Here is a 116,625-nt window from a genome sequence, read left to right as displayed (position 1 = left end):
TTTATCCATCCCTGAGCTCTCATCCAATCTCTCTTAAAAGAAGGACATTTCTGTAACCCTTTCAGGTTCGCAAAGCACTTTACTTATGGATGAGGCAGGGAGTGATTCAAGTATTCCTACTCTGCACTGTTACAGAAAGGTGCCTCATCCCTGCAGGTCTCATGGTGACAGGATTTGAAACCGGGCCTACTGACCGCCAAGGCCCCATGCCAGAGGCCTGGGCCAGCCTGTGAATTCTCTAGGCCGGTGCTTCTGAAGAGCTGACTGAAGGGCCAAACGGTTTAAAGGAAAGAAGGGCCTTGTGACTTCACTGGTTGAGGGAACTCTCTCTCCCTGTATGGGCCAGCACCTTCTCTACAATTAATAATCCTGAAGAGCTGGCGAGAGCTCTGAAAGGCAGAGGGACTGGCCCAGAGTCTTTCTGCCTTGGGCCAGACCTCTGCCAAAGTACAGGCTCCCCATCCCCCCAAAGCTGGGTTGGCTTTTTAATTGCTAACCTGCAATTGACCCCTGTTCCAAGCATAGAATTCTCCCATTTTCTCAAAGAAAGACAAGAGTGAGAAAGGAAACAGAAGGCGCCACTGAGGTACTGAATTTCTGGCTTCTCACAAAGCAGCATTGTTCATGGTTTCATCATCAGAATGGCTTGGCGCTCAACAGCATCTTCCTGGAAATGAAGGTGGTGCCCATTACCTCTGCCCTTCGGGAGAAAAGAAAATTCCCCTTGGCTCTCTCGGCCTCCACGAGCAGGGGAGAACCGTGATGCCAAATTATGCTAGACCTGGAGTTTGGGATGCCGGAGGGACTTTGTAATGGGAGATGGGCAGGCAGAGGCGGAGTCCCATTGGCGAAGCCAAGGCTTGAGCTCTAAAGGGTTAATGTAACTGAGACGGATGCTCTTTTCCTCGCACCTATTCAAACACTTTGTACTCAGCTCCTCTATTTACCTTTGCAGGGCAGGATTTGGGTCAGGTTTACTATTGTTTGTTCTTCCAATAAATTGCAAAGCTCAGAGAACACGTCAACAACTTGGGGAGAAGACCTGCTGAGCAGACAGCTAGCCTTCGGGAGGGAGAGGTGGCCCCTCCAGGAATCCTCAAATGGTTTTTCTCTGGGGAAAAGAAAATGCTGAACTGCATTAAAGATATACTGTTAATAAGTCCTAGAACAACAAAACCAGAAGAAGCTTTAGAATCGGGAGGCTGAGGAGTACAGTGGACAGAGCGTTCAGGTTCCAATTCTGACTGCCATTTACTACCTAGTATGACCCTTAGCAAGTCACTCTGGTGGCACCAGATGGCCCTTAAGGTCCCTTCCAGCTCTGTGTGATCTGACAGCTGAGGAAACTGAGGCCCACTTACCTAAAGTGTGACTACAGGGTCCTTTCCCTCCTCCCACACAAGATAAGAAAGTTCACCCTGCTTTACACAAGACACTTTCTAGATTACACCCAGCACAATAAAATTCAGGGCAGAGCCTAATGATCTCAAATCCAGGATTCTACCTCTCAGTTTCTTCTTTTGTATGTGCCCCCATCCCTCCCCTCAAAGGAACCAACCCCTGCAGAACAAACAGAGAAACCTCAGTAAACTCAGATGTTTTTATTCTGTAAAGCATATATGCACATCTTACAAACACAGAAAATTAACCTAGCAGAGAATGCCATTGCCGGATCATGCAACAAGAGAAGTGAACAGGATCACCGGGCCATCTTAGCTATGACCTGAAGGGGGGCCAACAGCCAAGGCTCTGACTCTCTATGGGACGCACTAACTATGGGGAAAAAGACACTTACCAAGAGAATCGAGACGGATTCAAGTCATACGGTGAAAGGGAACAAAAAGGAGAGATCAATATGATCCGGAATGACCACTCTACTGTTTAAGTCCTTGACCTTTCTCCAGCTGTGTCAGAGCCAGGCTGAGGGGCCCGAGGTAGGCCGTGGCCACCCCAACACCCGCAACAGACCCAGGAGCGAGGCTCGAGGAGAAGAGACCAGCCTGGGGAGCCAGCCCCCTGGCAGGAATGGGCACCCTGGATGTGGGGGATGCCAAGAAAGCCTCTCTACTTACTCAAGGCCTCAACCCTGGCCCGGGAGCTGTCTCCATTTCCTGCCCTTCACATACATCAGTGGCCTATCTTCTCCAACCTGCTACACTTTGGGCTTCTGTGCTCTGACAGTTGCTTGCTTGACTAAATAATGAACATTTGTTATTCTCCAATCTTACCTTAAGCTAAGTTATGTTCTTGGGGCATTTTTTGGCACTCCCTAGCACCATTCTTGACTTCATTTCTTTCTTGGGCTATCAATTCCCTACCCCACCCCAGTCCCTTCCATTAAAACATCAAGGATCAGCAACAATTACATACATACATACATACATACATACATGTACACACATATGTATATGTGTACATATGACAAGCTGAGAAAAGAACAAATCAGGAAAAATTTTTTTTTTCAGTTGCATCCCCCACGCCCAAACACACATATACAGACACACACAGACACACACACACACACCAGCTATAAATCTAGTCATACAGCTTCACTTCATCAGGATTCTAAGTCAGTAGCAGCTTCAACTAAATTCTGGAAGCTTTTTAATGTAAGACATTTCTGGAAACCAGGCCCGAGTGATTTCCAAATCTGCTCCGGTCTGGAGCTCAAGGGCTCCAGAAAGAAAACTACATTCAACGATTTACCCACACGTCATGTCAGCCACAAAGACCATACAGAAAAAACATTGTCTATCAGAAAAATATGATTCTTGTGCTTGAAATATACTCAAGAGAAACACTGCAACACCAGTCGGGTCCCTGCACTGACCTGTCTCACGGGCTTCTGGGAAAGGCCCACTGCGGCTTTCCATCTAGGGAGTCTGGGATCCAGATTCTCTAGGCTGAAGAAGCTACGCCTGAGGACCCTCGTGAAAGGGAAGAATGTGGGCTGCTATTTCCAAGGCCCTAATGCGATGGCCTAGTGGCATAAGCTAAAAGGTCCTTAATGACAGAAGGTCACCAAGGCATCCCCATTCCAGATGTGTGGGGAAGTTTACAAAAGGCTTTCCCTTCTTGTAGACTGAGGAGGAACATAATATACGACAACTGTATTAGAAAAGGTAATACAAATTCTTAAGAAGAAGAGGGGAAAATGAAACCACCAAGAGAGAAAAACAATGAAGGGATAAAGTGAGCCAACCAAAGACTTGCAGGAGAACCGGGAAGACGAATCGACGGCAGCCGACTTCCCAAACATGGCCATCTCCACTCCTGACGATGCCCTGGGTGAGAACGAGGAGGCATGAGCTCAGCTCAGTCTCCCAGGTTTCCCCTTTCCCCTGCAGCCCACAAAGGGACACGGCTCAGCTCCTTGGTACAAGGAAGCTGCTTTTTCATTTTAGAGACAAAAAAAACCAAGAGAGAAATGAAAAAAACGACCAGGAAGCACCCTGCTGCAAAGCCCAACAAGGCCGTGTCTTTCCACAGTCCACACAAAAAACGAAACTTAGCGCTTAGCATGGGGATGACTTCAAAAGGGATTAATCTTTGAAATACTTGTTTTACTCAGGAGAAAAGCAAAGTCTGTCCTACCTACAGCAGTATTAAAATGTGAATATGTATTTTAACTTTTCTTCTTCCAAAAAACAGAAAGAACTCTAGAAAGATGGATATCTTTTCTTGCAAGCAAAGAGGAGAACAGGTATTATTATTGTTGTTACTATCCTTATTGAACCACAAAGAACACACTGACCCCAGGCCCTGGATCAGTGGCTTTGGAAATGTGATAGCCTATTGAAGGTGCACACAGGTTCAAACACCACTGTACACATACCACTGCTGGGCTAAAACAAAAGCCAGGCTCAAACAACCCCCCACTGAAAATCTGTTTCCTTTGAGACATTCACCAAGGCTCTGATCCTCCAGGCCACGGTATTCCACTCTGACTGATGGAGCCACACTGTTAACATATTTACACAAACACAGCTAAGTCCACAGGTAAAAGATTGAAAGGTTCTGGTCACACCCTGGTGCGGAGCAAGTGCATCATCTGACCAGTTTCTGAATATATTTTTTTCTTTTATAAATATGTACAAATCAATGAACAGGCACTTGAAATGTCTTTGGTTGGAATAACCCAACATTGCCAGATAACATATTCACAGAGTGTCCAGACACAGGCCGGGCTCAGCAGGCAACGACCGCGGTTCTTTCGGTCACTGGACTAGGCTTCAGCCAAAGCCACCTGGAACAGAGCACAGGCAAAGGGACTGGTCAGCTTCAGCCCCCCTCACCCCCATGGGCTCTGCTGGCCATGCCGGGGGCATGGGTGGGGGCCCTCTCTCATTCATTTACTGCACTTTACTCCCCTGGCTCACTCCCCTTCCTAGGTAAATTGGCCCACCTCCTATTTCCTGGACACAAGATTCCATCTCCTGCCGCCACACTTTTACCCAAGCTGGACCTCATGCCTGGTATGCATTTCCTCCTCCCTCCCCTCTCCCCCAGCTTCCTTCAAGGCTCATCTCTGGGGCTTCTCACAAGAGGTCTATTCTGCTGCTCCTGAATTATTAACTACCCCCTCCCCAACCAAAAACAATATTACTTTGCATTTTCTTATTTGTGTATAAAGTTTCTTGGGGGTAAAGACTGTTTCCTCTATTGCCTAGTATTTTGCCTAGCACATACAAGGAACTTAAAATGTGTGAATGAATGCATTCTCAAATGCGCTACAAGAATCAGCCAGGGTGGGAATCTCAAGGAGGGGGTGAAATGGAATCTGGCAGCCACGACCTCCTTCCCTGTGCAGACACAGCTGACCAAGCTGGCCGTGGGCTCTGTCCGAGGTCTCATTCCTTGACCACACCCTTCTCTTCTCCTGCTGTCTGCTCAGGCCAACACAACAGGTGAGGAGAAAGCTGAGGAGGGGGCACTCCTCCAACAATTCACGCAGCCACAGCTTTAAAGCCAGGATCCAACCAATGATGGACTTTCAAACCCACACAGGGAAGATTCTAGGCAGGGGACACTATGAAAGGACAAGAAAAAATCCCATCACTGCTTTTTCAAAGGAAAAGTGCCAGACAAAAGACATGAAGGGATGAAGGGACAGAGGTATTTTGCTTATGGAATAGAGAGCACCTTCCTCTTAAGTCTGTCCCTTTATTTTCAGGCAGGCAGCAGAGATGAAAGCCGCGCAACTGGCTGCTGTGGTCGGAACTGGCCTGGGAGGAAATGCCCATCCACCTGTCTGCAGTGTGGGGAAGGCGGCTTTTGCCAGGCTGCCTGCTGCCTGCCATCGTTCTGCTTACCTTTTCTGGGCAGAATTCTGAACTGCTCTGTCGAAGTTTGCTAGGTCTGCCCTTGATGACGGCATAGCAGAACATCGTAATCACCATCACAAAGAGGAAATAGCTGGTATGCATGAGATGCAGGTTTATCAAGGATCTGTCATCCTACACAAAGGGAAAGGGGAGAAACCACGCTGCAGCAGCGGCCAGAGGAAGCCTCACCGCTCAGGAGGAGCAGGCGGAGTCTGTCCAGTGTCACCGACCCCCTGCGTGTGCCCCTTCTCACAAAGCATGTTTTGAACACAGAAGATAAATGACATGAGATTGTAAGAGAAACCAATTATATGAAAATCATGGTCAACAAGTTCAGGGACCGCACATTAAGAACCCCTATATTCTGTATGTTTATGTGGGAGTTTTCTTTCTATTTCTGGTGTCCACAAGACCACAGCTTGGAAGGGTGAAACCAAAGTCACGTGGCTTAAATACTAATGCCCTGAACCAGTCAAATGGGCCAATCTGCTGCTGTTGCATTCCCCGCCCCCTCCCCACCTTCCCCTGGGATCTGAGGCTCTGCGTGAGCCTTGCCTCGTTCCCCACCCCCACAACCAGGTGTGTTGGTCAGCCCCCCTCACCCCTTCTCCAACGACTCTGTATTTACTTATTTGTGCACACATTACTTCTTTTCCTCTAGTAGACTGTAAGCTCCTTGAGGGTAAAGATGCTTTTCATTTTTTAATGTTGTATCCCTAGGGTCTGGCATACAGTAGGTGCTTAATAAATACTTGCTAGAGGCAGCTACGTGGCGCAGTGGATAGAGCACCGGCCCTGGAGGCAGGAGGACCTGAGTTCAAATCTGCCCTCAGACACGTGACACTTACTAGCTGTGTGACCCTGGGCAAGTCACTTAACTCCACTGCCTAGCCAAAAACAAACAGATGATGGTGCTGACTGATGTGTCCATGTGATTAAGAGTTGCTTGTTTTCCACCAAAACACGGAAACCTCAACTTTAGTCTCCTCCCCGCTTTCTATGGCCTACACAATGATTTCCTAATTAAATGTTCCAAGTTTCTTGCATCTAAGTGTCTGGGACAAAGCCTTGGCCCATTAAAATGACACAATCTTCGTGTTTTTTTCAAGGCTCACTGATTAAATGACACTTAGAGAAAAGAAGCAGACAAAGCTTCTCATCACCCAACTCCATGTCTCTAGTAAAGGAGGAGGTCTTCCCTGACGCAAGGAGACACGTTGGGACAAGGGGGGAACCACAACGTCTTCAATGAAGAAACTGAGGAAAGCAGATTTTGGCCCAATGTAAGGAGAAACCTCCTCAGAACCAGAGCTCTATGAAGGGGCTCTGGGAGCTGGAGAGGGACTCAGGGCAAGGCTGGAAGACCCCTCCTCATCCTGGTGCTCCTGTCCAGGGAGATGCTCAACCTGCCGAAGGACCCTTCCAATTTGGCGATTCGGGGATAATCCCACGGTAAGCTTCAATAGTGAGAATAACCTGAAAGTTGGGAAAAAAGCAGCCTGTGGCCTGGCTCGCGGTCTGCCATGCCTCCCACACCTCTTCACCCTCCACATGCAGCCAGGCTCATGCCCCCCGTCCTCCAGCAGGCTTTTCCAGACCCCTCCAGCCCAGTGAGCTCATCTCGGAGCTCCGTGCTCCTCTGGGCCTGGTCTACACCATTCAGTGCATGTTCTATCTACAGGGCTTTTGGGACTGCTCCATCAGTGTTCTGCACGGGCTCCTCTCGGATCCCCAGGAGAGAGCTCTTCTCCAGGAAAGGGTCCTTCTCTATCTCCAGTGTCCCTGACAATGTCAGGCAGGTAGCAGGTGCTCAGGAAGTTGGAAAGAAACCAAAAGAACAAAACCAAAGCTTTCTGGCCTGAAACGGCCCATTGTACTGACCCCCCCAGTGCATTCAACTTCCCAGGAAAGAAATCCTCCAAGGAAAAGGAACCACAGCTCAGTCTAGAAGACTGACGGGACACAGCAGGCTTTTGTCACTTACGTCTGGCACGATGACGGTGAGCTTGGGGTTTAAAGTGTGGTAGACCTTCCCGATGGCACCTTTGTAACACCAGAAAGGATTATAATCTTGCGCGTATTTTGTATTTGCGTCCCTGGCGGTGGTGAAGACTTTGTACCAAAGCGTGGCATTGCTGTAGGTCTCGGGAATGCAATGTGGCGGTTGTCTGGGGGAAGAAGAAAACCAAGATCTGCACCAATCACTCCCGGCTGCCTGCCCCACAGGGAGCCTTTCCTGGGGTGTGGGGGGGGGGGCTTTCCGATCCTTCCCAGGAATGTCACTGCCCACACCTGGGACCTGCCAGGCAGATGGACGAGGGGCGGTTGCTTCTGTGGGATACAAACTGCCCCACCTGGCAGGCCCGGCAGAAAGGAAATAAGGCCTGCAGCCTCAGGATCCTAAGCAGCTACTCTGGCTTCCTAGCAGAAAATCCAATGAGCCCAACCCCTGCTGTTTGTGACATGCCAGGGGGCCACTATGGACTCCTGGGGCCCAGTTTTTCCAGGCTAAGTTCTTTCATCCCAAATGGCAGGTTTGAGTACTCAACTCCCCAAACAGCCAGTAACTCTAATGCCCAATGAGTATGTATCTATCAGATCTTGTGGGTCAAAGACCCTGAAATGACCCTCTGCCCAGTCTTTTAATTGATCTTCCCGTGCTGGGGGGTAGCTGAGGCCATCCAGGGCCCAGCTCACGTGCCATGTGGTATCACAGGAAGACCACTAGCTCGACACAAGACCCCTAACTAGCTGGGTGACCCTGGGTGAGTTCCTTCACCTCCTCTGGATTCTATGTGCAAAATGAACATGATTTCTGAGGCCCTTCCCAAGGGGCTCTAAGAGTCTGGGATGCTAAAGATAGAAGCCTAACATTAAAACCTGAAGGGTCCATGAAGGCTACCCAATCACAGGCTCATAGTTTAGAGCTGGAAGGGACGTCAGGGAATACTGAGTCCAACCCCCTCATGTTACAGGAGAGGAAAATGAGGCCCAGGAAGGACTGACCTACTCAAGGTCATACGGTTGAGATTCGAACCCAGGTCCTCCAATGCCAAACCCAGGGCTCTTTCCACTACCCCGTCCTGCCTGCCTCCTTTAAGCAGACTCTCTCCTCATGTAGATGAGTATTTACAGATCCTCAGCCAGTGAACAAAGAGAAGCTAACATGAAAGCACAGCTAACTCAGTAGGAGCCACTAAAAGCTGAAGGTCCATCAGAAATGACAATCAGGTCCCTGTGACATCAGCATCACCCTCACTGCCATTTTGAGAAGGCCCTCCCCTGGGGAGAAGAGCCGAACCTGGGAGGAGGTTCAGGCCCCAGATCTGGCTGACTTCTGGTCACACCTGCCCCTGCCTCTACCACACCAGGAGTCTATGAACGTCAATCCACATGGGATTTGCTATCGACGCCTTCACATCTCGGCAGGTCTTGGAATCAGCTCTCTGTCAGTTATCGCTAGAGGTTCCACTAAGAATTCAGAATTAATCCTCCTCTGCTTAAAGGGATCTTCCAAGAGATCTGATGTGGGAAGACGCTCTTCCCGGTCTCTCAGATGGTAACACAGGGCACTCTGTGCAGGCTTAATGAACGTTTTCTGTATAGAATGAGAGCAGTGAGAGCCAGGAGCCTTCCTGCGCCCTCCCTAGTAAGGGATGCACTTACACAGTAACAGGAAACACGTTGGTGGTGGCCGTGACGGTCATACAGGCAGTGAAGACCACCTGCTCACAGTGGCCGTGGAGAATGCAGTCATCGGAGTTCCAGGCTGCAGGCAGGGTAAAAGTAATATTGATCTCCTCATGGGCTTCTCTACCTGGGAAAAGGAGAAGAAGAAGTCATTGTAGTAAACTTTGTAGAAAACATTATAGTTAATGTCCAAGTGCATGAGCACAGAGAAACCCACCCCCCAACCCCATCCTTGCACAAGTTTTCAAGGTTTGAGGAACACATCAGAACTTACATAACAAAGAGAATGTAAGTGGGAAGGGTCTGCTCAAATGGGAACCACAGAAAGAAGGTGAATGGATTGGGGTCCTGGTCCATCAGGGTCTAAGGAGTCCAGGCAAAGAAAACCACAGAGCTTGGGCAAGCGGAAGGGGCCTGCCTGCTGAGAAGGAGGCGGGCCCAGAATGAGACGCCCACACCTGAGAGAGCCAGCAGGCAGCAGCAGCACTGTAAAGCTCAGCACTCAGAGACAGCCAAGGACTATGTGTTCCCAGAAGCCTGCAGGAGAGCAAGCCCCAGCGCCAGCCCTCCCAGGCCCGCTGCCTGCTGGGGTCCTAGAGCACTGACAGCACCAGTCTCGTGTGCTGAGGCTTGTCTGATCGGGGATGGAGCTAGGTCTCACGTGTCTCCAGTGACCCCTACTGTGCGGACCAAGCATTAGCCTACACCGTGTATGAGGCCCCAGGAGCCCAAAGAGAGAAAAAGGAGTCCTCAAAGACATCAGTCTTTTGGGGGAAACAATCGACGTATGTCTATCAGTAGGTACAAAGTGTGGACATGATGAACAAGGACATTTTAGTGGACATTTTAGCACCACCAGCTAAGGAGACTCAGGAAAAAAGGATGCTAAGGGCAGGGGAACACTCTAGACATGGAGAGGATACAGGGGGACATGAAGGAGCCAGTCTGGCCACAGCAGAGAGGGTGTGAAGGGCCATCAGGTACGGGAAGGTTGGAAAGGCAGGCTGGGGCCCGGTTTTGTAGGGCCTTCAAGGCCAAATACAGAAATTTATATTTGACCCTAGCAGTAAGAGGCTGCGACTGGAGTTTACTGCTGAACACACAGCAGACTTAAACGGCTACTAGGGCCAGTACTGAATGGGCGTCTGAAGAGACAAGGCCTAATCCAAAGTGGAGCCTGGTAGCATAAGGACGACCTTCCGGTGTTTGACCTTCAGGTGGGCTGTATCAGTCCTGTGCTAGCTGCTGCCTAGGGAAAATGGAGAAGAATGATGCTTTAGAAAAATGAGATGGTCTCCAACATACCTGAAAGCCCAATCTGGTGGCCCAAAATGGTGGAATACAGGTGTGTGACATTGCGGGAATATCCTCCAAAGGGCTTTAGTGGGTCCAAGGTCAGAGTGATGGCGACAGAAATGTTCATGGGGCCAGAGTCCTCAAGGGCCTGTGGTGCCTGGGTGGCTGACCGGGCCTGGCCGCTGGTCACTACAGTCTCTGAGGTGGCAGTGTCGTTCAAAAGATGCTTTAAGGTTTCATTCTCCGAAACGCACAAGTCCAAGTCATTAAACCTCAGAAGGAAAGTGTTCCAGTCCTTAAACAAAGAACAAAGCCATGAGATGCCCTGAGCATGAGAAGTCTTACCGGATATGTGTTGTGTCTGATCCTTTCCTCCACTCAGTGGTCCCCAAGTGTGGGCCTGAAGCAGCACTCCACTAGGTGATTCCATGCTAGCAGAGCCTCCCAACAGCCAGGCCTGAGAAGCAGTCCAGCTAAACTCAGGGAGATCCACCCAGGCCAATGACTGGATGGTGAATTTCTTCTGGCCACAAAAGGGCTGTGATCTACACTGATCATGAGAAAGTGTCCACACTGATGAGATCACAGCTCTTTCCAAGTGAAACCATTACCATTTGTCATCTGCAGGGCAGTTGTAACTTTTTCAAAATACTTTCATGTTTATGATCTCAGAGGCAAGCAATGCTTTTCCTGCACACAGTGTTTGTTAAGTAAGCTAGGGAGCTAAGCCCTAACTGCCTGGTGTCCACCCGGGAGAGCAGAGAGGGCTCTGTTTTTGATTCCACGAATGAAAACTATACCTCATCCGAAGACACGAAGAGCTCAGTCAGACAAAGGTGATACAAAAGCTCCCAAAGCAGTGACTTTAACTTCTTAGAAATAATCTCAATTCCATTTATGGTGAAAAGCAATTCCTCCTCAAAATCTCATTCCCCCTAACAATCCTCAGTGAACGCCATACTCTATCTGGGCCCATTTATCTCCTCTCCCCACAATGGACTCTGGACTTCATCCTGAAGGAAGTCAGTTTTCAAATATTAGATGAAGACAAACAGTTCCAGGCATCTTGTAACATCTACAAGTTCTTCCAATGATTTCAGATCTTGAGGGCTTTCCAAATACACATGCAATGGGTCACAGCAAGGCTTAACTCAGAAGCAATTTTGGAAATAACAAGCCCTGTATTAATTTCAGCAGAAGCACAAAGCTGACCTCTAAGTACTTCCTCTGACAATCCTCATGCAGTTTGCTCACTGTCTCCTGCGTGGCACTAATTTATCAAAAGCTGCTTATTCTCCCTTAAGCCACAACGAAGGTGCATTTAACTTTCTCGATGTTTTCAGCCCAACTTCAGTGACTGGATCTTGGATCTGATGAAAGCAGCTGCCCTTGGGCCCAGCTGCCCCACAAGAATATACCAGCTGGACTGACTGAAGTTGGGAGTGAAAGCTTCCAGCTTACCCTGCTGGTCCACCTTTTAAACACAGTGTCTTGAACACACCAGCAACTTAATAAAAGCTGGCTGAACTGAACTGAATTGATGAAGAAATGACAGCTCTGAACACCTGCTCACACAACTACAACCTAAAACCACAAAGTCTTGGAATTCCCCTCCCCTGAGCCTCCCCATACACCAAAGGCCACTCGGAACCAGCGCTGACTGTGAAAACTCAGAGCTAATCGGAGAGTCCTCCCCTGACCCTGGGCTTCTCATCCTCCCCCAAAGGCTGCCCACCTTTGGCCAACGTCACTGCTTGTTAGCACTTCCCAGCCTGGGGCAGGAAGAGGGCAGCTCCAACTAGCTAATGCTTCTTCTCAAAAGCAGGTTTCATGTGCACAGGCTGAAATGATTCTGATGAAAACAAATGACAGAGAATGGATCTCTCTGGCCTCTTTCTGCCCCCTCTGACCATCAGCACTTACAAGCAGATTCTAATACAGACTGCAGAATCTCCTTAGGCCCAGGGAAGAGTCAGGATCCACAATACAATGCACCACGGTCACCATCCCTCCTCTTCATCACAAAGTACCTGGGTCTTTACAATCCACATCCCTTTTTGTATACAAAGAACAGAGCTTAAGAGAACAGATGCTGTCTTAAGACTGGCTTTTAAAGGAAACTGAGACAGAGACTTTTTATATGAACTAAAAAAGCACTTTCCAGGTCACTGAATCCATCAGAAAGCTGACTCCAGTATAAATTGTGAGGTATAAAAGAGTAAGTAAATGTATTTCAAGTTGATTTTGTTTTTAAAATCATTTAATTTAGAAAACTCCAGAGGCTCCTTAGTGTGCGGTACTTAAAAAGTTGCTTTGAAATGTGTAATAAGCCTTTTCTAAAACCACTGTTGAGGTTGGACAGAAGGGGTCAGAGACCTGGGTTTGAATTCTAGTTCTGATACTTATTGTTTAAATGACCTTGGGCAAGTCACATGACTTTGCTGGGCCTGAGTTTCCTCATCGTAAAAAAACAAAAAAGAGGGGGAGGGTGTGGGGATGATCTCACTCACTTAGAAAGTGAACCTACAGAGTCAGGAGGGCAGCAGCATCACAGCCCTTCTACCTTGTAATCCCCAAACAAGGGTGGGATTTCCAAACTTCAGATGGCCTTAATTTTCTCAGTCTGCCTTAACCCAAGGGATGCTAAGACTGGAGGTCTGAGTAACAACATCTGGACATCCCTGATCCTACCACCAAGTGCAACTTGCTTAATGCCCCAAGCCATCTCCCTGGAAGCACCACTGAGCACAGACGTGGGGCAGGAGGAGAACAGAGCTGCAATTTAATTACTGGGGGAACTTCCATCATGAAAACTCCCTCCACTGACATAGACTAGCCACTCCTCTGTTCTGTCATATAGCTTTAAATTCTCCAATTTAGAATGCAGAGAGCAAGGGGATTCCCCCGGGCACAAAGCTGATGAATGTCAGGCAAAAGCCTTACTTCAATGCCAGCCTGTTACAATCACTATACTGTATAGAATCAATTAACTCTTCTTTATCTAGCAGAATAAACCAAGGTCTTTGCTAAAAGGGCATATGATACCTGACAGTTTTTTGACAAGGGAAAAAGGAGAGGGAGCCTTTTGCTGTTTTACACCGATAATAAGGTCTTCTCTAGGAAAAAAGTCCAAATGTCATCCAAAGAGGCGGTCAATGCTTTTCCCTTCCCACAAAGCCCACCCAGTACCAAGTAAAGAAGAGTCCAGAGTATTCCCTTACCTCTGCCATTTCTGGTGACTTGATCTCCTTTATTTTAAAGAAATAGCCGAGGGTCAAGAAAGCGATGGCCATGGCACTCACGCTGACCATAAAGACAACAAGTGGAGGGCGGCTGCTGACATGAGCCTTCAGGTTCTCCAAGGGATTGATGTTAAACATCATTCTCATTAGTTCCACCTGAAGGGAGCACAGCAGATAAAAGAAGAGACTTTTTGAAAAAAAAAATCAAACCATCTCAAAAGGTCATTTTATCTTTTTTTGAAAAAGCTACTCATTCACCAAACTGAGAAATGTGACCAACTCACTTGAAAAGGAGTTGGCCAACTGGCGTAATACAAAATGCATGGCGACATGAATTAAACATTTTAAAAAGAAGAGGTATCCAGTTTCCTTTATCACCAACAAAAATAATTACTCTATTGGTGAAAATATAGGTGGCACTTTCATGCAAAATCTGCATGATCAATCTGCATGGTGCGATGGCGAGGAACCCAGGGGTAAGGCCCTGTCTCTGCCACTCCCTGCTGGTGGAGTCTCTCCACCTCCCTCACCTCAGTCTCCTTGTCTTTAAATGAGGTTGTGCTAAATGACCTCTAGGGCTCCTGTGGCTCTAAATATATGACCACCAGCCTATAAATCCGTGCTGTTTTTCGGTGTGTGTGATATCTATTTCTCTATAGTGTTTCTACAGCTATCTAATCATAAGGATTTTTTTCTTTCAAAAAGCTTTCTCTTGGGGGGAAGGAGAGGCCGGCCTCCATTCAGACAAATGAGCCAAGCTGTTCACTTGGGTGGAGTCTTCATATCAATAGCCCAAACTCAAGCAGCAACTCGAGCCCCCAAAGTACATACAATACGGCATCGACTGGACAAGAAGACACAGATCGTGTGAGTTTCCATTAGGGGAAACTCAATAGTGCATTCTTACTACCTTGATACAACCCCATGGGGAGAGAGCTGGAAGGTCAGCCAACTGGTAGACTTTAAGTCCAGGGAGAGGCAAAAAAGACACTTAATGAGCACAGAAAGCTCTGTCATCTTCTTCTCTACCTGATGTCTGACAGCTGTCTTTCTGGCTGTTGTGCCCTTGATGCTACTGCAGGACTGAAAATATGTCTTCACACACACACACACACACACACACACACACACACACACACACACACACACACACTCACATTCTCACTCTCTCTCTCTCTCAAGCCACCATAAGCCCTTCCTGAAAGGATACTGATCACTGTGTAGGCATGTTATGAAATCCGAAGTCCAAACTCAGGAGACCTGGGTTTTTCTGGGTCTAGAGATGAAGAGAGCTCTGCCAGAAGGCCTACAAACTCAGCTTAGGGCACGGCCGCAGAGGGTTTAATCACACACATGCACAGCTGCTGCAGGAGAGGATGGAGGGCTAGACAATGACCATTTCTGTTGGTGGACTGAGGTTTCAAAGCCCTGCTCTCAGAACTCAAAGATGCATCCCAGGTGGCCAAACTGTGCTGACTGACCAGGAGAAATCACGTCAGCAGTGACGATGACCTCGAGGGGTCTTCAGCAGGATTCAGCCTCTCTAGAAAGAGATGCGTGCAGCTGTGTGGCTCCTTTCTACGTACTTCACAGTGTTATCTCAGGTGACAGGGTCCACAGTCAAAGACAGGCACTGACAAGCTAATAACGGAATGTTCTGCACCTTCCTGTTCTCCTTCCTGTCTCAAAACCTCAGTCATCCTTCCTTCCTCCCTTCCCTCCCCCAACTTACCTCCCCTTTGAAATCTCTCTTCTATCTAGGCATCCTTTTCATTTCTGTGCTCACCACCCTCACCTTGGCCTCAGCTCCTACCACGACTACTGCAATGAACTCTAGAGGAATCTCCCTACTAAAGCCCTTTTCTTGTGCTCCAAACTACCTGACATATCACTGCTATGGTTAGCTGCGGCACAAAACGCACACGATAAGGAGACAGTTGTGGTATATGATTGTAACGGAATACTGTTGTGCTATAAGAAATGACGAGTGGCGGATTGGTTTTAATTTTTACTTACAACTTCACTAATATGAAAATATTTTTAATGGGTATGTAAATGTAAAGCCTATATCAGATTGTGCGCCGTCTTGGGGAGGGCAGGAGGGAGGAAAAGGGAGAAAAATTTTCAACTCAAAAGCATATGGAAAAAATAAAAAAATTTAAATTAAGAAAAAAAAAAGAAATGACGAGTGGGATAATTTCAGAAAAACCTAGAAAGACTTACATGGGAGCAGCTAGGTGGTGCAGTGGATAGAGCTCTGGCTTTGGAATCAGGAGGACCTGAGTTCAAATCTAGCCTCAGACAATTGATACTTACTAGCTGTGTGACCCTGGGCAAGTCACTTAACCCTGATTGCCTCACCCCACCCCCAAAAAGAGAAGAAGATTTACATGAACTGATACAAAGTGAAGTGAGCAGAACCAGAAGAACACTGTACACAGCAACCACAATGTTGTACAATGAACAACTGTGATGACTTAGCTATTCTCAGCAACACCATAATCCAAGCCAATTCCAAAGGACTCATGATGCTATCCACCTCCAGAGAAAGAACTGGGGGAGTCTGAATGCAGATTGAAGCATACTATTTTTCACTATTTTTTTATGAGGGTTTTTTTTTTTGGTCTACAATTTCTTTCACAACATGACTAGTATGGAAATATATTTTGCATGACTGCATATGTATAACCTGTATCAAACTACTGTCTCAGGGAGGGGAAGGGACTCAATTTCCGAAAACTAATGTTAAAAACTGTTTCTATCGGCAACTGGAAATAAGAATAAAATATTATTTAAAAAATGAGGGAACAGATGTAAGGAGAGGGGGAGGCAGAAGTCTATGAGCAAGGAAGACAGGTTTATAATATCCCTAGTACCTGGCTAGAGTAAGAAGACAGTGTAACTGGCAATTGGTAATGGAAGCACTGAATTCATTCATCCAGCCTAGACCCGAATGCTTCTTCTGTGTCAAATGCTATCAGGTATCAAAAGGGTCACAAAGCTTATTCCTGCCTTCAAGGAGGTTATCACTAAGTTAGAGCCCCACCACATTCTACTCACAGATCAGAACCAAGCCTTCACTGTACTAAGAAAAGCCAACCCTCCCTGCCCTGCCATACCACAGCAATCTGTGCTACTGAGGTGTGATTCATTTTCCTTTCCTGTTCATCTTTTTGGGATGCCCAGGCAGGGCTATCATTTGACATTCTGCTTACAGAATTCCACCACTACTGATGGCACAGCACAGAGATGCTTAGAATCTTCTTGAATGGGGGTCTATAAAAACAATGGAACTTTGCAGCAACATGACATAGAGGAGAGCGCTGGGGCCCAGAGGCAAGAAAACCTGTGGCTGTGTGATCCTGAGCAAGTCTCTTGACCCCTCATCTGTAAAATGACGGGGCTGGGCTAGGTGGCCTCTCAGGTCCTTCTCACTCTGTGAGAAGAGGTGAGAAGATGCCCCTCCTCCCTTCCGCCGATGGAGAACTATGCATGTCCAATACTGCAACCACGGGCTGCTGGATGCTGGCTTTTCTGAACTGTGTTCTTTCTTTCTTAATCTCTGTTACAAGGCCTGGAGAGGGGAGGTGGATTTAGAAATTATGACGACGTGAAAACAAAAGGCATCACAAATTTTTAAATAGAAATTTTTTTTTATAAACAACAACATTCTCTTGATTCTAATCAGAAATTTTTTTTTAAAGTTAGGATTTATGGCATTATGAAAGAGCCAGGGGATGAAGATTTGTAAGTGAAATCGGAGGCTACAGGGCCTGGCCTTGAGTGGAAGCCAGCCTGAAGTCAGAATAGGCGGAGATGACACAATCCATCCAAGAGCTGGCTCTCTCCTAATGAAGGGGCCCTACTTCTTTCTGTAATGAATACAGGGCACAGGGTCCTCATCTGTAGGTAAATACGAGGCAGGAAGGTCACCACCTGGAAACTGTGATCCTGAGGTACTCAAAGATCTCAGTACTAAAAAAAAAAATTTGGCATCATTTGCAGTTCTTTGCTGCTCTAAGTATTTCTGTACACATGGGACATTCCTTCTCTCTTTGACCTCCTTAGGGCATATGCCCAGTAATGCTACTAACATACCGTATGACCTTGGGCAAGGCACACTATGACTCTGTTTCCTCCTTTGTAAAAGGAGAAGTTCAACGAGATGATTTCTCCTCCAGGTGCAACACTCTACAAACCAACAGCTGCCAACGAGAATTAGGGGGGCTTCCTACTGCCAGGAGGGGACATGGCAACACTAAGTTTTAGACAGAATGAAATAAGAGCTAGCCCAGCTATTTCACAGACTAAGAGCATCAAATTAAAACGTTCCCCTAATTAAACTTTTTTCCTTGGCAGGGTCCTACCGAAGGAATTACTCTGATTTTTGCTTTGGCAAGTGCTGTCTTGAATGAAGATTACGTGTGGCTTGTCATTGAGTTTTCTTCTTTTGGGGGAGGGGAGGGGAGCTGGTGAAAAGAAACACTGCAAGAACACAATTTTACCAAAAGGAAAAAATTCAAAGGAAATGAGGTACGGTTGCTCAGACCATTGACTTGATCAAGTCATCTTCTGCTTCAATGAAAGCCGCTTTTTGGAGGGATCAAGGAGAAAGGAGCCAGAAAGCAACAATAAAGCTTTTCAACACAGAAATAATCCCAAGAGGATGTCAGGCAGGCCGTGCCTTCTCAACTGGTGTTGGCTGGGAGGCTTCCTAGAATTCTGCTCTCCTTTCCACAAAGCGGGTTCACAATGGAAGCTGGGAAAGCATGGATGTTAAAGCTTATGTTCCACAAGGTTCCTGGAATATGATGTCACCTTGATAAGAAGCAAGAGTCAAATGGAAATCAGGTAATGAAGGATGAAACCAGGGTCGACTTAAAGCTACAGACCACTCTGTCCTACCTGCCTGAACCCAACAAGTCAACAAACATGTGAGAAGCAGACAAGCCCGGAAACGTCCTGAGGGATCGTTCAGTTCATTTCCTTCACTAATGAGGAGAGGGCAGAAAAGGAAGCACACAGAGTCACAATTCTTGATGTATCGAGTTTATAAGAGAAAGAGAGAGGGTTCTGGGGCAGCCCTGGAACGGTTCAGGATTTCCTGATGACTTCCAGCACTGCCTGCTGTAGAAGGCTTCGACAGCCAGCCCCACATACTGCCCACAGACCTCATGGCAGACGGCAAACATTCGCCAGCGCCCAGGAAAATCTAAGACCCTGGAAGGTTCCTGTCTCAATGGGGAGATGAACAGCTCAATGTCTAACACACTGATGATACAGATGACATGACCGTTTATATTCCCGGGTCACTTACCTGGAGCTGGAAGGAACCCCCTCCGAGGCCATCTGGGCCAACCCCGAATAGTCAGGAACAAACGGGATGTACAAGCAACCCTAAAGCTGATGAGCCTCATGAAGGGTCCCTTCGCCTTCTGATTTGTTACAGCAGACAGAAAGGCAGAAGCCTTAAGGTTAATTCCAGAAACACTATAAACTCTCACGCAGTGCTTTGGACTGGGAGTTATTATTTTGTTCTGTGTTAATTAATGGTATATGCTCTCACTGTAATTAATCCTGGACAGATCACCTGAATTCTCTCTCTGGGCAAAGGCTGTCATCTACACAGCAGGGACTGACATGCTGTCTCCAAGGATGTCACGCTCTCCAAGACCCCATGTTCACCTGAGGACACTTCTACCTTCAAGACCAGGTATAGTGGATTTTGATGATGTTTGTAGCCATTTGTATCGAGACTGGCCACGAGGCCTGCTATGAGGTAACAAAGCCCTTGTTTCACCCCCACTGTAATGGGAAACTCAGCTATGACTCCCCTATTCCAAACGGGAGGCTGTTCTCCAGGAGCCTCCTGAAAGGGGAAACCTGTAGGGTCCCAGTGAGAGGAGAGCTCTTTCAGCTGGTGACCAGCCCAAGTGCTTCTGAAACATGCCAGTGAAGGTCCTGCACCATGACGGGCCAAGCCACCAAATGAAGCCCACTGGCTAGGCATGCATGCCCAGAAGACAAGAGCTGGGGCTGGTAGCACACGGAGCGTTCACTCGAGGCTTCCCAATGTTCAGCACGGCTCCAAGTGCACCAGAGAACACCTGAGCAGAGGCAGCCAGAGCAGTAGCAACGGCTCACATTTCTACTGAGGCCCCCACGTGGCCTCATCTCAAATGTCATCGTCCCCAGCACACCAATGAGAAAACTCAGACTCCAAAAGCAAGGGGACGGGGTTGGATCACCCAGCTGGCCAGTGCCACAGCCAGGACTCCAGCGCACGTCAGCCTCCCTTGGAGCTCTCAGGGAGCTGCTCCTGGAGTGCTGCTGTCCAGCGTGAGATGTCCAGCGCCCCAACGCTCCCATGAGGGAACAAGACGAGGACTCCTGTCTCCTGCCTGAGATGTTACAGAGGGGAAATGAAGAAGATACAACGTGTCACTCATGAGTAAAGTCAAGTGCCCAAAAATGGAATCAATAAAAACCCCGTGGAAAGAAGGCTAGATTCAGCATCTGAGGACCTGGGCAGGAATCCACTCAAGCCCCTTCCGTCTCCTCCACAGAAATAGGGGGAGGGGTGCTGGACTAGACAATCTGAGGTCCGTTCCATCTCTGATTCTGGAATCCCATGATTCTGGTCAATGGGCATCTACAATGTAACTGCCACTCTGCAAGGTGCTGTGGGGTACGAAAGAAACACAAAACACTGTCTCTGCCCGTGACGGGTTTACAATCTCCTCAGGGAAACAAGAAAATAACAGCCTCCAAACCCCTGACAAACAGTATTGTACACAGACTTAATGACAAAGGGATGATTAAAAGAAAACAGGATAACACTGAAGGTGACCAGTGCCAAAAGAATTAAAGGAGAGAATAGTACCACAGAAGCAGGGACTGCTGTGGAAAGTTTCATGGAAAGGAGGGCTTTGCTGGATCCTCAAAACCTGGCTACACTGAGACACCAGGGGAGAAAGGGGAGGACATCTCAGCCAAGACCTTGGGAGGAAGCAGCAAGAACAGAGGCACCGAGGCAGGAGTGAACACAACCCACGGGACAGAGAAGGAAGGGCCCTGAGACCTGCAGGGAGTCCTTAAGCAGGAAGAGGATGTGACGAAGACTGCAGGCAAGACAGGGTCAGAGAGCGTCTGAAGTCAGCAAGACGAGTTTAGCATTGACAGGATCCTTGGATTATAGATTTAGAGCTGGGAGTAAGTGCCCCTCATTTTACAGATGAGGAAACTGAGACTCAGAGGGAGTGACCAGCCCAGGGTCACTCAGCCCGTCAGTGTCTACGGAATAATCCAAGTGCACGGTGAGAGGGGCCTAGCCTGGGAGAGCTGTGGTGGAAACGGAAGCATTTCAAAGGAAGAATGGATAATGCCATTACAACAGGTGGATCTGAAACATGGAAAGGAATGAAGGGTCACAGAAGACCCCAAGTGCTGTGCCTGGGAGACGGAATGAAGCCTGATACCCAGAGGGTGGGAAGGAGGGTGACGGGGAGGAGCGGCTCCAGGTACAAACCCAAGGTGACAACAGGGCATTCAGGAGCGGAGGGGTCCTTGGGAACAAAACAATCACATGTCTGTGGGGTGGAGGCCCACAGATGTGGCTGAACAGAGCTCAGAATTCTCATTTTAAACAGACGGGTGTGTACTGGGAAAGGCAACAAGGACAGGGATGAAGGGCAAACAGGAGGGTGATAAATCCAACCTCTTTATTATGCCAATAAAGTGAGTGAATGTCTACACTCACCAGTCCCAAAGCTTCCACTCCTTGCCGGCCATTTCCAGACCTGCTCTCAGACACACTCTTCCCCCTGAAGGACTGTGCGCTGTGTCAACCTACAGCACAGACTTTGACAGGTGAGCTTTCATCTCATCCTCCCTGGAACAAGGCCAACAGGAACCTCCCATCTCTGACCTCCTCTCCCACCTCGGTTTCTACCTCCCCTTTATGAGTCTCCTTCTCCTGTAGTGGGGAAAGACCACCTTGTTTGTCTGCTTTGGCATCACCAGTCCTTAGCACAGTGCCTGGCAGTCAGTGATGGATAAAAGCCTTTTCATTCATTCAAATATCCCCAAGGAGATCAATGACAAAAGTAAGGGTCCATTCCCTCTGCCCCGCAATACACTATATAGCACTTTTTTTTGGTAGCAAAGAACTGGGAAAAAAAAAAAGTAGATGCCCATTGCCTGGAGAATGAGGGGAGGGACAGCACCTACTATGTGCAAGGCATTATGTGAAGCACTTTACAAATATTATCTCATTTGATTTTCAGAACAACCTTGGGAGGTTGGTGTTGTTATGGTCTACACTGTATAGATCAGATGAGGAAACTGAGGCAGAGAGTGACTTGCCCAAGATCACACAGCTAGGAAGTGGCTGAGGCCAGATTTGAACTCAGGTCCTCTTGACTCTAGGCCCAGCACTCCACCCATTGTGCAATCAGACCCCTATGCAACACCGTAAGGACCAAACAAGCTATGGGATATTACTGCGCTGCAGAAAACAACAAACACTATGAACACAGGGAAGCCCAGAAAGACCCAACGCATGGACACGAAGTGAAGTGGAAGGAACACCCCAAGAGGACAATAAAAACAGAAGAGAAGGGAGGATGCTCTGCCCTCCTTCTTGGCTGGGGGCGGGGGGGAATGACACACTGAACACCACACATCACATCAGACTTTTTCTTCATGCCGATTTATTTTGTTGGCATCTCCCCCCCCGCCGCCCCCCCTTATATATGGGATGGCTCTCCAGGAAAAGTTGGGGCTGGAGATACACTGGAAAATGCAGATGATGTCACAACAAAATATATCAATAAAATGTTATCTAAAGAGAGAATGTTGGTTCAGTAATATCCCATAGCTTGTTGGTTCAGGGCCCATGCAGTAGTCCAACCACTACGAATATAAATTTGGCATTACGCAAGCAAAAAGACTAACTTGGCCATATGCGTGTGGACCCAGCAATCCCTGACCGAGCACACACGCCAAGAAAATTCAAAGTAGAAAAACAAAAGTCCAGCACATCCCAAAACATCCAGAGCAGGGCTCTTCCCATGAGCAAAGAACTAGGGAAAGCGGATGCCCACTGACCAGGCTGAAAAGTGATCACCAACCAGTGTCGTAGAACACCGGTGGTGTTCAGTGAGAAAGGACAATCACGAGGAACACGGGCAACACTAACACTGAGTCACAATGGCCACTGTCGAGGAAAACGGATGCACAGACTCAACGACGTCAATGGAAAGACACTCAGAGGAAAAGCCGAGGGAACGCAGGCCCCTCCTTTTGGCAGAGGTTCCGGGAGGGGCCTGAGAGTGAGGACAGAAGTCTGCCCACGCGGAGGCAGGCGGGGGCACTGCCTTTATCAGATGTTTTTGCTCCATTGCCTTTCTCTATCACAAGGGAAGGTTCCACTTGTGGGAAGGCAGCTGGAAGGCCTGAGAGATGCTGAGCTGTATAATCAGTGCAAAAGACAAGAAAAGGGCCTTTTGAAGAGCTTTGCTGGAGGCAGGAGGTCAGAGCAAAGAAGGGCCAGGCAAGAATGGACAAGGGGAAAGGAGAACTTACTCAATGCCTGGTTTGGCTCTGGTTTTCTTCAGCAAGGAGGATTCTCTTCTGACTGGGAAGAAGAGAACAAAATGGTGGTGTGTGAACTGAAACCAGAGATAAGGGAGCTGGATTCAGTGCAACGTCTGAAGACAAAGAAGTCAGAGAAACCAGGAGAACACTGTACACAGCAACAGCCACGCTGCACAATGACTGACTTTGAGAGACTTAGCTCTTCTCAGCAATGCAAGGATCTAAGACAACTCCAAGAGACACAGGATGGAAAATGCCGTCCACACCCAGAGAAAGAACTATGGAGTATGAATGGAGATCAAAGCACACTGTTGGCTCTTTTTTTGTTTGTTTGTTTCTTCTTTCTCGTGGTTTCTCCCATTGGTTTTAATTTTTCTTTACAACATGAGTAATGTGAAAATACATTTAATATGAATGTATATGTAGAGCCTATATCAGATTGTATGTTATCCTGGGGATGGGGAGAAAATTTAGAACTCAAAATCTCATGGAAGTAGATGTTGAAAACTAAAAAGAAATAAAGAAATAAAAAAAAGATAAAGAAGACAATCCTGTCCAAAGCTGAGAAGCCAGGGAAGCCTCACATGAACTGAAAGCAGATCGAGGAAGGCAGAGCCAAGAGCACAGGTACATGAAGGAAGCCAGGATGCAATCAGCTCACAGTTCACATTAATGGCATGATCCAACCTGACTTCAGAAGTCAAACAGACCTTGCTCCTTTCCAGACAGGGGCAGGGGACTCCCGTGGGAGACAGTCTTTACCCACTGATAAAACACAGTGGAAATGAGTTTGTTTTGTTTCTCTTTGCTACAGAGAGAGTTCACTGAGGGCAGGAATTATCGGGAAAGGACCGATAAACGCTGTCCACATTTTCGTGAGAAGGCAGAATGTTAGAGAAAGATGCTGCATTTGGAATCCAAGGTGAGACTCTCAGTCCTGTTGCACTGTGTCACTGCAGGTGAGTCACTCAACTGTTCCTGGCCTCTTCTCTGTAAAATGAGTGAGGGCAGCGAGGTGGCGAAATGGACAGAGTATTGGCCCTGAAGTCAGGAGGACCTGAGTTCAAATCCAGTCTCAGACCAAACATTTGACATTTACTAGCTGTGTGGCCCTGGGCAAGTCACTTAACCCCAATTGCTAAATAAATAAACAGATAAATAAATAAAATGAGAGAGTGGTACCAGGGGGCCACTGAGGTCATTTCTGGCACTCAGAGATTCTAAGGTGGGTACTTTAAACTAGACTGGCAAACTTGACTTCAATTCCAGGCAAAACTGTGAGATGAAGTATTAAAAAGAAGAAATGAAGGACTTAGGGGGAGGCAGTCGCTAGGAGCAAGTCACGTTGTATTAGGCCCATTTCCATGTCTGACAGTTGACAAACAAGGACTGTCGTGGATTCAGCGTGCCTGAATTTCATCAAGGCACGTGATCAAAGTCCCCCGCCGCATCCCTGCTGTTTGTCCTTGCAGACAAGATGGAGAGATGGGGGCCCGATGAGAGCACAGAGAAAGGCAGCAGGACCCAGCTCAACACCCAGACCACAAAGGGTTGATTAATGGACTGATGTGGGCTAGAAGAAAGTCCTCAGTGGGTCTCTGGGACCAGGCCTGTCAATTCTGCCCCCCACGCTCTCCCTCCACTCACGTGGAGCCCCACTGCCTAAGACTTTCCTAGAGCCCAGAGGCGAATGATGGAAAACTTGGGGTATGTGTCCATCTGTCACCCTGTTCTGTTCAACACACTTATGAAAGATACGTACTTAAGGCGCCGATGGCCTGCTTATCAAATATGCAGATGACATAAAGCATGGAAGGATGGATTGCTACTATACCAAATAATAGAATGAATATCACAATGAGCTACACAGTGTATTGCTGGAGGACTGAAGCAAACAAATTGAATATTTAATGGCATACACGAGTGTGCATGCGCATGTGTGCGTGTGTGTGTGTGTGTGTGTGTGTGTGTGTGTGTGTGTGCGTGTGTGTGTGTGTCTCGGGAACTTGAATTTTAAGACCTGACTATACAAGTAACAGAACAATAAGACCACAGGTTTAGGGCTAAAAGGATCCAGAGATATTATTTTGTTGAGGAATCTGAGGCCCAGGGGGGTTAGGTCACACAGGCAGCACTTGAAGCTGGTCAGGGCTCCTTCCCCACAGCTAAATTAGTTTATATGAAGAGAAACACTCAGGTGAGCTCAACAGGAGTGCCCCAGTCACACATTAAGCACCAGAATCATAGATGGCCAGAGCCAGAAGAGGCCTTAGTGGTCCTTAGTCCAATTCCCCCATTCTTCAGAGGCAGATACTGAGGGCTTGAGGGAAAGTGAATCAAGGCCGAACACCCGAGCAGGGATCCCAAGCTCAGGACCCTCTCCTGGATGGCTGGAGTGTTGAGGCAGACAAAGGAGCTCATGCAACACCATCCCCACCAATCCCTCGGGCTCACAACCCGGGGTGATCTTTGACCCCTCACTCTCTCACCTGCAGAGCCAAGCTCTTACCAAGGCCTGTGGATTTCACCTTCGCAGCATCTCCCCTCCTCTGACACAGCCCCCGCCTTGGTGCAGACCCCGGTCACCTCATCCTTCTCTAATCCACCCTCCATTCAGCCACTAGGGATTTTCCTAAAGTTCAGGTCTGGCCATGGAACCTTCTACTCAGTAAATTCCAGAGGCTTCCCATTGCCTCCGGGAGCATCTATAAGACGTTCTGCTTGGCATTCCAAAGCCTCCACAACCTTTCCAGTCTTCTCACACCCTACTCTTTGATCCAGTGACTCTGGCCTCCTGGCTGACCCTGAAACAACAAGAATCTCTTGGTATTCTCCCAAGGTGTCTTCCATCCCTCCTCATCTCTGCCTACCGGCTTCCTTTAAGTTCCAACAAATCCCCATCTTCTACAGAAAGCCTTTCCCAACCCCTCTTAATTCCCTCTCTTAATTACTTCCTAATTATCCCGCATATAGCTCATCTGTAGATATTTGCTTGTCGTCATCCCTATTAAATCATAAGCTGCTTGAGAGGAGGGACTGTCTTTTGTCTCTTTTTGTATCCTCAGAACTTAGCACAGTGCCTAGCATATCTGCTGTTTAACTGTTTTCAACCAGGTCTAGTTCTTTGTGATCTCGCTTTGCGGTTTTCTTGGCAGAGATGCTGGAGTGGTTTGTCGTTTCCTTCTCTAACTCATTTTACACACGAGGAAATGAAACAACGATTAAGTGACTTGCCCAGGGTCACATAGCTAGCAAGTGCCTGAGGTCAGATTTGAACTAAGGTAGAGGAGTCTTCCCAACTCCAGGCCCATCACTCTATCCACTGTGCCACCTAGCTGCCTGGCACATAGTAGACCCTTAATAAATGTCTAGTGACTGACTGATAATGTAAATGTCAGTTATCACTATTACTGAAGAAAATGGGGATGATTAATCTGGAAAAGATGGAGGGGAATAGGGAGTAAACACATGACTGCTGCCTTCAAAATATCACATAGAAGAAAGATAAAATTTGTCCTACTTATGAGAACTCACATATATAGAACACTTTAAAGCTGGCAAAGTATTTGCTTTTCTTACAACTCTGAGAGGTAACAAAAATGTAATTAAAATATTACCCCCATGTTATAGATGGGGAAACTGAGGCACTGTCAGCTTTCAGTGACTTGGTTAACTTTCCAAGATGAAATTCAAACCCAGTTCTCCTGGTTCATCATACTTACTTCTCTGCTGGTTTCCAGAGAGCTACCCAGGACAAAGGGGTAGAAGTTACAGGGGGCAGATTTCTGTTCAATATAAAGGAAAAATGTTCTAACAACTCAAAGTGGAGCGGTGGGCTACTTCTAGGGATGGTGAGGCACCTCATGGTAGACCAGACCACTAGCCTTGGAATGAAGCTTGCATTTGAGTCCCATCTCTGAGCCCCGAGACAACTCTCAGACTCCCAGGCCACAGAGCAGTTGCTGACCTGCCTTGGGAAGTTCCTCAGTGGAAGCTCCTCCTACACCAGATGACACCACAGGTCAGGAACAGCCTGCCTCCATCCAAATTATTCTGACTGAGTTCCTTGTCACTAAAGGTCTCAAAGAGATTGGGGGGATAATGTAACATGAGGTTCATCATTCCACAGGGACTGGAGTAACTGCCCAACGCAGGCCCTTCCTAACTCAAGATTCTAGGGCTGACAAAACAAACGTCAAAGGCAGAGGCGAAAAAAGACCTGTGAGAGGAGGTCACCAGAGGAAAGGGAAGAGGGCTTCCAGAAGACAGTGGTCAGATGCTGCTAAGAGGTTAAGAAAGATGACCACCAAAAGAAGGTCTCTGAGGATGGCCAGTAGGAAGGCACTGGTACCTTCCAACAGGCACTTCTAATGCTGAGACAGAAACAGGACCCAGGAGTTAAAAAGCCTGGAATGTATGGCAAGGAAATGAAGGCAGAAAAATGTGACAGCAGAGGGGAGGGGAGCAACACTGTGCTGAGATGGGTAAATGGAGACACTAACAAGGCAGGGAAGACTCGAGAATGTAAAAAAAACAGAAGAGAGCTGAGGAAGAATCCAAAAATGCTAAAGAAAGGGTATTAATGGAAGGATAAGGTCCCTCCGCAGGGTGTCATGTCCAATATTCCTAAATTAAATCTAACAAGTGATATGAAGCCTAACTGCTCTAACAGCAAGCGTCTCGGCTAGCATTCAACCCGGGGCCCAGCTTCAAATAGAAAACCAGGCATTTTAAAAGAGCTCTCTGGATTTAATGGCTCTCCTGACTAATCCCAGCTTGTTTACTGAATGTGTGTTGAACTGAATTATAGAGGAACTCATCTCCCACAGGCAGCTAGGTGGTGCAGTGGATAGAGCGCTGGGCTTGGAGTCAGGAAGACTCCTCTTTTTGAGTTCAACTCTGGTCTCAGTTACTTACTGGCTGTGTGACCCTGAGCAAGTCACTTTACCCTTTTGCCTCAGTTTCCTCCTCTGTAAAATGAGCTGGAGAAGGACATGGCGAACCACTCCAGGATCTTTTCCAAGAAGATCTCAAATGGGGTCATGAAGAGTCAGACATAACTGAAATAACTGAACAAACAACAACAAATACAGGTGACAAAATAAACCTGCGAGTTAAGTAATACATAGATGATTATCCCCATTTTGCAAATGACAAGACTGAGACTCAGAGAAGTGATTCATCCAAGAAAGTGTTAGAGCAGAGCCTTGAAATCAGGTGTTCTGGCTCCCCAGGCCATAGTATTTTCCTACTTTACTAGGCTGCCTCTCCACTAGCAGGCGTAATTGGGGCAGCTCGGCGGAACAACAGACAGAACTCTGGGCCTGGAGTCAGGAAGACCTGAATTCAGATTGGCCTCAGACACTTACTGGCTGTGTGACCCTGGGCAAGTCACTTTACCCTGTTTGCCTCAGTTTCCTCATCCGTCAATTGTGCTGGAGAAGGAAATGGCGAACGGCTCCAGGATCTTTGCCAAGAAAACCCCAAAATGAGGTCACAAACAGTCAGACACAATGGAAAACAACTGAACAATAATATCTCTTGCAAGCCTCTTCCCAAGCATTTTTCATTTAGAATCACAGAATGGTAAAGCTGGAAAAGGCTTTAGATTAGAGGTAACCTAGTCCAACATCCTTATATTACAGAGAACAAAAGAGGAAGAGGCAAATGACTTGTCCAAGGTCACTTGCCATCTGGTTACTCATCAACAGAGCAGAGGCCAGAATCAGGGTCTCAATGGGTCCTGGATGCCCTCCGGCCCCTTTATGATCTAGGCAGCTCTGATGACTATAAGCTGTTACAAAACCGCCATTCAGCTCAAAGGAGATTTCTCCACCCTTAGGGTAAATCAGTTCTGCAAAGCTCACTCATAAGCACGTTTAACACACACCTTAAAAAGAGATGAAAATGGAGCAGCTCCAGTGGAATTAATTGCACTGGTGAGGCATCAAAACTGAACATTAGTAGATTTAAAACTTGGGGGGGGGGAATCTCAAGAAATTTTAAACAAGCCTCTTGTCCTGAATATCCCCAGCCCTTACTTCTTGAATTATTCAGCAACTTAACAATATTTTAGGGTGCTTGTGGAAGGTTTGAAAAATAAATTGCTGCTTTAGCCAATGGCCCAATCTTCAAGTGTCTCAAGGACAAAAAAAAACAAGGAAAAAAATTGGTTGCAAAGTTCATGATGTCACTATCCTGTGAAGGCAATAAAAATGCCAACAGAAAGAAGAAACACCTTCCCCACCCAACTTGGTGGCGCACTACTGAAATAACCAGAGCACTTCACGTCAATCAAACAGGGCAGGTCACCCCCAAACAATTCCACCTGTTCTGTAGCTCCAGCCCATCAGCTGAAGGTGAGGAAGCCCAAGAACACTTGGAAAAGAGAACAGATCACTCTGCAGGCCCAGAAGAGGAGGCCAAGGGGATCTTCACAGAGGAGTGCCCTACATGCCATCTGAACACAGAGCTGGCCCTGCCACCCAGGCTGGAGCAAATGGAAAAAAGGAGGGAGGGAAGACAACTCTTTGTGATGCTGCCCCAAGAGAATGGAAAAGCCAAATGCTCCCCAAAACAAAAAATCTCAACCAAAACCCCACCTAAAAGCAATGCTGGGGATAAAAACAAATAAACAAAACCAAACCTCACACCCACACCCACACGCAGAAGAACAAGGCGGATTTGTAACCTGATCCACTCCAAAGACAGACATGGTGACTTCTCTGCCCTGGGTGGCAGTTCTAGGCAGAGTGAGCACACCTTCCCCGGGTGCTACTAGTCAGTCCAGTCCAACAGGCATTATTAAGCACCTACTCGGTGCTTGCTGTGCCAGGCCCTAGGCTACAACAGAGGTGGAAAATAGAGCCTGCCTTCAGGGAGCTTACACTTCATCGTGCTCGGCTAGTGCCGGTCCGAGTGCCTGGCCCAAGTGGGAACTGGCATTACCTTCTAAGGGCAAGGACTCTCTGTGCCCAAACTCCATGATCTGCACTGAACATCAGAGCTGGGAAACGCTCAACCCCCCACTTAACAGGTGTGGCTGGCTGTAACATGGACTCACTGGACCACTTCAGCTTGGCCCCAGTGGGAAGGAGGGAAGGAGGGAGGGAAGAGGATAAAACGTTACCACCCCTAGGGATACAAAACGATGTTAGCAGCTAGAGGGTCAGTAACCACCCACTGATTCATCCAACAAGCATTTATTTAGCCTGGGGAGGAGGAAGTCACCTCCCTTCTCTGGCCTCAGTTTCCTCATTTATAAAAAATGAGGGAGTTGGCCTAGAGGACCTTTTGGTCCCTAACATCTTATTGGCTGGGTGCAGCACAACCCTGGCCTTGTGCCACCTGGGGAGGAAGCAGAGGACAGTGGCACTCGAGTGCGTACACATACATACACACACACAAACACACACACACACACACTCTGGATTTGGAGGACACTGGCTCCGCCCCTGCCTCCTCCCTCGGTAACCTCACGTCCAGGTTTCCTCGGCCTCAAGGATGCCTGAGGTCGTCCACAAAGGTGAGGCGACCATTCAGAGAGGGCACAGCTGGGAGTCACAAGTCCTGGTCAGAAGCCTGCCCTGGGAAGCCATCTACAGAGTCAGGGGATTGCAGATGACTTTGGGTTTCCCTTCCATCTATCTTTTCATCCCATGACCCCATAGATTACTTCTGGTGCCTGCAGCAGGGCTACCTACAAGTGCTGCCAGGGCTGTAAAGTCCCAAGATTTAAACCACAGGCAGTAAGAAGAGCCTCGAACGTTCTGGAATTTAGCAGGAGGAGCTGCTGCCTCTAAGCAGGACTACAGGCCGAGAAAGGTCAGCAAACGTGGCAATGAGCTTCTGCCTTGCAAGTTAAAGGACCACATTTTTTCAAAGTGTGATTTGTCTCCTAACATGGTAGGTACATAATGTGGAAAAGGTTGCACTGTTATTAAAGACTAGCGACCCATTGCTTAATCATGTGTGCATGAACCTCAGAAGAGATGCCTGGGAACAGAATGCAAATTGAAAGGTTACATCTTGCCCTGAAGAGTCACTATAAAGAAATGTCAAATCTGGCGACCACACAAGTGTCTAGGGCCTCAGGTACCTAAAGCTGGCCAAATTCCCTTCTTTTTAAAGGGATAAAAATGCTCAAAGAATGCTGCTGCTTATTTAATGAGTGACTTCATAAAGGCATTTGAGAGAATGTCAGCTTAGGTCATTAAATGTAACCTATTAAAAGACGCTGCCCACAGTGCCGATTCCACAGCATCTCCTCAAAACTTTTTCATGAGAATCGTAAGACTGTTTGAGACCCTGATTGTCACCCAGACTGAAGCACAAGCAAAAATTGGTGAAGGAAACAGGATGTGGCAAAGGAGCTCTGGGTTCCGTTTGCCCATGTTCCTGAGTACAGCACTGAAAAATAACAGAAAAAAGGAACAAAAGGGCAGGGCACTGAAAAGCCAGCAGAGCCTAGAAACAGACTGTTCCCAGGATCAGCCATTACTGTAATCACCAACGATTCCAGGGCGCTCTCTATTTCAAAGCACCTCCAAGAACACCAGTTCAGACGAACAGCACATGAGGTAAGCGACATTACTGTGCTGCAGATGATGAAGAACTTTTCAGCTCTCCAAAGACGGCCCTCCTTTCACTCCCTCGACCCAACCCCAAATGCTGCAGCTGACACCCCCAGGGACCAAATTAAGCTTTCTGATCATTAGAAGAGAGGGCAGCAATTTGCTTCCTTTTTCATCATCCTTAAAACCAGCTAAGCACTGCTTTCCACCATGTGCTGCTTCACAGGCACTAGCCCGAACCCCAACTAATAAGCTGACATTTGTCAAGTGAAGTGTACCCAACGCACAGCACTGTTTTGAAAGGAACGGTCTCACCATTCTACAGAAAGGCATAGAGCACAAGGGCCCCTCCACCTGCAGCCTCTGAGCTCAGGATCCGGCCCTGGAGAGCATCCATTCTCCATCCTCAGGAAAGGCTGGGGGGGAACCAGGTGCACACTGACCACCTACAACACAGTCTGTTGAAAAAAGAGCAGCTCTTCTCATGGAGGGCAAATGTGTAGTCTCAAAAGTTTTTACTACTATTCTCCCTTATGTCAGAGAGAAAACTGGGGAGGAAAAAGAGCTGGAGCCGCAGCCACTCCGCTAGCCAAGTCCGGGGCACCTGACGGAAGCTTTCTTTCCCACACGACCACGGGGCTCACCTTTGAAACAAAAGTAGTGACCAGGTCCAGAGGGTTACGTCTCTCAAGAGGAACGTGTGATCTTCCCTGCTGAAGGTGTCTGCAAAGGAGGTCCAAAACCAACACCAAGTGTGAGATGCAGGCGGCCGGCTGCAGCTGGACAGTAGCCGACCCCTCCTTGGGCCACAAGATGGGAAGGGCATTCTGTCCACCGCCAGCGGTGACCCGGACCTCCCTTCACCAGCCGTCCTCGGGCTGACACCAGCTTCATAAAAAGTTTTCGTTACCGAATCCAGAGGCAGAGGGAGGGGCTACCTTCGAGCCTCTGCAGACGTTATCACAAATAAGAAGCCGGGGGAGGGTGATGAAGCCTCGCCCCTTCCTCATGCGGGCAGCCCCCCTCCCCAAACTAGGGCTTGTCTTCTGCACCCAGATCCTCAGTCCCTCCCTGGCCTCGGGTCTGCAACGCGGTCAGTGAACTCTCAAGAGGGGAAGCAAAGGCCCAGACCCAGAAACCCTCCGGACCCCGGCCCCGCCGACCCCCTCCTCGCCTCTTTGCTCTTAGCTGGCAACGAGCGGGCTGGCGTTCGGGCACCCCGAGATTCTGGTGGCGATGCCAAGTAAAACAAGGGGCCCCCCAAGGCGGGGGGCCGAGGGGCACCTCGTGCCCCTCCGAGAAATGTCACTCGGTTGCTCTACATACCGGGAGGGTAGGGAGGCCGGACCCGACTGGGGAGGGCAGGCCTCGGTTTCCCCAGGGTGAGAGCAGGGGGGTGGGGAGGGGCTGGGGTCCTCCTGCTCTGGAAGGCGGACACGCGGCCGCCCCCGGCCCTCCCCCCGCGTGTGGGGGAGGGAACGATCTCCCACAGCGCCCCGCCCCCCGCCGCCCCCGCTACCGGGCCCTGGCCGCTCACCCTGCGCCGCCGGGCCGGGTCAGGCCAGGCCGGGCCGGGCGGGAGGCTCCGCTAACGGGCCGCGCTCTCACGCAGCAGCAGCGGCGGCGGCAGCGGGGCGGGCGCGGGCGCCGGGCCGCTCTGCACCATTCTTCCCCCGGCCCGTTCCTGGCTGTCGCTCCCCGCTTCGCTCCGGGACCCCGGGACGCTGACAGGCCCAGGCCGCGGCCGCCGCCTCCGTCCCAGACGCCGCAGCTCCGGCCGCGGCTCCGGCTCCGGCTCCGTCTCTGGGCCACGGCAGTTTCCGGGTAACCACGCCGCCGTGACCTTCGACCCCGGCTGGCCCCGACGGCGGCCGGGCGGAAACAAGACTCTTCGGTCGCGCGAAGCCGCGGAGGGGGCGGGGAGTCGGGGGCGGGGCCTAGGGGCGCTCTGTCCAATGACCGACGACTGGGTGCAGCCGAGGGCGGGGCCTCCTGCCGAGTCTCAGCCCCGGCGCAGTGGGCGCGCGATCTGTGCCTGCCCTCCCTTTTCTACACGGAAGGAAACGTTCATCGCGTTTAAAGCATTTATTTAAGCGCCTACTATATGCCCTGCCTCAAAGGGAAGAGAATAAACACAATACACAATGCAGCGCCTACTACGTGTAAGCACTGTGCTAAGTTAAGCGCTTGCCAAAGAGCAACCCGTTTGAGCCTCACTACAACCCTGGAAAGGCGGCGCTGTGATTATGCCCATTTTACAGATGAGGAAACTGAGACGGAAGGGTGCCACAGAGCGCCGTGGTAAGTGAGTGGAGTCTTGACAGGCCAAGGCCGGGGCTCTTCCCGGGCAGCCGAGTGCCAAAGACGGTTGAGAGAGAAACCCAGGTTCAAAGTCGCTAGCCGTTTGCTGTGTGGTGTTTCTTTGTCCTTTCATCCCCGGCTTTTAAAAAGCGTGGGTTGCTAGAGACGTTGTGGATTTCACGTTCTCGGTAGAAGAAGACGGCTGTTCGTGGCCAATAAATCAGTTACATGACGAGCTCTGAAAAACAAGCCCGCTCACTGGCTGTGCGGCTCGTGTAGAAGACGCTCGACTCGCTCCCTGCTCTGGGAAGTGAGGCTGCTAACGGCGCCCACCCCGGAGGATTGTTTGGAGGATCGACTGAAATAGGTGGGAAAGGGAAGAAAAGAAGCATGCATTAAGCACCTGCTGTGTGCCGGGTACTGTCCCAGGGTGGTTGCAAGGCTCAAATGAGACATTTGTAAAGCACTTGGTGACATGGCTGGCACACAGTAGGTGCTTAATAGAAGCTTGTCCCTCTTTCTGGACAATGCTTTCCCATCCATGCCTTCCCACTGGAGACCTTCCTCTGGCTACCGGCTCTGGGCCCAACAGGTTTGGCTTGTTTTTATTTTGGTTTTGCTTTTTTGTGTGTGTGAGGCAATCAGGGTTAAGTGACTTGCCCAGGGTCACACAGCTAGTAAGTGTTAAGTGTTTGGATCTGAACTCGAGTCCTCCTGACTCCAAGGCCAGAGCTCTATTCACTGCGCCACCTAGCCACCCCTGGCTTGTTTGTTTTGGACCAAGCCGGTGATGTCATTGGAGTCGGGGAGAGAAGTCCAACCCGGCTGGAGATGGGCACCTTCCCTCTGCCCCACCTCCCAAGTGTCTTTTGGAGAGAGCAGGGAAATTCCCTGACTTCCTTCCGGCCCCAACTAAAACCCCACCTTCTACAAGAAGCCTTCCCCAAGGCCTCTTCATTCCAGGGCCTTCCTCTGTCCATCATTTCCTGCTGATCCTGTATAGACCTCGTTTATACGCTCCCCTTAGATTGTAAGCTACTTGAGGGCAGCAACTTAGCACAGTGCCTGGCACATAGAAGGCCCTTCATAAATGTTTATTGATTGACTGCCCCAAGTAATGGACACATCCTTGAAAAGTGGTCCCGTCAATCCGACTTTAATATGTCCCCCTCCCCCCCTCACCCTTCAAGAGATGCCTTTTCTGTGCTATCCACATCCAGAGAAACAGCTATGGGGTCTGAATGCAGATGTAAGCGTACTATTTTCTCTTTTATTTGCTCTCCTTTTCCTTTGTTGTTTTGTTTTATTGCTTCATTCTCCAGGTTCCTCCCATTAGTTCTAATTGTTCTTTACAATATGCTTAACATGAATATATGTAGAGCCTCTATCAGAGTACGCATTGTCTTGGGGAGGGGGGAGGAGAGAGGGGAAGAAAATTTAGAACTCAAAATCTTATGGAAGTGACTGTTGAAAAATAAAAATAAAGTAATTATCAAGGAAAAAAAGAACTGTGGGGTCTGAATGCAGATCGAAGCGTACTATTTTCTTTTTTTCATTCTTGTGGTTTTTCCCTTTTGTTCTGATTCTTCTTTCACAACATGACTAACGTGGAAATATGTTTAATATGATTGTACATGTATAGTCTATATCAGATTGCATGCCCTCTTGAGGGGAGGAATTTTAGAACTCAAAGTTGTATAAAAGTGAACACTGAGGGGCAGCTAGGTTGGTGCAGTGGATAGAGCATAGGCCCTGGAGTCAGGAGGACCTGAGTTCAAATGTGGTCTCAGACCAGGCATTTGACACTTAACTAGGTGTGTGACCCTGGGCAAGTCACTTAACTCCAATTGCCTAAAAAAAAAAAAAGTAAGCAGCACATGCTGGGGATGCCTTGAAACTATTAAGGTCTAGAGGGTGCTGGGAACCCCAAAATTCAAGGGCAAAAGGTGAGAGTCTTGCCTCCACAGACTCCAACCACTCAAGCCTTCTTTCAGTCAGAGACAAGGTTTATTGTTTTGCCAATAGAAGTGAGGGATTTTAAGAGCCTGTGCGTTTGTATTGATAAGCTGGCCAGATGTTAAGAATCTGAGCAATTTAATGGGGGCAAAAGGGAGAGAAGTGAATGCTCCCCCGATTCGTGATATCATCCTTTATGTCTAAATCCTTTATCCATTTAGATCTTATCTTGGTATATGGTGTGAAATGTTGTTTGGTGCCTAGTTTCTGCCAAACTGCTTTCCAGTTTTCTCAGCAATTTTTGTCGAATGGTGAGTTCTTCCCCCCGAAAGCTTGGATCTTTGGGTGTGTCAAATCCTAGGTTACTGTGGTCACTTACTAGCTGTGTGAGCCAGGGCAAATCATTTAACCTTGCTGAGCTCAGTTTCTTTATCTGGGCAATAGGAATAATAGCCATTATCATACCTACCTTCGAGAGTTGTAAGGATCAAAGGAGATAATAATGTGTATGCAAAACCTTTTGCAAACCTGAAAGTACTAGACAAATGTTAGCTCTGTTAGGATTCTCTTTGGGGTGTCTGCCATTTTGATTCTTTTGAAGAACCTCCTCCACCATCCCTTCACTTACCCAAACCCTTGCCCTACCCCCAATTACTTTATATGCCTTTTGTATTGCCTTATATGTGTACATCTTGTTTTCCCTGACAGAATATAGGATTCTGGAGGACAGAGACTGGGTCTGGTACATAGTAAGTACTTTTCAGTTCTTTTGTCTTTGTACCTCCAGCACCTAGAACATGATAGGCATTTAAAAAGTATTGATTGATTGGTTGACTAAAAAATACCTGTGGTTGACTGGATTGATGGAAAGGTAGGTAAGGCCTCATTCTCCTCAGTAACTGAAGAAGACAGACTCTTTCCACCCCCTTCATTTCCCTCTGACCCTTTAAACATGTTTTGGAGGCTTTGTAGCTTCTTTTATCCACCTCTCTCTCAAAAGAATTTATTTCCTGTTCCCATTCTGACTTCCTTTTTTTTTTCCCCCCTTGTTTAGGCAGTGGGGTTAAGTGACTTGCCCAGGGTCACACAGCTAAGTAAGTGTCAAGTGTTTGGTCTGAGGCCAGATTTGAACTCAAGTCCTTCTGACTCCAGGGCCGGTGCACTATCTGCTGTACCACCTAGCTGCCCCTCCCATCCTGCCTTTCAAAGAGCTCTAGTCATTCTGAATAAGTCTGAAGCCTTGGTCCTCCAGGGAGCTAATCTATATCCCATCCTACCACCTAGGTTTCTTTTGCAGGGAAGAGGGTAAGGTCGTGTAAATGTCCTTGAAAAGTTACCCATCAGCTATACCTGAAGGGCCCAGCAATAGCACTTCTAGGGCTATATCCCAAAGAGATCATACAAATGGGGAAAAGACCCACATGTACAAAAATATTTATAGCAGCTCTTTCTGTGGTGGCAAAGAATTGGAAATTGAGGGGATGCCCATCATCTGGGGAATGGCTGAACAAGTTGTGGTATGTGAATGTCATGGAATACTGTTGTGCTATAAGAAATGATGAGCGAGTGGACTTCAGAAAAACCTGGAAAGACTTGGATGGACTGATGCCGAGTGAAATGAGCAGAACCAGAAGAACACTGTACATAGTAACAGCCACACTGTGCAATGACTGACTTTGACAGACTTAGCTCTTCTCAGCAATGCAAGGATCTGAGACAATTCCAAAAGACTTATGATGGAAAATGTTATCCACATCCAAAGAAAGAACTATGGAGTTTGAATGCAGATCAAAGCATACTATTTGCTCTTTTATTTTTTTCCCCACTGCTGTTTTGTTTTGTGTCCTCTTTCTTGTGGTTCCTCCTGTTGGTTCTAATTCTTCTTTACAATATGACTAATGGGAAAATATGTTTAATAGGAATGCATATGAAAAGCCTATATCAGCTGTCTTGGGGAGGAGGGTGGGGAGGGAGGGGAGAAAAATTTAAAACTCAAAAGCTTATAGAAGTGAATGTTGAAAACTAAAAATAAATTAATATTAAAAAAAAAGTTACCCATCAATCCAACTTTATAAGCCCCCCCCACACACATTCATTCAAGAGATGCCTCATCTTTATTTCCAATCCATCTTCTCTGGGCAAGGCTGCCTGGTCACTATAGTTTTAACTTACCTTGTTCTGCCAGTCTTTCTGATCCAGGAAGGTAAGTTAATGATAAACTCCCATCTGAAATGCATTAGCCTAGTTTTGATTTAAAGGGGCATCTGATTTAAAATGTCTACACAAAGGTTAAAAAAAGTCAGATTTTTTTTGGTGGTCATTTTATTTTTTCCAACCCATGGCAATACACCTCAGGGGGAAGTATCTACAAAGAGAAGGTATTTTTGTAATGGAAACAATCATCTTTTAGATCATGTGTGCGGAGTGGACATAGTAAAACTCAGTAAATTAATTTTACATAATGATGAAATCAGATTTGATGTAGCAGCTTTCATAACTATCCCAGGACAAAAATGTAACAGCCCATATACATTGATGAACTGGACACTGAATTGTCTGTACCTGAAGACCAGGCTGTTAATCCAAGGACTCAGAGGCCATGGTCAAAAATACTCTAATTTTATGACCTAAATAACTAAGAGCTGAGGTGTGTTTTATGATGCAGAGGCTGTAGGTTCAAATCCTGGCTTGGCTATTGATGATGTCTGTGGCCTCCTTTTCTTCCTCTGTAAATGAGAGTTGGATTGGATGACCTCTAAGGTCAAGGGTTCTGCTGTCCAGTGGCTGGACAACTGCCTCCTTCCTGGAATGTTCTGTCCCCCTCTAGATCCCACCTCTTTTGAAGGCTAAGCTCAAATCTCGCCTCCCCCAGGCAGCTTTCTGGAGCAGTCTGAGCTCTCCCCGTAACTCACTGTAGGTATCGTGCAGACCTTTCATTTAGTGATTAGCCAACACTGCCTTGGAACATGTGTTGTTATTATTTTCTATGATTTCTTGAATGATTTGCATTCCTCTCTAGAGTATCAGCTCCTAGAGGCCAGAGATTGTCTTCTGGCCCTTTGTATCCCGCCCAGCTCTAGAATTCGAGACCCCAAAGGAATCCTGGAGGTCACTCAGCCTAACCCTTTTGATCAACTGAGCTGCAGTGAACGACTGGTGTTTTTGGTTCCCACCTTACAAACGGACTTGTCTCAGAGAAACTTTTTAAAAAACATTTTTTTTTACTGCAATGAGTGTTGTAGAGGTCAATCGATCAAACAGTAAGCATTTATTAAGTGACTACTGTATGCCATGAAGTGAGCTGCCCAATGGGGATGCAGAGTTTAAAAATGAAATCCTCTTTACCTTAAAGAAGGGTACATTCCAAGAGGGGAGACATGTATTTAGATAAGTATATACAAAAGAAATGCCAGGTACTTGGAGGGGGAAGGCACTAGTAGCTTGGGGGCAATCAGAAAGGCTTCATGTTGGAGGTGACATTGGAAGTGAGTTTTGAAGGAAGCAAGGGATTCTATGAAACAGGTGTGGAACACTCACAACAGAGGCATGGGAAATGGCCACTGCGAGGGGATGGAGACAAGAAATGGGGAGCCATGTGTTAGAAGCAGCAAGAAGGTCGGTTATGCTGGACCACAGAGGACAGGAAAGATGCAAACAAGCATTTATTAAGCACCTACTATGTGCCCGGCACTGTGTGCTAAGCACTTTACAAATGTCTCGTTTGATCCTCACAACCACAACCCTGGGAAGTAAGTGCTGTTATCATCCTTGTTTTACGGTTGAGGAAATCGGGGCAGAGAGAGGTTATGACTTGCTCAGGGTCACAAAGCCAGTGTCTAAAGCAGGATTGGAACACAGGTCTTCCTAACTCTCGGCCCAGCACTCTACCCACTGGACCACCTATCTGCAGGAAGAGGAACAACAGATAACACAGTTGGAAAAGTAGGTTTGGGCTTTAAAAGCCAGAGGATTTCTATTTGATCCCAAAGGCAATAGAGAACTACTGAAGTTTTTTAGGTTGGAGAGTGACCCCATCTGATCTGTACTTAAGGAAAATCACTTGAGCCTGTCCAGTCCTCCAATGGATTAGAGAGAAGGTAAGACTTGAAACAGGGAAACCACCTAAGTAGCTACTGAAATAGCCCAGGTCAAAGGCAATGAGGCCGGGACTAAGGTGGTGGCTGTTGTGAGTGGGGAGAAGGGGAGAGATGTGAGAAATGTCGTGGAGGGAGAAACAAGGTTTTGTAACTGATTAGATACACGGGGCCAAAGGAGAGGGAAGAGTTGAGGATGATGGTGTGACCCTGGGTGACTGGAAGAATAACAGTCCCCTTGACAGAAATAGGGAGATTTGGAAGAGGGATGGGTGTTGAGGGAAAGAAGACTGAGTTCAGATTTGGATGTGCTGCATTTGAGATTCCTGCAGGGCACCCAGTTTGCAATGTCCAGTAGGCAGCTGGAGATGTGTGATTAGTGTTCAAGAAAGAGGTTAGGATGGATCTGTAGACCTGGGAAGTCACCTGTGGAAGATGACAATAAAATCTATGGCAGCTGATGAGAAGGACATAGAGAGAAAGAAGAGGGCCTAGGACAGAGCCTTGGGGTTCACCAATAATCAGTGGGTTTGACAAGGATGACCATCCAGCAAAGGGGATGCAAGAGTGGTTAGAGACATGTCGAAGAGCCAGAGGGCAGTGCCAGGAAAACCTAGAGAGAACACAGGAGAAGAGGGGCGGCAAGAGTAGCAAATGCTGTACAGATGGATGAAGGCTGAAAAAAAAAAGGCCATCAGATGTGGCAATTAGGAAATCATTGGCAATTTTGGACAGGGAAGTTTCAGTTGAGTGATAAGGTCAGAAGGCAGACTGCAAAAGGTTAGGAAGAGAGGAGGGGATAAGGAAGTAGAGGTAAAGCACACTGGACAATTTTTTCCTAGGAGTATGGCCACGAAAGGGAGAAGAAGTATAGGTCAACAGCCTTAAGCTATTAAGAATGGTAGAGTCTAGTGAGCTTTTTCAAGATGGGGGAGACCTGGGCATGTTTGAAGTCAGTAAATGGGGAAGATTAGAGAGGATGATTAGGGACAGCGGGTGCAATTTGCTGGAAAAGATTAGAGGGGATGAGACCACAAGGGTGCATGCAGAGGATCTGGCCTTGGCAAAGAGATCACTTCATCAAATACTGGAGTAATGGAGAAAATGGAGGATGCTGTATGTGAAGAAATGTTGAGGTATAGACAAGGGGAGAAGAGGGTGCCCATCGCCTCTATTTCCTCAGCAAAGCATGAAGTGTGGACTTAATTCAGACGGAGGGTATGGGGGGCTTGAAAAGAAAAGAGGTCTGGAGAGCACAACAGAGAAGGGAGGAGTGAAAGGACTGCCTTGCTGTCCTGAGAGCTCAATCAGGACTAAGTAGCCCAAATGTGCAGCCGGCTGCACCCAGCGTCCACACAACACCGGTCACAGGTCCTAGACAGCGCCCTCAACGCCAGCCAGTGCCGTCACAGTGGTAGGGTCTGCGTAATATATATACATATTAAAGGCTGGGTCCCTTTACTTGCTTCTGATGAGGCTTGCCAGCCTCTGGCTGCCCTCCAAATACAGGGAACTAGGTTTCTTCTTATTTCATAAGACTTTGATTAAGTAACGACGGTTGATTCTTATTGTTTTGACAACAATGATGGCATTCCCGGGCAACCGCTTTCACGGGTGGATTCCTTTCAAAAACAAACTTCTCTTGAAATACTCTGTACCATCAGAATCGCTGTGCGTCTCCATGCAGAGTGACCACTTTGGGTGGTGTGTCTCTTACTACAGGATTGATCGCTGCCCCAGGATACACAGTCCCTAAATGGCTATCTTTTGAAAAGAGCATGTGAATCACAGGAGTGACGCACATTTGTTGGTTATAGATTATGTAATCAATCATCATTTATTAAGCACCTACTGTGTGCCAGGCACTATACTAACAGAAACCTATTCAAGGTGCTAGTCTGCAAACATGCCACCTGTCTCCAAACCAATTCAGTGTCTTGGGGTATTAAGAAAGGCTTCCTCTAAGAGGTGGCATCTGGGGTAAGCCTCGAAGGAAGCTTAAGGAGTCTTTCTAAGAGGCAGAGATGAGGAAGGAGAGCGTTCCCACCAGGGAGGACAGCCCAGGAGTGGGGAACCTGTGACCCTCTGAATGAATCCAAACTTCACAGAACAAATCCCTTTAATAAAAGGAGGCCACACGTAGGTTCCCCACCCCTGCTAGACAAAGGCACGGGGCAAGAGACAGAATCAAGTTAACCTGGGATGTGGAGTTGGGGAAGGGAATTAACATGAAATAAGCCTAAGAAGGTGAGACTGAAGCCACATCGGGAAGAGCTTGAAATGCGAACAGAAGGAAACTGTATTTTATCCTAGAGGCAACAGGAGGCCACAGAAAGTGTTTGAGCAGGGGAATGGTCTGGTCAGACTGGTGCTGTGGGAAGATTATTGTGGCCACTTTATGGAAGATGGATTGGAAAGGGGAGAAAGCAGAAGCCAGGAATGCGGTTAGGAGGCCGTTGCAATCATAGCAGCATTCTGCCAATATCCGAGTACAGGGTTAGGTACAAGACAAAAATGTTGGCCTGAACAGAGAGCAGGGGCTCCTCTATCTGACCAAGGACAGATGTAAGTGAAATGAATCCATGTCACAACCCATTTTGTTGACAGGCAAGACACTGAAAGAATTCAGCCTTCATGAGAGGGTGATGTCCATATTTTTATTCCACAAAAGCAGTGTACAGCAGTAAGAAGTTTTGTACATTTGTGGGAAAGTGAGACTGCGTGTACCTGGATTAGCACCTAGAGAACGTGAGGAAATGAACACCCTAAAGGAAAAGAGGCCCCTTCCAAAGAGTCACCTGGGTCACAGATTAACTAAAAGCTACTCAGCCACTGAATTACCTGCTTCATCTACTGGAGCACTTATGGGGACCAGTCCTCGTTGGGACAATCTCTGCATCGGGGGGCAGCTTCTACAAGTAAATAAAGTGGCAGGGAGAACGGACACATCCCCACAGGGGCCTGAAGTCACTGCAGGGCACACCAAGTTGTGCTAGTTAGAGAGTCTGTGGGAGAATAAGGGAGCCTTTCCTAATGATAGTGTGACATGGCATCGCTCCAGAAGGCTGCCTTCAGAGAGCATGGTGGATGTTACAGGTACACAGAGGAGTCCTGCTGAGACTTACTCCGGAGAAGGATTGAGAAGACAAAACATCCCACTGGAGTACAGGCCTCCGTCCCATGGAGGCCTCACAGAGTTTCACAAAACAGCAAAACTGCCAGGCTGAGACACACAGTGCCTGGAATGTGCCATGCGGTGGTTCATGTAGTTGATGACACAGAGGGTGAGGTCTTTGCTTTGTCATTCACAGAACACGGAGTGCAGGTCAGCCGTCTTGGTCAGTCCACAATAACAACACCCAGGCCCAGATGACAAGTCTGGCTCAATAAGTGTGACAATGGAAGTGTTCTGTGCAGGCTGAGATCGTGACCATGTCTGCCCTGGGCCAGAGGCACCCTTAACATCTACCGATCCGCATTATTGTGCCCCCCTGCCATCCCCATCCCCACACCATTCACCATGGTAACCCAAGCCCGGGGCCTACTGCCTCCACTCCTCAGCTGCCCTGAGCAAAGGAGACTCACACAAAGAGGGGCTCGTCTAAAGGGCAGGGCAACAGCGTGGCTCAAGGTTTTTGATGGGCTACCTAACAAACAGTGCAATGATGTCAGGAGAAGACAATCCATGCCTTGATAAGGTCCTAGTCCTGGCTGACAGAATTACAAAGTCAGCGCATGCAGTGTGCTACTAAAACAAACCAATCCTGGACAGCTGAACGTCTCAACTCTGCCAGACTCACTGAAGGGGGCTCAACAAAAAGTGATCGGGGGGTGTTAAAGAGGCAGACAATCATACATCATTTTGCATGAAGAACAGAAACTCACACATTGCCATGCACAGCAGAAGTACCAATTTTCTTTACATATTTACAATTCTACATATTTACTCATCAATATATTTTCCATCTTTATAATTACAAAATAATCTCAAACATGGGGACACAGTAGTACCATTAGGTTCTCTCTTGAACATATGTGACCTTGCCCTAGTCCTCTTACATTTAAAGTAATGATTTAACCAAAACTAAATCATAGTGCATGCCTGGGAGGAAGCAGTAAGAAAAATCTGTTAACGATGCTAGTGTTTCTTAAAAATGACAATGGCTTTGTGTAGAAAAGGCAGGTTCAGTTAAAAAAATACACAAAAGCCTCATAAGAACCTACTTTAATAACTAAAATAAATAGTATTTATTACACATTAACCTGCCCCCCCAACTGTACCTTAAAAATGTACTTCCTTAACCCTAAGTATGTCCTTCTTCTCCGCTGCCCTCCAATCAGCAGGAAGTGAGTCGTACAGCCTAACTCGGGTCTAGGTCCTAGCCAACACTTCCTGGGTAAAGGGGCATCATCCTGCATAGACCTGTGGCTGCAGGGGCGGGGGCAGTTTGTCATTTTCGACATTCTCTGAGTCAATGGCTGCTAAAGGTTGGCTAGGGGGCTTGAGGTCCAGGGGATATTTCTCCACAATATCCTGAACCTCCTTGGCAATTCCATCAGTCCAGTCGATGAGGTCTTTTTCAAGCTTCTTGGCCTGGCTCATGAGCCTTTCTTGTCGCTCATTCAGCTGAGAGAGGAGATCTAAGTTCTTATACATCTGTTTCACCCCGAGGCAGGCATCGGGAGCCCAGGGCTCAGACTCCTGCTTCTTGGGAGAGGTCTGGCCCGACATGTAGCGGTCAAAGTCCTCCTGACTTAAATTCAAAGACTGAGCATCCAGTTTCTCAATGAAAGCCACCGCACAGCACTGTGAAAGGAGAGAGAGTGAGAGTGAGAGTGAGAGAGAGAGAGAGAGAGAGTGAGTGAGAGAGAGAGAGTGACCATGAGCCCAAGTGGCGAGTCAGAACCCCCTCTGATGTGGGGTCTGCTCTGTGACATGAGGGAGGGAGAAGGCTGCAGTGAGGGGGCTCCATGATGATAGGAAACGGAAGGGCTTATTCTCTGAAAAACCCCTGCCTGGACCCTTACCTGCCCGACAAGCAGCTCTTCAAGGCTTTGCACACGTGACAATACTTACCGCTAGTCTGCGATACAACGGGCTGAGGGGAGCCAGCGGAGGGGCTCAGACCAGTGAGGGCACCAGGGCTGCCCCCCCCACCCAGGTGCTTCACCAACTAAGGGCTCACCATCCCATCCCACTCCCATCTACATCCACAGAACTGCCTTCTCTTTCTTTTTTTAAAATTTTTATTTTTTGAGGCAAATAGAGTGAAGTGACTTGCCCACGGTCACACAACTAGTAAATGTCAAGTGCCTGAAGCCACATTTGAACTCGGGTCTTCCTGACTCCAAGCCCGGCGCTCTCCGCACTGTGGCGCCACCTAGCTGTCTTGCCTTCTCTTTCAGTTCATCTCGGGCTCTCTTGCTTGTCTCCAGGCACCCGACCACCATTCCTTTCACCTTTAGAATTTTCCTCTTCTACCCATCAAATACCAATTGCTTCGCATAATTATTTAATGACCCCATGGCCACAGATCTTCTCTTCATCTAAAATGTACAAGCTCTTCAAAGTCAGAGAAAGCAGCCTTTGTACCCCCACGGCCTGGAATAGGGCCCTTTAGAGGGGTCAATGCTGAGTAGATATCTGCAGTATCTAAGAAGTCCTGCTCAGCTCCTCCCTTCCTCAAGAATCTCGGTCCTCTGTTCCTAGGAGACTCCCAGCGCCAGCCTTAGCCTCCTAACCTCCAAGTCCTGCAGAATTCCCTGGTTTTCTCTTCCTCCCCCCAGACTCTAACCCTACCGGGTGAGGATCAGACCTCTGAACCACCACTGTCCACGCACAGATGAGAGCTGCCTATTGTCAGTGGAATGCAGTATACATTTTCATTCCCATTTTAAAGAAACCGGCGTAGGTGAAACTCAAGAGAAGACAGGGAATGATCAGATTCCATCCCAGCCCATTCTCCTTTTGCAGACTGCAGTCCCAAGAGCCAAAGGCTGAGAAGGAAACAGAACCACCTGCTTTGCCAAGGCCAGCTGAGCATGGGACCCCAAGACCGACATTTTGGTACGTGCCCTAAGGACGCGTGGCCCCCAGCCCTCCCTGCCGCAGCCCTTCCTGTTTTTTAATCACCTATATGTGCCAGTAGTGTATATATACACATGTATAAAATAAGATGACACAATGTATATTATAGATCAGCGCTTCTTAAGCTGTGGGTGGCGACCTCATGGGGAAGCACTGAACGGCAGGGAAGCAAGTGGAAAAAGTTTAAGAAGCCCTGGGGTAACTAAGTGGCGTAGTGGATAGACCACTGGCCCTGAAGTCAGGAGGACCTGAGTTCAAATCCGGCCTTAGACCAAACACTTGACACTTACTAGCTGTGTGACCCTGGGCAAGTCACTTAACCCCAACTGCCTAAAAAAAAAAAGTTTAAGAAGCCCTGTTATAGATAATATGATTTTTTATATATATATATATATATATATATACACACACACACACATATATATATACATATATATATGCATATATGTATATATACATATATATGCATATATGTATATATATATATATTATATATTATATATATATATATATATATATGTATATATATATATATATATAAAAAACAGAGATGGGAATCGTCCTTCTCAGAATCAGTAATAACCCAAACAATGAGGCTCTCAGTAGTGGAAAACAAGCTCACCTCTTCCTAATTCTCAATTGGGATATTATTTAGTTTTGTTCTTCAAGCAAAATCTCTGCTCAAATTGTCACCTTGAGGAAGAGCATAAAAAAATTAACCCCAATTTTCCCTAAACTGTGGTCCAAGATTTGCCCTACTGTTGTTGGAACATGGCCCCCTTAACTCAAGAAGCATGGCCTAATTTAATGGCTCCTATGAAATGCACCGAATGAGGTAGCAGTGAGTGAGGCTGGCCCTACTCTGCACCCTTGCCAAGCTATGGGGACTAAACATCACCAACCTCATGAGCTCTGGCTAAACAGTGGATGAGGAGGTGTCGATGGCGGCGGTGGAAATCTCTATCATCGAGTTTACGGTAAACTACTGGTCAAGAGAGGCCTGGGTTGTGACCTCCCCGTAAGAAGTGTGGAGGGTTTCCTCCCAGCTCAAGGGGGTCCTCTGGCGGACCTCTCAACCAGACTAAGGGCCCGACCCGGGCTATCACACTGAGAGAAACACGAGCCAGACACCTACCAAGTTGGTAAAGTAGTAGCCATCCTCCCCAGTCATCAATCGGCTGGGATTACAGAAACGAGTGATATACTGGATGTTGGACTGAAGGCGTGGCGGGTTGCCCTTCAGGACAATATAGATGAGGGTAGGTAGGAAGTCATCAGCGGATGCTGGCTCATTCTTGGTGATCTTAATAGCATTGAAGATGTGTTTGCTGCATTTGGTGATGCAGGCCAGCTTGTCTCGGGGGACACGCTTGGAATCCATCTCAATAATGTCTACAGAGTAGAAAAGAGGTTGCCTCCAATCAAGAGATTCCCATAGGATTTACATCTTGTCCCAAGCTCACCCCACTTTAAACAAAACCCAGTGAGTGAAAATCTAGAAAAGTCAGGAGATAATCCTTTGCTCTAAAAGAATTAATTGCCGGTGAAAGCTCCTCGTTGTTAAGGGGATTCCTTTACCTAAGGAGCCCTTCTAACACATCCGATGCTCAGAATCCAAAGCACACGCCCCCCTGACAAAGGGGAAATGACATCCTCTCCATAGATCAAAGTCTGAAAGCCAGCTGGGTTACACTCACATTGTATTGGATGACTATTCAATTTACATGTGCTCCCTCCCACACAGCTACTACATAAAGCAGAGTGGTCTGCATTTGAGAACAGAATCCAACCACAAAATAAAAATCCTTTTTCAGCAATCAAGCCATTCAGATCCAAACTGGCAAAGAGCCTGGTGGAGTAGGTATGTCACTGTGCTGTCTCTAAACACTTAAAATAGAACTTAAAGTGTTTTTTTCTTTCTTTCTACTATGAACTTAAATTCAACAAACATGAATAATTTATTTCAATATGTAACAAACAACAGAAAAAGAAGAGGCCTTGGTGACTTTTGGAAGGCTGGTCTGGATTGGTGAACTCGGTGGTGTGGAGCGTGGTACCAGCAGGGAAGCCAGGATCATGGGCTCAGTCCCTACGTGGTTTTGTTGGCTGCGCTTAGGGGGCAATTTCTGCTTTGCTGCCACAAAGGGCACCACCAAAAGGACTGAGAAAGACAGGGATGGCTTATCACAACCAGTAACTGCTACTGGAAAAAGGACGCCACACGCACATCCTCCTGACAAGAGCAAGGAGCAGCGTCTGCACTTGTGAAGACGACCTTGCTGCCGTGTGCGTGCTCCCTGGGAACACCAGCCCACATTAGGTGGGGCTGAGCAGCCTGAGTGCCCTGATCATGGCACCAAGTCTTGAGAACCCACATTTACCAGGTGTTAAGTTCAATGGACAAGAAAGAAGTAGGCACCTCAGGCACTGACGACTGGGACTCAGGGGCGTGCCTTCCAGTGGTCAGGGACCTCCAGCACATCAGCCTCACCACATTCCAGTCTCGGGCCTCACTCCCCATAAGGAAGAACGGGAATTACTCTAGCCCTACAACAAGAGCCTAAAAGAGGCCGTCCTTCCCCAACAAGCCAACCCTTAGATCTCGCACTGACCTGTAATGGCTTTTACTACCATATCAGAGACTTCTGGGATTTCTTCATTAACAGGGACACAAAGCATTTGTGGAGTAACCCAGTGCAAGGCTCTATAAAAAGAAAGAAATTAATGGGAATTTGCCATGCCAATCAAGAAATTTCTCAAGTATCTATGTGGGCAACTGAGCTTGCCAGTTGCTTCAGTTAAGGAAAAGTAAGGTGCTAACCTGTCTAATTAGGAAATCCAGGAACGAACCCAGAGTCTTGCACAGTGTATATGCTCAATAATTATTTGTTATCTGACCAACTGGTATTCCCACCAGGGTACTTAAAACACCAAGTCCACCAACAACAATAACAAATGTGAACAAGATGAAATGAAATTATCCCAGAGGAGGCTGACAGGTGTGCTAACACTGGGCTTATCACAGTTAACTGAAAGAACACAGGCCCAGCACGCAGAAAACATGGATTCTAAAGCCAGTCCTGCCTCCCCCCAGCAGCGTGCCAACATGAGGAACACTCTTGGGGCTTTGGGGGCCTGGATTCCTCCTCTATAAAATGATGAAGTCGGGCCAAACCAGAGGCGCTTCATCTCTTTGGAGCCACAGACTCCTTCAGCAATCAGTACAGTGAAGCCTGGGGACCTCTTCTCAGAATAGCGGTTTTAATGGGTAAAGTAAAATCCATGGGATTACTAAGAAAACTAGCTATGCTGGAATGCAATGATCACAGTGCTTCACAAACAAGTGCACGGATTGTGGACTTGATGGCCTCTCTCCATTCTAAGTTTTCAGGGGTGCAGTGGAGGCCTGACATTAGAGGGAGATTTCTGGGAGTTGGGGTTAAGACACTGGAAAGAAAGACCAAGACACCTTACTCCTAGGAGAGTGTCACGCCCCTGCCCCTACCTTTAGACTTCCATCACGGCTGTGATTTTACTTCAGAAGGCCTTCGATATGAAGCTACAAAAGTCTTCGCTTACAGTGAACCAGGGCAGGGGAAGCAGAGTCTGCTGCTTCGCACTTCCCCTCTTGACTCCAGGTCATTCTCAGAGGCTCAGTTCCCTCCCCCACCTCAGCTTTTTCCTCAGGCCAGAATAAGAAGACGCCCACCTGATCCGCTTCTGAACGGCCAGATCTTTCTTCTCGTCATCGGTGGTTTCTGGACAAAACACATACTTGTACAGGCGCGTCATGACGTACTTCTCGATCTGATCCATCACCTTCTCCATCTTCTCTGGGGGCACTGGGAAACACACATGTGCACATCTATTAGGAATCCCCGGGGCAAGCCGAGGCCTTTTTGTTAGCTTCCCTCAGTAGCTAAAAAACGCCACCTTATCACCAACCTGGTGTAACCGTAGAATAATATGAAAGATGAAGAAGTCTGGCAGTCATACACCTTGCAAGTAAAATGAAGTAAACATGTGCACACACACATGCCCACACACACATATGTGCGCTTTCCTTCTTGAAATGACATGAGCTCTTAATACTGATTTTTAGGGTGATTCTCTTCCTGGCTTGGCCTGTTTTGATTTGTGGGTTTAGAAAGAGGTGAACATAGGATACAGAGTCTGGTCTGAGGGTACACTCAAACCCCTATCAATAGCCCAGAATTCAATGTAGGGAGCTACGCCCCCTGCTTAAGAGAAACATCACAGCCGGCAAAAGAAATGCCTGCACTGAGCCTGGGCTCCTCCTCTCATCTCCCTGGGGCAAAGGTCCAGAATGTGTGCCTGCTTGAGAGACCAGCACGTGTTCTAAGTACACACTAACTCGACAGATGTCATAGCCATATGAATTGCTTTGTGATCAATTCATTTCCCTTCCACCTGTTTACTACGATCAGGTGATAAATGCGGCTGTCCTAGACAAAGTTCATGGGGTGATGCCCCAGGACCGACCCCAGGAGCGACAGCAGCTTCTGTGGGAGCGGGAAGAAGAGCTTTTGGCTGCCGCCATGGCACTCAGCAGATGCTGACCCCGCCGGTGCCAGCTAACGTGGGAGGACAGAGCCAGAAGTGGGTCTGTTACCTTTCCCCCGAGTCTGCAGTCTCTCGGCTACATTCTGGTAAAAATCCTGCACGCCTTCTGACTGCTCCTCGATACTCAGCTCCTACGAAAGAGTTCAGATGAGACACAATCAGACCAGGTCGGCCGCATGGCCTCCAATAACCACGACCTCTAGTCTGAGAAGGCAAAGAAGTCCCTGACAGCGGCAGAACCGACCTGAGCCGTCCTCTTGACGCCGTCTCCAGAAACAGATGTGGCCACGTGAGAGGAGAGCAGAGCTTGCTGGTCAGGGAGTCTGTGCATAGTGGCTTCCTGTGACAGCCACTGCCTCATGGCTTTGGACAGATGCCAAGGGGAACCACTGCCTTCAAAGCTAGGGCAGGAATACTCCAGAAAAGGCAGGCACACACCAAAGCATCCTCTGTAACTCACCTCCGGCCAGCACAAATGCCCAGATCCTCCTCCTGCCTACCCCCTCCCCCAACCAGTTTTCTCCCAGAGGCCCCTCCCCTAAACTCAATAACTACAAAGGAAGATGGAGGAAACGTCAGCCACAGTGGAGGCAGGCACCAGCTTGCTGATAGCCGGCTAACGGGAGGTAAACCGAGGCGGCGCCGTCTGATCAAACACAGCTCATGGAGCCAGATCACTGCCTGTTCACTGGGCAGAGAGAGATGCCAAGGGCCACGTGGAAAAACTGAACAGCTATTTGTTCAGTGCTTCCTGAGTGCCAGATACCTGCCAGGTGCAGGGAGGCAGACACTAAAGGGAGGGGACAACGCCACGTGTACAGATAAATACGGGCTCCGTGAACAATGAATACAGAGACAAAAGGGGGGGGGCATAGAAACTGGAGCAGCCTTCAGAGGGAAGGAGGCAGGGAGGCAGCCCTGGAGACGAGCCCCAAGGGCACAGCATTCCAGGCCTAGGCACCCTGGGCATCCCAAACTAGGCTGGGCAGCAGAGTGGCCACACGCGCACCTCCTTGCCCCACCCCTGGCACCCTGGGAGCTTGCTTGGGTTCAAGTCCCTTCTCTGGGCCTCAGCCACTTCTTCTTCTGGGCCGAATGAGCTCTCAAGGCCTTCGGAGATCTAGACCAAAGTGTGAGCCGCCTGTTCCGCCAGGGTTCCCAATCAGCACAATGCAAAGAAGTCTATAAAGGAAACATCACTTTTTTGCTCCTGGCCTGCCGACTAGGATCGTCACAGGCTCCGAGGACCTGATGGAAGGGCCATGGGAGCACAGACGACAAAGGTCTGTCTGGAACCTGCTGTGGACGCACCTCGGCCCAGTGACCGCACTGCTGGGTAACCCATGCTCACGTGGGACCCAGATGAACTCTAGACGCAGGCTGGGGAGGGTGTGAGAGAGAACAGCAGGGCCCCGGCTCTCTCTCTGCCTTGGGCACCTTCACCCGCCCAAGTTTCCTCCTCTGGAAGATGAGGTACCTTTCAGTTCCAACATTCAGCGTGCCCTATTGTGACTGCCGGCCACCTACCCTTTTGTGATGCATGACTTCCAAAAAGCTCTTGGTCTGCTTATAGATCTCCTGGCCTGTTCTGTGGAAGGTCTTGAGAAATTCTATGAACTCCGTGGACGCCCTGTCTGTCTCCAGGCTGGCCTGCCGGTTTATGGAAGGGCCTGCAGCTTTTGCCTCTGGAATCTCTGCAGGAAGAGCAAACATCGTCAGGCTCATCAAGTAAAACAACCCATGCGAGTCATGGTTTAAAGTCTGCAACTTAAGCCACTGGAGTTATTTATGACCCGGGTTAAAATGGAATTCAGCCTGCTTTACATCTACACATAAGACAGCTTGTCTAAACCAAGCTGAGCTGCCCCAAACAAGTAGCGACCACCTCTCTTTGTGAAAGCACACTGTGGAGTGTTCAGACCCAAGGACAAGGTTTGCGGCTCCAGCCCCACTCTGGGCGAACCACCCTTGTGCTGCTCGCTGCTGGGATCACTGGGATGCTCTGCCTGGTGCCTTCCATCACTCACACTGAAATGCCACCGAGGGTTCAAAAAACAGGAGCTCACAAAATAGTCAAGGGGCAAACTGATAGTGGGCACATGTGCACAAGGACTCGGCTGGGCCACCCTGGCCTCTCTCAATACCCACTACCCATCCCACCCCACCCCATTCCTGGCAGGAAGGAAGAAACTAGATTTGAACCAGGGAATTCTCAAATGAGCTCACCCACCTCTCAGTCTGCCTGTCAGCTCCATTCAATGACTGATGTACACAAACGTAATGGAGCATAAAGAGAGACTGAGGGGCTGGGAAGGATGGAAAACATTCTCCAATCAGCCCATTCCAAACATCAACCGCTTCCCTTTCCCACCCCACAAAACAAATCCACTTCCACATGCAGAAAAAGGACTGATTTTGTGGTGGCAGACATGGACAAAGGGAAAGTTAGAGCTCTTCCAAAGAAAAAGGACTCCCTCTTGCCCAAATCTCAGCTTGCCGGATCTTGCTGGGCCTTGCGAGCCTTCCCAATGGAATTCTGCAGCTTCCACCCCACTCCAAATGTAGAGGAACAATCATTCCTGGTAACTAGGGACACCCACCAGCAAGCTTAGGAGTCTCTCTTATCCAGGAAGAAAAATAATAAACTCATGAAGGAAACAGAAGAAACAAAATCAACTTACTCTATCTCAGTATTACCCAACTGTCTCAGTATTAACATCTTTTATGCATAAAACTCATATGACTAAACTCAATAAAGGTTTAAGATAATAAAACTCAATATCCCAATTAGAGTGATTAATTTATTCAATGAAGGAATCACGTGCCGGCTAGCTGGAGGAGGATACACTCTAATAAGTGGAGCTATCAAATTGAGAAATCTACCTCTCCCCTGATAGGGTATTAACTGGCAATTAAGATGATACCGCACTAGCTCATGTCATCTTTAATCTTTCTCATGTTAAAGCAACAGGGCTAGGTTTTCCCAGGTAGTAGAAAATACAGCAGAAAGAAAGCGTGTTTTTATGGCTATCTTTCAATTTGACTTAGAACAAAATTTCATGTGATTTTAAATCACAATTTGATAGTAAAAAGGTAAATGGCACATTCTCTTTTGAAAAGTGATTTTTCTGACCTCCCTGAAAAGCCTGAAAGAATCTTATGAGCTTAAGAATTTAAGTTTCCTTCCAACACAACACACCGCAGAAGTAATCTGAGAACCAAAGTCATAGCAGGAAGAGATCTTAAACATCAGGAAGCCCCACTCTCTCATTTTAGAGATGAAGAAACTGAGGCTCAGAGAATTCAAGTAACTTAGGAAGAGACAGAGGCAAGGAAAACCCAAACCTGAGACCCATCGGCCAAGTGATCTTGGCCAAGTCATTTCTTCTCGGGCTCCTCCACAGAATGGCGAGAATGAAATTTAAAGTACCCAGCTCCTAGGGCTTTTGTGAGGGCTCAAATGAGATGGCTACGCAGAACAAGTGGCAACTTTTCAGAAGTGAGATGTCAAGCTGCTGACCACTGTTCCTTCTGGGATCGCTGCATAAGGGGATGATGGCAGGCACCAGACGGCGAAAATATTCAAATTCAATACATATTCATTAAGCTGCCTACAAAGTCCAAGTCGTAGGGCTACAGGACCTCTATCTCCCCAAACGCTTCCCCAGTTTGAGGATATTTTGAATTAACACATTTTACTTTTTAAATGCAAATACCTCCTACGGTGGTTAGCCAGTCATTGGTACCTTAGTGTGAATTATTCTAAAATTGTTTAGTCAATTTTTTCCCTTCCAACTGAGGTCATCTTTCCCTAAAGGAATGAGAATTTTGATTGGAGGATGGGGAAGGGAAGTCATAGAACAAAATACGGAACAGAGGGAACTTGGGAGGGGGATGGCCCAGTTGTGGCCTTGTAGCAGAAAGGGAGAACGAGTCCATAAGAAGATGGGAGAGAAAAGAGACCAGAAACACTCATTCTGCAATTGTGCCTAGGGCTGTAGTGGAAACTACCTGCCAGTTGGCCACTGAAAAGAATCCTGTGGGCGCTAGGGGAGAGCAGCACCTACACTGCAGCAGCTCCTCTGAAGTTTTAAGTATCCCATTCCCAGGATTAGAAAATCCAATAGAAGAATCCTGCAGTCTTTTCAAATTCAAACCCCATCCACAAACACTGACTGGGCTGCTGGTGTGGACACAGCGCTATGCTATACATGGAAGCTCAAAGCAAGTCTGAGAGGGCCCCTCCAATAGGCCCATCCCACCCAAGGGCTGAGAAAGGCTAAGCTAGGGAGGAGCCAGGAGAAGGGGACAGGAGGAAAGGCCCCACGTGACGAGGACAAGCCAGGCCAGGGCTAGTCTAGTGCCCCGCCCCACTGCTACTCCTGATTTCCCAGCGAGACCTCTCTGTGCGAGAAGAGGATGTCAGAGCAAGGACAGAAGCTTTCGAGTTTGCAACTAGGGTTGTGCCACTGCAGGGATCCGGGTTCCAGGAGGCCTCAGCAGCCACAGCTGCACGCTGCCCACGTTCCTGATACCAACTAGGTACTTTCACCCAGGCGCTTGTGCACAAGTGTGCAAAGAGAGAGCTTTCAGGTTTTTCAATGGGACTTTTAGACCTCCCATCTCACTCACATTTAGACATTTTCCCCTTATGATTTTCCTGAGTTAACCCACACCCAAAGGCATAATTTGGTCATTTCTAACATGTGATATTGACATTCCCATGCATACATATTTCAGAGTTGTTTAGCCACAGAACAGAGAAAGCCCACATGCATATCTTCAAGCCATGCAGAATTCTTTAAAAAAAAAAAAAGATATGTGTGTGTGTGTGTCTGTGTAAAAACACAACCAGAAATGGAAGATTTCAGTCCTGAAGAAAAGGGCTTTGGAGCACTGTTTTTACATATCCAATAAGCTTATTAAATTATCAAATCACACTGGGCATATGTAAAGTTCTTTGTACTGACAGCTTTTGAGATCTAAAGCAACTGAGTTTAAAGAGACACCTAAAGAAAGTATTGAGGTGTGGTTTGGGAAATCCCCCCCCCACCAGTTGCAGGAGTCAGAGCTGGCACAACCTCAGTTTGCAGACTGCAGAGTCAACTAAGTGAGCTTACTCAATCTAAGCAGACAGCGCCAGGCGGTCCCGAGCAAGGTTACCTTCAGAAGGCGAGGCCAGCTCCCAGACGGGAGTGAAAATCTCCTTCAAGTTCCTGAGCAGGTTATCAGCGTTTCGCTCCCTGCCAAGCTGTCCTTGCTTAAGAGTTTTCTCTTGAGCCACTGAAATCAATGCAGGAGCAAGAAAAACACCAAAAGCGAGACAAGCAAGCGATGGGCGAATGAAAAGGAGGAAGCCAGGACATGTGCAAGGTGCCTGGGGCTGTGCCAGGCTCAGCGGCTCCAACAGCTCCCCAAGAGCCTGGCCAAGGCAGCCAGACCAGGTCAGGGTGCTGTGCTGTGCGTCAGAATTGGCAAGCATCCCAACTGATGCAGGCCCAAAGAAGCCCCTTTTTGTGTTGAAATACACACAAAAATCCTTTTGAAAAACATGATTTCTAAGATGTCTTCTCTCATTCCAGCTTTCTATAAAGACGCGGAAGTAGAAGACTCTCATTTATAAACAAAAAAGATATGTATTCCATGCAAAAGCTTCAAGATCAAAAGCACCAGGAGGAGTTTAATTTAAAAGAAAGAAAGAAAGAAAGCTAGCAAGCTCTGTGCTCTTTACATAACATACTTCACATGCTTCCTAAAAGTCCTTTACCATGCACTGTTTTTAAATCCCAGAGGACAGCCCAGACACATGGTCAGCAAAATAGCAGACTCCAAGCCTGGAGCTGCATGTGTGGATTTCTACATCAGACACACTCTAGTGGCAGTTTGGTGAGAGCATGTGGGCCCAAGAGCTCCGGGTTCAAATCCCAGCAGGTCCATTCCTAATGACCAACACATCGAGCTTCTCTGAGGCTCCATCTTCTGCTCTGTAAAATGGAGTTTCCCAGATGATCCCAAAGCCCTCTCCTGGCTCGGAAAGTCCAAGATCCCTTAAACTTGTCTCAAACCCTGTGGCCATCACCTCCTTACCTGGCTTACACAACATAGCCTGATGTCACCCATTCTCAAGACTGGGAGGTTTTCTCCCAGAGTAGACAAAATTACTCCAGAGAGAGGGCTTAGTCCCTCAGCTTTAGTAATATACTACATGTCCACCAGGGCTGTGGGAGCTGTGCCCATCCCATTGACTCAGTCTATCAGAAATGCAAACTTTTGTGAATCACATTCCGAACACGTTCTTCACTCAGACACTGGAGATATAGATTCCCTTCTACAGATCACCAATACATCACCTGGAATAAAAGTCAGGAAACCAGGCGAGTGATAGGCATTCGAATCATACGGAGGATGGGCTTTTAAAACAGGCCATGTTTTAGTTCAAAGTGAATTTTCCTCTTAATGAGAAAAATAGCAACAGGCTCCCTGACACCCAGGACCTAAGGAGGTATTTCATTCACTCCCTTGCCCTCAGGACAGACCATGACTAGACTCCAGACTCTCCCCTAGGGTTCTAAGAATGGAAAACCTTCTTGAAGTGGGCTGCTCAGAAGCGAACAGCTACTCAGAAATAATAAGTCAGGAATACAACCTTAGGAATACCCCAGTAACTGCCCCACACTCCCCTTCATCAGGAACTCCTTGGCCCCAAAGACAGGGAGTCTTTCTAGCAGAGCTTCAGGCCCTCGGGCTCACTTGTCTGGTGACCTCAGAGGTCATTCCACAATTCTAGGCAGAGATTCCCACCAGCTCCCAATCTTAGAACTTCCTCTGACAGGACCAGCTCCCCTCTGGGATCCCTTCAAGTAAGGCATGCTTTCTAGCTCCAGGGGGCTTGTACAGTGGCAATAGAGACCCCACAGATCTGCTGACGTGGTCTGGAGAAATTAGCTCGGTCCTGGGAAAGGGAGCCTGGGGACAGAGCCCTCTGATGAGTCACGTACAAAGGGAGAAACTGTAAAGGGAGACCATGATAAGATCTGAGAAAACAACCAAGGAAGGCTCGAGGCCGTGTGTGCAAGGATTACATACAGATTACTCCATCCCCATTCTTCTGGTGATTTTCCCTCCTTGGAATGTTATGCCCCATGAGGTACAACTTCTAAATAAACTACCCATCAGCGTGAGGACTGGCTTGGCAGGGCTGTCCCAAGGCTTCCCCCCTGCCCTCCAGCCCATGCAGACAGAGGAGTGGGGGACAGTTACCTTTCTTGGGGCCACCTCGAGAGGAGGCGCTGAAGAACTTCTTCACTGTGGTCACCTTGCGACTCTTCTCGTTGGTTTTCTTTCCCTCAAATTTAGAAAAGGTAAGGGCCTGAGCCCCTTGGCTGCTCTGACTGCTAGCAAAGGCTTCTTCTTCCTCCCTCTGCAGCCTGCAGGGAGACAGCCGTGGCTAAGTTGGGATGTTCACCAAAACATTCCAGGGAAAGGGGTTTCCCGTGTGTCTAAGAGGATTTCCTCTGAACTCAATGATCTGGGGAGGAGCCAGAGTTTGAGAACCAGATGCTAAATCTACCCAAAAGGTCTGGGAAAGACAGTTCTCCTACCACAACAACCCTTCCCCCCACCCCCACTAACAGGCTGCCCTCTGGTCCATATACAATGAGTGGTGCCTCTGTATCCCCAACATCCAGCAAGGTGCTCCCAAGGCAGCAGGGGCTTGGGAAACATTTGTTTAATTGAATTGGTCTCATTTCCTTAATTAGAATACAAAATGTTTAGGGATAGGAAGTGCAGTTTATGCCTCTATCCCAGGACACACAGTAAATGCCTGAAATCTGCTTCACTCTTAGAAGTCAGTAGAGAGCCTCCAGGGCCATCTGGGACCCTGGGGCAACAGCCTGAAGATGCTTAGGATGTAGTGCCAAGGAAGAGGTTGCCCCAACAAGCATTTCTGACAAATTTATGGACATAAACCACTACTGTTTCTCAGACATGTCCAGCTATCACCTCTACTTGAAATCTGCTCTCTGCCACCAGAAAATTGCTCTGTGCCCTGGGAGTCCCTCCCCCCGACCCTGCCCCAGCCTCTGCTGGCTACCTTTGGCCTTCTCTAGCTCAGTTTCAGGTCTTCAAAGCACTTCCTGGTCATCTCTAGCACAGCACTGAGTGTCCCTCCACTTCACCCCTTCCCGCTCCCCTTCTAGGTGTTTCCCCTGTTAGAATATCAGTGTAAGGGCAGGTGCCGCCTTACTTGCTTTTATTTGCATCTCCAGCACTTAGCTGAGTGACTGTCACACATGCTCTAACCATCCATCCATCCATCCACCTGCCCAGTTTGGAGGTGTTCCCTCCTGTCAAATTTTATCACAATCCCATTACTGGGGAATACAAACCGCTTTGGATTATCTATATCATTTTTCAGGTAAGGCTCTGTTTCTGGATTAAAGGTTCTATACCTCAGAACAACCAATCGTATTTCTTGATTAATTTATAGATTAACCAAAAATATACATTGGTCATCGATTATCAGGATATGATGAGCATAAGTGTTTGCTTTCAGAGGGATTCTAGTGTAGCTACTCCAACAGGACTCATGCACAGGAACACAACAGACAGCAGAGGGGAGCAGAAAAAGCACTGAACTGAAAATCAAAGGAACCGAGTTCAAATCCTCCTCTGCCACATAATACCTGTTGGAACTTAGGGCAAATCCATTCACTTCCCTGGGCCTCAGCTTCAACATCTGTAAAATGAGGGGCTTGAATGTAATGATCAGTAGGATCCCTGCCAGCTCAGACAGTCTATAATTTCTAGAATATCGTTAAGTGCTCCATAGTCATCAACTCCTGCCTCCATTGGCCCCAACAAGGAAATCTGCTGACAATCCAATACACAGGAGCAGGAAGAGGATGGCTCCCAGGGAAAGAAGCACATGCCGCCCCCCACCCCCACCCCCAGCGGTAGAGAGCCGTCCCTCACCGTTCAGCTAGCTCCCAGTCCTCCTGAATCTGCCGCTGCCGGGCCTTCTGATACTCTTCCCTCCAGCACTTGGAGCAGAAGCCCTGCCATGCCGAGTTGCCATAATAACCACATCCTTTCTTGCACAAGAGCTCCGACTGGTCCACGTGAATCCCTCTGCGTTCAGACTTCAGGCTCATCTTCCTTCTAGTGACCAAGGAACAAAAGGAAGGAGTCAGAAAGAACTTCCTAGAAATTGGGTATCCTCCATGCAAGAAGGAAGTGCAGCAAAACCCAATGGAATTCATCCATAGCCCTGAACTCTCTCAGAGGCAGGGGAGCAAAGACGGCCAGGCCCTCGGGTCATAGACACTGAGGAGGGGTCTGGAGATTAGGCCAGAAGGACACCTTTGAGGGCAAAGTGGGTCTTTGCTAGCAAACTCTCTACAATTCTTACCCCAAAAAAACACTACTCAGAGATGTACCAGCGCTTTCTTACTCTACAATGTTTACTTTGGCTTTCTGCCTCTGAAGAAATATTTCTACCCACGTCCTTTATACAGCAATGCTGACTTAAGAGGAAGAAGGGGGGCTAGTTAAGGCATCAGTGACTTTGGGAAGTGACAGGGCTGTTTTGTTCCCAACGACCACGCCTCCATTGGTCAATAGAGGAGTTTCTCTTTGAGATTTGATGTGACATTTCCTGTGGATGCATACAAGAAACAACGTCCGTCACCTGGGTGACCATGAGAAGGAAACCAATGAAAGAGTCATCTTGGAGGGATTATGAAAGGAGTGAAGGGTATGAACACATCCTTTTCCTTTTTTAGGTATTAAGGAGAAAGATTCTAATTTAGAAAAGTTGGTTCCCAACAAGAGCGATGATGTTGGGGCCAGCAGTGGGCCAGGCTTTCTACAACTCAACTTTTCTGATAATGACAAACAGATTTTATCAGTCTGGTTAGGCTGACCCATTTGGCCAATGTCTACTTTCTCCCTGCATTCACTAGATATAGTCAGGGGTCAGAGGAAGAAGAGCCATTCTAGGATTGCAAAAGGAAATCCTCTAGGTGGTAACAGCACATAGATCGTAGCACATACAACCTCTGCCCCCCAATCAGAAAAGCTATCACTTATGGAGAGCTTTATTATGAACTTAACAAACACAAGTATTTCAATACACAAACCATAGAAAAGGGGATTGTGTATGAAATTATTAACTTCCTCGTCTGTCATTATTGCTGTCCAGTCGTTTTTCAGTTGTGTCCGATTCTTGGTGACCCCATCTGGGGTTTTCTTGGCAAAGATAGTGGAGTGGTTTGCTATTTCCTTCTTCAGCTCATTTTACAGATGAAGAAACTGAGGAAAAGAGGGTGAAGTGAACTGCCCAGGGTCACACAGCTAGGAAGTGTCTGAGGCTGGATTTGAATTCAGGTAGGCAAGTCTTCCTGACTCCAGGTCCAACACTGTGCCACCTAACTGCCCAATAGGGATGATAAAGGTGAGGGGATAGAGAAGATACGGATGGATGGGGTAAAGGATGCATAGAGATGGGTTTATCTTGGAAAGAAGGGTCCCCTCTTCATAAGAGACAGGAGAGAAGGAGGAAACAATAAGGGAAGATGTTGAGTAAAGTGAGATAAGGAAGAAGTGGAAAGATGGGACTCAGTGGGTAGCCTCAGTGAGGTATGGGAAAAGTCCTCAGCTGAGAGGGGTAGGGAAGGAGGTGCCATGAAGGTTGATGACAGAAAGGAAGGCTTAGAACAGCCCCTGTGGCAAGCAGGATGGTGACTCAAGTCAGAAGGAAAAGAATGGATGTCCTGCTTCAGGGAGTATAGTCGGGCAAAAATACCCACACATTCGCCATGACTGAAAATAGGTTTTGATCAGCACCTCAAACCCATCACCTCTTTTGCCAAGAGGCAGAAGGTAAGTTTTATTGTAAGGCTTCTGAAATGATAATTGCTCATGATGGAGTTTTGAAGTCTTTCATTTTTTCTCCCTTTTCCCCATTATGAACCTGACACGCATCAACAAACATAAATCTTTTCCTACAAAAAGAACAGAAAATCAACTAAAAGCATTGTATGTGAACCATAAATCTGCACTACATATAGCTTTTAAAAACATCTTTCAAATTTAACATGGCCGTTCCAACACTGCCCCACATATCTGTGACCCCTTCTGAACTTTCTGATGCTCTGTTTATTGTCACAATGATTCATGGATGCTCTTTTTTTCTATTTTAAATTTTCAACCATTTATCTCACTTTCCCCCAAATAAAAGTTCTCCCTTCCACAGTCCTTGCACTGGTCACTCATCGTGGCCTAAATCAGTGATTTCCCTCTGGGGAACAGAGCTTCTGGCCTACCCCATTTTCTGTACCCTTGAGCTGAATCAAAGATCCTGTTCCAAGCCCAGAGCATCAGAGCTACAGGCCCAACCCTAGCCTGTGCCAGTGGGTTGAGTCGGAGAGCCTTCCAGTGGGCTAAATCTTTGATCCCACCCTGGGGTCAGAATGACAAAGCTGCAGGCCCACCTGTAGGAGGCCCCCCATGCTACCATCTTTACCAGTATCCCCAAAGATCGTTCCAGAAGCAGCACTGATCCTTCCCTAAGCATCCAATAGTCTTCTATCACAGATCTAACCTGCAAAAGATGCTCTGATTTCTTAGAAGACTCTGAAGACAAGTTTAGACTCCAAGCACCTGCCACTTAAAACTGGCCGATAGGGTAGGATGGAATAGGTCAGAAACATAAACTTAAACATGCCACATGAGGCAGTCAAACTGGCCAAGCTGCCTGTGGCTTCTTCCACGCACAGAATCGTCAAAAATGTCTGTGATAGTTACCACTGCCCATTCCAGAATTGGTGTCACGTTAATGAAAGCACATTTTTAAAAAAACTTACTGTGTACAAATCACTGTGCCAGGCACTGATGATAGGAATATAAGCAATGAAGACAAGGGGAAGATGAGACAAAAAGGAGAGTCCCCTGGGAGGCCATAGAAGAGCCTGAAGGGCTGGAGGAGCAGGCGTGGATGGAGCCAGGGTTCGAGTCCAAGAATCTCAACCCAAAAGAGAGAGGAAGGAGCAGAAAAGGCGTTTCTGAGTGCCTTTAATAACTCACCTGAACAATCTCGGTCCCTTTCAGAGAATATTTTGCTACATACAAAATGTCTTAAACTTAACTCTCCAATAACAGACAACTTTCAGCCTAGCACAGGATCTGACACATAGAAGACGTGTTTAATAAATGCTTTCTCCATCTAGTTATAAATCTCAGATGATAATTATATAATAATAATAATGACAGCTAGCATTTATATAGTGTCTACTATATGTCAGCACTTTACAAATATGATCTCATTCAATCCTCACGACAACTCTGGGAGACAGATGGCTATTATCTCCCCCATTTTACAGATGAAGAAACTGAGGAAGACAGGAGTGAAGTGACTTGCCCAGAGTCACACAACTCTTAAGTACCTGAGGCTGGACTGCAGACCTGGCGCTCTAGCCACTGTACCACCTGCTCTCTGCCCATTTCACTGATTACTTGAATATACATAGAATCAAAGGCTTCAGAGATAATCCACTCCAACTCCTTCACTTTACAGATGAAGAAGAAAAGGTGAGGGGAGTGACATGACTTGTCTAAGGTCACAGGAGACCTGTAAAGTAGCCGAGCTAGAATCTGAAGGCAAGTCTACCCCTCCACAGATCCCCTCCGAGTGGTCGTGGCTCATCCGGGTTCTAGGCGGTCAGAAATGAGACAAAGGCCAAGAAGTTCTCCAAGGACAGCATGGCACACAAATCAGGACACAGAGAAATCCTGGGCTGGTGAGGGGCTACTGGGAGCCCCTGATGCTCATCCTCACTCTACCACTGATAGTAACATGGAATAACTGACATTTCTCTAACCCTTATTTTCAATCTGATCATTTGCTATGATACTACCCTTTGGTAACAAGATACATGACCTTGGGTAGAGCCCTTCAGCTCTCTCCTCTGTGAGAGACGGACCTGGAGGAAAGGATCACCACGGTGCCCTGCTCTGACAATTGATGCTTCGGGGATGGATTAGCCAGGAGAGACCACAGCAATCAGAACCAGGTTGTGCGATGCTGTCCCCTTCCAGGTCCTATCTCACGCTATAACACAATTTATATTATACCCAACAGACATGTGGTGCTGTTTAAGAAGAAACAAGTGGAATTCTTCAACTCTTTAAGCAAACTTCATTGATTAGTGATTTTAGAGACTCAGAGGCTAGCAGATTTAAAGATGAAAGAACCCTTAAAGGCCATTTTACAGATAAGGAAACTGATTTCCAGAGAGGCTAAATGAATTGCCAGGGTCACCCAGGCAGTATCAGGGCTAGGCCTCAACCTAGATTCTTTGACTCCAAGCTCTATTCCCTTTCCACTGGACCATGCTGCCTCTTAGAGACTCACCACATAGCTTTATGAGCTGACTGGCCATTAGGGTTAAGTGACTTGCCCAGGGTCACATGGCTAGAAAGCGTCATGTGTCTGAGACTGGACCTGAACTCAGGTCCTCCTGACACCAAGGCTGGAGCTCTATCCACTGCACCACCTAGCCGCCCCCATTTATTTTTCCAAAAGGACTTTTAGAACACTAAGCTCAAGTGTGCACGATGCCTAAAGAAAAGTAAGAAATTCTGAATGCCCTCCCCATTAAAACAGGACGAGACTCCCTCTAGCACATCACCAGGGCCACATAAGGAGCAATGACTTAAATTTGGCAGGCAGCTTCAATAGTTTTAACTAGAGGGAAGAAAACAAAGAACAAACTCAAACAAATGCCTTCATTTAGCTTACATTTCCTTCAGCACACCACGAGATGTTCTAAGTGAGTCTCTGGAGAACCTAGCTGGCAATAAGAAGCCATTCTTCTGACGGGAACATGCCTGCTGCTATCAGAGATGGTGTCAATAGAGGCCCAGCAGCCAACCTAACCTAAATACACTCCCTTCATCTTCTGGGGTTCAGGTACTCCCTGAATGACAACTCCTACATGCTTCCTTCTGAAATTCAACTAAGTTACTAAAGCCTTCTGCATTTTAAAATGGAAACACAATCAAGCCTGCGCTTTCTCGAATAGCTAGCCATTTGTGGAGGGCAGAGTCGGATCGTTTCTTCATCTACAAATTAAGGGGCATTGGCTGAGATGAACTGGAGGGTCCTTTACAATTCTCAAAGTCGATGAATCAAAGACTGAGACAATCCAAGAATATCAGACCTAGAAAGGAACACGGAGATGACCTAGTTCAACTCCTTTATTCTCTTCTTTAAAAGTGTCTTCATTGTATCGTTCATTTTCACGTTGCATTCTTTTCCACTCCCCTGTCCAGCAGACCTTCCATTACAACAAAACAGTTTTTAAAAGAGAAAAATGGTTCAGCCAAACTAACCAGCACACATTCATGACACTCCACCCCCACAGCCGTCTGCACCTCCGCAAAGTCAGTCATTCTGGAAGCACTAATTAAGCCCTTGCTACGCACCAGGAATTGTGCTAAGTACTAGAGACCAAGAAACACAAAAAACACAGTCCGGGCAGATGACACGCAGACAACTAGAGACAGGAGAAATGGACAGTGCAAAGAGAAAGTCACCTCAGAGGAAAGGCAACAGCTTCCCCAAGTGGGGAGTCTGAAAGCTTGGCCTCCTCCAGACAGTGGGATTTCAGCTGAGACTTCAAGATAGCAGGAGGCAACAGGGAGGAGGAAGGAGGGCACTCTGGGCAGCAGGCCAGCCAGAGAAGAGGCACGGAGCACTGGGTGCAACAAACACAGGGCCCGAGGCAATGGATCACAGTACAGGGCAGTCCAGTGTAAAAAGGCTGGGAAGGCCAGAGCACCCGGCTGGGGGCACATTTTCATAGCTCTTCAACCCTTCACTTTCCAAACGAGGAAACTGAAGTGACTGCTGAGAGTTGGACAGTTCTGTCCATCTGTTCCACAGGCAGAGCTGGGATTTTCATCTGGACCCTACATCCCCCAAGTTTTTCTGCCCAACCAGCATCCATAGGAACTTCTTAAGGTTTTCAATGCAAACAAAAATCTTGAAAGTAAAGCCGCCAGTAGAGAAGTCACAACGGGAAATTCACCAGCTCTACAAAACTTGACATTTGTCCATTTTCATTTTCTCCAAAGAACTGTAGGATCTCATTTCTGAAGACAATAAATACCTTATTACTCACAAGTCATTTCAAAATTTTCCTTTGACCATGAAAGTGCCCTCAAAGGTCAGAAAACTCTTCAAACACCAGTGCCAAACCTCTCCTGAAAAGTCCTCTGCAGTCACAGAATCTTACGAAGTGGAAGGCCCCTCAGAAGTAGCCTAGTTGGACCTGAATTAGAATCTCCACCCCACACATCCCTGAGGAAGGATCAATCACCCAGCCTTGGCTTAAAGACCTCTACTGACAGGGAGCTCACTACCTCTAGAACAGGGGTTCTTGACCTTATTTTAGTCAAGAACTGCTTTGGTAGCCAATCAGGTGAAGCCTATGGATCCCCTCTCAGAATCATATTTTCAAATATGAAAAATAAAATACATAGGAAAGATACAAAGGAAACCAATTACACTGAAGAGATACCAAAATTTTTTTTTTAAGTTCATGGACTCCCAGTTATGGACCTTTGCTCTAGAGGAAGCTCATTCCCCATTTGGCTAGCTTTAAATGAGAGTTTTTCCTGACCTCCACCCGAGATATGACTCTCTGAAGCCTTCACCTGCTGTTTCTAGTTCTGGCCTGTCAGGCCAAGTCCAATCCTCTCCTCCATGTGAGAGGCCTACAAACACTTGAAGAGAACCATCACCTTTCTGATCTCCTTTCCCAGGGTTCCTTCTTGCTGTCAGAAATTTCAAATACATGCAGTGTTTATAATAAAAAAAACTTAACTGAATGAAGAGTGAAATGAGCAGAACCAAGAGAACATTGTATGCAGCAACAGCAGTATTGTTTTATGAACAACTTTAAGCAACTAAGTCATTTTGCCTATTATAAATACCTAAACTAACTACTACAAAGGACATATGAAAGAATATGCTCTCTACGTCCAGAGAAAGAACTGATAAATAGATGTATAGAATGGCTTTACCTATATAGACATATATTTGTGTCTAATGGTAGCCAGCTCTAGGACATGGGAGAGGGAGGAGAGAAAAAAAGGGAAAAAAATTCACACGAGATCTTTATTATATATTAATATATTATATAACTTTATTATATATTCATGTACAATAATTATATATTAAAAGGAAAAGAAAATCATACATGACAATTTTGCAGTTTCATGTGCAATCATATTTTTTATTATACTATGTTATGGAAATGCTTGTTTTATTCCACAAATTAAAAATAAAGTAAATTTTTAAAAAATTTTTTAAATCAACAGAATGAAGTATCATATAGCCAGGTTACTCTAGGCCAGCCAACACCACCAAAAGTTCAGTCCCATTGTTTAAAAAGATCTTGATTCCCTTCAGTTGGTTCACCTTTCAATTTTCTCCATAGGAAAGATTGCTAGATCTTTTGGTCCTAGAATTATAATAAAGTCGGAATCTACAGTGCTCTTGGGAAATATGGTTCACTGCTTATCTCAGGGGAAATCCCCAGAGGCACACTTTGTTTCGCTATCCATCATCAGGTTTAAAATTTAGTCACAGAACAACTCCTGGATCATGTGTGCTTCAAGGTTCCAGATTTTGCCCCAAGTCTGTTTAGTGCTTTCAGTTCGAACTCTTATTTCTTTATCTTTCATATTTGAAAGATCTGTAAGGTTAAATTCAGTACATGTATTCTTGCTCTACGCTCTGAAACCCATGGCCTCTTAAGACACACTCTTGAGATCTTTAAAGCAATTAAACATTTATTTAGCTCCTCTTATGTGCAATGAAGTGCACTTAGCACCAAAGATACCCAGAGGCATCCAGGAATAACAGGAAGACTTTGGAGTCAAAGGCCCTAGGATGGAAAGCCAGCCCTGCTATTCACCACCCATAGTGTCTTGGCCAAAGCCCTCATCCCCTGTTCTGAGCTTCAGTTTCCTCATCTGGAAAAAAAAGGAGACAGACTTAGCTAAGGTTCCTCTTAACTCTAAACCCTATGATTCCATCTAATTATCTCCCTTTTAATCTTAGTGTTATTAGATTTGTTTGCACAAAAGCTTTTTAATTTTATGTAATCAAAATTATCCATAGAAAATGGATCCTCTATACTTCTTGTCTGGCCATGAACTGTTCTCCTATCCACAGATCTGATGGGTATTTTTTCCGATGTTTTTCAATTTGTTTATGATGGGACCTTTTATATCTAGGGCACATACCAATTTGGAGTTTATCTTAGTATAAGGTATGAGATGGTGGTCTAAATCTAACTTCTTCCATACTACTGCCTAAATTTCCCAGTAGTTTTTGTGTTAAAAAAAAAAATCCCTGCAGCAAGCTTCTCTGATAAAGGTCCCATTTCCAAGACATATAAGGAGTTGATTCAAACTTTCAAGAAAAAGAGCTATTCCCCAAATGATAAATGGTCTAAGGATATGAACAGACAATTCTCAAGGGAAGAAACCCAGGCTATCTATAGCCACATGAAAAAAATGCTCCAAACACTATTAATTAGAAAAACACAAATTAAAACAATTCTGGGATTCCATCTTATACTCCTCAAAGTGGCAAAGATGACAAAAAAAGAAAATGATAAATGTTGAAGGGGCTGTGGGAAATCACGCACACTCATACACTGTTGGTAGACCTGAGAATGGACACAACCATTCTGGAAAGCAATCTGGAATATAAACAAGAAGTTATTAAACAGTATGTGCCCTCTGACCCAACTATCCCATCACCCGGCCTATATCCAAAAAATATTAAAGAAAAAGGAAGAGTGAAAAGGATTCGTATGTACAAAATTATTTACAGCAGCTCTTTTTTTTTTTTTGGTAGCAAAATGACTGGAAACCATGGGGATGGCCATCAGTGGAGGAATGACTACATAAGTTGTGGTATGTGAATGTAATGAAATACTATTGTGCTGTAAGAAATAAGGAAATAAATTATTTCAAAGATGTGGAAAGACTCGTATGAACTGATGCAGCGTGAAATGAGCAGGATCAGGAGGATTTATACTATAACACCAATATTATAAAAAATTAACAATGTTGAGAACTTTTATAAACTGATGAAGAATGAAATGAGCAGAACCAGAAGAAAAATTTGTACAATAACACTATAAAATAAACCACTTTAAAGCTGTAAGAACACCTGAACAATGACCATTCAGGATTCCAAAGGAAAGAGGCTATCCATTACAGAGAGATGGATTTAGGGTGCAGAATGTATATATTTACTAATACAAGTATCTGGCCATTGAAAGAATTTGTTTTGCTTGACTATGCATATTTGGTACAAGAAATCTGTTTTCCTATCCTTCTTTTCCAATGGTATAGAGGATGGGAGGGAGAGAAAATAGGATTTTCTATTTTTTTTTTAAATAGAGAGGTGGTATACAGATGTGACATATTGCATATACTTTCGGATTATTAGTTTCATTTAACTGTTTTTCCTTTGTTATGAGACCTCTCACAAAGTAAAAGTAATCTATAAATATTTGTAATGTAAAAATAAAACACATCAATAAAAAACATTTTAAATCCTATGATCTTCTAAAAACAAAAACTAAACGCCTCCTACCTCAAGGAGTTTCCACATAGATTCTAGGAGGGAAGGGATCCCAAGTAAGCAGGTGAGAGAGAATAGCTCCAGACAGACTAAGGAGGAAGCTCAGGCATTTGTCCCATTTACTTCCTTGGAGGCACTGCCATTTTTAAACTTAAGAAGGAAGGAATTAGGGTAAAGAAAGTTCCATGTACTTCACCCAAAAGGAGAAACTGTAAAGGATTTTATTTGATTTTTGTGAGAAGCTAGTTTGTCTTTCTTTTTTTCTTTTCCATGTCTTTCAGCCCTAGGAAACACACGTGGGCATCTGAGCACCTTGGGCTCCCTCCATGGTCATTTGTGCCCACTCAGTGGCCTGAGCGATGGGAACTGCTGCCCAGGCTTCAGGAGCAAGCTGAGGGCTCTCCTTCAGCCCAACATGCAATCTCAGGCAGAGCTTCAGGGAGGTCTGGGGCTGGGGCAGCACCCTCCCCTCCTCCCGAAGCGCCCTCTCCATCACTACCTTTGCAGTAGTCTGTTCAACCTCCTCTGGAGCTCTGGAGAAGCAAAAATCAGGCATGACCCCCAACTCACGGGAGAAGGCCATTTACAGGCCTTCAGAGGCCAGCACTGACCTCACCACACCAGAGTACACCAGTGAGCTCTAGGGGACAAAGTGCAGGGCGGAAGACCCGAGTTTGAAGACACTTCCTAACCATGTGTTCCTGGATGAGTCACTTAACCTCAATTGCCTCAGTTTCCTCATCTGTAAAATGGGATTAAAAATAGCACCTAGCTCCCGGGCTGTTGTGCTGTGCCAGCTTTAAAGTGCTGTATAAAGACTAGCTATTGTCGTCGCTGCTGCTACTGCTGCGCAGAATGGCAACATCCACACATCAAAGTGGGGCAGCTGTGCCACAGAGCACAACAGCTGGCAGGTTAACACAAGACGCTGTGTCGGTCCATGGACGGATAAGCCCTAGGATCACAACCACCAAGAGGAGGGGCTTCTAAAAAGCCCCCCAGAAGACCCAGCACCAGGTGCAAAATGCCTGGTGACTGGTGAGGCACCAGGAAATGTCTAGACTGCACACTGGCCAGTATTCCTGAAGGAGATGCCATCCAGGGCAGCTGGATTTCCAACGACAACCACAGGGCAAGGTGCCAGGGGAAGCCTTTCCCAAGTTCTCCTGAGATCAGTGATGCTGATGCCATCACGCTCTTTTGGAGGGATGTTGTTCCATCCGGAAGTCCAGACTGGTGCCACCCTAAGTAGCAGGGAATGTGAGACATCCTCCCCTTTCAGCTAGGGCTCCAATCCCTTTAAAGTCACGATGGGAATAAACCACCCCTTGGGACCCTGTTCTGGGCAGTGCAAAGGAGCACAAAAGGTGCTTCATATTGTACCCTCTAAGCCCTCAATTTTTAACCTATGACTATAGGTTTTTCCTTTTGCCTTTTGCACCAATTATAATCCTGTTAGATTTTCTATGACAATTTATCATTAACTAAATACGTTTCCTTAAGCTGTAACAAGTCCAATAACAAGTCCAATAAACTAATAAGTCTAATAAGGACTATTTTCTTTAGAGGCCCCACATTGGAGGGAGGGGAAACAAAGAAGACTTCCAGAAGCAGATATCCTAACAGCAGCAAGAAGGGACTACTGAGAGCTGAGACGCCATGGACAAGAAGAACTATAAAAAGCAGACAGGAAAATTTGGGGAATATGGTGCCATTTTGTATAGAGGCAAAACCCCCTTCATTTCTCAACAGCGTCATGGCACAGTGTGACTACGGATACTTATAATGACATTAGGAAGACAACACAAGACTCTCACAAGGTGAGAAGCATGGACAGGCTGTAATCCAATCACTAGAGGGAGTACCCAGAGTTCCACTGAATCATCTGTAATAAAGACCCTGAATCATCAAGAAAAAGTTACACTGTACTCAGCATTCAGAATTCAAAAATATAGCACATTCTGGCAAAGAACTGGAAATTGAGAGGATGCCTATCAATTGGGGAATGGCTGAACAAGTTGTAGCATATGAAGATAATGGAATACTATTGTGCTATAAGAAATGATGAGCAGGCAGAATTCAGAAAATCCTGGAAAGACTTGTATGGACTGATGCTGAGTGAAGTGAGCAGAACCAAGAGAACGTTTACACAGTAACAGTAATATTGTGTGATGATCAATTATGATAGACTTAGCTCTTCTCAGCAATACAATGATCTAAGACAATTCCAAAAGACTCATGATGGAAAAGGCTGTCCACTTCAGAGAAAGAACTTTGGAGTCTGAATGCAGATCGAAGAAGACTATTTTCTCTTTTTTTTTCCCTTTCTTGTGGTTTTCCCCTTTTGTTCTAATTCTTCCTTCACAACATGACTAATGTGGAAATATGTCTAATAGCATTGTACCTGTATAACCTATATCAGATTGCTTGCTGTCTTGGACAGGGAGAGGGGAGGGAGGGAGAAAAAAAAAACTTAGAACTCAAAATCTTATAAAAGTGAATGCTGAAAACTATCTTTACATGTAACTGGAAAAAATAAAATACTATTAAGTGGGGGGAAAATAATAGCACATTTTAGAAAGCTACCATCTAATACAGTCAAGTGGTTGGTACTTTAAAAGATAACCTTCAGTGACCTGAAACACCTAATTCCCTTAACAAGTCAGTCAGTCAAATCAGTAGCACATTTATTAAGTGCCTAGTAAATGCTAGCCAGCACTTAAACTTAAACCCACAGTTTAACAATCACTGAACAGGAAAAAGTATGAGAAGCCTCTAACAAGAGAAAGATAAAAACACTGTCCCTGCTATCAAGGACCTTACATTCTAATGGAGGCGACAACATGTAAACATAGAGGCATACTGAAGATTTTTAGAGTAGAGGAAAGGTAATTTCAAAAGGGAAAAGGTATTAGGAGCTGAAGGGACTAGTAAAGGTCTTCTCCAGAAGATGAGATTGAAGCTTCTAAATTTTGTTTTTAAGTTGGTTTTGTTTTGTATTTTTTAGTTTTGAAGGCAATCAGGGAAGCCAAGAGGCAGCAATGAGGGGGCAGCACATTCCTGGCATGGCGCAGGGCCAGGGCAAGGTCATAAAAATGGAGTGCCACGTTTGAGGGACAGCAGGTAAGCCAGTGTAACTGGACTGTAGAATGCACAGAGGAGAGCAAAGTATAAGAACACTGGAAAGGTAGGAAGGGCCCAGGTTAGGAAGGCCTTTAAATGCCAAGCGGAGGCGTCTGTATTTGATACTAGAATTAATTGGGAGCCACTGAAGCTTACTAGGAGAGGGAAGAGGGTGTGTGTGACACGATCACCAGCTGGCTGCACTCCTTGGACTTCCTCATCATGCCCTCTGAAATCTCATTATCCTGCAATGTCACACCAACTGTGAAACTCACGCTTACTCGGTACCTCCTGTCCCAAGGCCCCTCTGCCAAGGTGGGCTGTAGAGAGCTCCTCCTCCTCCCACAGCCTCCATCTACTGGATGCCCAGGGCATCCATTTCATCTCACTATACCTGGCTGCACTCCTTGCCCCCATGTTTAGCTTTATTTTAATGTGCTGTCTCCGCCATCATATTGTGAGCTCCTTGAGGGGAAAGACTGCCTGCTATATACTAGGCATTTAATAAATGTTTATTGACTATCAGACTGATACTTCAGGAAAAATCCTTTTGGTGGCTGAGTGGAGGGTAGAGGGAAGAGCTGTGAGGCAGAGAGGTCAAACAGAAGTCTATTTCAATAGTCAGAAGAAGTGATGGATGCCTGAACCAAGATGGTGGCTGTGTAAGCTGAGAGAAGGGGATGGATATCAGAGATGGTATAAGGGCAGAAGTGACTGTATTTGGCAACAGACTGAATTTGTGGGGCGAGTTCAAGTGAGGAGTCAAAGAAGACAGAGGCTGAGTGACTGGGAGGATGGTGATGTCCTCAATAGTAACAGGGAAGTGTGGGAGGTAGATTAGATGATATAAATTCATGGTGGAAACTATTTTGTGATTTCTTCCGCTACCAGATTAGGTAATCCAGAACTGGGTTGGATTGGCAAGGGGTGACTGGTGACAGGACAGGGGGCAAGGGATCAGAGAGCAGAGGATAGTTTAGCACTGAGTTGGTTTACCAAGGATGGAGACAGAGAAAGTAGGATAGTATAGAGCAGGGGTGGGGAACCTGCAGCCTCAAGGCCACATGTGGCCCTCTAGGTCCTCAAGTGCAGCCCTTTGACCGAATCCAATGCAGTACCGGGATAATGATGGATAAATGAGGTTTTGGGGTAATTTCACCCCAAAAAATTTTGGTCCACTCCAATCTGCAATTTTACTGCTGTAAGGAACTTCCAGGAAGGAACCTGCTGGCAATGCAGATCAGTAACTTTTCAGAAATTAATGGTCTTTGAGAGTTGCCTGGGGCCCTGAGAAGTTAAGAGACTAGGCCAGAATCACCCAGCCAGCAAGATCCAAGTACTTCCTGAGTGAAGCCAGTTTTGTATCTACTACATCATGCCATATCCAAAGGAAAAACATCATTAAATTAATCAAGGCATAAGCAATAATCGCTTACATGTTTTTAATAACACTATCTGACTTAAGTGAAGAAGTCTACCTTTGAGTGTTTGCCCCATAACTTCAGCTAGGTGGCGCTGCAGTGGATAACGCAAGGAGTCTGGAGTCAGGAAGATGAGTCTTCCTGAGTCCAAATTCGACCTCAGATACTAAGCTGTGTGACCCTGGGCAAGTCACTTCACCCTGTGTGTCTCAGTTTCCTCAACTGTCAAATGAGCTGGAGAAGGAAATGGCCAACCGCTCCAGGATCTCTGCCAAGAAAACCCCAAATGAAGAGTTGGACATGGCTAATATGATTCAACAGCCTCCACCTTTGGAGCTATGTGGTCTTGAGCAAGTCTCTGAACCCTTTTGGGCCCTAGTCTCCCAATCTGTGAAATGGGAATGATGCTCGCTTACTGCCTGCCGAGCATCAAATGAGATGATGAGTGTAAAAGTGCTTTATAAAAAGTAAAGCCCCATACAAATGTAGGGCATTGCTAAAGTGTCTTCATAGCTCCTCAGAAACAACTGTATGTGGTAAATAGGCCAGGGATTATTCCCATTTTACAGATCAGGAAACTGAGGTACACAGAAGGCCAATGACTGGTCCACAGTCACATAATTTATTAACACTGTTTTTTTCATTGGAGAAAAGCAAAAAGGATAATGGGGTAGATAGAGGGTATGGTTTGCACTGGCCTCTTGAAGTCTTGAAAGTTGGCTCTCCATCCGTCCCCCTAGAAGGGCTCCTCTGACACACCTCTTCCAGCAAGAACACTTGTGGCATGGATGCCACTTACAATTTGGGTGTGCTTGGGCCTTCACTTGACTCTAGATGAAACTGAAAGTACCTCCTGGCTCCCAATGTTTTTGAAGGAATGATAAATTTCATAAACATGAGCCAGTAGCTGTGAGCAAGATGACCCTTTTACTCCCATCTCTGAGATCAGCAGCCAAAGCTCCTCTCCTGGCCTTCTCACCAAAGTCCAACTTACATTCCAAGAAGTGGACACTGAGGAAGGTTTACTGCAGTCAGTCAAGGTGAGACCCACAACCTAAGCAAGAGCCAGCAGAGCCTGATTCCTAAGCAACAACCACTTTATCAGACCCTCCACACCCCGCCTTCTCGTGGTCAAAATTATCCTGCCAGGAGACAGTCTCTGCTGAAGCACAGCCTACGGCCCAGCATATCTTCAGAAATTAAACAGTCTTACTAATCCAGTCCTTTGTGTAACTGCCTCCAGGACCCAATGGGGGGGGGGGAAGAGAAGAAAAATGGCAGGAAAGCTTAGAGGTCTTTCCCATCTGGTGAAAATACTATTCTTTGAAGAAAAAAAAAACCTCAAATTAGGAGAACTTCCTAGAGGGAAGTATCTAATCTTAACACAGTTTTTCCTTTTTTCAATTTAGGTTTCGTTCAACTGAGCAGATACTGCAAAAGAACCAGGCGGTTCAGGACTTAGCCAACCTTGGGAAGAAAATATGTGAGCAGGGGAGCAGATGATCTTTCATTTACATAGCTAAGGAGGGATCTTCTCACCAGCTGCCTAGAAGGTCAGTTCAAAATTCTGACAGCAGCTAATTCTCTTAGAAAAATCTGCACTAAGTTCAGAAGGACTGAAACTGCACAAATGAGGAAGATCAAAATTGCACTTCCCGAGAATGAATCTAAAAAAGAAAGAAATCTTCCAGGGTACTTTTTAGTTCGCAAAACCCTTTCTCCTCACCACAAGTAAAGTGTGGACAGAGTGAAAGTAATATTTTTGTGTCCCACTGAAAAATACATATATGGACTTACACACACCTCCATCACCCATGATGATGAAGCCCTCACCACCAACTCCACGGGGAGAAGTGGACACCCTTGGAATCCAACACTGTCACACTTTGTTAGTCTTACATCCAAGGGGGCCCTTATCTGCTTTCTGAACAGGTCCTAGTGTTTTTAATTCCTTAGGTTATCAGATCACAGAACTAAAATGACAACAACAACAAAGAACTCACTATCCTAGGGAAGTACTCACTCTCACACTCTCACACACACACACACACACACACACACACACACACACACACACACAGTGTATACTCTACAAGATTTTTGGAAGAAAAAGTCTAAAGATGGAAAATGCTATCCACATCCAAAGAAAGAACTATGGAGTTTGAATGCAGATCGAAGCAGACTATTTGCTCTTTTTTTCCTTCTGTTTTGTTTTGTTTCCTCTTTCTTGTGGTTCCTTCTATTGGTTCTAATTCTTCCTTACAACATGACTAATGTGAAAATATGTTTAATGGGAATGTATATGTATAGCCTTTATCAGATTGCATGCTGTCTTGGGAAAGGAGGGGGAGAAAAATTTAAACTAAAATGCATATGGAAATGATTGTTGACAAATCAAAGTAAATTAATTTAAAAAAGGAGAAAAAAAGATTTTTGGACGAAAACAGGAAATTTCTTACCAAATAACCACAGAATGCTCATGAGAAAACTGGAGTTCAAGTATTTAGTTACTAATTTTCCTTAGCCATTATTGACACTACTCCTTTCATTGGAAAAGTGGCTCATTGTCTACCCCGACTCTGCCCACAACTCGTTCTATCATTTAAGGTCGATGACATCATGCTTATGCCCCAGTGTCTTCTGCTGACCTTTGTATATAATAATGCCTTGCCACCCAATGACCTCAGGGAAGTAGCAGGAAGCTTCCACCCATGACTACTCAATGCTTGGGAGTCTCTGCAAACAAGATCTGCACCAATCAATTACACAGCCACCTAAAATGGGAGTGGCTCCATGGATCCATATAAATATGAAGTTAATCCAATTTACTCTGTGGCAAGCAAACAAACTTCTTATGAACGTATTCATTACTGTGGCACTTACGTGTGCCATTTGATTGGCCGACTCTCAAAATTAACTTCTTATATTATCCTTTTCAAAACCTTTGGGCTACCTTCTTTTTCAGAAACACATCAGAAATTCTTTTAAAACAAGATGTAGCTGCAATGAAGTGACTGTGGGACAGTTGCACCCGCAGTTCACTGAACTAGAATGTTTTTTGCCCCCCACTTTCATGGGAAGGCAACAACTCCAAGTAGGCACTTATAAATCTCAGCATCTCAAACAAAATGAAACCATCATTAAAAAGAAACACACCAGCCAATACCACCAGCACAAGGCCTCTCGTCTCAAGACTTTCCAAGCTACAGCAATGAGGTCACAAGCTTAAGTCATCCACAGCCTCCAAACAGTCTCTTCTTCATGGAAAGTCTCCAGGCATAAAGAGCCCTTACAAATACCAGGAGGGCTTTCCAGATATGAAAATGAAGTCCAATAGCTGCAAATCAATAGGGAAATAAAGTCTAAGAATTGTTTCAGCAGATGCAAACAAAAACCCTAAAATAACATATTCTGCTTAAAAAAAAAGATAATAAAAAGCAACATAAGAATTTTCTCCCCAATCTATAGATATATTTAACCAAAGAATTGGATTTCTAACAACATTCTCCTTCCTGGCTCCAATGCACTCTCTAAAAAGGAGTCGGCTGTGCTTCACACTGAATTGTGTGCATGTGCTTAGCAGCTTCTAATAGACCAGGAAATGCTAAAATAAAATACTTTCATTTGCTTTTTGCAACTTGTGCTGATCACCCTAAATTTCTAAATATGCATATATGCCCCAAACACATATTATAAATAAGCCAAATAGCCACCTGACATTTTAAAAACACTCTTTTGACAAAATAAACCATTATCGTTGAATAAGTATTCTGTGTTGGTTTCAAGACGACTGGGTTTAAATGCTTTGCTATAGCATAATAGCACTTTTATGTAGTTGACTCTTGTGGATTGCCATATAAATCCAGCAAACAGTAGTAGCTGCTTGCCTACTGCTACAACCATTATCCCTTTGGGTTCAATAACAGCAAATTTGCTCCCTAAGATGCTCTTGGTACCTCTTAACTTTATCAGTACCTTCAGCCTTTCTGCACCACAGCCTTTTGCAATAAATCCCAAGCCTCATCTATTCCATGAACAGACGGGAGTCTCGTTGTAACTTCTAAGTTTCCTTAGCATGAAGTTCACTTATCAGATCCCTCACTGCTCCATACTCAATCACAATTATCTCTGCCGTATCATTGGTCCCGTTCTGGTTAACATTATTTTTAATCAATGATTCAGATAAAGTCATGTACGGCGCGCTCACTGATGGCACAAAATTGGGATACCTAGTGACAGAAATAGAGTGCAAAAAGATCTCCTCAAAATAGAATGGGGCAAATTTAATGACATAATAAAGTAGGAATAAGTGTAAAGTCTTGCAACTGTTTTTTTTTAAAATCAGCCCTACAAGCAGAAAACGAGGCAGACTTATGTATAGAAAAGCTCATGAAAAAAGATCTAATGAAAGCTCACTGTGTCCTTATTAGCCAAGTAAAAACAGTCTCTCCAGAATGAGGAAGGTGATGTTACTGCTATATTCTACCCTGGTCAGTTAACATCCAGAGAGAGTATCATGTCCAGTCCTGGGAGCCACATTTCAGAAGGGAAACTGACAAGCCAAAGAAGAGACAAAAAGGCAACTCAAAACCATGCTGTGCTAGGATCAGCTGAAGCAACAGAAGATGTTTAGCCTGAAAACGATGTCTTAGGGGTGGACATGATCACTGTCTTCAAATATTTAAGGGGTCAGCGTGTAGAAGAAGATAAGCCTTACTCTGCCTAGCCCCAAAGGAAAACTAGGACCAATGCGTGGAAGTTACAAAGGGAAAAGGTTTTAGCTCATTACAGGGAAAGAACTTTCTTAAAAATTGCATAGCTGTCCAAAAAGAGAATGGACTGCTTCAAGAGTTTCCCATCCTTGAGACTTATATGAATTGATGCAGAGTGAAATGAGCAGAACCAGGGGAACATTGTACATAGTAACAATATTGTAACAATGAAACTGTGAAAGACTTGGCAACTCTGATCAAGACAAGGATCTGAGACAGCTCCAAAGGACTTGTGATGAAAAATGCTGTCCACCTTCAGAGAGAGAACCGATTAACTCATGAGTGCAGACTGAAGTCTGTTGTTTTTCACTTCATTTTTCTTGCTTTTTTTTTTTTGCAACATGGCTAACATGGACATATATTTTGCATGACTTCACATGTATAATTGGTGTCACATTGCTTGCCTTTTCAGTGGGTGGGAGAGGGGCTAGAGGGAAGAAAATTTGGAATGCAAAATTTTTTTAAATGAATGTTAAAAATAAATGAGAAAAAAAAAACCTCCTCAACTAAACAAAGAGTTTGCTGTCCCCGAAGGTCTGGCAACATGTATTCATTCAACCAACCTATGTGCAAAGCCCTAAGCGAGGCAATGAAGAAAGTGCAAGGGCTCCGACACACAGCTGCTTGTGCAGCCTTGGACAGACCAGAGCACAGGGGCCAGACTCTAACACAGACAACCTCCACCAAACACTGAATGATAGATGCCACCTGATGCAGAGCAAAGTAAGCAGAATCAAAAGAGCATCTTCACACAATGACCACCAGAAACATAAAGGAAAACAATACTGGAAGGCTTCAAAAATCTGCGGGATGCCATAGCCAGCGATAGCTGCAGGGGCTTCGTAACGATGCCTGCCTCCCACCTATGGGTAGAGAGGTGGCGGACTCCAGGGGCAGAACCAGGCAGACAGTGTCCGACATTACCAATGAGATGAGCAGCTTTGTTTTGCTCAACTGCACTTGTTACAAAGGAGGCTATTATCACTGGGAACTGACAGTGACGTAAAAAAAAATTTAAAACATTTTAAAAGAGGGGAAAAAAGTACTGTATGAGATCAGACAAGGAATACGATTTCTGACGGGGAGGAGAGTGGGAAATAACAAAAGGTGTCAGGCTACAAAAGGGGGCAGGCCACCGCAGGCCCAGGGGACAGTAAAAGCAGGGTAGGTGTGGGATAGCACAACGTGCGGCTGAGGGCAGAGAGGGGCCAGCTTGACTGCATCATATGCCTGGGCTGTCAGAGGTTTGCGACAAGGATTTGTACAGGTTTAATTTGGGGATGGCAGCATGAAGAAGTACAGAAAAGTTAGCTGACATTCTAGAATAACAGCAATATACAGGCCATTGGCCAAGATCAAACACTGAAAATTAGCTGCAATGTACAAGAAGCAATCATGGTGTGGCTGGCCATCAACAGGGATTTTGTGGGGTTTTCATTATGAAGGAATGATGAAAATCCACCTGTGACGCTGAATAAAAGAACAAACACTAAAATCGGTCAACCACGCAGACTGACTTCCTGCTCCTTCTCCTGCGCTTAATACGCAGAACATCCTTTTGAACATAGCTTCTTCCTTCCTCCGTTACCTTGCACGGGCTTATTATTTACTCTGTAAAACATGGGGGGGTTGAATTAGATAATGTCTTAAGGGCCAGATACTTGTTGGGCAGCCCTTCTATTCTGTATACCACTGACCCCAAGTCCCATTTAGGCTTCCTGCCTTAAGGCTCTCTCCTCTTCTGTCCTCCTATACAAAATAATCTTAAAGTAAGGGTCTGATCTCATTATTCCTCTGCTCAATAGCCCCCAGTGGCTCCCCATTCCCCATCAAAGGAATTACAAACCCTTTAAACTGACATTCGAGGCCCTCCACAATCTCAATCCAACCTATCTTTCTAATCTTATTCCATAATACTTCTTTGTATGCATCCTAGTCTCCAGCCAGACTAGAAACCTACATGGCCATGCCCTCTCGACCTCGGTGTTTACAAGAGTCACCTGAATTACATCCTCACTCCTTGAATACCTCATTCCATTTTTACCTTCTCATGTATTTAATCACGATCTAACTTTTATTATCATTAGTTGTGTGAGTGCCTCATACCCCTCCTAGACTGTAAGCTCCTTGGGGCCAGAGACTGTTATTTTTCTTCTCTATATAGTCAGCTCATAGCACATGGTAGGCTCTTAATAAAAGCCTTCTGAAAAATGAATTTAGGCAAGCTTTTGAAAATACATACTTAAAATGACACAATCACAAATTTTAAGACTTTCATCTCAAAACCAGGATCAGAATCTAAACTTAAACAGAATCTTAACTTTTATTCTCAAGTGAACAAAGATTTACTGAATCCCTTCCTACGTGTGTCCAGCAACTAGAGGAACTATCTATAATTATTGGCTTAGGGAACTCCCTCCACAATTCCTTAGGTGCAACAGGTGACTGTGGGGTAGCGTGAGTTCTAGGGAGTTGTACGAGCACACACAAGGCAAGTGATTTGTCCAGGGTCACCTCTACGTAGGAAATGTAAGAAGAAGGATTTAAACACTGGTCTTTCTGCCTCCAAGCCTTAGTACAATGCCTGACACTTAATAAATACCTTTTTATCCATCCATCCATTCATTCCCTATGCCATGCTCTATTTCTAGTGAAGAACACAGAATTTATTATAAGTTATTCCTTCTCTGTAGGAATTTACAAACTAATTAGGAAGACATACAAAGGAAAGAGTTAGAAAACAGTTTGAGTCTATAAATGCTGATGAATTTTGTAATACAGACAAGGTGTTGCAGGAGTTCAGAAAAGGTACAAGTAATTTGGGTCTGGATGGTCATTGAAATCTTAATGGAGAAATGGCCATATTGAGCTTCTCAAAGACGGTGAAGATTTGAATTGGCTGAGAATCTAAATGATACAGTGCATGGAGAGTAGGCCTAGGAACCAGGACCTCTGATACTGGTTGTATATCCTAGACTGGAGTCTAGAATGTGTGCAAAGTATTATGGAATAAGATTAGAAAGATAGGTTGGGCTGATACTGGGTAAGACACTTAATTGCTGAGTGGTCCAGACTCACTCTAAGGCTTTAAGATGCAGAACAATTGCTGATCTCCATTGGTAGAAAGTGTTTCTCACACCAATGAAATCATCATCCCTACCCCTACTCCCCTACCTTACTCTCTCCCCTTCTCCCACCCCCCCAAAAAAGGAAGAAAAGAGCATGAAGAAGGGGAGAAAGGCAGATGCAAAGGCAAAGAAATGAGAATAAGCATAAGAGGGACGTATTTTCTTAGCAGCCTGACTGGAGCACAGGATTTATGTTTAGAAGTCATACTCAAAGTAAGGTTAGACGGCATTATGGTATCTCAGTATAAGTACTGAAACCTTGCTCTTTTCTTGTCAATCACACAATCTATGACTAGCAAGACTTGTGAAGTTGCTTAGGATTAACAGAGCAAATCCTTTCACCTAATTCCTCTCTCCCTATCCTGTACCCAAAGCCCTTGGGCAACCATACCCCTCTGGTACAGTCAAAGCAAAATTTCACACAATCACAAGGATAGAATGAGCATCGTAGACACCACCACCCTTTGACACATTTCCCAACCACAGAGACAAGTCAGCAGGACTGATACAGCACCAGCTGTCTGTGACTGGTTCACCAGGCTAGCTCTTTCCTTCCTTCCTACCCTATTATATCTGTGATTAGTCTTCGAGCATCACCGCAGCTCTCCTCCCAATCAATTACACAAGTCCCAACCCGTCGAAAAGCTCCAGTTCTACTCCTACCTGGAACCTCACAAACTCGTTTGCCCTACTCACTCCTTCAGCACAAGCCCAGCCAGCCCGAATCCTGGCGTTAAAGTCTTCACAACACCAGAACCGTGCAAGCACCTGGAGTGCAAAAGCTAATGAACCTCACTGCGTAGACTCAAAGTTTGGCAGATTCCCCCAGCCCACATGCCACTCCTCCACCTGCTCCGTGTCTAACCTAATCCGGAGTTAATGGTTCGATCACCTGAAGTCAGCAGAAACCGTGTTCAGCCTGAGATAACTGGAACCAGGGAGACGTGAACTATACCCTGCCCGGGTGACTCCAGGGTCAGTCCCTTTGGCCTGCCAGACCAGGGAGCGCAGGCCCTGTGGGCACCTTTGGGTGTGGTGCTACCTGGGGCACGCCGAGGGATGCTGCCGGGGAGGGACCCCGCGGACCACCTCCGGGTAGGGGCGCCGGGTCTAGGCTCGGAGGACCCGGGCTTCTCGTCCCAGCTCTGCCACTCACTACGCCGGGTGACCTTGGGCTAAGCCGCGTCCCCTCTCGCGGCCTCAGTTTCCTCCTCCGTAGAATGAGGGGGCTGGGTGAGGTCAGGGGCTCTTGCCCTCTTCTGGGCCCTGGACCCCTGGGGGGGGTGTCAGTGTGGTCTGAAGCCCAGGGACCCCTAAGGATGGGAAGGCTCAATTTCAGTTGGGGGACTCGGGAGAATAAAGAGGTTTGGGGCACCCAAGTCCCTGGCCGCCAACCTCGGAGGCTCTCAAAGCGGGGCGCCGGCCAGCCCTGGCGCGGGGCTCCTAAGGGCGCGGCGGGGGACTCCGGTTCGCCCGCGCGGAATGGCCCGAGGGCTGGGGCGCCTGCGGAGGGAAAGTCCTCCGGAACGGGGATCCCAATGGGGAGGGGGAGGGGGCCGGGGCGGGGCCCGTCAGTCAATCAGCTCCCAGTGCTTACCGTGCTCCCGGCCCGGCCGTGCTCCGGTCCCACCGCCTGCCTCCCGGCCCGTGCCTTCCCTCCGAGTCTCTCCAGGCCCGCCCGGCCCGGCCCTGGCCACGCCCCGCCCCGGCTCCGCCCCGCCCCCCGACCCGGCGCCGACGGCGGCGCCAGCGCCCTCACCGTCCGCGGGCGCGCGCGCGCAGACCCCGCCCCTTGCGCAGGCCGACGTGATTACGTCACGCATCACCTGACATTGCGTCACGAGTCCTTGGACCGGGCCCGGCCAAGGAGAGCCTTTCCTTTGCTTCTTCCTCCCCCTCAGAGGGCGGACACGAGGCTCTGATTGGACGAAGACTTCAGAGAGCGGAGCTAAAGGCGTGAGGATAAATATAAGACTGACGTGAAGGGGCGGAGCTGGGAAACATACCTGGGAAGAGGGCTCGGGGTAAAGGGGGCGGGGCAGGAATGCTAACCTGGGAGAGGGGCGGAGCTGGAACGCAGAGCCACGCAGAGGGCGGGGTAGAACGGAAGAGTGGGCGAGGGGGCGGGGATAAGACGTAGAGAGTGGGCGAGGGGGCGGGATAGGACGCGGAGACTGGGAATCCGACTGAGCTGAAAATAGAATCCAGAAAGAGGAGGCGGGGCTCAAACCTGGGAAGGGGCGGGGCTGGCACGAAAATTTAGGAAAGGGGTAGGGCTTGAACACATACCTGGGGAAGGGACTGAAAAAACAAACTTGGAAGAAAGGGGCGGGGCTCGAAAACCGATCAGGAAAGGGGTGTGTCTGGACCGCACACCTGGGACAGGGGAGAGGCAAATACAGGACCCTGAGGGGGAAGTCCAGCGTTGACCAGGGGACCAGCGGGTCCTCCCTCTCTAGTATGCGGGTGACGGTCCCCGAGCTTTCCTTTGTAGCGGCCTCCCTCCTTTGCTTCCCTGACTACAGGGCTCAGCCGGTTGGGCCGGGTAGACAGCTCCCTGGCTGAGTCCCGAGGGGCTGATGGACAGCTGATGATGGGGAAGGAATCCCCGACCCAGAGGAGCTGGGGAGGGTGGAGGTGACTCGTGGGCCTCTGCATCAGATAAGCAATGAGTCATCAGTAAGGGAAGGTCCGCCCTGGCCTTCAAGTATGCTGTAATGGAAAGAGCCTGACCACTTTCTTAACTTGGAAGTCCATGGACTGGAATTTTTTTAAAAGTCTGATCCCTTCATTTTCATATGATCTTAAGTATCAATCTTAAGCATTTTATTTTATGCATTTAAAAACATTATTCTGATAAAGAAAGGGTCCTTGGACTTCCCTTGATTGTCTGAGGGGTCCAGGACACACAAAAAAGGCTAAGAACCCCTGTTCTGGAGCTTCTCATCTCTATCCTCCCATGTTTCCTTCAATAAAGATTGTGCAAAGCCATCCAACTGTGATCAGGATGCTCATGTTTCAGACACCGGGAATCCTTTGAACCCAGAAGCCAAGGCTAAGACATCTTGGTTGCTTGCACCATAAAGGAATACTCAGGCAGGGCCCAGGCATGACACTGCAGAGCCTCAGCCAAGGAGCCATTGGCTCTCTGATTTTTCACGTATGGGGAGGTTGCTTTGTGAAAATCTCCCTAAAGAGCCATCTTACTCAATGAAGCTGGTGCTTTTCAAGCCCGAGTTATTAAAACAAAACGGAAACCTTCATTCGGGACCCCACCACTGGGACACTGATCTGAGGATATGGAAAGAAGCCCAGTCTGTAGAGCCCTTTGGGATAATTCAGGTAATTCCTGGTTTTGGTGGCAAAGAGCATTAGGAAGACTAATCGGAAGCAGTTAATGAAGTTAGCACAGATATTTGAGGCTCTTGGTCCAAAAGCAAGGAAGGCAGGCTTCTTATGAAAGTGATCAGGAGCGCTGAGGGTTTACGAGTTATTCCTGGGGCTCTGGGCTCCAGATTAACCCATGTGCTTAGCTCCAGAAGTCTTCTTATGAGGCCACAGGCCAGGCAGGAAGGTGACCAGTTCTGCTTGGTAAAGACAATATTCACCTTTTCCTTACCTGAGTGTTGGCAGTCACAATGGTATCCCAATGGAATGGGCCTTTCTTGGCCTTGGAGTCTTCATCTGTAAAATGATGAGGTCCAGCCAGATGAGCACTGTGGTTCCTTCTATCTCTGAATCGCATGGTTCTGTGAAGTTGGGGGTAGGGGAGAGAAGGCAACCAGCCCAAAGAAGACAAGCCACACACCGCCTCCATCCCAATACTTCATTTTAATGCCATGGTACAGCACGACGGCTGGTACAGTCATACTGTCACAGACATTGGAATGAAAAAAGCCAATGACACAGGACCTGTTACACAGTGACACAGAGCCCCAGATCTTGGAGGAAGAAGACGCGTAAGCCCAGGTCAGCACCTGCACTCCACCTGGGGTCTCCTGCCCTTCTTCCCTTACCCATGCACATTTTTCCAGAATTTCAGAAATGTCTTACCCCCTTCAGACTCCTTCCACCAAGATCAGGGAGGCAGAGTGGAAAGAGCCCTGGCTCTGGAGTCAGAGAACCTGAGTTCAAATCCTATTTCAAATGCTTATTATCCATGTGACTTTGGGCAAGTCACATGTCCTCTTGGGGCCTCAGTTTCTTCATCTGTAAAATGAGGGGATTGGACTAGCTAGCATCTGAGGGCCCTCTGGCTCTAGAGTTAGGTACGGCTGTAGGAGTCGTACAGAGATCTCTCTTTGGTGAGAACTCTGGTAAATGGGGCCATGAAAAACAGTTTTATTAAGGATTAAGTCTGGATAGAAGGGGTATGTGTGTGTGTGTGTGTGTGTGTGTGTGTGTGTGTGTGTAAAGAGAGGCTCTTTCTGGAAACAGAGTACTTACAGGATGGGAAGATATTTTTAACTCTTTCAAGATGGGGTCAGCCCTGTGTACCCTGAGCCCAAGGTTGCATAAGGAATGACACATGCCCAGGGACCTTGACACTTTCTATAGCACCACCACCACCACCACCACCACACCACATCACCAGGGCCTCAGGCAGAGCAACCAACCAGCCAGGAAGACAAAAGAATCACCTGACCCAACCTGAGAAGCATTCCTCAGAAAGCCCCCAGCAGATTGTAGGCCAAAGGAAGAAGTGAAACTGGCTGCCATCTGCATGGTTGGCCAACGAGCCAACCCAGTTCACCCATCTGGATGAACTGTGTGGGCAGGGGATGGCCACGTGTCTCTTTCCAGGTCAGCTAATGACAATCTCATCTGAGGAGGGATCCAGCCAACAACCCAGCCCCCAAATCCTATGTTCTTGACTTGCCATGCCAGTGACCCGTGGGGAGCCAGCCGCGTCGGGGCTCCTGCTCTAGCCAGCCACTTGTCTCCTGACGTAGCCTAACCTTTGAATTCTCCTATTCTTCAATAACCCATGGTACAGTAGGAAGAGCAACGGGTTTGGAGATGGAGGACCTGTGCGCAGATCACACCTTGGTCATTTTGTGATTTGGACAAGTCCAAATCTCAAAGCCGCAGTTTCCTCATTTGCAGAATGAGGGGACTAGACTAGGCTAGACTAGAAGGTCTCTATAAGGCCTCTTCCCCCTCAAAATTTTTGATCCACAAACCAGTCCAATGAGTCTTTTCTCTTGGTCTGTCCCTGAAGAGAACACATTTAGTTTTATTTTTAAAGGTGGGGGGCAGTGGGTTCCATGAAGTTGCAAGAATTCAGATAAACTACATTGTTAGCATTTGGGGAGGAGGTGTTTCTAAGGCTCTCTTGGCTTAGATGACTGAAGTTACAGAGGAGCTGGGGGATAGAAAAGGTCCTAGCCCCACCAATAATTAGAGGAGCTCTCTGGGGGTCAGAATAATTTCCCCAGAGAAGGAGCTTCATTCCCATCAGCCCTTGGGCTGCTAACCAGCAACCACCTTTCTTTCCCTCCTCCCCTTCAAGTGTGATGGCTACAGACTACAGAATGTTTTACCTGCCTTCCAGCTCAGCTTCAGGTCCTAGACAGAGGGCAGGCCAAGCTTGGCCTGCTACAAGGGTCTGTTGCTAGCTCTAGAAAAAGTTCCCTAAACGCGGCCAGGGGTGACCCTTCCTGGCAGCCCTAGTCTCCCCAGAAGGACACACAGCAAAACACAGTCATTGAAAGAACGGCACGGCAGAGTTAACAGAGAGTGACCTTCCAGAGAGATGGGGGACACTGTCCTCACCCAGCATCCAGGTTAACCCTCAAGAAGGGCTGCAGGGGTTTTTGAAAACCAGTCACTCTGGGTCTCACCCATGTGGATTCTAAATAAACACACTGCGATGCTCTGTGGCGGGAGCAGGAGGGGACAAGGGGAGAGAGGCCAATGTGGGTTACTGCCAGCAATGGTGTTAGTAATCTATGCTCTACTCACACTGACATCCTCCTCAAAAGCTTGGCTCAGTGTCTGTCAAAAAACGAACACAGATTAGGCAGTAACACCGCTCAGAGAAGTAAAAAAAAAGACTTTTCTGCTAAGCTCAATGCAACTGGACACATGGTTAGCAACACCCAGCACCATGCAGGAACATGAACCCCAAAACAAACATTTCCACTGCCTTTTAGATGAAAAAGGGCATCTGAAAATGCAGAAGAGCAACTGTCCTGCCAACTTAGATCGAAAGCCTCTTTCTGGTCCTCCACTCCCTTGCCTTCCACCTCTTCTTGCCCAATGCTGGTATTCATTCATTCATTCAGCATTTATTATGCCTCTCCTATGTGGCAGGCACTCTGCTAGGTGCTGCATCCTGTCACTCATTGCCTCAGGGACACTCCTCCTATGGGGGAGACAGCTTTGCACATCAAGGACATTGAACACAGATTCAGTGGAGGGCTCTGGCTGGGCTTCCTGGGTTCAGACTGTGTCATACTATCAGGATTCTGGTAGCATCTTTAGATGCTTTAGATGGGCAACCAATCCTTATATGCATGGGGCCAACAGGGCTGGGCCAACCAGAGCTGACCACGTAAGATACCCTTTATAGTACATGGATATTGGTTTGAGTACAGATGTGAGTGCAGGAGTGGGACTGTCTCCAAGCAGCCCTGACATGTCCTACTGTGGAATGAGGGAGTGGTGGAGATGCTGGTTGGGGGATCACTGAGTGCCACCACTTGGCTGTCCAAGCCTCCAAGAAGGGCATGTCCATAACCCAAACAGCTTCCTTAGAGAGAAGGGATCAGCCCAGAGATGTTCTGTATCTTTTAAAATCTTCAAAATATAGATACCCAAGTATTCTTGGGAATTATTGCTGTCTTACCTACGAGCCCTTGGGGAGACATTCAGTCCCTCCTTTTATCCTTCAGAACCAGGACCTCCCTGAGGGAGAGACTTAAGCAGGTTATCCTAGCAAGGTCTCATGGTGGTGGTCTCTAGGGTGGCTTTGTTCTACAACTATGAGCTGCTCACTTAACACAGCAGCCAGGAACGTGGGGAAAGATGCTGTGACTCAGCATGGATGGAGGCTCCATGTTTATCCCTGCCTCCCATCAGCCTCTGCTGTTTGCATCTCAGCTCCATGGGAAATAGCCCTGTGCAGGGGTTGGGGGAATGGTGAGGAAGGGGCTGGGGAGGGGGAGAGCAGGAGCCAATGCCCAAATCAGGGCTGTAAACACTGGTTTTTCTAAGGCGAACTGGGCACAGACCCCGAAGGGGATGAGAAAGGTGCTTGGTGAGGAAGAAGGGTCTCTCTGGGTCCCAAGAGGAGAAACTGATCAGAGATATTTGGTGGAGGTAACTTGATAAAAGCAGACCCCTCTTCATCAGCAGCATGGGAAGTTTAGGGAGCTCATTCCAGCATATCTCCCATATTCCGTTCCCTTTTTCCCGGCTGGGCCCTGGGCACATAGGGTTTTATAAGGAATGAAACCAGAGCAGGGCTAGGGAGGTTGGGGGGGCGAGGAAAGGGACTAATGCCCACCAGAGTATGAAACATGGCTCAAGACCCAGCCCTCAAGGTCAGGGACACAGTCAGATAGCTCTGGGTCTCACAGGTGGGCTCCAGTTAGATCCCCTGAGCCACAGGCAAGAAGGTACTGCTCCCAGAAGAGCCCGATGGGGCCGCTGTTCCAGCTGGCTAATGCCCTGGGCCTGGCCCCAGGTGCATCCCTGGAGCTGGGCAGCTATGCCACGGGGCCCCTTGGGTTGGGCTGCTCAGGACTCAGTCCCCATCACAGCACATCCCTGGGACAGGTGGTCAGCAGCCTCCAGGGGATGTCAAGCAGAGCCGACAGCGCCCCCTCCCACTGGGGCTTCTTGCCGGGGCTACTCACCACCACGTGATCTTGAACTCATAGATGGGCCTCTTGCAGTAATAGTGGTTGACCAGGTGCTTGTCGCAAACCCCGATACACTGGTGATCCACCGTGAGGCCCTGGGCAGAGAGGTCCGTGACCAGGCAGTGCAACAGGTCATAGACATCAGCCACAGCCTCCCATGGCCCGAAGGACACGTCCACTTCGCAGTGATGCTCGAAGAAGGGGCTGTCACTCTCGCTGCGCTCAAAGCGTAAAGAGTTGAAGAGGGGACACTCATAGGGCGTGATGGGCATCTCTTCCTTGAAGACACAGACCTTCAGCTTGGCAAAGCGGGCCTTGCGCTGGACAGCCCGCAGCTGCGCAATCTCCACAATCCGCTCCAAGTGGTCTTGGGGGGACAGAAAACAGCAGCTGTCACAGGGAGGGGGAACAGAGGAGGAGGAAGGGCAGGACCCAGAGGGAAAAGACTGCCCTTGACAGGCCTAAAATAACTCAGGGACAATCTGTGCATTACAGAAGCATGAATCTAGAGCCAGAAGGGACCTTAGAGGCTACTGAGTGCAGCCCCTTGACTTTACAGAAGAAGAAACTGAGGCTGAGACTTGCTCAGGGTCACATTGCTAGTAGGTATCTGAGATAGGATTTGAACCCAGGTCTTCCTGACACCGTGATGCTTCCTGGAGGATAGAAATCAGTAATATTCCTATTTCTAAAAAGGAATAGGCCTCTATTTGTGTATTTCAATTGGGAAATACAATCTATATATTTCAATAGAGATTTCAGTTTGAAATAAAAGGAAGGGGAAAATAACATTTTTTATTTTATCAGTTTGAATGGAAAATTATTTATCAATTTAAAAGAAAAGGAAGGGAAAATAAGGGGAAAAAATAAATGGTGGGGAGGGGTGTGGTGAAGTGGAAAAGGATGAAATTTCCAAATGAATCAAAGTGGCTGAACTCCCTTTCTTGGGAAATCTGGTTAAAAAATGGCCAGAATTTTCATCTATCTAGGACAGTAAAGTCACAAAGGTACAGTAGAGGCAGGGAAGTGGGATGGCAATCCTCCATGCCTTTCTTTGGCTATTTCTCATAATGTTAAACATAATGAGCTGGCCCTGGGGTCAAGGAGACCTGGTTCTCTGATACCTACTAACTGTGGGTGAGTCACTTACCTTCTAAGTGAAAAACAAAGCAGAAAAACAGAAATTGAGGGAAGCATTAAGTGAAAAAAACCAACATCTGTAAAACAGGTGGGCTGAGGGATGGTGCAATTTACTAAAGTTTTTTGTATCCTTGACCCTGACCTCTTGGGCAGTCTGAGAAAACCTGTAGCCCTTATGTTTTAACTTTTTTTTTTTTTGGTGAGGCAGTCGGGGTTAAGTGACTTGGCCAGGGTCACATAGCTTAAGTGTCAAGTGTCTGAGGCCGAATTTGAACTCAGGTCCTCCTGACTCCAAGGCCAGAGCTCTATCCATTGTGCCACCTAACTACCTCTTTTTTGCCTTTTTTTTTTAGCCCTTATGTTTTTAAATGAAGAAAACAAAAGACATAGGACTAAAAAAGAAAACAACTATATTTGCATAAAGATGTTGTTTTTCCCCTATCAAAAATCAGAAGCCCCACAACCACCCCTGAAATCTACCCACAAACCCTTAGGGCACACTCAAATAATAACAGACATTTACACGACGCTTTCAGGATCCTAAGGAAGACTGCTTGAAACAGCCCTGTGAGGTAGCAAGGACTAGGATCTCCATTTCCAGATGGGACAACTGAGACGGAGAGCATTTCAGTGACTTGCCCACGGTCACACAGCAAGTGAGACTCCACACGGCTTGGCCCCGCCCTCCTCACCTTTGTAATAGGGCATGAGCCCCAGGAACGCCTGGCGCACCTTCTCCCCTTTCAGGGGTTGCACGTCCTCCAGCTGCTCCAGCAGGGGCCCGATGGCATAATACTGGGCCTCCTTGTACACAGCCCGAACGCGGTCCCGTGGGGGCAGGTCGCCAGAGCGGAGGAAGTTAAGCACATCTCTAAGGGAGAAGAAAGCAGAAGAGAAATTAAGGGCAGGGCTGCACGGGGAGAGGTGGGGATGTGGGAGGGCAGGGAAGGGAAGAAGGGAGGGGTGCAGGAAGGCAGAGAAGGCTGTATGACCCTGGGTAAGTCTCATAACCTCTCTGGGCCTTAGTTCCTTCATCTGTAAAATGAGGAGGTTGGGGACATGATGTCCAACAAGGGCCCCTCCAGCTCTGCCTATGATCCTCTGTCCATCCACTCCACACACCCCCGACTCCTCTCCTCTCTCCCTTTCCCAGAACACACTCCCACTTCACCTCTGCCTCAGAGAACCCCTGTCTTTCTTCAAGATATAGCTAAAGCACCATCGTCTACATAAAACCCTCTCCTTATCCACCCACCCGCCTTCCCCACTCCACCTTGTATTTTATTCAGTATATGCCGATAGTCGTCCACCCCATTAATGTAATCTCCTGGAAGGGAAGGACTAACTGTCTCATTTTCATCTTGGTAACCTGGCATACATAAGGCACTTACTAAATGCTTGTTGTTAGACTGGTTGATTCTCCTGACTCAACATAGCCACTCTTTCAGCCAGTCTTCCTAAGGCGCAACATCTCAAGGCCCTTTGCCACCCCTGACACCCTCCACCTTTTTCATGTCCACAACTGAGGAACCTACGCTACCTGGGGATGGGAGGAAAACCCACCATCTATCTCCCCTGGGTCTGTGTTCCGAGCTGGAGCAACATCCCGGGCCTCAGACCCTTCTTATTCTTCCCAGGCCTTTGCCAAGCTGTGGCAGCAGGAGGTTAGAGCCAGACAGGGCTGCCACGTTTAGCCCTGGCTCCCATCACTCTTTGGCAGCGTCCTCAAGGACAGGACAGGACAGGAAAGGACAGGACACAAGCCAGAGTCCAGCAGCCCTCTCAGGAAAAAAAAAAACCAACCAAATCTCAATGCCTCTCTAGCACCACGGAGCCCTTCCTTTGCTCAGCCCAGTCCAAGGTCCAAGGTCTTCATGGGACGCCAGCTGAGGCCAAGCACTTTCCTCCCCCAGAGAGCCCACAAACAAATCTTTTTATAGTTCCAACGAGTGATGTGACACGTTGTTTTCTCAGAGCCAGAGGCAGCTGACAGCCCACCGGGGACACTAAGATGCTACAAAGCAAATGAATTGGCCACATGTCCCCTCTGTGAAGGTGGAAATTGGCCCCTTGTCTGTCCTGGGCATGAGGAAGTCTTGCTTGCAGGTGGAGGGGGAGGAGAACCTGCAACTGATGACTAGCTGAGTTTCCAATGACAGGAATTCAGGAGTGGCTTGATTTTGTCATACCACCGGAGTGGGAAGGCATTCCAGCCCTCTTCCTACCTCCAAAACCAGGACAGAGGAGCCCTTCTTATACTCTCCTTTACCCTGCTATGGTCCTGGACAAAGAAATTAGTCCAGAGACAGGGGATCGCTGTTAATAGCGTCACAAATATTTCAGATCTAGTTCAAAAAGCTTGGAAGTCTGGGGTTTTTTCCTAAAGAAGGGAGGACATAAGGTAAGATCACATCTAGTCAATTCCACACAGATGAGCACTTCTGATTTTTTAAAAGTCTCTGGAGGAAAATCAGCTCTATCACTCAAGCGTACAGTTTTCAAAAGTACCTCCCTCTCCTCTTTGCAGAGGTGGGAGGCTTGGGGTGTGGCCTTTTGTATACACACCCACATATGACCAATGTATCAGTTGATTTTACTAAACTACTTTTCCCCCTTTCTTTTTTAATTTTTGTCACAGGGTTGGATCATTGAGTAGGCATGGGGAGAAGAAATATATTCAAAAATGAAAGTGATACAAGCACAAAAGATATCAACAAATACATAAGATTTTTGTAAAGGCGTCCAGAATTCTTCTTACATGAACACACTGGGAGCTGATGTTGCTTCAGCTTGAGACATGCCCAGTGTAGTTAGACTTAGGGCTAGAAAGGAACTCTGAGGTCATCTGGTCCAACCCCCTCATTTTACAGATGAAGAAACTGAGGCCCAGAAAGGATAAGTGACTTGCTGAGAGTCCCAAAGGCAGGTCTGGGGTCCAGGTCTTCCTAAGTCCACAGCCAGCCTTGCTGCATCCTGACATTTTTCTACTTAGTGGAGCATTTACCGGGTACCTACAAGACACCTCATACTGTGCTAAAGTACTATAAGAGATCTAGGTTCTGTGTCCCTAAGACACTGAGAGCATCAGGAAGCGTCTCCTTGCGTCTAACCAAATACGCCCTGGTGGAACAACCCCCGAGAAGCAGCAGACGACACCTACCCAAAGTGAGTCCCATCACGGTCAATGAAATACCGTCCATCAGCATCGGTGGGGATGTAGTGGCGCCCGCTGAACATGGCTGCCAGCATGGTATCCTCATAGCGCCGTAATGTTGACAGGCGTGTGGTGAAGTACATACCTCCGATGTTGAGCGGGACAACCTCAGGGAACTGGAAGAACAATCACTGGGGTGAAATAGACAGGAAAGCAGGAACCTGGACATCTTAGAGGAATCACAGCATGATCTGAGTGAGGTGTCTGACCTCACTGTGTTTCCTTTTTTTCCATTCCCTTCCCCACTTAACCTATCCTACCCAAATGGGGTGAAGAGTTAGACGTGGCCGAAATGACTAAACAAGCTGTAAAATGAAGAGGGGCAGCTAGGTGGTGCAGTGGGCAGAGCACCAGCCCTACAGAGGGGAAGAGGAAGAGCTGAGTTCAAATGTGACCTCAGACACTTACTAGCTGTGTGATCCTGATCAAATCACTTCACCCTGTTTGCCTCAGTTTCCTCATCTATAAAACAAGCTGGAGAGGAAATGGCAAACCACTCCAGTGTCTTTGCCAAGAAAACCCCAAGTGGGGTCACGGAGAGTCAGATGGGACTAAAAATGACTGAACAACAACAACGACAAAATGAGGAGAGGGAACTGCTGGGCAAATCTACCCGCGGCAGGTGAATGAAGACACAGAAGCCCTGAATGTGCCATACTATGTGTCATCACCCCTCAAATTTTCTGGATGTGTTTCACTTGGTTGGGGTGCTACTAAAGTAAATGTGAAAAAAGTGGGGCTGCTTCCCTAGGAGAGGAACTGACTCATAGGCCCTAAAGGCCTTGAGGAACCTTAGTGACGTCTAGTCATGGGGACCAGAGGATCTCAGTCTAGAGCTGGAAAGGACCTTAGATGTCTCTTAGTCCAACCCTTCCATGTGACAGAACAGGAAACTTGTCCAAGATACTCAGGAGAATGTAAGCTCCTTGAGGGCAAGGATTGTCACACATGGGTATTTGTATCCTTAGCTCCTAACACAGCACCCAACACCTAGTAGGTGCTTAATACATGTCCACCTAGTGGTAGCGCTATTCCAAGCAACATCCCTTCTTTTTTTCTTTTCTTTTTTTTAATTTTGGGGGCCATATATGATTTCATCAGTGAGGGCACTTTCTCCATCAAGGCAGATCACCACCTACTCTGCCAGCTCTGGTGATACTTAGACTGTTGACTGAGAGGGTTCAAGGGTTAACTATCTTGCCCAAGGTCACATGGCTTGTGTCAGAGGTGGGTCTTCCTGACTCCAGGGCTGGTACTGTCTCCACGATGCCAAGTTGCCTCTCATCCCTTTAATGTCTCCAATGAAGAATCATTTTTCTATCAATGCCTCATTAGGACCCAGAGGCGAACCTGGGCTCTCAAAGGCCAGGCTAGCTGCAGGGCATAAGCCATGGCAGGTGCTCCCAGACTTTGAAAGCTTTAAGCATCGGCCAGGGACCAGAGTATGTGTCTGTCCTCTTAGGAATGACCCGGCTTAGCTCAGAGGAGCCCATCACTAGGTTGGCTACATTTTTTCCTGCTGTGGGAATTCTAGAAGACCATCCTTTAAATCACAGAGGAGTCAAGATCTGTGATGGAGCTAGGATTGCATGGGGTGGAGGGGGGAGTACCACATGAATGACCTCTTAGATCTTTAGACAACATAATAATGTTCAACATGTGCTGGGTTCAAAGTATCCCAGATCTAGAACTGGAAGGAGCCTTTGAGGTCATTTAGTCCAACCCCCACATTTGACAGAGGGGGAAACCAAGGCAGGATTTTAACCCAGGTCCTCTGACTCCAGAGCCAGGGCTCTTTCCTCTGTCCTACACCACCTCCCCATTTTCTGTCTTTCTACTTTCAATCAATAAACATTAAGCGCCCCATATGAGGCGGCAGCTGGGTAGTTCAGTAGATAGCGCACTGGGACTGAAGTCAGGACGGCCTGAGTTCAAATCCAGTTTCAGATACTTACCAGCTATGTGACCTTGGGCAAGTCCCCTGTTTGCCTCAGTTTCCTCATCTGTAAAAGGGGATAACAATAGCATCTACTTCCCAGGGTTGTTATGAAGATGAAATAATACACACAAAAGTGCTTAGCACCATGCCTGGCATACATTAGGCATTACATAAATTTTGCTGTAGTTGTTATTATTATGTGCTAGGCACTGTCACACACATAACCATGGATTTGGCATCCTCCTCTTCCTCTACTTTTTTTTTCCAGGCAATTGGGGTTAAGTGACTTGCCCAGGGTCACACAGCTAGTACGTGTCAAGTGTTCCTCTACTTTTTTATACCTAGAGAAAGGCAATGGGTATAGTCTCTAGAGAAGGGTCTCTGAGCCAAGGAAGACTGTCCATTTCACAGCCTGCCTTCTTTCAAGTCCCAGCTAAGCTCTCTCCTTCCCTAAGTCCCCCCTAGCATTAGTGCCTTCCCTCTGATGTTGCCATCTCATCCTGTCTCCTGCTTGTACGTAGTTCTGTGTAGGCTGTCTTCCCCATTAGACCCTGGGCTGCTCTTTGAGGAAGGGACCATTTTTTGTCTTTCTATGGATCCCCGTGCCTGGTGCATAGTACATCCTTGACAAATGCTTGCTGACTTAACACATACTGGCTGTGTGACCCTGGGCAAGTCATTTCCCCTCTTAGGGCTCTAAACTAGAAGTGTCAAACAGCTCACTGAAATAACACTCTCCCTTGCAGCCCAAATCAGATTAGGAAGTAATTGGAAAAATATTTAACAAAATAAAATTTAAAAATATATTAATAAATAAAATATATTAACACACACAGTACACAGACAGAATGCCAGGCCTGGAGTCAGGAAGACTCCTCTTCCTGAGTTCCAATCTGACCTCAGACATTTACTAGCTGTGTGACCCTGGACAAGTCACTTTACCCTGTTTGCTCAGTTTCCCCATCTGTAAAAGAGCTGGAGAAGGAAATGGCAAATCACTCCAGTGTCTTTGCCAAGACACCCCCAAATGAGGCCACAGAGAGTTAGACACAACTGAAAAATGACTGAACAACAAAGTTCATATTAATATGTAAGCTTATATGAACTAATTAATGTGTGAGTTTACATTAATAGTTAAAATACATTTTCATAAATAATGTTAATACGTGGTTTACTAAGTCAGTATGAGGATTGCATTTGAAGGATCTGTATGTATTGGTTAGTGGCTCCCATTTCTATTGGAGCTTGACACCTCTGCCATAGGCAGTTCTAAGGTTGGAGGGTGCTGACCTGCATTGGTGGGGGGGTTTCCACATTTGGAAGTTCCCTATACTAATGACTCCAGTCTTTTTCTCAATATGCTTTACAGGTGAAGAAACTGAGGCACAGAGTTGAAGTGTGAGCTTGAAGGAAACTCAGAGATGAGTTCCAAGTCAGGTAACTTACCAGTGAGAAACAAGTATTCTGACTAAGTGCATGACACTTCATAGCCCTGGGCTCAGGGGAAGGTCTCCAGGGAGCCCATCTTACAATTCTCCTTTGGTCTCACCAAGAATAAACACCACCTGAGGTTTTCACTAGCTCCTTTCTTCCAACAACTCAAGGGACTTAGCACCTGCCCTTTTGCTTAGACCCAAAGTCCCAAACTTCCAGTGACAAATCATTTTCCCCAGTGTTAAGAGCTGGGGGGCCTGTAGAAAACAGACACAGAGTGTATTTATCCAAGGTCATTCAGGCAGGTCACTGACTAAACAGGAAAAAGAACCCAAGTGTCTTGCGCCCCGGTCTAGAGGACACAAACTATGTGCCTTCATAGCCCCTCCCCACCTTGGACTCCCTGGGTGCCACATCCTTTCTCATAGGTCACATGGTAGACCAGTGGCTGTCCCCAGTACTTCAGCCTCAAGGGCCACCCCAGGAGCTGCCCCCACTGCCTTTTCCCAGGCTTCTCAGTTCATCTCAGGTAGAGACAGTGAAAAGATGGAGTCGCCCATTCATGAACAACACATAAGAAGCCCCATTACATCAGAGGACAGCAGCTGGGGTGGGGGGTGGGGGGTGCAGAATAGGGGAGGGAGGCAGCCACAGCTTGGTCTTGTGGATTGAGAGACACACCCCCTATCTGGTCAGCTTTGTACCAGCGGTTCCCTCCTAGGTCCTCTGCTCTCCCTGGACATCTGGGCAATGGAGATAAGTTGAGAAAAAAAATTGAAAAAGCTTGTTATTCGATTCTAGTGATCTCTAAGATTACCGGGGGCCCCAAATCCTTGCCTTCACGCCCCCTCCAACCAGGGAAAGGGTGGACACGAGTATTTGGGGGCTCCCTCCGCTAATATTAGACTCAAAAGAAAGGACTCGGGCGTCCTGGACAGCTAGGGCTTAGGGGAAGAAAAATAAGAAGCACACCACCCCTTCTGGGAGAAATAGGGTGGGGAACTCGTCACTGTCTTCATGCCCCTATGATTTGTGGCCACTTCCAGGCCAAAGATACACAAAGTCTGCTTCTCCCCCACCTCCTGGCTCTGTTCATACTTTCCCCAACGCTCCTAGATGTCTAACCATGGACAGAGAGTTGGAAGTTGCAGGCCCACCCCCCAGCCCCATCCCTTCCCCGTTACCTCCTGGGGCAGCAGGGGCAGGGCATGCCCAGCCTGGGTGGCTGTGGGGGTGGCAGGCTCCTGAAAGTCGTCTTCAGCGTCCGAGCTGGACATGGCATCATCCGGGCGACGGCTGGCTGGCTCCCGCCCTGTGACTACCACCATCCCTCTGGCTCTGGGCAGCAGGGGGGGAGGTGAGGTTGGGGAGGGGGAAGGGCTGGCTAAGGTGGGGTGAGGGTGGGGGAGTGAGTGGGGAGGGTTGGGGTTAGGGGACAGAACTAGAGCAGGGAGCAGCCGGGCATGATGGGGGGAGGGAGGGGCGTGCCTCGGCAGCCTGAGATGCGAGATGAAGGGGCAGCCAGATGTGCGGCGGGGGAGGGGCAGCCAGCTGTGGCTGAGGATAAAGGGGGTGGGGACCCGGGATCCTGCCCTCGCGCCCTCCCTCTAGGGCTCTCCCTCCCCGAGGCAGCGCCAGGACTGAGGCAGGACCACACTGCCTCTCCTCCCTCCCTGCCTGCCCAGGGCCAGCCGAGCCTCCTCTTCCCATTGGCCCAGCGCCCCAGCTGGCCCACTCCCTGATTGGCAGAGACCTTGCCCAGTCCCGGGCCGGACGGAGAGTCCAGCCAGGGCGTTGAGTGGCTGCCAGGCTGCCGGGCCGCCTCCCCTGCTAGCGTCTGATTGGCTCTCTGGCTGGCACGCTCCTTCTCCCGACCCTCTGCGTCTCTCCTGGAGCGAGGACATCAGCCCACTGGGCAGAAGTGGGGGGGTGCCCCCTCCGCCGGGGGACCTGCCGCCTCCGCTGGGCCGACCGGGCCCTTCCTGGCTGGCCCAAGGCTGCCCCTCCCTTCTGGCGGGGAGAGGAAAGGAGGCGGGCCCTCCCGTAACCACGGCAACGGGATCCGTGCCGCATCTGTCTGTCCTCCAGTTCCTCTCTTCCCCTAAGAACAGGGAGGACGTATGTCTCTGATGACCGTGGCCTTGGCCTTGACCTCTACATCCCCTGGGAGGGAGGAGGGCCGGTAGGCGGATATCTGAGCAGTCAGGAAGGGCAGGGGTGGGATCCTAGCTGGGCAGCTCACTATCTGCGTGACCTTGAGGGATTGACACCCCCCCCCCTCTGGGTCTCAGTGCCCTCAAAAATGAGGAGTTTGGATCAGAGCGTGTCAGACCACCGAAGTCCCTTCCAGCTTCACCACTCGCAGCTCCGTGAAGGTCTCCATCGTTTCAGGACGACGTGGTGTGAACAAAGAAGCCGTGACATGTTGTGGCTCTGGAGTCAGGGCACCTGAGTTCAAATTCTTACTACCTACCTCCCAGTACTTTCTACCTGTGTGACTTGGCTGAATCACTCAGCCTCCTTGCGAATGCAAAATGAGGGGCTGAGCCTTGATGGATCCTAAGGTCCCTCCCAGCTCTAAAGCTGAATTCTAAGAACTATAGGACAGGAAATTATGCCGTATACACTTCTAAAGGAGGATGTCCTTCAATCCTAATAACGGTTTTTGCATTTTATTGCCGCCCTTTGTTTTCCTATCACTGTATTTCCCAGTGTATCCCTCCCTTCAGAAAACCGTTCCTTATAATAAAGGATAAAAACAGAGGGCAGGAAAATCAGTCCAGCAAAACTAACCAATTCATCAAACAAATGCAAATTGATATTCCTGTTCCACACCCCAGTAAATAAAGGAGGAGGCCCCCTTCTCCTATCTCTTCTTGGGGAGGGCTTCCTCATAATTTCTCGACCTTCAGTTTTGTTTCTTTTCTCCTTGCTCTTTCCATTTATATTGCTGTAGTCATTGTGTAGATTGGGGGTGACTGGCTGGGACTCATTGTGTACTTTGTTCTTCCGTTTCTGCTAATTTCATTCTTCATCTGTTCCTATAAACCTTCCCATGATTCTCTGAATTTATAATATTTATTATTTCTTCTAGTACAGTAATATTTCCATTTATTCTGCTTTCCATTATGTCATAAGGATCTTCATCCGCCATTCAAAAGGCTCCTACTTTATTTCCAATTCTGTTTTTACCTTAAAGAATGTTAATAAATATGTTGGTGTATATGTGGTTTTTTTTTTTCTGAAACCATCCCCTTCACCATTTCTTATAGCACAACAGTATTCCAGAATGTTAGAGATTTAAGGTATGTCCACAATGTCCCTATGAATGGCTGAGGGAGAGTGGAGATGAAGGTTGTCAATGAACAGGAAGTGAGAAAGATAAAGGTCTTTGTAGGCCCTATACACTTGTATAGAGGCCCTCTCAGTTGTGAGCTCTATATGTCCCATGATATTCAAAGAGTAATGTGGCATCTTAATCCACAAATCATGAGCCTCCCTGATATTTCTATGTTTTCACACTAAGTCAAAGGACACATTAGTTGAAATCAAAAGACATTTAGCAACAATAGCAGAAAATTGGAAGAAAAATCACTAATTGAGACATGCCTAAAGGGGCACACTGTCCCACTTTTCTACTGGGAGGAGTAAAAATATGCATAATAAGGAAATTTGTGGCCAGGAACACATATGGAGGAGAACAAATATAATAAACATTCCTAGTTAGGACCACAAACGCCCATCAGACTGCATCCCAGCTGGAGCCTCTTTCTGCTTCTCAAACCAGCTTTTGCTGCTTCCCCGGAGAGTTGCTGATGTCATCTGCTGGGCTACTTTTTCTGTCAAGCTCTGAGCTGCTAGCGTTATCTGCCGGACTATTTTTTTAAAAATCTTTTTTTTTTATATCTTTTGTTTCTTCATCAGCTTAATTTCTAAAAATATCCCCCACCTCCTTGTCTATAAGCTCTGCCTTTAATGAAGGTTTTTAAAAGAGATGAGGAAAGCACTTTCTGCTGAGTGAGTTTTCTTTGCTCAGCTGCCATCTTCTGGTTCTGCTGGATTACAGCTACTATGTAGTCTCTTGGTCGTCACCACCCTTTTTGTGCGTCTGGCCCATGGCATCATGGTTATTTCAGTTCTTTGGTGAGTCAGACCCAAAGCTAGCACCCAGCCAGTCAGCAAAATGTCCTTAGGCCAAAAATATCTTTTGAGCTACATCATTTCCTCCTAGATGCTCCCACCTCAAGTATGCTTGCTATTTGGGTTGAGGCGAGGAAATTCCTTTCAACTCCTCCATTTCTTTCAACCCAGCTAGCATTGGATTCATGCAAATTATCCTAGAACTTCATTTCACAGACTAATGGGGCAGGGTGGATCAAGTGACTTTTGTCCTATGTTTCTAATAGAACCAAAATTGCTGCTTTCCACACATACAGAAACATATACATGCCTGCCTGCATGCATACATACAATCCAAATATATGTATATGAATATACACATACACACATAAATACATACATACATGCATACACACGCATATGTATATATGTATATATACAAGGTATCCCAAACTCTTAGGGCAGTTTTAAGCTATTAAAAATCAAAATTACACTAAGAATTTTGGAACATCCTGTAAATATAAGATTTTTGTCAGTCTTTATTATACCAATTTTTAAAGTAGTTAAAAATTTCTTCATAGGCTCTAGACAGTGCCAATTGAAATAAATGGGCCCTGGTCATGGAATATAAGAAGATTGTGGACTTCAGTGTCCAGGCTGTTAGAAGGGTCACCCACAAGTATAATGATTTCCCTAAGGATGATGTAGAGGATGGAATGGAGAGGAAATTGTAAACCAAGATTATTGGTTTATCAAATTATTGAGGATGGTAGGAGTATATTCAGGAGGTCAGTAGATTATGGTGACTAGGACTGGGAGAGGGTAGTATAATTGAGTGGTATGAACCACCGAGGTCATTGTGTGATGGCAGCATAATTGTCTGGAAGTGGCTGTGGGGAGAAGGAGCCCTTTGAGTCTGGTGATATGAGAGAAGAGGTCCAGCCACTAGTCAGGGTGATGATGGATTTGTCATCCTCAGAGGAAAGCCAGATTTCAGGCATTTCCAGCAGGTGGAATGAGTATAAGAGATCAAGGATGAAGAACATTTTATTTACAAAAGAGCAAGGAAAGGAACAAGGGTTTTGTGATTTTTTTTTTTACATCATGATCCCCTTTGCAATCTGGTGAAGCCTATGGCTCCATTCTCAGAATATGTCTAAGTCCATAAAATAAAATATATCAGATTATGAAGGAAGTCAGTAATATTGAATACAATTATAAGGAAATATTAAAAAAAAAACAGGTTTATAGACCCCAGGTTAAGAACCTCTGGTGTGGCGAAAAGAGACTAGACTGAAAATTAAGAGAAATCTAGATTCAAATTCTGCTGCTGATGTTTACTTCTGGTGGGACCACAGTCAAGTTATTTTAACTTCTGAGTCTCAGATTCTTCATCTGCAAAATGTGAGTAATAATACCCATATCAGCTACTTCACAGGGGGGCTGTCAGGCTCAAATGGGGTAGCATGTGTAAAGGACTTTAAAATGCCAAGAAAAAGTCAGATGTCTAGCCAGTAGAGCAGAGATTCAGAAGGTCACAGTAGAAGTGGTCAAGACAGAGGACTATGAAACCTAAGGGAGCGGCGCTGATTGATTCATCATCCTCTGCTTTCCTCTACTCCTTACTTAGGTCTCAAGGAGAGAAACAAGGCTACCCTAGCAGGAGTACCTGAACCAACCCACTCATAGTCATAGGTGGTAGAGTGAAAAGAGCTCTGAACTTGGGTCGCTGAGCCAGAATCCAGGTTCTATTACTTACTACCAAGATTACCCTGGGCAGGTCACTTCCACCTCTCTGGGCCTCAGTTTCCTCATCTGTAAAATGAGGGAGGTGGGTGGTTAGATCATATGATCCCTGAGGTCTCTTCCAGCTCTACATCTATGAATCTACAATGGGAAATGACTAGCCCTGCCCTGAGGAGCCTGGGAGATTGCCAGGAAGGGAGCAAGGGACCAGACTGGAGAAGAGCAAAGTCAGAGTCAAACAGCAGATGCTTGTGCCAGGAAGAGAAAACTGGAGGCAAGAGTGTCTGAGGGGTGAGGGGCAGGAAAGTGTCTCAGAGTGGGTCAGATCCAGTGTCAGCCTAGAGCCAGGGCAGGCAGCAATAGATAGATGGCCTTTGCCTATGGGAACTAGGGGCCCCATTATGATCCATCTCTTAAAGTTGGGGTTCTTAATCTGGGGTCTATGAGCCTATGTGTGTGTGTGTGTGTGTGTGTGTATGTGTATATATAATTAAATATAAATATGTAAAACATAAGTAAATAATATGATGTAATAGAAATAAAATATAATATACAATTGCTATATTAATATATAATATTAATATTACATATATATTTTGATAACTATTTCAGTAGAATCCTGTATTTTATTTGATGCATTTACAAACAGTCTTCTGAGAAGGGGTCCATAGCCTTCACCAGACTGCCAAAAGGGCCTATGAAAAAAAAAAAGGTTAAGAAACCTTGGCTTAAATGATTGTATGTGAACAAAAGAATGCATCTTTCTTTCTCTTACAAGACGTACTACAGCTTACACATCTAGGATTCTCTCTTGCAAATGTCCTTAGGCTTAGAGCACAAATAGATCCAGGAATAAGAAAACAAATACAGAACAAATCAGTTAAAACTAGCCAGTGTTTAACAAATGCTCAACTATGTAGCAAGCACTATGTTAGGTGCTGGGGATACAAAGACAAAGACAAAATTGTCCCTGCCTCAAGGAGCTTTCTCACTCACACACTAGTCAGAAAAGGGGAGGAGCTGGTTTCCTGGGGTCTGCTTTGGGGGCACAGGAAAGGGGTGGTGCTAAGTAGATTGCTGAGCACACCCGAAGACAGATGAACACTCCGGGAGTGAACATGACCACCCAGGTCATGGTGTATAGTTGGAAGGAAACTCACAAGGCGTGTGACCCAACACATTCACGTTACAAATGAGAATACTGACACTCAGAGAAGTTAAGTGTCTTATGTAGAGTCACACAGCTAGTAAATGCCTGAAGAAAGAGTTGAACCCAGATCTTCCTGACTCCAGGGCCAGGACTCTATCTATCGCCGTACGCTGTCTCTAAAGCGGCTAGACAGATAGGGAAGGGGAAGGGAGGCTCTCTGGGCCTGGGCTTGTCCTAAGATGAGTCTAGGGATAATGACAACAATAAGAATGATTATTATTATTATTATTATTATTATAATTCTAGGAAGATGATGACAGTATGTCTTCCAGACTTCTGAGACTCTTGATTTCATCAGTGTTGATCTCTTTCCAGAGGTTCTGATCATAACCCCAATTTGACAAACATGAGTTACTGTAACTGAACCAATTCCTCAGCTTGGCCAACTTCTCAGTGAGTAGCCTCTTTGAACTCAGCTAGGTTTGGACCAGGACTAGTTGGCCAGTCAGTTGCCATCCCCTCCCACCCTCCTTCTCTCTTCCAAACACATGCGCTCATAGCCTTTCCAGCTTGGCGTAGGACCTGCCAAAGCTTGTGCTCTGAAAGCCTTCAAGGACCCAGGGTCACCTCTATACAACACCATCTCAACTGGTCCACGATCCTAGGTTCTAAGGAGCTCGGGGGTGGGTGTCACCACACTTGAAGCGCGGTGTAATGGGAAAAGATCAGTGGCTCTGGACCCAGAGGACCCGGGCTAAAGCCTATCAGGTGACCTTGGGCATCCTTTCCCTAGGCTTCAGTTCCTTTCTCTGTAAAAGGAGGAGGTTGCACCAGATGGCATCTGAGGCCCCTGGCAGTTCTATGATCTTATAGGTATGAGAGTAATCATGATGGTAACCATCATTTATCTGGCACTTTAAGGTTTCTGTGGGCAGCTAGGCGGCACCATAGTGCATAGAGCACCAGACCTGAAGTCAGGAGGACCTGAGTTCAAAACCAGCCTCTGACACTTACTAGTCGGGAGACCCTAGGCAAGTCACTTAATCCTGTTTGTCTCACTTTCGCCATCTGTCAAATGAGGTGGAGAAGGAAATGGCAAACCACTCCCGTATCTCTGCCAAGAAAACCCCAAGTGGATCACAAAGAGTCGAACATGACTGAAAAATGACTCAACAGCAGTGACGATAATCAAGGTTGGCAAAGCACTTCACGAATATTAACTCATTTGATCCTCATGATGACCCTGGGAGGCAGGGACTGTTATTATCCCCACTTAAGGCATCAAGGAGGATGCATAATAGCAATAATAACATTATAACTAACAATAATAAATAATAACGAGGGAATAATAACGATAATTAAATCATAGACTTAGAATTGGGAGGGGCCTTAGACGCCATCTAGTCCAACACTTTCATTTTGCAGATGAGGAAACTGAGGACCAGAAAAGGGAAGCAGCTGGTCACACAGTAGGATCTAAGCCTAGTCCTCTGACTCTGGGGCCATTGATCATTCTCTATTACACCCACTTCCTGTCTTGTGGACCCCATCCCAGGGCTCCTTAGAACCCAAGACCATGGATCAAATGAGATAATGATTGCAAAGCCCTTAGCACAGTGCCAGGCACATAGCTGACCCTATATAAATGCTAGCTGTCCCCGTTATCATAATTGTTGTTGTTATTAGATTTACAGCTGGGATAGAACTCAGAGACCATTGAGTCCAACCCCTTTGTTTTACGTCTATGAAGACACTACAGCTCAGAGAAAGGAAATGACCTGTCCAAGATGACACAGGTACTGAATGTCAGAGGTGGGTTTTGGACCAGTGCCCCCTGACTCCACAGTTGCTTATTTGTTTTCACACAGGATGAGGAGATGTTAGCCAAGCACATAGAGGAAGAAGACGAATGAATGAATGAGTGAGTGAATGAATGAACGAATGAATGACTTAAAAGGCATTTATTAAGCACTGACTACGTGCAGAGCACTGTGCTAAGTGCTAGGGATATAAATACAAAAATAAAGATCATTCCTGGGCTCCTGGGGGCCCAAAGGGGGCAAATGACTTTTCCGAGATCACTCAGGTAGTCTTTGTAGCAGAGCTGTGATTTGAACCCAGGTCCTTGGACCTGATCCAGTGTTCTTTTCACTATACCACAGAGTCAAGGGGAGCAGCATAAGTGAAACTGTCAAAAAGGGATGAGTAGGTGCAAAGCATGTTTGGGCAATGAGAGAGAAGTCTTGAAAGGTAGGCTGGGGGACAGATTTTAGAAAATCTTGAATGCCATGCCAAGAAGCTCGGACTTCAGTTTGTGGGCAATAGGAAGCCTACATAAGGACTTTTGAGCAAGGGAGTGACATATTTGGAGCTGAATTTTAGGAAAATTAAATTAGCAGTCAGGGCAGCTGGGTACAGTGGATAGAGTGCTGGCCCTGGGATCAGGAGGACCTGAGTTCAAATATGACCTCCGATACTTACTACTTACGTGACCCTGGGCAAGTCGCTTCACACTGTTTACCTCAGTTTCCTCATCTGCCAAACGAGCTGGAGAAGGAAACAACAAACCACTCCAGTATATTTGCCAAGAAATCCCCAAATGGGGTTGCAGAGAATTGGATATGACTGAAACAAGTCAACGACAACAACAAATTTAGAAATGCTGTGAAGGCTAGCTGGGAGGGGGAGAAATTGCAGGTGTAGAGGCCAGTTAGGAGGCCATTACAATTACCTAGGCATGGAATGAGAGTAGGGATGGCTTTGAGAAGTCAGAATGTCTTTTGGTATCTCCGGTGCTTAGCACTATACCTGGCATGAAGTAGGTGCTTAACAAACATTCATCGAATTAATGAATGAATGAGCTAGAAGGAATCTCTAGCCCCACTGGGTTCACAGAAAGTGATTGGGGCCAGGTGCGATATGAGCAAGAATTCCTCCACTGCTTGATCAATATTCTGAAGATAGCGTCATATAGGTACAGCAAGTTACCTAAATAAAGTACACGATGAGAATCAGCATCCTGGGCATTCAGGGGAAGTGACCACCCCACATTCCACCATTGTTTTGGGCACATCGTTTTCCAGGGAGGAAAACCTTTGAGTGGTGTCTCTCAACAGCGAGGATGCCGGCAGCCTCCTAAAACTGCTTTCTTTGGAGATAATAAATCACATTTATATGGCATTTTGAGGTTCACAAAATGTTTTCCCTACATTATCTCATTCTAACCTCATAGTTTGGTCAGATTAGGCCCCTTCCCCTCAGGGGCAGGCATGTAGGCTAGACTGATTCAAGAGTTCATACATAATTAGTTAAACAGTAAATGTTCTGTAAATAGTTGGGGCCCCTGGGGGAATAGTAGAGCTGCCAATCACCCGTGACTCCTGACTATTACTGTGTTTTGGGCTTTTATCTAAAACTATTTATCACAAAGTCTCGGTAGCAGTCTCTACCTGCGTGGCTCTTATCTCTTCCTTTTCCTTCCCAGCATGTTTGTTTCACTCATTTACCTTCATTCAAGGTCATAATTTAAGTATATAATGTAAGTCAATTATGGGATTTAATTAGGAAATACAAAGTAGGACCAGACATATATAACCTAGACTGCACATTCTATTTATTTCTTGGGTCTAATTCTTCCCAAGGCAAAACCCCCTTTTAGGTTGGAGTTCATTTTCCTTTTATTTGTTCATATCAGTTGAACCAGTGGCTGTATCTAGAAGAAACCACTCTTCCACAGGTGTCCTGCTGAGTTCCTCTCCTGTGTCTATGTCCTAGGATTAAGTACTGTGAGTATAGAGTAGAATGAGGTAAAACTTTCCTAGATACTGGTTACTGATAAATCAGCTTAGAACTGAGTTCCACAATCAAGTTCCTAGAATGGTCTGGCAGCCTTTGCTTTCCTTGATGGCTGCTTCTGTCCACGGAGTGACCCAGTGCTGGAAAGACTTGCTGCTTTGGCAGCCCTGAGTGGCCTCTCTTGCTCCGTGACAGTGGTATAGCATTTGTTCAACAGAAAGACAGGTTTTTTCTTCCTTTGACCATCCAGGAGGCGTCATGTAACTCTGAAACTTTAGTGAGGGATGGGGGTTGGGCTGGCCCTTCCTTCTGCACTGCCATGTCATGGGAACCGCTTTCACATGGAAGCTAGAGCAAAGAAGGGCATCCAGGGCCACTGCCAGGCATCCTGACCTATGTCTTGCCACTGAATCCTAATGACTTTGGAGGAAAAGTGAGGGTGATGATTTTGCACAGCTCTGCTTCACCTAAATCCAATTCACTTGCAAGTCAAGACATCACCCCCCTGAAGTCATTAGTCCTCTTCGAGAATGAAGGACAAGCAACAGGGCCGCTAGGTGGTGCAGTGGATAGAGCTCTAACCTTGGAGTCAGGAGAACCTGAGTTCAAATCTGGCCTCAGACACATGATACTCACTAGCTGTGTGACCCTGGGCAAGTCACTTAACCCCGATTGCCTCAAAAAAAAGGGGGAAAAAAGAGAATGAAGGACAAACAGCAAACAAGAACGAAGAGTTTCCACCAGGTGAGCTTAAGCCTAAGCCCCTGGTTGGTTGTTTCCTTTCCTGAGTCAGTGACTTAACGGAGGTGTATCCAGATCAAGAGACGCCTTTGCAAAGACAAGAGGGCCAAAGATCCTGGGTCTGTGGAATAAGGCTTACTATCAGAAAAATTAGTTTCTTCATTGTAAGTAGCTATCGAAAAGAAGTGCCTAAGCCCCTGGTCTGATTTGCCAGAAGACATGGAGTTTGTGAGAGAAAGTAGAGGCAAGGTGAAATATAAAATGCTTAGTCAGCATTCCTGCTGCCTGCTTTGTGTTCTGACAAAGTTTAAATATCAGCATCCCAGTAGATTGTAACATAGTTGTACGTTAAGTTACTGAATTTTCTTTTCAAGTCATTCTGTCAATGGGTAAGTCTGGCATTTCTTTTGTGTTTAGGAATAAAATACCTACCTGTGGCTGATTCATATTGTATATTGAATATCTTTTTACCTTCCCTGTTTGTAGAGACTTAAGGTGTGTGTGTGGAAGCCAAGATGACGGAGTAAGAGAACTCATTTTTTTTCCCTTATCTCCTTAGCACATCTCATCCCCAATAATATTGAAAATGAGCCAGAATGAATTCTGAACAGAAAAGTCAAGATAAAGTCACAGTGAGTCATCTTTTTTAGCCCAGGGCAGCTTAGGAAGACAGAAAGAGAGGTCTGCAGACACTGGGGTAGGGCCACAGCAGAGCATTCCAGGGCCCAGGGACAGCAAGGGGGCTAAGCCTGAATGCCAGGGCAGGAAGCATTGGGGAAGAAAGAACCACCTAGGCAAGCCCTGAGCTAGCACTGGGACTATGTGGCAACTGGTTCTGGGTCACAGATCCAGAGCAGGGAGGAGCAGTCAGGAGCCTTCCTGCATAGTGAGCACAGAACAAATTCTAGAACCTAAGCTGTGTGGCTCTGAGTGCAGGAGCAGAGTGGTGACTCAGTGCCAACCTTCATTCCAGCACAAAAGCCTACAAGGGAACACTCAGTCACTCTGGACCCGCAGAACCTCTCAGTAGGCCAATGGTGACTGAGTCCAGCAGCAACCTCCTGAAACTTGACTGTACACAAGCCAACAGACCCAACTGCAGCACGCAGATGAGGAAGGCAGTAAACAGACCTTTCCCCAGATCACACTGCTTTGGAAGCACTAAAAACCCTTAGGCTTCCAGAGCTGTGAAAGCAGTAGAAGAACATAAAAGAACAGAAGCTCAGGCCAGACATCCTACCTCCCCACAGAAGTGAGGATGACCCAACACTAACAAGAGAAGGAACCAACCATAAAGAGCTACTATCATGACAGGGAAGTTTAAGATGCAAACACAGAAGAAAATAACTTGAAAACATCTATGAACAAAGCCTCAAAAAAAATGCAGATTGGACCCAAGCTCAACAAGAATTTCTAGAAGAGTTAGAGAAATCATTAAAAAGAAGCTTAAAAATGATTTTAAAAAACAAACAAGAGCAGTAGAGGAAGGAATGGGAAAAGAGGCAAGAGCTAGGGAAGAAAGATTTAAAAAAAAGAATTGGAAAAAGAGATACAAAACCTTACTAAAGAAAATAGCTCCTTGAATATTAAAATTGGCCAAATGGAAGCTAATTACTCCATGAGACAAGAAATAAAACAAAATCAAAAGACTGAAAAAGTAGAAAAAAATGTAAAATACCTCAGAGGAAAAATAATTGACTTGGAAAATAGGTTAAGAGATAATTTAAGAATCATTGGACTACCTGAAACTCATGAACAAGAAAAGAGCCTAGACATCATATTTTTAGAAATTATAAAGAAAAACTTGCCTGTATATCTTAGAAACAGAGACAAAGGTAGAAATTGAAAGAATCCACTGGTTACCTCCTGAAAGAAACCCAGGAAAACTTCCAGGAATTTTATAGCCAAAATCCAGAGCTCCTAGGTCAAGAAAAAAATACTGAAAGCAGACAGAAAGAAAGAATTCAAGCACTGTGAAACCACAGCATGGATCACACAAGCTTTAGCAGTTACCACTAGCTCCTAATGAAGAGGGCTTGGAATATGATATTCCAGAAGGCAAAGGATCTAGGATTACAACAAAGAATAAACTACCCAGAAAATCTGAGTATAATCCTATGTAGGAAAAATAGGCATTTAATGAAATAGAGGAATTTCAAGGATTCTTCATAAAAAGAGGTGAATAGAAAATCTGACATTTAAACACAGAACTCAAGAGAATCATAAAAAGGTAAACATGAGTGAAAAGTCATAAGGAACTAAATGAAATTGTTTACATTCTTCTATGGGGAGATCATACGTGTTAACCTCAGAATTTTATCATCATGAAGGGTCTATGAGGGAGTCCTCTTAGAGACACCTAGGCATGAGACAAAGACATGAGCTTTACATAATTTGTCCCTGGGGTGTCAGGGTTGGAGTTTAGTAAGTTAAAGAAGGTGAGAAAAGAAAGCTTACCCTACCCCTCATTAGAGGCCAGGTTTCCCACAAAACTAAAACTGGTCAGAACCACATGCCTAGCAGAGCACCGGGACCCCCAGAGAAAGAGAATGGAGGTAATGCTTCAGTCTTGTGGGACTAGAAGCCATACCTTTAATGTTACATCATCAATAAATAACAGTAGTTTGGTCAAGAAATTGTGAGGATGTCTATTCCTCAAAATTTTTCACTGGACCAGAGGAAATAACCCATAATTACCTTGTGATATAGGTACTATGGTTATTATTATCCTCATTTCACAGTTGAAGAAACTGACTTTCCCTAAGTCCCCCACAGCTAATGAATGCTGGAGTCAGGATTTTGAACCAGGTCTCACCCATTCTGTCGAGGACTCCCTTTCCACTATATACCACATGACCCCAAATGAGAGCCACATGTCATTTTGGGAGGCCATCTGGGAAAATGATCAAGCTGACAAGAGAGGAAAGTAGCAGCCTCCTTCCTCCCTACCCTCCAACCCCTAAAGTCAGGCTGTTCAAGAATGTGGGAAAAGAATCCCAGAGGTAGATGGAGAGGGTGGAACAAGGTCACCAACAATATGTTTCCAATCATGGTTTGGTTTTCCAGCTTTTCCTTTATGTCACTCATTTCCTTTAGGTATGGAATTTCCCACTTGGTTCTGTTTATATGTTGGCCAGAAACCTGGAGTCCAGCAGCTGGGAGAGGAGGGCGTGTTGAGTGATTCGGAGGAAGAGTTTAAGGAAAAGGATCTGGGAGGCAGCCTTCCCCAGGGACTAAAGGGGGAAGAGCAGAATGACCCCTTACTGGCTAGCCCATAGCGAGATGTTGTGATTTCAGGGAGTGGGGTCCAGGCCAGGGTAATTGTGGGCTGTTTGAAGGCTATTCTGAGAGTCTAGACCATTTGGCCAAGTATGACAGCAGAACTCTGAATGTCCTACTTCTAAGAGTACTATCCTTCCAAAGCCAGGGATCTCCTGGATTAGTGATCTCCAAAGAAGGTTCTGGAACTGAACCCCAAAGGAGTGCTGGGCTAACTAGACCAGATGTGTGATCAACCAATCTGAGGGGGGGGGAAAGTGGGTCGTGTCCCTCCCTAGGGTAGACAGCTGTGGGATTTACCTCTTCATTTTTGTTGTTCAGTCATTTTAGTCATGTCCAACTCTTTGTGACCCCATTGGGGTTTTCTTGGCAAAGATACCAGAGTGGTTTGCCATTTCCTTCTGCAGCTCATTTGGCAGATGAGGAAACTGAGGCAAACACAGCAAAGTGACTTATCCAGAGTCACACAGCTAGTAAGTATCTGAGGCCAAATTTGAAGTCAGGTCTTCTGACTCCAGGGCCATGGCTCTATCCTCAGCTCCACCTCACTGTCCCTTATCTCAAATACAAACACAGTCATACTCTAACCCCTCATTCTGTTCCCTGCCTCCACTCTTCTAACTTTTGACTTCCCCTCTTCTGAAAAGGTAGCAGTCCCTCAGGGCATTTGTAAACCAGACATAATCTAATTCAGCAGCAGATACAGGAGCTGGGAAAATCCCCAACCTCACACTCTATTCCCCAGATCACCTTGCATCTTTGGCAGGTGCTTCTTAAAGGTCAGACTCTGAGACCTGGTTAGTAATATCCCTTCCCCCCCCCTTTTTCTGGAGGGGTGGAGGTGAGGCAACCAGGGTTAAGTGACTTGTCCAGGGACACATAGCTAGTGTCAAGTGTCTGAGGCTGGATTCGAACTCAGGTCCTCCTGACTCCAAGACCAGAGTTCTATCCACTGCGCCATCTAGATGCCCCTTTTTTTCTTCCCTTTTCATTTAGAATAGGACAAGGTGGGTCACAAAGGATGAGTCATGAACCGGTTGCAATTTGTATCTTATTATATGATTTTTCCTCCCAAACCCACTCACCCCTCTTCTGAGTTTCCCTATTACTGTCAAGGACACCACCATCCTTTCCAGTCACTCGGGTTTGCATCCTGGGTGTCATTTTCAGTCTTACCCTTCTTGCCATCCTTCCATGCCTGTAGGACCAATTTGTGGTCCTCCAAATTCCTTGGGACGTGGTACAAAATCCCACTTACTTCTTTCCAACTCTGCAATAAACCTAAGTGAGTAGGGCAGGGGTGGGGAACCTGAGGCCTTGAGGCCACATGTGGCCCTCTAGGTCCTCAAGTGTGGCCCTTGAAACCTGAAGTTTGGATTCAGCCAAAGGGCCACACTTGAGGACCTAGAGGGCCACATGTAGCCTTGAGGCTGCAAGTTCCCTCACAAGGTAAGGGATGAGAGCATGTAATTAGCACCAATGGGCCACTGAGGCACATCTTCTACTGGAGAATGAGATCTCCAAGGCTTTGAGAACATTCAGCATGACATATGGGAAGAAGAGAAAAACTTGGGTCTTCAAGTTGAGAGAAATGAATTTGAATCCCACCTCTAACACCAACTCACTGACTGACCCTGTACTAGGTGCCTAACCTTTCTGGGACTCAGTCTCTTTAAACACAGGATGGGAATGGTAACACTCAGATAATTTTCAAAGAAACAAGCCTTGAGTTATATTTAGGATCAGATCTATCAAAATCACATTATTAATTTACTTATAAGCTGTCTTCAGGGAGAGTTCTCAAGCTTGGTGTGCCTTTTTCTATAGTATTTTTTTCCCCAGTTACATGTCAAGGAAATTTTTAGCATTCATTTTTACAAGATTTTGAGTTCCAGATTTTTCTCCCTCTCTCCCCTCCCCTCTTCTAAAAATGGTAGGCAGTTTGATATCGTTTATACATGTGCTATCATGTAAAAATATTTCCATATTAGTCACAGTTGTGAAAGAAGAAGCAGATCAAAAGAAAAAAAACACAAGAAAGAACAAAGTAAGTGAAAAAAGTATGCTTTGATCTGCATTCAGAGTCTGGCAGTTCTTTATCTGGATAGGGATAGCGTTTTCATTCTTGAGTCCTTTGTACTTGTCTTAGATCATTGTGTTTCTGAAAAGAGCTGAGTCGTTCATAGTCAGTCATCACAATGTTGCCGAGCTTGGCATTCTTTAGGACTGGTCAATTCGATGACCAACTGGAATTCCTAAGGACCAATGATAAAGCATGCCATGCTGGAGCCAGCTCAAACCCAGTCGCAAGCTGACTGTTGAAGCATGACCTTGAAAATCAATCAGCAAGTGCTACAATCAGGACTTGACTTACTGTTTTGTTGATTGTCTAGATTTAAGAAGGTGATGGGAAAAAATGTTAAAAAATGGGGCTTAAGCTTAAAACCATTTGTACATTTTTTCAGAGTTGTTAAGCATTTACTAGCAGATCCCTGCATACTACCCATTTCTTGACAGAAAGATGGTAGATTCAGTGGGAGAAAGGGACATACGTTTTCTTACACAGCCACTATGGTTTTGCTTGCAAGGGTTTTCTTTTTGTTACTCTAATTATATTTTATTTTTCCCCAGTTACATGTAAAGACAATTTTTAACATTCATTTAAAAAATTTGAGTTCCAAATTTATTCTTCTTCTTCAATGGGGGAAGGAGTGGACTCTCAATTTGCTCTGTGTGTGTGTGTGTGTGTGTGTGTGTGTGTGTGTGTGTGTGAGAAGAGAGAGAGAGAGAGAGAGAGAGAGAGAGAGAGAGAGAGAGAGACAGAGAGACAGAGAGACAGAGAAAGACAGAGAGAGAAACGAAAAGAGTCGTTGAACATTTTTATTTTTAACACCAGAAGGACCACATTTTAGGAATACTTCCAAGGATGAAACTGCATAAATTGCTGCATTTTTTAAAAAATCCATAAGGCCAAAAAAATAGAGATAGTAGGATAAACATTTTTATTTCAAAATAAAATTATAACATTTTGCATCAATTGACACATATGTGTCATTCTAATATCGGTCCTTATAGTCCTTCTAATATTAGTAATTCACAGAAAAGAAGGAAACACAGACAAGTAGGTTAGCTTTGAAAGTTACAGCGCAAACTTATTATACGCTTAAAAGGAAAAGCAAGTCTTACAAAACAGATTCATAGTTTTAGGTATAAGCCACTTTTTCCATTCTATTTTGTGTATGGAAATGTTCATTTTATGTGGTGATCGCTACATTCAGAATTTAAAAAATGAAATGAAATCATTTTTTAAAAAGAACTTTGAGAGATGAAAGAAAATCCAGTAGCTTGTAAAAAATGAATGTTACTCTTGGGAGTTACTTTTAAGTTAAAAACCTAGGAGTGATTCAGAACAGAAGACAATACATTTTTCAGGCTTACTCTGGATAGTGACAGAGCGAGACATAGCACAAGGTCCTCCAGCTATACAAGTTGGACTACGGCTACTTTGAGAATAATACCAGGTGCAGCAGTGTGCCAAAGTGGATGGAGTCCTGGGCTTGAAGTCAGAAAGACCTGTATTCTTGAATGAGTGAGCGGTGCCCTCTCCTATTCCTGTGGCAGGTGCACCCGTCAGCTGGCATAATTGGAGGCCTGCTCATGCTCCTTCTATGCTACCTACCTCACAGACCTGTGGTGCAGAAAGTGTTTTCATCCATCTTAAAGCATAATTGAAAAGTGAAGTTATTATTAAGGGAAAGGAAGTAAAGCTTCCCGTGAGATGGGGGTGGGAGATGTCTCTGGAGGAAAATAGGAATTGCTCAGCACATGTTTAATGAATGTTTGTTGAATGAAGGGTTGAATTAGGTAAGATGTGAGTATCATCTATACAGTGTAAATGTAGTGAGGGCTCTCTTGATTTGGCTTTCAGAGAGGCCAGAAGAGATTCATCTCTAGCATCTCCTCCTCCCATCCTTCTTCAAGGGCGATTTTTATTCCTGCCAGGAGGAGAAGCAGGAGGCTGGGGGCCAAATAGAAGGGGGAACGGACTAGAATTATTTGTATCTGCTCCCTTATATATTATTACTCTAAGGGATATAATTTTAAGGTTCAAACTGAACTCCTGATCACTATTCACTGATGGGGAAAGGAGGACCCCAAGCTCTATATCCAAGGTCTGCCTTCCTTCCTGCTAACTATATACCAGGCAATACAGAAGGAAAGAGCTCTCCCACTAGGACCAAGGTAACTCAGCTCAGCTAAGATGGGGAGAAGAAAGGAAGAAGAGAGACAGAGACAGAAACAGAGAGAGAGAGAGACAGAGACAAGGAGACAGAGAGAAAG

The 116,625-nt window shown here is 46.6% G+C and overlaps 3 protein-coding genes and 1 long non-coding RNA gene across 11 annotated transcripts; 1 reads left to right on the top strand and 3 right to left on the bottom strand.

Moving 5' to 3' along the window:
* Nucleotides 1-1,586: 1,586 nt before the first annotated feature.
* Nucleotides 1,587-33,346, bottom strand: TMEM248 (transmembrane protein 248). 3 transcript variants are annotated; one of them, XM_078154736.1, is made up of 8 exons: nucleotides 33,260-33,344; nucleotides 32,367-32,445; nucleotides 13,532-13,708; nucleotides 10,320-10,605; nucleotides 8,991-9,141; nucleotides 7,309-7,516; nucleotides 5,313-5,456; nucleotides 1,587-4,246 (listed from the first exon to the last, which is right to left on the bottom strand). In XM_078154736.1, exons 3-8 carry the CDS (start codon nucleotides 13,697-13,699, stop codon nucleotides 4,226-4,228), a joined length of 978 nt encoding a protein of 325 aa, XP_078010862.1. In that variant the 5' UTR covers nucleotides 13,700-13,708; nucleotides 32,367-32,445; nucleotides 33,260-33,344; the 3' UTR covers nucleotides 1,587-4,225. The 3 variants fall into 3 exon arrangements, with proteins under 3 accessions (XP_078010862.1, XP_020862646.1, XP_078010863.1); XM_021006987.2 differs by having other exon boundaries at nucleotides 7,309-7,492; XM_078154737.1 differs by lacking the exon at nucleotides 32,367-32,445 and having other exon boundaries at nucleotides 33,260-33,346.
* On the top strand, nucleotides 31,347-32,819 carry LOC144457480 (uncharacterized). Its single transcript, XR_013486813.1, has 2 exons — nucleotides 31,347-31,728; nucleotides 32,263-32,819. It is a non-coding gene; the product is annotated as an uncharacterized LOC144457480 (long non-coding RNA).
* A 9,370-nt stretch (nucleotides 33,347-42,716) lies between the features above and the next one.
* On the bottom strand, nucleotides 42,717-85,503 carry RABGEF1 (RAB guanine nucleotide exchange factor 1). 6 transcript variants are annotated; one of them, XM_078154735.1, is made up of 10 exons: nucleotides 83,457-83,537; nucleotides 59,722-59,907; nucleotides 58,006-58,172; nucleotides 55,909-56,028; nucleotides 52,273-52,439; nucleotides 50,795-50,876; nucleotides 49,871-50,003; nucleotides 48,774-48,865; nucleotides 47,297-47,553; nucleotides 42,717-44,880 (listed from the first exon to the last, which is right to left on the bottom strand). In XM_078154735.1, exons 2-10 carry the CDS (start codon nucleotides 59,898-59,900, stop codon nucleotides 44,482-44,484), a joined length of 1,596 nt encoding a protein of 531 aa, XP_078010861.1. In that variant the 5' UTR covers nucleotides 59,901-59,907; nucleotides 83,457-83,537; the 3' UTR covers nucleotides 42,717-44,481. The 6 variants fall into 6 exon arrangements, with proteins under 6 accessions (XP_078010861.1, XP_078010859.1, XP_020862713.1 ...); XM_078154733.1 differs by lacking the exons at nucleotides 55,909-56,028; nucleotides 83,457-83,537 and adding an exon at nucleotides 85,479-85,503; XM_021007054.2 differs by lacking the exon at nucleotides 55,909-56,028 and having other exon boundaries at nucleotides 83,457-83,561.
* Nucleotides 85,504-85,671: 168 nt separating this feature from the next.
* KCTD7 (potassium channel tetramerization domain containing 7) lies at nucleotides 85,672-99,535 on the bottom strand. Its single transcript, XM_021007055.2, has 5 exons — nucleotides 99,208-99,535; nucleotides 98,639-98,792; nucleotides 94,028-94,197; nucleotides 91,560-91,738; nucleotides 85,672-90,094 (listed from the first exon to the last, which is right to left on the bottom strand). Exons 2-5 carry the CDS (start codon nucleotides 98,780-98,782, stop codon nucleotides 89,718-89,720), a joined length of 870 nt encoding a protein of 289 aa, XP_020862714.1. The 5' UTR covers nucleotides 98,783-98,792; nucleotides 99,208-99,535; the 3' UTR covers nucleotides 85,672-89,717.
* Nucleotides 99,536-116,625: the final 17,090 nt, after the last annotated feature.

This window comes from Phascolarctos cinereus, unplaced genomic scaffold, assembly GCF_003287225.1.
Source record: "Phascolarctos cinereus isolate Bilbo 61053 unplaced genomic scaffold, phaCin_HiC Scaffold_5;HRSCAF=322, whole genome shotgun sequence".
NCBI classification, from domain to species: domain Eukaryota; kingdom Metazoa; phylum Chordata; class Mammalia; order Diprotodontia; family Phascolarctidae; genus Phascolarctos; species Phascolarctos cinereus.
This window is presented reverse-complemented; position numbering and strand designations above follow the sequence as displayed.

Excerpts from the sequence above, each read along its gene's own strand:
- RABGEF1 (XM_078154735.1), bottom strand. The coding sequence starts at position 59,900 with ATGAGCCTGAAGTCTGAACGCAGAGGGATTCACGTGGACCAGTCGGAG. Across the intron at positions 52,440-55,908 it reads GCTGGCCTCGCCTTCTGAAG|AGATTCCAGAGGCAAAAGCT; the intron begins GTAACCTTGCTC and ends CTCTTCCTGCAG. Across the intron at positions 47,554-48,773 it reads GGTAGTAAAAGCCATTACAG|ACATTATTGAGATGGATTCC; the intron begins GTCAGTGCGAGA and ends TCTACTCTGTAG.
- KCTD7 (XM_021007055.2), bottom strand. The coding sequence starts at position 98,782 with ATGGTGGTAGTCACAGGGCGGGAGCCAGCCAGCCGTCGCCCGGATGAT. Across the intron at positions 94,198-98,638 it reads TGCCCCTGCTGCCCCAGGAG|TTCCCTGAGGTTGTCCCGCT; the intron begins GTAACGGGGAAG and ends TTGTTCTTCCAG. Across the intron at positions 91,739-94,027 it reads CGTGATGGGACTCACTTTGG|AGATGTGCTTAACTTCCTCC; the intron begins GTAGGTGTCGTC and ends CTTCTCCCTTAG.
- TMEM248 (XM_078154737.1), bottom strand. The coding sequence starts at position 13,699 with ATGAGAATGATGTTTAACATCAATCCCTTGGAGAACCTGAAGGCTCAT. Across the intron at positions 9,142-10,319 it reads CCACCAGATTGGGCTTTCAG|GTAGAGAAGCCCATGAGGAG; the intron begins GTATGTTGGAGA and ends TCCTTTTCCCAG. Across the intron at positions 7,517-8,990 it reads AACGTGTTTCCTGTTACTGT|ATCTTGGTTTTCTTCTTCCC; the intron begins GTAAGTGCATCC and ends TGATTGGTGCAG.